The sequence below is a fragment of the Rhamphochromis longiceps genome, linkage group LG11 (genome assembly GCF_057381845.1).
Source record: "Rhamphochromis longiceps isolate RC_006_pf linkage group LG11, R_longiceps_female_GT1.1, whole genome shotgun sequence".
Taxonomy (NCBI): Eukaryota; Metazoa; Chordata; class Actinopteri; order Cichliformes; family Cichlidae; genus Rhamphochromis; species Rhamphochromis longiceps.
The window spans coordinates 19,644,714-19,788,892 of NC_140567.1; the positions used below are offsets into that span (position 1 = coordinate 19,644,714).

Here is a 144,179-nt window from a genome sequence, read left to right on the forward strand (position 1 = left end):
GTAAACAGGGCGCGAATAGGACACCGGAAACAAAGCTCCCCACAGGAGTTTCCGCACCGGAAGTAGCATATGCTAACGTGCACATAGTCAATTTGATGCCACACAAATTATTTGTGCCACTCCAAAAAATAATTTCTGTCCACTATGAGATAAAGGAGAACAACAGCCTGATACCTGCAGGCCTGACAACAGGAGATGTATCACTCCTGTAACACCTGTAACATTTAGTCACCTCATTGTTCTGACGCACACAACAAAACTATTGACTACACTACACACTAACTACACAAGATTTGCGCTAAATGTCGCAAATCTCTCACATCTCAAAACACCGCTGTCACTCCTAAAACTTCCCTCTTCCAAAACAACTAAATGGCATGTTGCCATATCATTTCTGATTGGTCGACATGGTACATTTTTCCACCAATACGAAAGGGTGGGGGTTTTTTTTGGTTTGTTTTTGCTCACAGGCAGGGCTGGACGTGGACAAAAAAATCAGCCCGGGCATTTTGACTAGAGACCGGCCCACCAGGTATTATCCGGTTGTTCAGTCTGACGTCACTAGCCGTGTCTGGACCTAAACTCTGCTACAGGTCCATATATCAAACGATCACTATGGCATTACTGAGAGTTGAAAAACTGTCTAAAGTCTTTCATCTTTAATAAAATGATCAGCGTTCTGCTCTACCAGGTGTAACAACTGAGTTTAACATCCAGGCATCCATGAAAACGGAATTTATGACATTTAACGGAGTTAGAAGTTAGCAGGGAGTTAGCTTGCTAGCTTCTATCTAAATACAATATAATATGTCCTGACTGCGGGGTTTTGGAAACAAATTAAAACGTACAGCTCTGTTATCACTTCCAGCATAAATGAAGACAGAAAACTAAACAGCAGTGACGTTTGTAGGGTTACTGAAGTTGGGCTAGCTGGTACATAATGATGTGCTACGTGACCGCTAGCGACACAGCTATGTTAGCATAATATAAACAAGCTAACTTTTTTCCACTCAATAAAAGTTAACGTGAGTGTTCTCTGTGGTCAGGAACAAATGTAATCGCATTGTAAAAGGACCAAACTTCAGCCAGGAGAACAACTGAGATAATCCATCCACAATACGAGGTTAGTCATTCATATACTGCTGCATGGGCTGGGCTGTAGTTACATCCTAAGGTTTTAAAAACTGAGCTTAAATAAATGATTAGCGGTAATAAAAGCCAAGGGAGGTCAACAGTGATCACTGACTGTTTTAGGAGCTTTTTGAGATCAAATAGAAGAAAATACATAACATTGAAAATGTTAACAACACAAAAGCCATATTAAACGCAGACTACTTTAGGCCCGGAAGTAGGATTCGTCGCGTCATCACTGAACAACCGGACAGGAAAAACCATAAAGCCTTTGAATGAAAACAAACGCTGTTGTCACAGTGATGTACACTGTCTTGTTGGTATATGTGTATCAAACTAATAAACTTAAACCTACACCATCCTCCCTATTCTGGTATTCTAAACAGTACTTAGCTGAAACCCAAAGACTGCTTGGTTGAGTTAACCTCCTGAACTATCTACAACATATGGTGGAAACCTGAAATTAAGACAGAGAAGACTAGAGGTGAGACATGATCATTACTGAATATTAAAAATAATAAATGACAGATTTAGTGACATTTTCATAAACTATTTACCACATCAATAAACAGCATGGCAGGACAAAATATTTTTTCTAACATGGGAACCTTTAAAAAGTGAAAGGAGACAGAAAAACAGGTGAGAAAGAATAAAACTTAATTGACTTTTTGATGGCATTTTACACAAAGTACTGGTACAGTATCTAGAAAATGTGGGAAAATACTGGCATCGTGTACAGTATTTTCTCCTGAAGGAATTATGTTGGGACCCTGAAAAAAATTACTATGTACAATAATGGATTTCTATACATTTGACATCAGATGAAAACTTTGTAAGATTCGGATAATTATTTGTTAAAAGCTAGAAATTTGGTGTTATTTGTCTCTCAGAAACAGTTCATAACTTTCCTTCAACTCATTCATGTCACCTAAAGGGTAAACCTGTTTCTCCATCACCTGTTCAGCTCTGATGATTCAGTAAGGACATCTCCTGGTTTCACCTTCATGTTTCCCTCTCACCAGAAAACCAAACCGATATCATGACCAGCAGCTTTACAGCTGTGGCTCCAGCAAACATCAGCTGATCCTAGAAAGTAATATTAAATAAATTCTAACAACAGCGCTTCTGCTGTTTAATGCGACCTCCGCTAGTTTCCTCTTTCTGGCGCAAAGTGGGAGATAAACAAACAAGAGAGACGGGACTTGCGGCAGAAACGCCGATCAGCTGATCATTGATCAGTTTCGTGATTGAAGTAGCAGCATGATAGGGTGGGAGGAGAATGAGAGAAGAAGAGGCAGCTGACAGCATAAAGACGCAGAATAACTCCAGCTTTTTGTCTTTTTTTTTTTTTTTTTGTAGCTGAAGTACGGGACAAATCGCGTTTATTTTCAGCTTAATACGAAACGCATAATAGTAACTCTGAACAGGGGCAATTCTAGGATCAGAGCTTTGGGGGTGCTGAGCACCCAGAGAGCTGCCCTGCCAGGCAAGGTAAACTTTACTCGTCATAATGAGACTTCTTCCCCGTCTCTGTCAGTCCCTGCATCCTTAAATGTCTCCAGTTGTCCCGAGTTCCCTCTGACTGTCTCCTTGGTGCATTTAAACCCCTGTTCCTCCCTGTCCTCATCGTCTGTTGTCTTCATCTCCATTATCACTCATCATAATTGTACCCTCTCTGTGCAAGTCTGCAAATTTCTTTATTAAATCATAAGATTCTTAAATTCATCAAGTCTCTCTGTCCCTGGGTCCTCATCAAAAAACATGACATCACTGTTTTGTACATTTTAACACAATTGAATCCCCACATTTGTGAAAGAAAAGCAAAACACTTTTTTGAAAAGTCTGTAACAAAACCATCAAATCTGATAAAGGTTATTTAAATGCTGCCAAAGAAGAATGGATTTGAATTTTAAAAAATACACATCCTAACATTAATTACTGTGGGAAAATAATGAATGATGCTCACAGTGAGTAAAAAGTAAACTTCAGTGCATTTTTTGGACAGAGATTCACTTTTAATGTGTATGTATAATATAATACAGATACATAAAAATACACTCCAAAAATAGAAGAGTCCTTGAAATGTACAAAATATTATTACAAAATTAGAAAAATTGAGACACCTTGGCCTCTGGTACAATGTATACAATGTATGAAAAGATCTTTACTGCAGATACTACTATGGCTCTGCAGATTTGTTCTTTTCTTTTATCCTATGTCGCCTCACCTTGAGGTTGGTAAATCTGTCTATCACATTTTGGTGTTCTGTCTGCTCAAGCATTTCTCAACTGACATCACAGCCAGGTGCTGGAGTTTGCTTTGACCCATGGTCCTTCTCAGCCAGGTATGGAGCTGACTCAAGACACTAAAAGACCTTTCACAGCTACAGCTGCTAGCTGGGTTTGTTAGGGCAACCTGAATAACAGTTTTCAGTGTGGGGACGATCTGATTATCCAGAAGATTGTACAATGTAAACATATCTGGGATGGCACCAGCCTCATTCTTGAGCTTCAAAAAGTTTTTGGCAACCGTGACTTCCTCTGACTAAAGCTCAATATGGTAATGCAGTGCCAGGGCTGACAACCCAGTTTGTTTTGCAGATTCTGTACAGCAGCTTTAATATAGGGAGAACACAACTTCCAGATTGTACGAGTAAAATTAGTTTAACAGTTTCTGTTTTGCCTGTTAGTACTCCCTGTCTGTTTTCTTACCTGGTTCTTCCTGATCATGTACTTTCTCCTCATATTCCCCTCTTTCCTCTCTCCCTCTTTGTACTGACATTCATACATAAATAGATTGTATTCAATTAGATTTAAAAAAAAAAAAATACTATTAAGAGCACTAATAAAAAAGTCCTATCTCAGTGTACTTTCAACCAAAGGGCAAATAACCAAACCACATGTACATCTAATAAAGGATATAAATATTGAAACACTGATCCAAAATTATCCTTTATTGATGGATCATTTGATCTTACACTTTTACCTGAATGTTGCTCCTTTTTTTGAAAAAAATTTCTTATATCCATTATGAACCTGGCTGTCTCTCTGTACACACACACACACACACACACACACACACAACAGGAGTTATAAGGTTAATGGGCATCCAGTCAGCTAGTTAGTACCTTGGGTTCAATATCGGCACATATGACAAAATAACCAGTTTCTCTCATTACATTTCAAACAGGACAGCAGGCTATGGATAATGTTAAGTTATATATTTTAAATAGGCTGTATACATTTCAATGGGAGCAACAGGACGGTCAAAAATCGCTGATTTTACTACAGAGCAGGACGGATTGTAGGGTAGCAAACACTCGAGAAACGCGTTTTCGACACAGCAGGTTACCTGGGTGTAATGTTTTTCAGCTAAAAACAAACATGGCCTGACTCCTACCTAACTATATAAAGAGTAACTGAAGGTTAAACGCAGCTAATATGTCCTGTTTTAAACCAGGCACTTACCCCTCCGCTCTGCTGCGTCTCAGCTACTATCGCTCTGGCAGCAACAGCACTAGAGTCAGAGCAGCAGGGGAGAGGCGAGCTCGAACAAACCATTTTGGGAGGGGGAGGGGGAGGGGGGGGGGGGGTATCTATACTTTTGTTGTTAAAATGTTCCATCTCAAACAAGTACTGAACGCTTTTTATATTTTTAGTAGTGTGTCACACAAACAACAAATATTGTCAAAAAAAGTAAGAAATCTTTGGGGGTGCTTTGATTCATTTCAGCACCCCCAAAAATGGGCTAAAATCGCCCCTGACTCTGAATACCAGAGGATTCCGTTTTTTACAGGACGGTAGGCAACTCTACTCAGTGTTGCCAACTTAGCGACTTTGTCGCTATATTTAGCGAGTTTTCAGACCCCTAAAAAAAGACGTGAAAGCTCTATCGCTTTTACTCTCAACAAGCAGCGGGTGCTGTAACGCAGTCAGTTCTTCTTTTACTCTTTTACTCTTATGCTGTTTTGTGGATCACAAGGTTTAAAACTACTTATAAACACACACACAAAGTAACTCCACCAGAGTGCCTATTTCGGGTCACTTTTGCCGGTCCAAGCCCGGGTAAAGGAGCAGGGTTGGAATTGTGACATTAAAAAAAACAATAATTGCTAAAAGAAATTTAATTTGTAGATCTAAATAAACTCTAAATGCATTTAGGACGTTTTTACTCACTTTATGTCTCTTCCACGATGTTATTTCTCTCTCCAACAACATAGGTTACAATTAGATTAGCATGACCAATTATGCAAATTAGGCAATGACGTCATTTAGCGACTGGTAGCGACTTTTAGGACAACCAATAGCGATTTTCCTTACTGAGGAGTTGGCAACACTGACTCTACTAAGCTTATGAATAAGTGAATAAGTTCACCAGTCACATCATAGCACCCACCCAGCTGTATAGGGTGGGTGGGTGTATAACTCGTACTAGCACGCAGTACGAGTTATTGTAACTGACTGTAAAAAGTTAGCACAACGAAAATAAACTACACCTAAACTTGGTTTATATCTGACCCAGATAGACTGCAGGTCATAACTTCTCACCCGAAGCTCAGTTCACCTGACAGTCGGACCGGCGGCCGCCTTGTGTCTCTCCTCCTCCGCCTCCCCTTTCCCTCATCTATCTGCTGGCCTCCACCACTTGCTAATTTTACTGAATCTGTGAAAGCTCCACCATAGCCACTACCAAACAATTGAGTTATTTTTACACGTCTGCCAGGATCTGTCCAATCCGCCACCTTTCACTGTTTACACCGTTACGGGAAAAAAGACAACAACAAAAAAAACATCGGCCCATTTAAAACGAAACATTACCATTTGCCTGGTGGGCCGATGGCCACTCCAGCTATGCTCACAGGCGGAGAGTGCTTTCGAGCGCTTTCCTTATAAAATGCAGTTTTTACCGTTTCTTCCCGCAGTAAATATAAACAACAATAGTATTCAGGAAGAAAACCAAACATTGCATATATTCAAATTCAAATTTATTTTTATCATAACTCTGGTTTTACGTGGCCTATCAACACAATTTAAAAACTGGTATAAAGTCCACACTTTTTCCATCAATTTTTCCGACTGTCCTGCTCACATCTCCAATGGTTGTACACATTGTCATTAACGTGGCTTCACTCCACATCAGCCACGCCGCTTTGCTAGCTAACACTGGTGTCGGCACATAAGGACGTTGATTAGCTCCATATATACGAATGTGAATCGCATTATTGGCTGGATTGTGGGATAAGATGGGATCGTTCTAATTCCATACGGGAGCAGCCAGTCACTTACTGACTAACACTGCAAAACAGAATTGTTAAAGTTTTAATTTTAATTCAGGTTGGATTTTTTTTGTGCGCAGAGACCGTGCCAGCAGTGCGCAATTGCGCACGTGCGCAGCTTAGAGGGAACATTACAGCAGACTGTACTATGCAAGTGGTAAATGGAGCTTTTAAGATAGCAGATTAGAGCAGGGAGCCAATAAGGCCTTAGCCAGCCTTCCTAATAATTCTGCTCTTGTACTGTGCATAGTTAGCCAAGGTACTTTGCTAACATGACACATGCAACATATTTCTACTTTTGTGCTTTTACTGCTACAATTGGCCCATTATTACAGTTTCAGCCACTGGCTTCGACAGAGGCCCAAAAGAGTCGGGCTTGCAACATGTTTCAAATTCTTTTGTTGTAATTTGGCACAAAAATCTGCAGCATATGAATACTCAGTAGTATGGTTCACGCATTTCCCTTTAAAGAAAAAAGTAGTTTTGTAAAAGTGGTTGGGAAAAACGAGCTTGGTAAGAATATGATGCATAAATGTAAATGAGTACATCAAAATGTCAAATTTCACAGCGGTTGTGTTATTTTGGTACGTTTTATTTACACAAACGAAATTCGACATGTCACTGATCTGTGACTGCTATTGTACCTACGGACTTGGTTCTCGTACCCCCCCCCCCATCCCCACCGCCCTCCAATTGCCCGGGAATACCCACTTGCGACTGCGTCACTTTCCGGCTCCTACGCAGCAGTCGGAGCTGATAGCGCCCACTCACAAAAAAAAAAAAAAAAAAAAAATAACCAGACGCGCCGCAACGCGTTTCAGAAGCGTACTAGTGTATCTCCGCCTCGTATCGCTTAAAATAGTCCCCCCTCTCTTTTTTTTTAACGGAAGCAGCGTGAAGCTGCACCGAGCAGTGAAGGAAGTCAGACACAGGAGCGGCGCCGAGAATCCGACCACTTTTGTACGTGCAGACGTCTTCTATTACGCCCTCTGTGAAACCGTGCAAGGACGGAACTAAGCGGCGCGACTTTTAACAAACGTAATCTTTTTTTTTTTTTGCTGCGAGGTGCTGCACCGCTGTTTTGGATGAATTACAGCCTTTGTGAGATGCACCGTACATGTACTAAATATAAGAGGACACGGAACACACCGCCACACAAACACACAATATGTGACTTATAAGGCCATTATATTGACTTTAACCAATACCAAACAGACCGACTGGAACCAAACCTTGAAAAGGGGACCAGGAAAACAACTGCTTGTCTTTATAACATGTACTACCACCGCATTGATCACAATTGGACGCATCCTGTGTGAGGTTCTAATGGCTAACTGAACATTTAAATATATTATATCTAAATTATACTATAATATAATCACATTATATCATAAAATAATGTGACACAAATTCTCAGATTCTGATGTGTTTAGTTAATGGGACCTCTCATCTTATTATAGTGACTTCAAAGCTATGTACACTCTCACTCACACGTATACATATATATATATATATATATATATATATATATATATATATATATATATATATATATATATATATATATACACACCCACACACACACACACACACACACACACACACACACACACACACACACACATATATATATGCACTTTGCCTTTTTTCTTCATATCTATGTGTATTTACGTCAACGTATGTATTTATGTATTTTTAAAAAATAAGGTGAAAAATAAGGGTACTTGCTATGTGTAATTAATGTAAAGATTTTGCACTTTGCATTTTATGTTTATATCTATGTGTATTTACATCAACATCTGTATGAAAAAAAATTAGAGTGAAAGATGAATAATGTTTATTTATTTATTTCACAGCTAATACACATTTAGGATAATGCTGTACAAATCAACAAATACATTTTGATGGAAACAGACCCAAGAGTTTCACTGAAAGCTCATTCCAGGAAGCAGTGTGCAAACATACATAATATGTATGTAATAATTTCAATCCTGAAACTTGTATGGAGCTTTTATGGAGGTATTTAAGTTGGCAGGCCTACCTCTGAGTGACTTTTACTACAGCACGTCCAAATAAAGAAAAGAAAGCGCTCAACTATTCTCACTATCAAGCTTGGGATAGATGCAAAAGCTCTGTGATAATACTGATGATATAAGCTAACTAGTCACTATTAATGAGAGGACAGGTGTCATCTTTGCTAAATTTTAGCCTCCTTTAAACTGTTTTTTGTATATTAACATTTTTGCTGCCAGTTCTCTCACCAGTACTGCTACAGCTTAAACTCATCTTAATTGTTTCTGGAGAAATCGCCTTTCTTTCTGTCCAGAATAAGATAGATGTGGACACTATGTTGCATATTTCAGTTGAAATTTGTCATAATGTTACTGTGGTTCTCCTCAAGAGGGTGCTGTAAACCTAAGTCAGACACACAAAGATTACGGTATACAACAGTCAAGTGATAATGAAAGTCGGAGAGAAGATGCCTGCGTCATTCGATGAGGATAAGCTGTTGATGTGGCTTTAATGCATGGTAAACACTTTCAATATCTTTTTCTGACATATCACTGGAAATTAGTGCTGTATTGATCTGATCTGTAGTTTTGACGGCGAATACAGAACAGTTGCAGTTTGTATACAAGTTATTGCTACACTCCAGTTTGTAATCTTGCATTTCACTTAGGGGTAAGTGTTTAATGGCCCTCTAGATTTCTCAAACATTACCATACATACTTTTTTTTTTAAAATTTTATCTTTAGAAATATAATTGATGCTTAGCTGTGTGTAGGCTATGTAATGATTATAGCTGAGAGGGGCACATTACAGCTACACTCTTGAGAACTTCGCGTCGATGGAGGCAGTTGGATTGTGAGGCGTGGCTCAGATGTGGGAGATATACAGGTAGGTGCTGTTGATGCTCCAGTCAGGGGGGAAGTCTTGCACTGTGTGGCTCTTGATGTGTCTTTGCATGGCGACCAGGCTGCTGCAGAACTCCAGGCACACTGTGCACTGGTACGGTGCGGCCCCGCCGTGAGTCCGCAGGTGCTTGATCATGGCCGAGTAGTCCCGTGAACGTTGACCACAGAGGCGACACTCGAATGGTTTTTCGCCTTGAAGCAGAGAGAAGAAAGAGCAGGGTAGGGGGCACAGGAAGGAAGAGAAAGGAGGTGGAAGAGAGGAGCGCTCACTTGAGAAAGGGTGTTTAAAACATATTTATTTTCAGCGTTTTACAATCTATTTAGCACGGGCCTCTGTGCCAGTAGATGTAGTATGTGGGGTTATGTTTTTTTGGGTTGTCTACGGCTACATACGACCTTGAAAGCCTCAAGGGATTTTTTTTCCTTCTTCATAATTTGCACAAACATTCACTTGTTATCAAGAACGCACTGATGAATTTGATTGTCAAAGTCAGTTTCACACGGTGAACTCTCAAAGTACCTATTTTAGCCCTACTTGAAGAATTCATCAGATAAATAAAATATTTTGTACAAATGTCTGTTAGGGTAAAATTACATTTTATATCTGTAAGGTCAAAGGTCAATTTTACTGTGCCATTATCATTTTCTGTAAAAAAAAAATTTCCCCCCTGATCACTATTAAATGCCATGACCAAGAGACTGTACTATAGATTGTGAGAACACATCTCACAATTTGAATACTGAATTGGTTCTATTCTGGTTGCACATATAAATTTACTGATTGGCATAAATTCTGGTATACATGCAATGTTTAATATTTAGTCAAATCCTAAAACTGTTTATTGGGTCAATTTTTCTTTCGCTCTCAACAGACACACTTCTTAAATGAGTAAACATGAGTAGAGTAATCTGGGGCACTTTTATGCAAATCATCCAGCTTTGCACCACTTGCATCTGCTTTCCACTAAGTCGGTTTTTCTATTTGATTGTAGGTCAAAGCAACACAAAATGAAATAGATAAATATCAGCTTAGTCATTCTGAGAAAAAAAACTTACATTTTCATATTAATAAAATGTGCTGACAAAATCTGTGCTTATTAAAAAAGTCTACTGGTTTAACAGGTAGTGTTAAAAGTTTAAAACAAAATCCTTTCCAAAGAGCTTTTAAACATCTAAGTGTGTGAACGCCTGAAAAAGAAGTGACTTATTTATGAAGTAATATACCCGGGAATTTCTTTTTAGTGTCTTCTTTCAGTCTTTCAGATACTCGTTGATTTGTGAGACATCAAAATTGCTCTTAAAAGATGTTATTATGAAGCAGATCTATCCTAGAACACACTGGCCTATCTGAAAGACCGACTCATGTTCATTACCATTTCTGTAGCTAAACAGACCTCAACTTAAGCAAATTAGCTCATGTCCTTTCCATCAGTGCAAATCATTTTTAAATTCTCTTCTTTTGCTTTAAGCTTCTGAATCCTACACTCCCAAAAACCCAATATGCAGAGCAAATGCTAGACATTCATCATGGTGAATATTTCTAATGTCAGTGTCTCCAAAGTAATCTTAATAATAAAGCTTTAAGGAGTGTTTTGGAAATGTATTTTCTTTACTATTTAGTATTTTCTCAATGTATAGAATTGCTTTGCAGTTAAATACAGACATGATGCCCTTTGTTGACTAGGTTCTCTGTTGCGTGCAAGTTTCAAGTCTGCAAGTTTCATATTCTGCAAGGTTAACTTCATAGTATTAGAATGAGTGGAAAACTCTCTACTACCGAAGATGTTCTGCAGTAATGCACATGGGCCCGGTTGTACATTTAAAAAGTGCAGACACTTTTTAAATGTACTGAAAAACACAAAAACTTCTTAGTTATTATAATGAGGATACTTAAAAATGGTATAACTGTGACAGTTATTCATAAATTCCTTAATTTGGCTGTAGCCTGCCATGCCTTGTCTCTGATATGATTTTCCAAGTCCCACTGACTAAAACAACGTCAGACCTTTGTTGCTGTTGTTATTTTTAAACATGCTTTTCAAAGTCAGAGTTGGTAAATACATACTGGGCAGATTTATCAGACGTCATTTTGTAACTAGGTTAACACTTGTGACCTATGTTTATAGATTTTATTTAATTTCTTTTTTTTTTTCTAAATTATTAGTCATTGCTGTGGGTAATCATTTTCCATCAGTGTCAAGCCAGAGGATTCTTTGCTGCACTATAAGTCGAAAATTCTCACAGCTATCTTTGAAAAAAAAGTAAATAATCTGATACGCTGATGCACTGCTGTTGAAGAGATGCGCTTACCAGTGTGTACTCGGTGGTGTGTGTCCAGCTGATGTTTCAGACTAAACTTCTTAGGGCAATGTTGGCACTGATAGGGTTTTTCTCCTCTGTGGTCTCCTCTGGTCTCTGATTCATGCGGTGTAACGTCTCCTCGTCCGCAGAACCGACATCCTGTGCAGGTTTTGCCTTTGAAAACAATCAGATTTTAATATAAAAAACAGATCTTGGTGCGAATATTGTGGTGACCTTTTCTGTTGTAAGTTGTATATTGTCAGATAGAAGCTGCTTGCATTGCTTGCTGGAATGGAACTACACAACAACAAGATATTGCATAAATGTGGCTGAATCTATAGTAGAGCTGCGACGCTGAACAATCAGGTAGTGGATAACCAGGAAATGTATCTGAAAATAATTTTGAAAACAATTTGATTAATGCTGGCATGTTTGTATCTTGCAAAAAAGAGAAGATCTAACGGGTTCACAGCTGGCTCTGCAAAATTGTGTGTTAATCGATTTCTTGATAAATAACTGTCAGATAACTGTTAGTGATAATCCCGCCTTAGCTGATGTTAGTAGTCATGCTCGCAGAGTCTCTTGCTCTGACTTGCTAACTCAACCAGCTGTTTCAAAATAAATAACCACAGTTTTTGCCAGACCTTTAAAAACCGATTTTAGTCGCACAGCATTAGACATACAGCATTTCACTTGCATTTCTAAGGCACGTCTATTTTTGTTAAGCATCCTGTTGCGAGACAATAAATTCAGTTGGTACAAGCTTACCTTCCTGTCACTATGCACGCATATCACCTCTAAAAATTATAAAGGTGTGATTTTTGAGGTTAAGGTAGCACCACTGAAGCTTTACACTACCTTATATTTTTTAGGGTCTATCAAGTAAAAACATGGGCCTCATAGTTTTAGACAGGATGCTGAAAGGAGAAGGGGGTGTACTGTAGTAGGGGAAATTGAAAGAATAAACCACAACAATCGAACACTTACCACTCTAAACACAAGCTACTGAGACCTGTTGTCATTAGTGCATTTCCTGTCCAATATATCACTTCTTGCTAAAAAATACCTAACCTCATATAAGGTTTGAACACGTCTGTTTTGTAAAGATCTAGAAATAATATGGGTGTTTCTCGGTTGACTTTTACAAAATAATAATGCTAATAAAGATTGTTTTACTGTTATCCTTACTCTATGCAGCAGCAAGAAAACTCTGAATTTTATTTAAGATGCAACTGCTGGTAAGACAGTTTTACCATTGCCTAATCTGTTTAAGCATGATTATAATGTTCCATTGAGCAAAGATATTCAACATCTGATAAAATATTTATCAGGCTGATTGTACACTTTCGTGTGCACACACTCACCCACACAAACATGCAGACGCACAGATGGTGTAACTCATTTTTGTGTGGATGAAATGAATATTAGAACGACATAATAAATCAATATGTTTGACTTTTTTGGCATGGGACAAACCACTGTTGCGATGCAGTACATACTGTACTGCATGTATCTAGCTGTATCTAGTAACCACACTACTGCTCCTGCTGCACCCTGCTTTCAAAAACCACAACTCTTTTTATCACTTTCCATTGCGTTGCTACACAGCTGGAGTCTGCAGAGGTTAGGGGTCATGAAAATAACTTTTTACTTTTATCTTGTTAAAATTATCATTTTTACACAGGATGATCACTTTTACAATAATAATGTAGCTTCAGCGTGTTTTGATTATTGAAAGTGTGTGTTTTGTGTTTCTCATATCATTACCTAACTGTGTGGAGACTGACTCCCGCAGCACCGGATCATTGCGTAGACTGCAATGTTGGCAGTCTTGACCTCTGTCTTTGCTGGTTTTGGACACTTCGGGGTAACTGAGGACACACAAATTAACAGTTGCAAAAAAACAAATGTACTAATTATACCTTTAATTTAAAATGTAAACCTTCATTTGTCTCCCAAAGTCACAAACCACAAATATATATATATATATAAAAAAAGGTTTCTGTGTGCCGACTTCTAAGGCACACCTTCAAAATGGCACATGGAAAAAAGTCAGTCTGCATACGTTTTACTGCTTTACGTGTTATCACAAATTACGTCCCTTAGACACTTAAAACTTCCTTCCTCTCAAATTTCAACCACAATATACTTATATGTTTAGTACATGCTCAATGCTAAAGAAAAGACTGAAAAGAGGTAGACCAGACTAAACAGTAAAGGAAGATTTCAGTGTGTGGAAACTCTCGAATTTGCAAAGGAGGGGAGAAATTTAGGGGGCTCCCCGTTATGTTCTATTTGGTTTTGCTGTGAGGAACAGTGCGCAATGTGTATACGCTAAATTATCACATAAAAACAAAACAAGGTGAAGTGGGTTATTACTTTGATGATAAATGAAACTTACTATATATATATATATATATATATATATATATATATATATATATATATATATATATATATATATATTATGAATGTTTTATATATATATATATATATATTATAAATGTTTTATATATATATAAATATATATATATAAATATATATATATATATATATATATATATATATATATATATATATATATATATATATATATATATATATATATATATATATATATATATATATATATATCTTTTTTAGCCCTTTTGCGCAGTGTAAGCTAGGATGATAACTTCTCAAAAATGAATTTCACAGACCTGGACTGGCAAGGAAGGGTTAACAGGTGAAACTGATGTAGCTGGAAAATGCAGGAGGCTTGTTAACACATATCTACCCAAAAAGCAGTGAGTCAGGTGTGGTAGCTGTCACAAAGGAAAAATTGAGCAAATCGGGGGATTCTAAATTACTCTATTAGAGGAAAAATTTGGAGATAATGACTAGAAAAAAAAACAACCAAGTTTCCAAAATCATGTCCGAACTGTGTCTTACCTTGGTTCACCAGGTTGAACAGTCCCAGGAAATGCTTTCTGGCTAGATCTTTTTCTTTTTAAAAGGCTCTGTTTGATTATGTTTCCCATTCGAGTTGGACCAGTGTAAATGTTTTGTGCATAGCGGGGGTGGAAGCCTGAGTAGCCCATTATGGGGTTCTGACCTGGGGTTTGAAAATGAGAACTTAGTAGGGGGAACATTTGGGGACTGGAGAGAGAGTATGGGTAGGGTATAGAGGACTGGTTGGGTGACTGAAGAGGGTGAGCTGCAAGTAAGCTTGGATAGTTTTCTGTTATTCGCCGCAAGGTGCTCACAGAGTCCCACATGTTTGTAGAGAAAGTCCATGGATAAGAGAAAGAGGAATTGCTACTAGCAGGCTTGGCAACAGCACTGTTTCTGCTGTGAATTGGCTCTGAAATAGGGGACAGTTTGGCCTTCTTTCTTGGGGGTATTGGACTGCTGTGGGTCTTAGTAGGAGTAGAGGGTGAAAGGTTTTCCATGGCAGTGCCTGCCTCATTCCCAGGGAAGGACCTCTTAAGCAGTTTATCCTCATTAAATGGACTTGCGTTTGAATGTTGATCTTGTCCCTCTGGAGTCTCCTTTTCTACTTTGACATCAGTGGTTTTGTCTCTTTTTTCCTGCTTTTCTGCTCTGCAGTCAAGAGTGTCCAGCTGCTTCCTGCACTGATCCTCCAGTGGCTGCATCTCCAGCAGTTGTGCAGCTTTCAACAGTAGTTGCAGATCATCCACAGAGACCTCAAGAGCTTGCGTGTAGGTGAAATCCAGAACTTGCTGGAAGGTGTGAGGTGAAAAATACTCTAGAGTGCAGCATACAGGGCTGTCTATGTCTCCGCGGGCTAGCTGCTGTGCTAAAGTTCTGCTAGCACAGGCTAGTACTAGACGATGAGCCCTGAAAGTTTGACTCTTTACCGAAATTACAGCATCACAGAGTGACCCTGAGCGGCGTAAGGCATCTGCCTGCTCCAGGAAGTGGAAGTATTGGGTGTTGTTGATTCTGATCATGTCTGAAGGTGTAGATGTATAATCAAAAGTCTGAGAAGAGAAAACCAAAACCAAAAGAGATATCCCATCAGATTATGCCCACTCTATCTGAAAGTTTGTTCCATCTATTTGCCACATTGCTATGTGACATTTCCAGAAATGCTAAATTGTATGTTGGAAAATCAGGTTGAAAAACAGCAGCACAGATTGGCTTGTGATTAACAGATATACTTCTCTGTGGTTTGCACTGTTGTTTTCCACCCTTTCCAAAGAGCATTACCTATAGTGAAAGCTGAGGGGGCAGAATGTACCCAACATGATTATTACAAAGATATTTATTATTTGTGTAATTACAAAGAACCGGTGTAACTCAATTTCATTTTCAGGGACTTTTCAAAACAGTTTTTTAAAAGTATTCTTTAAAAAAATCCTGTATCTTTTTGTAGAGTCATATTTGCAAGAAAACTTTCCTCAATCACTACTGTGTCTGTTATCATGCTTGAATGCCTGGCTGCTGTGTGGAAATGTACTCTTATGTGAAAGCTTTGATATTCAGAGTTCACATACACACTCTAAAGCCACAAAGCCCTAACAGTATATGAAACCATGACTAATGACTGTACACGCGTAAACATGAGTAAAAAGTTTGAACATCAACAACAATAAGACCATATTTGAGTACAGTAAACATCAGATGCAAGATATTGCAGGGGTGGAATATGTAAATATGTAAGTATTTTTTTGGAATTTAACATTAATATTGAGAATACATGGATGAAGAGGCTGTGGCTGTACGCTAAAACTACCGGATGCCTGAAAGTTTGTCATCTTCACACCGTCTGAAGTCTATAATGAACCTTTATGATTATACAGTGTGCGGTCGGTTTCTGAAGCAGAGGTCACAAGTACTGTGAGCTATTTCAGAAGGTTTTTTTGTTGTCTTTTTTTGCGCAATTGCAAACCCATACCCGTACCTCGATGGTGACTGTAAATGAAAAGTAAATGTGAAACAAAATGACATTTAGTTGTCTCATTACTGGAATTTAAAAAAAATATGTGCATAAATGATGCACCAATCAAAATCTTTTGTCTTGCGTAAAAATTCACGAAAATAGTTTACATGAGCGATTTAATCCTTTAAAGCCTTTTAAAAGCGTTTTAGCTTGCTTTAATTAATTTCAAATTATTTTTAGTTTTTATATTTGTCAATTATTTGGCTGTGTCTCATATGTAGGTGTAAGTGGTACAGCATGGAGCAGTGAGAGTGAAAGTGACAGTGGCGCAAGGCCATTATCGAAAGTACAAAGTTACTTAGTGCTTCTGTGTACTTGGGCTTGAAGACAAGCTTGAGTTTTCATTTGAGCATGCATTTATCGGTTTTGTTTTTTGTTTTTTTAAAGTCAAGACAATTATTAAATGTTTAATTCTACATAAACAGTGTCGAAAGCACGTAGGGAATTCAGTGTGCAAATCAAGCTTATGTCAGTTTAGTGACGGGTATCGTCCGCATAGATGAATATAAAGTGCGTTGACCCGTATTTCCCAGTATGGCATTTACGGCTTCAAATATAAAGATATATTAAGTATACGCGCATATAATGCTTTGATTTTGCAAAGCTACATATAAAGTAACTTTCTTTTCAGAACAATTAAAATTTCTGGAGTACAATTTTCGTCATTTTCCACATAGTCATTTTAAGTGACCTGCATTTACGTTAAAACAGCGCCAATAATGATAATAAAATACCAATGTCATTATTAAAACATTATCATATTAGTTGTCACAGTCGTGACGACAATATAATTAAGCATGTGGATCAGAATCAGAATCAGAATCAGAAACTTTATTGTCATTGTCATGAGAACAACGAAATTAAGAATGGTCCCCGATCATTGCATCATCCCTAGCAATATCAAAATATAAATAAAACAATAAAATTCAATAAATAAAATAGATAGAATACTTAAAATACTAATAAGATATAACAGTAAAACATTCACATACATTCCCACACACATGCTTCAGACCGTGCATAGATTAACACAAGAGTGGCGTGATGGACATTTTTTTGTAGTATTCAGATGTGTTATTGCAGTTGGATAACAGCTGTGTTTGAGTCTATTAGTCCTTGCTCTGACTAACAGAGCAAGGACACACTAACATTACATAATGTATTTATAATCATTAAAAAAATTTTTTTAATTAACATTATTTTAAATCCAAGGAGATTTTGGTGAGATGTGAAAAGAAATGTGTCATAAACAAATCTTTCATCTGTATATTGATGCTCTTGTCTTACTTGCAAAGGCCTTTCAGGATTATTGATGTCTTTCAGAGTGCATTATGTGCCAATTCATGCACTTTCATTTTAACTGTGATTATAATGTGTTTTCAAATACTGTGCTGACTTTCTGGTGACATTTATGTAATTCCAATAGTACTGTATAATTTATGATTGTTCACTGTAGTGCATATAGAGGTGCTCTCCTGGAAGCTGCTGGCCTATAAATGTTATTTTATGCTGTGCCCAAAGTTCACGCTTACCTGGTTTAAATCTATTTGTCTTAAGCTAACTGTTTATTTGTCATAAACTGCCTGGTATAATATATTGTTCCCACTGCAGCTGCTCGGATCAATGTAGACCTGAGTTGTGCCATAGTTAGCAGGTGTTTGATCTCCTTTTAGTAAAAGTATAATCAATGTCAATGTAAAGCCTTACACATTTGACAAGAGAAGTAGTTAAAGTAAACCCTTCCAGAGCTCACACGTAAAGCACTAGAGTTGACACCCAATTGATAAAACCCTCAACGGGTAACATATCAGTAGCACAGTGCTAAGTTGTGTTTACAGTAGATCAAAGATTAGACAGTTAAAAAGAGCAAAGATGAGAAATGTTGAGGTGCATCTTCTTGTGGTTTCAAGTGTTGGAAATCTAAGAAGCAACAAGCTGCATGAATGAGGCACTTACCAGATGTTTAGTGAATATTCTCCAAGGCGAACGATGAGCTACCTCGCATCATGACTGTGAAGCGACTTCTAAAGTGACATGTCTGTCAGGGCACAGGTTATACTGTGGGGCAGGGTGGTTTCCTCTTTTGTCTCTTCAGTCCCTCCTCTTCATGTTAACTCTCTCTGATTGGTGCTCTGATTACAGTGCTAAAAGGCTTGCCTTTTGTGATTAAAGATGGGGACTTTCTGTTAACTAAACCAGTACTTTGTTAAATTTTGCTTTGCTCAAACCACGGAGGAAGTTTTGATAAGGAATAATTTCTACTTCTTGTATAAGTGTCATACAGCTATTGTTGTCGAATACAAAACACAAACCAAACCAAATTAACAATGAAAACCTTTTTGAAAATGAGAGAGAAAAATGAGGACAGTGGTTGAATGGTAATGTTGCACACCTGTACATGTTGTACATGATTTCCTCTCCTCCTACTTCATTTGCTGGTCACTACATTAATAGACTGTTCTCTGCTGAGACAAAAACCACTTCAAAGACAGTCATCTGTGACAGGAAACATACAGACCAAAGCCCAGTGGTACTGATATGTAGGGCCGAGCTTTACTAAAAGCTGCACTCTGAAAATAGAAATATCTGCTTTGGCCTTTCGATATGTCAGATGTTGGCGTGACAACCTGTAAAAATAGGCCAACTGTAGCGAGCTGGTCAGTTTGTCAGCCCGTGATGGTGGAGTATACTCTGTGCCTTTGCTTGCATTTAACGGTTTGTTTTGCCATATTCCTAAATTAGCTTTAATTTTTAAGCTAGTTCTTTTTTTCTGCTACATTTTTAAAACTTAAAGGTTGTTTCTTTACATTTTTTTTGTTCAGCTCAGGGGGAGACATCATGTGATAGGAAAAACATGCAGATGTGCCATCTTTTTAAAGAATTCTTGTTATACAGTATAATTTGGGCTCTTCATACAAGTGTAAAGAAAATCAGCAGTTTGTCAACACAGATGAGCATTTTCCACTTAAAAATGATTAGAGACCACCGAGTGAACCACACTCGTCATTAGAAATATTTGCATTTACAAAAATTTAATTGCAGTTACAAATGCCTGACAGATTATTGAGAACGTGGGCGTGTGTCTGTCTGTGAATGTGGGCGGACCACATTTTGCCATTATTACACAAACAAAGATACGCGCACACACAGAGGCAAGGCTCACAAAGTGAAAACAGTAACTGCCGAGCTGTTAGGAGGGCAGAACGATCAAAAACGACATTAAAGCTTGTTCTCGAATATTTGTGTTAGAGTCCTGCTGTTCAAAGAGCTGTGACCCACTCAGGTATGATGTGCATTCTGGATGCTCATTTGGTCAAAATCTGGGGAGATTCAAGGCTGATTCAAGATCTTTGGCTCTTTTTGTAACTTCCTTAAACTGTTCAACTGAAGGAAGGTGTGATGTTTAGACAGGCAGATGCTTTTCAGGAGTGCAGTTGTCATGAGGAGGTTACCTTGGTCTGCCGCAATATTTACTTAGGTGGTTGGTATTACCATTATATCCACATAAATTTAATGATCCTTGGTTTACCAATATAGTATGCTAGTGTAATATGATGACCAGTGTTATTTACTTCACAAAGTGGTTTTACCACCTTCAAGATAGTTCCGGCTATAATGGAACCTTTCTTTGTGTACACGCAGGTGTGGACACACATACACACACCAGGTACACACACAGTGACAGTGACAAGGTGACAAAACAACATGAGCTATGCTGTCATGGTTGGCACAGAAGAAACACAGTAGACTATTTAGCACAATTGAACATGCTGCAAGTGTAAAAACCAAACAATCATGGTTACAAATTGAAACAAAACATATGTACAAGACAGAGCTAGGACTTTATGTAGTGTTCATTTCAGCAGCACGGTAGCACATAAACTGCAACTGGAAAGCAAGTATCAATATTTCTGAGGCTGTCAATAGTATTACTTGTAAGCCAGTGTTGTCTAAACTTGTTTATTGTAGAAGCTCTAAAAAGTAGCTTTTAGTTTGAGTCAACATGCAAAAACTGTTAAAAGAGAACATGGTAAAACACTATTGTGTGTGGTCAAAAGCCTGAAAACACCTTTTTGCATGAATTATATTAATTTTAGCTTTGCTTAGTGAAATTATTTCTTTGCTTTTACTGATGACTGCCATGTTCACTTTTACTGAAACTACAAGCACAGTGAAATGTAATGTTAATAACATATCTAATACTCCATTGCACACAGAATAATGATTCTCTTTGGCTAACTTGCTAGCTAGCATTACATAGACTCGGTTCCAGTAACAAGCCATTTGTGGATGACTAAAGTTTAAACAGTTTCATGTAAGTATTTCAGTTCTTAATTGAGTAATGCTTACTAAAATGTAGTGTATATACCTGATGTTTACAAAGTGCAAGAACATTTGCAAAGACATTTTTAAAGCATTATACAGTCATGAAAAAAGAAAGTAGTACAACTTTCGTTTTACATTTCAGAATGCAATATAAAATCATCTGTTCCTTACCTGATTCTAAAATAATTTAAATAGAAGCTCATTTTTACAACAGCATAGTTAATACAGAAGCCACAATACAGAAACTATGTGGAAAGTTCATACTAAACTCGTGCTACATCCATGGAAATTAAGAGGGAAAGTAGCAACCAGTTGGTGCTAATCAAATGCAGCCAGTTAGCTGATCATTAGTGAGTTAGAGCATCTCTACAAAAACAAGACTTTTGGCAGTTATGGAGCATTCAGATGTACATTAACACAATGCCAAGAAGGAAAGATCAGGTATGTTCTAACACAAGCAACTGTTGTTGTCTGTCAGTCTGGGAAGATTTATGAGACAGTTTCCAAACAATCTGAAGTCTACAGTAAGAATGATTATTCATAAGTGGAAAACATTCAAGACATGATATGTGGACGCCCGGCAAATTCACTCAAAAATCAGAGCGTCTATTTCTCTGAGAAACTGCAAAAACCCAAGAGCTACATCTGAGACTCTACTTGCCTCAATTAGCATGTTGAATTTTAAAGTTATTAACAGGAACTGGTAAAAATCTTCTTCTCTCTAAAAGAACATGGCAGCATAGCCTAAGCTCTGCAAACCGCCATCTGTGCTCCTCTGTATACCAATATATTCTAGAGACAAATGAGGTTGTATGTCCAACAGCTAAAACTTGGCTGAAATGGGGTCATGCAACAGGACAAAGATCCCAAGCACAGCAGCAAAACTAAAACAGGATGCCAGAAAAAGAAAAGAATCAAGGTGTTGCAATAGCCCAGTTAAAAACCCGGCCTCAACCCAACTGAAATGCTGCGGTGGGACCTTAAGGTAGTTGTGCACAAACAATTTCCCCCAAACCACAATAAATTGAAGCAAAGTTGTAAAAAAAGAGTGGTCAGAATTTCTCCACTATGATGCAAGAGATAAAATCATAGAAAAAACAGTTACTTCAGGTTATACTAGCTAAAGATGGTTCTGCACGCTAGTGAATCACAAAGTGTTCTCAGTTTTTGATTCACTGATTCTGATTTTTTCTTTTTTAAATAAATGATGGCACAGTGCTTTATTTCATGTGTTCTTGTCTTGTTCATCTGAGGTTGTAGGCTTTTTTAATTATGTCCTTGCATGTAAAACTATAGAACTTAGAGTGCACTTTCTTTTTCAAATCAAATTGTTAATGCTCTGTTTACTAGAAAACAGATTTAGCACATTTCTGCACATGTCAGTATGTTTCTACCACCTGTTTTTCAGTGAAATATTAGAAAAGGCATCAGTGGGGACTTGCAAGGCCTCACTGGCCTTTATGTACTAATACACACACCCAAAACAGGCAAGGGAAGTGCCCATTTGTTGAAAAACAGCTCCATAGCACCACTTGAGGTAAAAACCTCAGCAGGAAACTTTTTTTTCTGCATTTTCTTTACATTCAGGAAGTTGCTCTTGGAAATGCAGAAAACAACAACAACACTTTGTTCGACCTACTGTTTAAAGTAAATCTAACACGTTATATTACACAGTAAAAACGCCATTACTTTTATTTGACTATCAGCTTATTATAACTACATGCATTTCGTATTTACCTCAACACCTTCAGAACTAATCTTTGATTTAAATGCTGACTGGATTACTGACCTTGTCAATTACATTTATTTAGAAACACATGGATCAGATTTTTCCCATTGTGCACTGTATTGTTAAAACCTGCCAAAGAATCCCAATTGTCTCATATGAGCTGTATAAATCAAGCTGTTTTGATATTGATTTTTTAACTCAAGTCTCGTAGAGGAATCATAGTGCGATTGCTATCATTTGCTATTTCTGTTGTATTAATACATTGTTGTGCATGGCTTTTAAGTTTCTATAAAGAACACTGTTCCTGCCCTTATTGTTCTTGCAATGTCCAGTTGTCATGAGGGATATAAATTGACACGATTACTACTTCTTATATATTACAATAAACACCACCTAATGTGTTGTATCGAATGCTATATTTTGGTTTGTGGTGAGTAGTTTGTTTTAAGCAGAGATAAGATCTTGCTCAAGAATTTTTTCTCTGCAAGGTTTCTGTTTGCATATTAAGACAAAAAAGAAATGAATAGCGTATTAAAAAACCCCCCAACTTGACTCTGTTCAGAGTTGCAGAATTAAAAAGGCGACACATAAAAAGTGATTTTGTTTCTCCACATGCACGATCATGCATGATCTTAGAGAATTTTAAGTTAACTTTGGGGGTTTTTTTGTGCTTTTTTTTCCATTTTGACTTTGGCAGCATGTTTTGGATATGTGAACATTTCCTATGTGGTGAATACAGTGCGCAAACTGCTTTTCCCAATAATTTTCAAGAGTTCATCATTTACATAGAACTTAATTCCAAATATAAAGCACTTAAGATTAAGTAGTATTCGTCATAAATGCTTCTCACCTATATGATAAAGGGACATACATAAAGTGTGAACCACAAGGTGGTTTCCTGTAATGGCTGTGATCACAGGTTTGACAGGTTGTTGCATTAAGAAGGGAAAAAACTAGAAACTGTCATTTTGTGTGGGTTTGTTTTTTTTTCAGCTTACTTTTTTTATTTAAGAGGTTTTCTCGCAGTTATTAGTGCATTACTGCCATACGTTACAATTCCGCGATGTAATATACGATATCTGACCATTCGTGGTAGCTTAATCACGTATAGGTATCGTGCTGTGTGCATGCTTACAAGAAAGTCGGTGACATTTGGGGGCTATTCTTCACACCCTTGTTTGTGCAGTTATTGTCAAATGTTGCTCAAACCACTGGACAGTCTGATCTCATCGATTCCTCTCAGTGAAATTAGCAATATACCAATGCTTAAATGTCACCTTGCACTATATAGGAAGAAAAAGCCAGAACTGATGCAAAGGGCTTCACCTACCAGTAATCTCAAGACTCTCAGGCCCCCCTAACACCCCACTCCTCAACACCTGCTGTCCCACCCGCCGTCAGTTGACAATCACCATCAGACACTTTACCCATCATCAGTGCTGACTCACCGAGGTGTCTAACCGTGTGGGGTACTTGCGCTCATCTGCACATTCCACATTAGTGCGTCCACCGCCCACGTGTCATATGATAAAAATGAGATTTATCTTTTATTTGGTCAAATGCGCATTTCATGCAGTAACATCTTTGATCCACCTACGGAGGCTTTTAATCTCTGCATTTTAAGGAGTTTCATGTTGTTGTTTTGTTGAATGAATCAAAGCGTTACTGAACTAAACAAAAAGCACACTCAGAATGCAACTTGATTAAAGTCTGGTTTAATATGAGTTGTCGTACATTACCACAGTAGCGGTATGTGAGCAGTTGACTTCAGAGGAACCACTACCAAGATGAGTTATGTGTGTTGGAAGCATCAATGGCAAACTGTCACTGTACAGCCACACAGAGTTTTCACAGTAATCTGGGTAAGCAGGACTACCCGTCAGTGTTGTGGTTTGGAAGAAGTGAACCTGTGTAAAGACAGGGGCTGGGGCTTGACACTTCTTTGTAATTTGTGGGTGAAGGAAATGTGAGACCTGCCCACGCTGGTGACTCTCAGGTGAATAGCTACTTGAGAACTGTGTCAAGGCAACTTTAAAATTAAATTTTTTTAAAAAAAAAGCAGGCATAAAAAAAAAAGAAAAACACACACAGCGCATTTACAGTATAGCATTACTCATTGCATGACATTCATTTCAAAGGAAAATACCAGTAAGCTACTAACGTACTAAATACCCATTAGAATGAATGGGTAATTAGAACTGTATGTACTGTATATGTCTAGAACTGCAATGCAAGGTAAAAGTTTTCCACTCTGACACTCCATACAAAAGTCATCTAAAGCTGAGCTCAAGTGTATTTGTTGAAACAGTTTTGTTTTTAGAGGTTAAAGAAATGATGGTATCATCGTAGCTTTTCCTGACAAAGGAAGTGAACTGCAATTTTGGCTTCACAGAAGTGACAGTGTGGCTTTAGGAGTCACTGAAACTCCATACTGAAAGCTGAGAGAAAACCTTATCTTAACCTTGGTTAAGATTTTTATCATGCAGAAAGTCTTACTACCAAATATTACATCAATGCGTGGCACACAAGTGAGCAGGACGTTGAAAACTTGCACCTTTAAGTTAAGAAAAACAGGCAATTCACTAATGAAACTAACATACTGTTAATTAGCAAAAGAAACAGTGTAAACCGATTTTACGTTAGGTTTCTCTTTCCCAAGAAAAACGAGCCTGTAGTAGAAAAAAAGAAAAGAAGCTAATTTTCCAGTGTGAGTAAGCCAGATTTCCCCCCTTTGACTGTGGCTTTTACATCATAGGTTGTATTGCACAAGTTACAAGGTGATCAAAATTCAATATTCATTTTGCCTTCGTGAGGAGCATGACAGTGAATTTCCTTTCATGCGATTGTGGTAAAGAGGAGTGCTGTCTATGTCTAACTCACTACTGTTGTGCTTTTGCGCTGGACCAGCACAAGCACTGCATATAAAACTTATATATATATATATATATATATATATATATATATATATATATATATATATATATATATATATATATATGTACTCTCTCTTTTAGTGTGAGTAACATCTTTTCAGATAAAAGATGATGAAGACCCAGATTACAAAGAAATGTTAATGTAGTTAACCAAAGAAATGCATCATCACTGATCTTAGCTCAGTGTGGTAGGCTATGCAATAAGTAATGTCTTTGGACAGCTCTCATGGTGTGCTTTGTCATTAAAGTCATGCTTTACAATGCTTCCTGGTTCAAAACAAAATGAAAAATCCACCATTTTTTTCAGAGCCATCAACCCTGTAGGCCATCTGTTTGACCCTGGTACATTGTATAGACAGAGAAACACGCATGTAAATGGTAAATGGCCTGTATTTATATAGCGCTTTACTAGTCCCTAAGGACCCCAAAGCGCTTTACATATCCAGTCATCCACCCATACATTCACACACTGGTGATGGCAAGCTACATTCTAGCCACAGCCACCCTGGGGCGCACTGACAGAGGCGGGGCTGCCGGACACTGGCGCCACCGGGCCCTCTGACCATCACCAGTAGGCAATGGGTGAAGTGTCGTGCCCAAGGACACAACGACTGAGACTGTCCGAGCCGGGGCTCGAACCGGCAACCTTCCGATTACAAGGCGAACTCCCAACTCTTGAGCCACGATCGCCCCACGATAAACACATTTAAAAAGCAGAGACAATATTTTATGGGTCACTCATTTTTATTAGACTGTTAATTAGCTTCACCAGTTTCAGTTTGTCAGATTGCTTGCAGTACAGTTACACAGGAAAACATTTTGCCAAATTTGATGATCTGTCTCATTATTTATGGATCATGTCTTTGGTTAAAACTCTTAATGAAAATGAAGACCAACATTACTATCAACACCCCTAAAATCCTGCAGTGTAATTGAAACCAGACAGACGGGATCGGCGTCTAACATTTAGCAATCTGTACACAATTGGATCAATTTGGCTCATCTTGTGCTTAGTGCCACCCCTTGTCAATTAGGCAGAGGCAATGTGTCTGTCTGTAGTTCACATTTACTTGTCAGTGTTTCTTGTCCAAGCTTCTAAAATTACATGTGAAAAGCATGACCCTTGATCCAAATGATTATTACATACAAATAAAAAATACAGAATCATTACATCCAAAACACAGCATTGTAAAAGGCAATAATGCAGCAATTAAAATTTCAATAACATTGTTTATAGTTCATTGGGAAGTAAGGGGGACAGACCAACAAAGAAGTCTAGAATTCGACAGAGGACAGAAGTACAAATGTGATTTGAGTAACTACAGTATACACCGTTCTAAGTCTGCTAAATGCTGGTAGGAAACCTTCAGTGGTTTGGGAAACACAGGCAAGCTTATTCTCATCTATGGTTTCAGTAGTATCATTACAAGATCAACTGACTTAAACTGCGAACGTACAATGTTTTCATTCACTAACGTAGCTGTACAAATTATACAGGAGCTATGACTTCTCTTTACCTGTCATAACACGACCGCAACCTGCAATGAACGCACCTAACAAGAAGGAACAGAAGACTGGATAGTCCAATAGTCAAAATCTCTCGCTTATTTCAAAACAAGCTTCACACAAAAACAAATCTAACGTTCGTTACAGTGAACAAAAGCCGCTTTTCTTTCTTGCTGTCTTTGTTTTTTGTTTTTACAGTAAATGTCACCCAGAAATAAACAAATAAACTCTAACCTGATTTTGGTACTGATTATCTGTACTATGTCGCACATAGTTAAAGACTGATGAATCAAAAGCAACATCCCACAACGTGACCTTTTTAACCTAGACGATCTGACACGATGTTGCTAAATGAAATCAAATCGATACACTAAGCACTTAACAATTAATCAGAAAAAAAAGGGGGGGGGGGGGGGGCAGTCCCTTTTCGTAGTACCTATATGGTGTACTATGTTGTTCATAAATATGACAAACTACCATGAATCATTTAGTGAAAAAGCTTCTTGATGATGATAGGAACTTTAGTACAGCGTCTATACTAGATTACTAATGCTCAAATGTTGTAGTGTTCAAAGGTGTTAAACAGTACGACTATCATGCCACAGTGTGGTCAGTTTTTTGGGAGTTACTGCACACGCTGACACTTCACATTACTATAGCTGTGCCCTCTTTCCACTCACTGCTCTGTGCGGTACGATACGTCTAACTGTTAAGCCGCTCCGCTCTAATTCAAACCTGCCAAAAGATGTGACGATGAACAGGCTGCTACACAAGGTGATGAGAAAGGGCATCAGGCATGTAGTCTGTTGGAGGTGCTGAAGTTAACTACTCCTACTAAGGTTTTCTAAGGGAATGATGCAGTACCGAAAAGAAGATGGAGCCTCAACATCTACCTTAAATACATTCAGAAAGTAGTTGCTGTGTCGTTGTCTTGTGCTGGTTTTTACAACAGTCCGTTTTCAATCAGCCATGTTAGGAAAGTGTTTCTCCTTCTCATAACAGCACAATGTACTATTTTTATGTATTATTCCATTACATCAATGCAAATTAATCATAGAAATGTCTACATCTAGCAGTATGTACTTCTTACGTTATTTACAGTGTCCATTTTGAACTGTGACATTTCCGACTTTTCAAAAGCAATGACAGGAACAACACAAATAAATACTGCAGCATCATACACCAAGTTGTCATGCTTTCATCAAAATAACGGACTTCTGATTATTCTGTTTTACAGTTCTTTAGATAGCAGAACAAATAAAACAAACTCATTCACTGACTAAATAAGCTAAATTAAATATTTGGTGTTTTTTTTGTTGTTTTTTTTAAAAAAAACATTTTTCTTTTGTACCACCAGCACATAGCTCTGCATCGATTAGTGTGGCCTATTTCTGTGTTTCAAATCAAAGCCTGATGTCTCACACATTCAAAGTTAACACCTCGCCATTCTTGCCTAATGTAGTCGTACTTTGCACTGTGCGATGAAACAGTAGCTCATGGAGGTAAGTTTGAGAATACGCTGGATATTTTTTTGTTTTTATCACTAACTCTTACTTAAATCGGGATTTATGCCATGTTTAAACTCAGCTGTCACTCACACTCATCTACACAGATACATCACATCTAACTGTGGTACAATCTGAACAGAGACACTACTACTGAAAATAAATACTATAAAGCATTATGCACCGTTCAAATTCAGCTTCTCACGAGGAGCAGTAGGTCAAGTCATGCCACTGGGAGGAGGTGAATGGTTTTAGGATTATGAAATGTTGTGACACTGCTAATGCAAAGAAACATCCTCAGACTCTAAGCCGAAGGAGTATTATAGGTGATGAATCGGATGATTGGTTGTTGTCGGGTCATTTACAATGGGTTTGGGATGTAACCCCGTACTTATTCAGTTACTTTACATTTGCGACATATCATAAATCCAACATAGGGAGTGTAGCTGGGACATCACTGTTGGGAAGAGTCGAGGGACACAACGTGTGGTCAGGCATGACTTGCTGGCTGCCCCGATGCTTCAGTTCATCTGTTCAAAGAATTTGTAGGTGGGGTTTTCGTAGCCATGGTTTTGCATTTTGTTGAGCTGTCGTTCTTCTGGCGTGAGCATCGGGTCAACCTGCTGAGAGACACACAAGACCCTGAGTCATAACACACTAAAGACAAAGTCAGAAGCAATGATCACACCATGACCTGAGATATAACTAAACTGTGGGCTAGATGTGACAGAATGACAGAATGAGAGGATGAGGTCCACTATAATTTAATGTTTTTATGATGGATTCAACACAGTTTTTATACTTGGAAACTCACAAGAGCTACTTGGATAATACTGATGATACAGCACGGTCTTTAAGAAAAGTTGGTAAACCTGGGATGCTTTGAACAGCATGATTTTATGATAACATGATAGATGGCATCTTAGATTGCAGTTACAGTCAGTAAAAAAAAAAAGTTTGGAAACTTTTCACATTGTTTGCAGCTTAAATTTGCAAATGAATCAGCAATGCTGAGGTTACATGCTTTAGAAACATTGAATACACAGGCAAGAAGGACAGGAAGACATTTAGTGACGCACTGTATGACAGGAAGGATACTGTTTGAGGTCTAGCCCAGATTCTGAACTTTGAAAAACATTTCAAAACTTGATAATAATCATTATATGGATCTTAAAGTAACAGTACTGTTATTGATCTTAGTGCGAGCTCAATAGAAAGACTTGTTGTACGTGTAGCTGGAGCTAGCTGCCCATCACCAGTTAGAAGAGGGGTGTCAAACTCAAATACACAGTGGGCCAAAATTCAAAACTGGAACAAGGTCACGGGCTAACATTAATATTTATTGGAAAAAAAATCTTCCTCCAGATTTAAGAATGAATCTCTTCTTATGGACTCAAACACGTTTTGCTGAAAAACTGAATATGGAACAAGCAAAGCTTAATACTAAACAATATATATATTAACAATAATGGATTGGATTTATATAGCGCTTTTCATGGCACCCAAAGCGCTTTACAATGCCACTATTCATCCACTCTCACATTCACACACTGGTGGAGGCAAGCTACAGTTGTAGCCACAGCTGCCCTGGGGCAGACTGACAGAAGCGAGGCTGCCATATCGCGCCATCGGCCCCTCTGGCCAACACCAGTAGGCAGTAGATGAAGTGTCTTGCCCAAGGACACAACGACCAGGACAGAGAGCCCGGGGATCGAAACGGCGACCTTCCGGTTACAGATGCGCTTCCCAACCCCCTGAGCCACGGTATATTAGCTGTATAATACCAGTAAGCCAGCTCTAATAATAATTTGGTATGGCTTCGCGTTTGGTCCGCAGGCCAGAGTTTGACACCTATGAGTTAGAATCTCTAATTCTCAGTGTGCTTAATCTATGCAGTGTTGTTACATTGTTCAATGTGCTGAATATACATTTTATGTTAACAAGAACCTTTTAATATGAATAATAATAGCAACCGCTTGCATATTTTAGCACACAGGAAGTTACCATACTTTACATTTTGGCAAGAATAATGCTTTCCTGAAATGTTTGGATTGACATCCATGCTTCCAGTGAGTTGCTATGATCTTCACAGCTAAATATCAGAATGTAAAATTTAAAAAGAGTCTTTAAAAAGAGTTTAAACACCTTTAATATGTAGAAGTAAAGTGTTTTAAGGTCAAGTATGAATTGCATGTTCATAGGAACTTCACTTAAATGAATGGTCTAGCTGGGGTCGTACCTCAACAATGCCATGGCTGATAGTGCCGTATGGCTTCCTGCGCACGAGCAGCAGGCTTATTACCATCACCATGGCGATAGCCACAGCTACGACCAGCAGGCCCACCATGGCACCACGGTTGAATGTCTCCAAAGCATCAGGCTGCTGTGGAAAGACAGAAATATGTGCCAATAAACACAAGACACACATCAAGGCAAGAAATTGGTTTTCTGGCTTAAAGGAAATTATAATGCATATACTCTTACCAGTTCATCTCTAGCGATCTCATTAGGTCTGATCGCCTGCTTGAGCTCTGCAGAGGTGTTGATCTAAGAGCAGCAAGGGTAAGCAAAATTTTGGGTCACAGAAAACAGAACCTTTACACACACATAAGTCTATCAAAGATATGAAAAGCCTTTTAGACTGGCTACAATCTTACCTTTACCTCATATTCATAAGTAGGCCCTCTCTCAGATGTAGTGTAATCATATTCATCATCTGCAGACAAAAGTGCAGCAACATGTTTAGCTATGAGAAGTGTAACTCAAAACATACTACAATTCATACAAAAGAGGAAAATTCAGTATTAAAACAATAGGAAACCCTATCTTACCGTTCTTGCTGTTAGGCTGCAGCTCTATGGAGAAAATCAGGGGGGAAAAAAGCATCATTAACGAGAGCAACCTGGATGTCAAATTTTGCTTAAGTGCATATGATTAACAGGGACTGTGTACCAATGCGAGGGGGATAGGGCCTGTTCTGGAAGGCTCTCTCCTCTTCTTCTTCATCATCCTTCTCCTCCTCGCTGTCAGCAGGCAGAAGCTCCTCAGTCGTGCGGGTCTCAGAGAAGGAGGTGGTCATCAGCTCACTGATGTCACCTCGCTCTGCTCTGACCAGCTCCTCTGTGAATGAGACGCAAAGTCATCAACACAGATTTTAAAAGCATTAAAACAACAACAACAACAACAACAACACAGAACAGAAGCCATAGATGCGAAAATCTCTGTCAGGGCAGTATAACTTACGAATGTCACTGTGCAGTTCCTCAGCCAGTGTAGGATCCTTGTAAAGCAGGGCAAGACTCTGGTTCATTCTCTCCTCAATCACATGAAGGTGTGTGTACACCTGCAGGAAATACAAATTGATTCTGCTCATGCTTCTGACCAAAAGAGCTTAAAATGTGAGTTACAAAGGGGCGATATTAGCCTAAAATATTACATTTGTAATCCAAATTATTACTGATATCGTCCCTGTTTTTGTGTATTTTAGCAGGTTACTGTATAGCCTCCAAAATATTAATATGCTACTGGTATGCTTTAGTGTATTTTCTCTTTATTAGGATATGTTTCTGATCCCCTAGCACCCTACAGCAAAAATATGAGTCTTAGCTTTAACCAAATACACCCACTGTTAACAGTGTGCAATAACATAATTATTACCTGTTCATTTTTAAATGTTATTACTGAATTAAAATGAAAAGTGCTGCCAGATTGTAAATATTTTGGTGTCACATAAGACTGGCTTTGCTTTTAGTTGAATGAAAAGAGGATTTGTAGCTGCCTCACATCGTTGAGTTCTCTGTTTTCTGTGTGTTTCAGGGTCAGCAGACAAGAGACTCACGTGTGCAGAGCACAGGTGTGTGCTCACCTCATCCAAATACCTCACACGCTCTCACACACACACCTGGAATTTCATCTGCTCAGCCTTCTGGGGGTCAACCGCCACAATATGCTGGTAATGTCTCAATGTGTGTCTGCGGTCCTTCTGCTCTGCAGCCATGTAGCGCTTCAGCGCCTGCAGCACACGCTCTGGCTGGAAGACACAGTTCAGCAGCAGATAAGAGTGAGAAGTAAAATACCAGAAAATGAGACAAAGGCTCTTCTAATTTGCTGCCGGGTATAAATATAGACAGATCGACAAGATATCTGCAATTGTTTATCTCTGTCTTCTCTCCTCCTCTGTACTCCAGGGTAGTTTTACCTGAGGGGGATCAGACTGTACAGCTGTCAAATAGTTCTCCAGGGCCAGGCGGCGGTTGTTGTTGAGAATGGCCTCAACCCGGGCAAGATGAGTCTCCACAAGTCTCTGTCTCTCTCCAGCAACTTGCTCCTCCAGCGTCTGCAGCACAGACTGGAAATGCTGGTAGAGAAAAGACCATAATTATTCATTTTATCTGGGATACTGCAACTGTAAGTCAGTAAAGCGGGTTTGATAAATGCCTGCTTACCTCATTCAGGTCCTGTCTCTCTGACCTTGGCAGATTTTTTGACTGGTTGTCTGCCTCTGCCCATTCCTTCATGATCTGAGGGATTCAAACACACAGAATGTGTCCAGAGTGTGTGACGGAGACAGTCTTCTCATGAAACTCGGAGAACAAAAGACACCATCTTTTGTCACTTCAAAACTGATAGGACTTGTAGATACAGCTATCGTATTTGCTAACTAGGTTTTCTTTTTGGGGTTTAGGCATCAGTTCAACAACATGGTCTGACTGCATTTATAACAAAGAAAACACTGCAGTGGTGCTATGCAATACCACAAAGAAAACCCAAATAAAAAAAAACAATCTTGAAGTTGTGTGACAGCTTTCTTGTCATCATGACCAAAGATGCCGGTCAAATATCCAAAGAATATCCGATTAAAGAAGAAAATAACTTCAGTTATTTTCTTCTTTAATCTTTGTTTTGTGAAGAAATGTAAGAAAACAACTTGAAAATCTTGTTGTCACAGGATCGTCAGAGTAACATCTTCTAATTTTGTCATTCACACATTTTGTCATTTCCACATCGCACGATAAAATCTTAAACCCAGCCCTAATGGACATTTTTTTGGAAGCTATTTAAGTAATGTCTTTCAGTATCAGCTCCCCTGTATGGAGGTTGAACATGGACAGGCCTACTGTACTGTCATTTTCAGAATAAGATTAGAAGACAAGAGCAACGGATGAGCAAATCTCATTCCAGATTAATGAATCACCTGTCAAAAGTGTGACCTGCCAGCCAAGATGCCATTAGCCTGCTCTTAGCCCTGTGAAATTTACCTCATTGATGCGCTTCATTCTGCGTTCCTCCAGGTCTGTTTTGGCACGAAGGAAGTTGGCATGCTCAGTGTCGTCTACTGGCTTCTCAAAATAAACATCGACACCATCTGTGGGCCTAGCTGTAGTCACTAGATGGGAATGACAGGAAACAGGTTGTTACTGTCACGTAGGCTGCAAGAGCCAAAGCGAAATTATCTTGCAATTAAAAAGGACAGTACAGGTCACAGAGCAACACCATCAAGAAAGAAGCAATGTTTAAAAAACTTGGAGTAGATATGTTTGAGTTCAAGCTATTTCATAATTTGTTTGTGATAACATTTTTTTTTAAGCTTGGAGGCCCAGATTGAGTATTTGACCTCAGCTTGGTTGGACTGGAAGTTACACCACGTCTTTTAATGAAATTAATATATATTCAGTATATCTAACACAAGGTTAGGATTAATACTTCTAGTGGTAACAAGTAATACTAAGCCACTGGATTTAACTTCATTTTTTTCTCATGTTTTTTTATAGCTTCCTTTACTTGAAATGAGCAGAAAGTAAAAGAAAAAACTGTAAAAAAAAAAAAAAAAAAAAGTGTAAATATACAGTCACAGAGTTTAAACAGTTTAATCCCTAACCACATAATTATGCTAGTTTGTTGTACCTGACAAGTTTTTTTCTTATTTAAAACCTATTTGTCAAATTTAATTAATTTGATTTAAATACAATAAAATAATAATTACAATTCATTTACATTTTTTAAAATTATATATTTTCTTTATGTGCTGTAATTTATTTCTTTTAATTTTTTAAATCTTGTATAAAACCTGCCTTTGCAGTTTACATTTTAACGTTTCCTGCAGTTGTTTACTTCCAGAGACCACAGTTTGTAGTACTCATAGTCCAGTATAAGATAAACATACTGATGGGGTGAAGGTTAAAAATATTTTGAGTAAAAATAAACCACTGACAACACCATAACATCACCCAACACAAATATGACTAAAAATGATCAACCAGTTTTGGTTTTTCATTGTTTACTGTGTTTCCCACACATAATGAGTACTATCAATATTTACTGCTCTGAAATTTAGAGTGAAGTGGTCAATTGCTCCATTTATTGCACGCCCCATAGTGAACCCTGCTGAGGTCTTGCTGTGCTATGCACCAGACTGATGTGACACACACACGCAGACACACACACACACACACGCAGACACACACACACACACACACACACACACACACACACACACACACACGCAGACACACGCAGACACACGCAGACACACACACACACACACACACACACACACACACACACACACAGACATACACTCATTTCATGAACTGAGCTGAGCTACAGAAAAGTAGAGCATGAAACCGACATGTGTGCATGTCTGTGGTGTAGATTTCCTACATCCAAGCATGAGGCGCACTGGTGAGTCCGTATGTGTTTGGAAATGGCAGAGAACCTAGTTGACATTTTTGGTAACAACAGTTACTAAACCATGAGCGGGGCATGATTTTTTTCTCTCTCTCTCAGCAATAGAAAGATGAACAGAAACAGTGAGGCAGACTTACAGCTGTCTCCCTTCATCAGAGGAGAAGAGGTGGTGGGTTTTTGGCTTTTCTCATAGTAGAAGGTGTCCAAGTAGTCCGATGTTTGGTAGGGACCCGAGTCGATAGGGTATTCATACTCTGTATCCTTCGTGGCCATTTCCTCTTCTTCCTCCTCTCCTTCTGCCTCATCCTCATCAACTTCTTCCTCCTCCTCTTCCTCCTGCTCCTCGTCCTCGTCTTCGTCTTCTACCACTTCATTATCTTCAAATTCCAAATCATCATCAAGATCTATTTCAGGAAAGGGGCTCGGAGTGGGTGCTGTCACTTTGGTTCTGTGTGGAAAAATGGGTGACTATAAATATTTCACACAAACCACAGCCTCAACCTACAACATGTCTGCATGGTCAAGCTGAATCATCTTACACAGAGCTGAGTTTTCCACTCGTCTGGAATGCAAGTGTCTTAGGACCAGCAGGGACGTCTCTTTCTTCTGCCTCTCCTTTATCACCAGAACTTACGCGCCCCGGGCAGCACACGTATTCAACACCCCGGTAATGGTCCCCGCATGGCAACAGCAACCCGTAGCTGTGGAGCTCCAGATTGTCTGAAGTGCACTCCTAACACAGTCAAATTTCGAGTGTATTCAGAAGCAAATACATAGTGTCACAGTGTTTCAACACAGTGTCAAAAATACGTCGTTCATAACAGAAATGAAGGAGTGTGGCACCTCTCTCTGCCAGAAAATCGTCTCTAGTGGGAGTTCTGACGAAGTATGACATCAAGAACAATACACCACAAAGACCACTAATAGCCAGCTAGCTCTGACTGTAATACAGTCAGAGCTAGCTGGCTGTATTAGTGTTTTTAATTGTGTGCCGGCTGAATGATTACAGAATGTGTCAGTCACATAAAGATTTCTCATCTTCTTTAAAATGATTGACCTCTCATGTCTTCATTGTGCAATTTTTAAATTGGTCTACAGTAGTCTGTTCCACACCTCCTTAGCAATGTTGTGCCAGTACAAGAAACTCTCGCAGACATCCATCTGCTCCTTGTGGAGAAAACGGCATCGGTCGGGCACGAGCAAGGCCTCTCTTACGTACTCGCCCTCTGCAGCAGGAGAGAAAAAAAGGTATGTCAAGCAGTAGGACTATGATAACAGTTGAGATTCTTATTTGAATAGATTTATCAATACATATCAAACACGGACAGGCTATAGCAGACAGTAAATGCAAGCGTGTACACAAAGTTTAGGGACTCCACCTAATAAAAAAAATGTTTTATAAAAAACCCCCAAAACATAATGTATGTAAGTATGAGCAGTTACTCATACTTATGTACGCCATCACTATTGATGAGAGCATGGTTTTGGTCTACGATCAAGAGACGAAACAACAGTTTTCAGCTGAAAAGTCTCTAAGTTTCTAAGCCCAAAGGTGGTGCATTATGTCAAAAGCTCAAAAGCCCAATCAGGACCATCGTCTCACATCATTTTTTTTCATGGTGGGGTGTACAAATCTACAGAACAAGGAGTTGCGTGTGGTGGTCCAGAGGTGCAAGAGTAGATGACCACAAGGCTGTGATCAGCTATATTTAAATCAGGTATTTTCTTTTCTTTTGTATCAAGTCCGATGAACCTTATCATGATGCCTTGTGTGCGTGAACACCAGATGTGCGTTGCATAGATTACACAGATCAGAGGAAGGACAGTGAATTGGAAGTCTTAAATGAAGACCGGTGCACCAGTAACAACCGAAAGAGCATAAATGTATAATGAGCGACCACGTTAGACAGATAAAATGCAGTTACAGTAGCAAATCAAGAACACAGAAAAAATGTACTTTGCTTAAAATGAATGTGAAATATTTATTTCAGAGATCATAAATGCAGAATATTAACAGCCTTTCTTAATAAACCGAGCAGAAATGAACAGTTTACACAGTCTACACCCCTGTTTCCTTTTAATCTCTTACTGTTATCATTACTCTTCATTTAAGCTCATGCATGAGGAAAAACCCATATGAAAGGCACTGCTGTAGATATCAAACAAGCTATAGCAGGTTTCACAGTAAGATGCATGAACATGTAAGTTTTTAATTAATCCAGACTGACTTACTGTTCATTACATTTCATTTAGTCACTCATCCATCGTTAGCCTATTTGGCCACCTAGTGGCCAATAGCATGCTTAACCTGTTTATCTGCAAGTCTTTTCTGCCTCACAGTCCAGTTTTTAAGTGCTGCCTAACTACACTTCTAATAGTAATGCATTTACAAACGTGAAGTGATGGGAGACATGAAAATGCTGGTATTTGACCTATAAATTAAACATGCTGTGTTTATCTTGTTGTCTTGTGTATTAGTTACATATGTGTGGACACATTCACTTATTATTATTTTTTTTTACCCAGAATAAAACAAAACAAAACTAATCAGGATCACAGCCTTCACAGTTTAATTTAGACAATTAGCTTTTAAATTGCACATTAAAAGCTAATTAGAAAAAAAACCCAACACAACCAAACATGAAGCACAATCATCATAGGAATATGTGAAATATACTCTATTGTTTAAAAAATACATCAATTGGTTATTTTTGTTATTGTGTTAGAGTGATTTGTGTTGTTCTTACCCAGGCAGCGGTAGGGCAGGACTATGAACGGGTGTGTCTGGCAGTGCCCCCAACCTTTCTTACACCAGGCAGGGATGGTGACTGGTCTTTTGGACTCCTCTATATGGGATATTGAGAGCCCTGGGTACATCTGAATGTATAGGTACATGCAGAGATAACGGAGACACAGAAACAAATAGGTAGATGGGCAAAACAGAGGGAATTAAGACAAAAGGAAGAGCAGATAGGGGTAAAATTGGTAAATTTGGGGCAGAGCAGAAGCAGCAGGATCAGGGAAGAAGAGGAGGGAGAGGAGGGAGGAGGGAGGAGGGAGAGCAGTATCAGTGGGGAGAAGACTAACAAGGGAGAGCCATGCTATATATATACGTATATATATATACACACACACATATATATATATACACACACACACACACACACACACACACATATATACATATATATATATATATATATATTTTTAACTTCATGGAGCCGTGTAGGGGCATTAGTCTAAAGCCACATTAGATATAATAATTTCAATGGCCATTCTTGTCTTTTAATATTTCTAATTTGACACTGGACTATTTCCATTTTCAATTTAGGCCAATGATTTGAAGCACAAGCACATAATGAGATTTAATAAGCGAAAGAAATATGGCTGTAGCCTGCAGTCTGAATACACACTAAAATGCTTTCCTCACAAATATCAAGGAAAACGAGGGCTTTGTGTAAAAGCCATTTCAAATGCATAATATGTCAGCTAATCGGATTACTGTCCATTCAAGCTCATGGCTGCTGCTGTCTGTAGCTGCTGCATCTGCTTTGGCCTCCAGATGGTGCCTGGCTGCCTTTTCTATCATAATGTCAGCCTAAGGAGTGTGTGGAGAGCATGTGTACCACTAATAACTTTACAGCAGATGCTAAAGAGTACGCATACAGTAGCAGGTAACAAGAGGACAGAAAGGTAGATGGTTGGCCAGGTGAAATATTGTAATATTCCAACAGACCGCCATCACTCCACTATATATTTGTGAATATATAGGTTTGATAGGACATGTGTTAGACAAATCAAATTAGAGAAAAAGAATGTGAAATTTTACTTGACTCCCTTTGTTTTATACAGTTTGTTTTTTATTTATTTATTCATTTTTGCTGAGATCATGAAATAGTATTCCTAAACCAGCAATTTCATAATGCTGCTGTTCTAGTCTGGTCTTCATCAGAGCTGTTTAGTTTCCATTCGCTGAATTTCAATCCCCCTGCAAAGTTTTGCTTCCTACCTCCTGACAGTAGGACAGCATTTGGCTGGTCTTTCTGAAGCAGCTCTGGCGGCCCTGAGGATCCGGTTCCCACTGGCCAGTCTGTGTGTTCATGTGCAGGAGCTGACGGCCACAGAACATGGCAATCTGCGGCTCGGCCACCTGGGGGACTGGCCTGTTCACCTCAGCCATGGCCAAAGCCTAGAAAGCAAAAGGGGAGGGGCGGGGGCAAGACAGATGAGGAGTTAATATAAACACAGAAGCTGAGAATATTCTGTCTGAAGCTGATCCATGGTGGAGAGACCACAGATAATTCCTAAATGCACTCTAGCACTCTCCGACATTATAGACCAAGAGTGTAAGCCTGAGTGCAAGACAGAGTGAGCGAGAGATCGAAAGAGAAAGGGGAAAATGTGGAGGAAGTGAGAAGAGACTAATGTAGAAGTCTGCACACCGCTCGCTTTACGAGAAAACCTAAAATTCAGAAAAGATAGAACCATAGAACCGTCACTCTTGAAATGCCCCAAAATAAATGAAGGAACAAATTAAATGCCCAACTGTGAGATGGTGGGCCAGTGCTCCCTGTCTGCTGACACCACTGACATCTGAGGAAACAAGGAAGGGCTGGTAGAAGAAGGTGGGGGGTCTGTTACAAAAAAAAAAAAAAAAAAACCCCATACAAGAGCACGTAAAAGACTGCTTCCCCTCTCTCTTCTCCTTCCCCTCATCTGTGGCCTTCTAGGATGTTGCTATTGATTGTGGGATATGTTGCCTCTGCCTGTGGGGAGGGCCCATGGGACCCCAGTAGAGGAACAAACAGCAGCTAGGGCTGGGAGTCAGGTGTTAATACAAGCTCATTGACCGATGCACCACTTCACTACATTAACACACAGGACAGACACAGAGAGAGTCCAGGGAGGAATAAAGAAGAGGAGGGTTTAGGGAGAGAGGAAAAGGGTCTAAAAATGAACAAACACAGACTTCTTTTTAAGAAAACATAAGTGAAGGGAGCCTTAAAGTAAAAGTGAAGAAATACAGTGTATGCTTCATGTTCAGCTGGATCCCTGAATCATGTCTGCTGGAGAAAACGACACATTTACAGAACATATTCAAAGACTCCTGCAGGCCATGTAAAGTAAAAGGATGCAGGTTTCTTAGTAACAATTGAACATTCACAGAGACAACATGCAATGTTATTTATTGTCTAACCACGAAACTCCACAAAAAAGGGATCCCACACCCCAGAGTCTGTATACAGCTCATATGCTTTCATCTGTGCTGACAGAGAGAGAGACAGGCCCACTGACGACAGACAAGATGAGCGACGCTGAGCCAATTAGAAGGAAGTTGCCCAAAGGGAAGAAATAGAGGAGAAAAAATATGGGAGAGTGACGCCTGATCAAAGGAAAGCCCTGCTTTGGCCAAATGGAGCTAAAGTGTTTGAAGTCCTAATTAAAATTCATACTGGGTAAAATAAATATATAAACCTCTCTGAGTAAATGTACAATAAATATAATAAGCCCTGAGCAGTCTGTGCATTATAATTATGCTGGGCAGGGTTTGTGTTTCTGCATGTCTTAGCAGATTTCTAACAAATTACGCATCTACTTTTCATTACCGCTCCCCATTTCCCAGAGCAGTTTTTTTTTAAGATTTGTGAATGACTTTATAGACCTCTTTAGAAATTGATTTATGTTTATTCATTTACATTATATGAATATCTCTTAGAGAGATATGCCTGAGATGACACAATCAGCACAAGTATCTCTTTCTAAAATCTAAACTACTTCCAGGGTCATAGGCTGTTAACATAATGCTCATAAGTGGCAGTTGTGATTTAAAGTCTGTAATTTTCTATAGTCATTTCATAAAAGTACTTTCTCCCTGATTAGCTTTTTTTTTTTTTTTCAATGCTGCAAAACTGACTCTCTGAAAGAATGACGTTCTAGCGTTTTTAGCTGTCAGCACTTGCTGACATATTCATTGGGATAATTTACCCATCAAACAAGTTTCGGGTACCTGCAAGTCACAACCAGTTAATAACGGTAGCGAAGATAAACAAATGGAAACAATGGCTGCTTAAAAGGCAGGGGTTCCAAATTTCGAAACGTCTTGATTTACACAACCCCAAAAGAGATGTGATGCTGTGGAAAACTGTCATTTAACGACTGTCTTAAACTGCACTGGAAACGGAGATGATTTTCTGGTGAAAGTCACTGCGTAACGCAAAGGATTGTGTCAAAACAAAAAACTCCAGAGCACAGTTTTTGTGCTGATATTAATGCAAGAGGTGGTTTGTTTAACTCTGCAGTTATTGAGCCAGCAGAGTATTGATGAGTTTGATGACCATATAGTGCATGTTGCTTGATGGCAACACAACAACACTAAACTAGTTGGCCTGCCGGAAGTCCAGAGCTGCTATCAACCAAAAGCTATGAAACAAATAATAAACTAAAGAAGGCCTTGAATTGTTTAGCATATTAAATTCAATGTCACACAAGAGAAAAGATATAACTCCTCTTAAAAGAAGAGATGATTGAACGCAGGAGCTTTTTGGAATTTAAAATATGTGCAAAATTTAAAAAGAAAGGCAACACAATTCCACACAGTTTAAACACATGAGAACTGGTACTATCTGCATCCAAATATGGGTTTAAACCATCAACTAACAGCAACAGGGCTCTGTGTTTACATCTGATGGTCAGCTAGGACTAAGCATGAAAGTCATGAGTGGTTTGTCTCTGGGTGATTTACTCCCACATGTCAAAGACTTTCTTGTTAGGGTAACTGATTATTCTAAATTTGCTGTAATTGTGGATGGGAATGGTCTGTCCCACCAATGTATGAGCCCTGCGATGGACTGACAGCCTCTCTGGAGTCTATCAAAGCTCTCCCCTGATAGCAGCTTGGATAGGCTCCAACCCCCTGCAATTCTAGCTGGATAGTTGGTTATGTGAACAGAATTATATTCAGTAGTATAACATGTTTAGGTTAAAACTCTTTTATTGCAGCTCAACATTATTAAATATTATACCTGCTTAAAAACCAACTGTTGCTTGTTACTGACAGAGCTGAATTGGATCGTTTAATTGGTTAAGTGTACTGTAAGATAAGCAGAGGGGAAGACTGCTGAAGTTGCTGAAACAATCTGTCTAGAGGAGCTGCTGAGCTAATGTCTAAATAGATATATCTCTTTGAGTCAGGGAAGGTCAGTGCCACAACGAAAAAGAAAGAAAGAAAAAAAAAACCTTCCGGATATTTGAGAAGATAACCTGGCAGCTCCCTCTGGTCCAGCTCTCTCATTCTGTCTGCTCTCCACTACTGCACTTGCAGAAAATCAATGCTCAGCGACTGCAACTGTATCGCCACGTTCCCCCAATCAATAGCAGTCCATCAGGAGCCTGAGGCCCTGACCTCGAGCCTCACAAGTCTGCACTTCCAATCTCTAGTCAGATGCAGGACTAGATTAGACATTCCCTTATAACCAATACAACTGTACGATCTACAGTGTGTACACTTCTGGTCTGCTGCTCCACAAAGAAGCAGAAGCCTTAATTGTTGAAAGCGACAAGTAGAAGCATTCTTCTTCTCCACATTCTTTTCACCACTATAATCATCAACAACATCACATAAACATCAATCAGCGGCTGAAATCACATAAGCTACGAGGCCCATTTTACCCTGCTGCGTGAATACCACGTAATGTCTTTGTTTCACTGTTTTTGTGCCATTGTATTATTACAGCAATAACAGGAACTGTCATCAACATGCATCACATCTATTTATTCTTTCCAAAATGGTAAAAATGCTTTTAAGAAGCATTAGTTGGGGGGCATAAATATATTTTATGGTATTCCACTTTTTTTTTTTTAAAGAAATGGAAATGGAAAATCACTTAATTCAATACTTAACAATCTCAGAAATACATTTGCCGAGGCTGTCTATGAATCTGATCGTGGCAGCTCTTATGTGTCATACCCCAGTTCAACACAGTCTTTAACTGCAGTGAATATTGCTGCTGAGTGTCCATATTTGGAAAACATGGGACGTTCATTTGCTTTATTTATGTGCTCATAATGCAACTTTATTGCTATGGCAGAAACGAATCCTGACATATATACTACCATGCAGCCATACTTGAGCGCACATGTTGTTCACTTGTTCACGTAAATAGCATTCTGACTCGAGACTAGAATGGGCAGTTCATAGAGAAACTGACTGCTGAAAGCTGATGTGGCTTGCTTGAACCTGTTGAAGCTTGCAGCAGCCTGTAGTTTCACCTGCCGAGTGTCAGGCGTCGCTGTGTGGATGTGAGGAAGAGAGGACCCAAATGCAACACCCACGGGTTGGTTAAGGCTGGTGTTTATTGTGATGAACGGATGAACACAACATGAGAAGTATAGCTGATTGACCGGAAAGACTGGTTGAATTACTGAACTGGAACACACATGCGGGATCGACGATGACAAGACAATGAACTGGAGGAAACTAAGGATTTAAATACACAGGCTAATGACCGGTCAGTACACAGCTGAACATAATCTGACTAATAAGACATAGGAGGTAGAACTAGACATGATGCGCACAGACAGAAAGCTGGCGTGGTGAAACAGGAAACATAGACATGTGGAAAATAAACAAAACAAGAAGAAATTGAAAACACTGGGTCAAAGGCCCAGGAACCATGACACCAAGCATGTGAGATATGGAAGAAAGTTTATATTTGAGTGTGAGAACAGCTGCAGTGGCTGGCCATTTGATAGTGAAAGGTTTTCAATTTGTTTGGAACTTCATTGTGGGCCAAATTCAGTAAGCTGTAAAGTTTTAAAGGAAATTATTTTTATGCCATCAACATCCATCCATCAACCACATATTTATACTTGGCCTAATTATACTTAATATTTAAGAACAGAACTATGTTTCTAGTGTTTAATATGTAGTATTCTTACTATAGGGTCATCTGGTGGAAAAATTGAGTGAAATTCAGCAGCACTTGAAGCACTTTGAATTGATTTGACCTTACCAAAAAATGAAATTGGTAACTTAAGCAAGTGCAAAATCTGCCTTGTGAATTTCAGTTGCACAACACTTTCTTGACAGGTTCCGGGAAAAGATGCATGCTAACATTCATCCATTTTGTTAGCCACGTAATCCAGGGTCATGGGCATACCAACGCACACGCAACAGAGCTTCTGCTGAGAGCACTGTTCTCTAGATTAAAGAGGCTTTGATGATCACGTGACTCTTCTTCTGCTGACATGTTCGGGCTAAACGTTAAACATGTCCAGAACTCACATATACCCATTGTCAAAGTTGTGAGTAGAGTTCACCACTAAGCACTGCTGTGTTTCTGTAGAAGCTTACAGAGCTGGTAGACTTCAGCCATGTCTTAGTATTAAAAGGCATTATTTTTAAAAATTCAAATGAGCTTTAAAGAGTTTTTAACTGTAATTTAACTGAAGTAGGTAAGTAATGTTTTCAAATATTCAAACACTAAGTGTTTTCATCAAAATGCTGTACTCACTGGCTATATCACTTAAATAGACAATGTGAAGGATCAGGCTTTCATTCAGTTAAAAATAGCTTTTGCTACAATTAATTAATCACACTCTTGTGCTTTGATTAAGCATTTCCATCAATGTTTTATGCCTACAAATTATGGCTATAATTCCCAACATGCAGTACAAGATTTTTTAGTGCGTTCCTGGTATGTTATTCCCCTTTTAAAGCCAATTAGACTTCAGAGTGCTACCCCTGTTGTATTGTGACCATGAACACTCTGAACGCAGCGATCCAGCTGGCTTCCCAATAATGCATCACAATCTGTCAACAGTGACACTTCTCCAGTAACAGACAGGTTGCAGAGCCGCCCGCCATGTCTCGGGGAGAAAATGCCGTGGTGTACTGAAGCATCTCCGTACAGTACAGTCTGCAAGCATGCGGGGGAGAGTGAGGGGTTCACAAGTTGTCGAGGAAGTGCTGTTCAAACATCCTGAGCTCCACATATCATGTCCTTGTGCTGATGAGGCTGAACAGGCCGACAGCCCAGAAACCTGACAGCTCCCCACTGCAGGGGATGCTGCATCATTAATAACAACCTGGTGATATAAAGCCAGGAAACGTCGATTGGCTTTCTGCCTTTTCCCCGTATTCTTTGCCTATGTTAGCTCTCTTGGTATTTTATTATTATTCCTCTGCTCTCCTTCTCCATATGCACTGCATACTGACTGTGCCACTTTGTAATCACGGGTGTACCTCCACAGCAAAAAAAAGCATCACAAGAAAAACTAAAAGCTCCCAGAGAGACGAGTGCACATCCACTTGGACCAGACGCAGTGGAAAATTTTGCTCGGATATAATAATGTGTGATTACACTTTAGCAGATGCCTTTCCAGTAGAGGAAATTATGTTATGAGCACAAAATAACAGATATGATCTGGTGTATGCTGAACATAAACATAAACTGAGTTGTCTGTCGGGGGCGAGTTTGGGCAGTGTATTTACATGTTCCACCAGCATCTCCCATCCTTCTCTAATTAAATTTTCAGCACCTGTTCCACCCTTATGTTGCAGGATGACTTCATCCTCTGTAATGATGCAATTCCCTGGCCTTTGCAGGCAAGCCAGAGCAGAAGAGACAGAGGGGAGAAGCCCACCCATCATTTATCACTTTCTACAAGCCGCTGTTAGACTGTAGTTTGAAGAACCAACCCAACTGGTCGTAGTAATTCGAATGCTGAAGAGCTGGGAAGAACTTTGCTTTGATATCAAAACTCACTTTTACATTTATTACTGCTTTCATGTCACCATGTTTTGTGTGACTGTAGTTTATTTATTCAATAACTCCTCTCAGTTATTAGAGGTACACAATGTGCATGTACATGTGTGGTTATCATGCGTTGTTGTGTATGTGTAAATCAACTCTCTCTGGGATATACTGAGAGTTTAGTTAACTACTGATAATTAACTACAGACATCAGAGCCCTGAGGAGCTCGTCCTTACTAATTCTCTTCTACTATGCTGCAATCTCTATTATAGTATCTTGTGACGACACCTTGATAATGACATCAGTGGGATATTGGTCAATCTATTTAAACGTCACAAATGACAAAATGTAAATAATAAAAAGAAACATGTATCACTTAATAAAGAAATGTAAGCGCTAAATATGTGCCATAAAAATGATTTAACAGGTAGTTAGTAAATGATTATGGACCTATATTAGCAGTTCTGGCATCATCTTAGCTTTTGTAAAAGTTCCAGGCAGCAAAACTTGCACAATACATATTTGCTGTCAATACAACTTTAAGTCATTGAAGATTTGATTATGTCAGGATACATAAAAGGTACCAAACTTTAGGCAAACTATGTGAAAAGCCTGATTAGCTAGGATCGCTCTTGATTAGTGTAACACCATCCAACAACCAATAACTCGTGTGGAGGACTCGCCCACACCCCGTGTGAATAAGCCTTACATGAGTAACCCATACATTTATGAAATACACACACACACACACACACACACACACACACACACGCACAGGCCCTCGTCTTTGTGCTTTTCTGCAGCACAGATGGCTTAATAGTGGGTGTCTTCCTGCTTCTGAGCCCCTCCTTCACTCACTCTTTCTCCATTTTCCTTTTTTTCCCCCTCTCTTCCTCTGCCTCCTCTACAGGCTGATCCACCTCCCTCTTCCTGATGTCCCTTTTGTCTCCCCTCTCCCTCCCTAACAGCTTTCACACAATGCGTGACACTCCGCTGTTTGGCCTCCCTCCCTAGACTAGTGCTAAATGGCCAGATAGATTTAGGGGCATTCATCATTGTAATCATGTTGCTTAATTATTCATAGGCTCCATCAGGCCTCTTCCTGGTGTTGCATGTAGTTATAAGAGGGTAAGCCAGACTCTCATGATGCAAAAGGGACAACGGGGGATAAAGCAGGTTAGCTCTGCATATTGACTCATTATTATACATCTCTAGCTAATGGCTAATTGAAGCCATTAATTTTCAATTCAGAGGAGACTGATGGGCAGAGCGGAACATATTGCATTGTGTTTTTTTCCTTTAGCTTCCTACTGTAAACCACACATTGCTGCAATGTTACTTATGGGATAATAAACTGAATGCTTTATTTCGATATAAGAAAAAAAATTATGAGAGAGGCTTTTGGTTTTAGAGATGTGCAAACATCACAGGCTACATCAGTTCAGATTACAGTGGTCCAGCCTCCAGCTGGGCACACTGGGAGCAGATGGCCCTATAATCACCAGGGTTCATCTAGGTCTGGAACAGCAGCCAAAGTCAGCTCCCAATATTTGATTTAATTTCAAGTATAGCTTAAAAATACAGGACACGTCAGCTGGCATCACTGCAAGACACTCCACAGAGCTCGAGGCTGGCAGCGCATGTCATTTTATGACTGAGGTTATTTAGAAGCAAAGATGTTTAATAAAAGACGATAGCCTATATCCAACCAGCACTCAAGGATCTTCCCTGCCATTGTTAGTTTCCAAAGCGTATGTGTTTCACGGAGTGCCTTACACAAAATGAATTAGGTTACCAGCAGAGGCAGTCCATAGGATTATGCACATACATAAAAACTGAACTGATGCCCTGTAAATATTATCTAAGCCTATATACATAAGCCATGCAAATGCATAAGAGCATCCTTTTTTCATATACCAAGAGTTTATGTTACATAACAGGCTACACCAGCTAGAAATTCTTAGCATCCATCCAATTTTACTTCTCAGATTAATATTGCTTTAATTGCTCAACTGGCGTGGATTTCAACATCTTTTTAATATTAAATCTCAAGCATGTTAGTCAGTGAAATAAATTGAATATTGTTTGTAAGTACAATACATATTGCAAGCTTTAGCTCAAAAACATGGCACAAATCAAAGTCAGAAACAACACAAAAAAAAAAGTGTTGGTAAGTTAAAATTTTCCTCCATAAAATTCCAACCACCAACCCCTGACCCAGACATCACCTAAGCCCTCTGAAAAGCCCTGGGAAAACCCCACATGCTTCAGACTTCTGCAACTGGGCCATAGGAAAGATTTTGAATTTTGTCTTCTGTAAAAAGCCACATTGTCATCCTCCACGTATTTAACTGGATACAGACCTCCCACATATACAATAGCAGCACGAGACCAAGCCAGAAAAACAAGGACTCACTTTACTTTTTCAAGATGAATATCCCATCTAAATGTCCTACAATATCCTTAACCTCCTTAAAGTGGCACCTTTATTGTCCTTCCATTATGCATTTATGCATAATCTCGCAGCTATATTTTCAGCAAGCGTTTTGCTTGTTTTCCTACATAGCCTTCTTATCGGCTGTAAAACTTGGTGAAAAGAAATGTCGACTATATAACACAAAACGAAACTCCCGCAGAGGTAAAATAAATTTGGGGTGGTGTCCCCACTTCAATGGAAAGGCAGTATTTAGCTATATTCAGACTGAGACGAGTGATTGCGATACTTGCGTTGCATAGAGCAGCTATACAAATGTGCCTCTCAGTTCCACCCACGTTTCAACAAATGCCTTATCTGAGTCACGCACCATAATGACGCCACACTGTGCATGTTTTTTTTTTTCTTCAGAAAAGACAAAAAAAAACACAAAAAACACAAAGCATCGCTGGTCATTTTCACAAGCCTTTCTATGCAACCACCTCCTGCAGATATGTGGGAGGGAAACAACTGCGTAATAACGTTTCACAAATCCAGCCAAAAACAAGAGAGAGTCCGGAAACATTATGTGCCTGCAAGATTCTGTTCCTCTAGCACAGCCAAGCTGAAATGGTTTTGTCTTAGCGGTGATGAATTTCTGATGTTATGTAACACAGCTGAACCTCCTTCACAGTCAAGCAAAAACAACAGGGGAATGCCAGGATTTTAATGCCAAACACTGTGCGCCTGCAGATGCAATTTCAAGCTGAAGAAGTACCTCGGGGGATTGAAGGAATCAGCAGCTTAGTAGAGATTTGAGCGCTGCAGGTCTGTCTGAATCATCCTAATGTCAACACAATTGACACTGAATAGTGGATTTTCCTTAGGCAGATTGAGATTGACACAATGCAACGCAGCTTTCCAAATCTGTATTTATGCTGTAAACACATTCAAAAGGCTTGAGTAATGTCTGGGACTCAGTGATTCAAATTCCTATTAGTAAACACTTTCGTGCCTTAAAGAATATTGTTTATTGGCACTGCTAAAATGTATTGTACACCAGACTTATTAAGACAACTGTTTTCTATTACAACAAGCTATTGTTACATCTTTTTCCATTGTAGTTAAATACTGCATTTTAGTTCTAATAGCACATAAGCAAGACTGATAAGCTGGGATCAAAACACAGCGATGGGCATGCTTTAAACTGTCTTTCTAAAACTGGCAATCCACCCTGAAACCAAATTGTCAATTGAGCATGGATATTATGGGGTAGGACGGTTTTCAGTTTAAGACACATGACATACATGTAGACGATAGCTGAGTTTTACAGCCGAGTCTTGCCTGTATTTGTGCAGGCGAGACAAGGCTGGAAGTCTTAAAGCAACATCATCGTGCCCTTGAGCATCTTTTAAGTAGATTAGGGCAATCTCGAAGCCTAAATGAGGGCATGTTTAGGTTAAAAGACTGCAATAATTGATCCACTTAAGGACAGGCTGTCTTTCCATAGTGCCATCCAAAGCAGCAGGCGGCTGGGATCAGTAAGATCTGAGTCTTCCTCTTGCCTGCTTCTTATCTTTTACTTGCACTTTTTGCTTATTCCTCTGTGTCTTTCACTCTGTTGTCTTTGCAGCAGATCTGGATTCTTTCTTCCTCTGCATTCTCCATTGGATCTGCATGTCATCTGTCCTTGTTGTGAGTGCTGCACATAACTGTTTTTTACTTATTGCAAAAAATTTGGGCAAACAGATTTTCTGATGCTTGCATGGCAAAAAATGAATAAAACTGCATGAAAAGCATTAAACAGTGGCAGAAAACACAATTCGTGTTTCAAGATGAATGTTTTTAGAAGCCATTAGGAAATTGTGAATTGAAGCAGTTCGCCTATATGTAGTGTGCTGAGTGTAGCTGTATAATGGTAAAGCAATAATAATATCCTGCACTGAGAGATAGGCGGCATAAAGGAGAAGGAGAAAGAGGCGCAGGGTTAGAAAATGAGAGGTTAAAACATTCATACATCTTTTTTGCCTGTGTCTCTTTATTTATGCACATGCACAATTCTCATCACTGTGCCAGCTCCCCTGAGAGCCTGTCTAGCAGATGCACCTCATGCAAATGAGGCTTTGAGGTTATGTGCTATAGGTTACGCGAGCCCAAAGTGTGGAAGAGTAGTATGTGCTGCATGTATATATCAATATCATTATTATTACTATATATGTATATATAGTATATATGTATATTAAGTTAGAGATGTGACCAATGACGGAAAGCAAAAGTGTATATTTTTTTTAAAAGTGGACACCCCAACACAAAAGATAATATACTGTATGCCACAATAATTGTAACAGTATGTATAAAACAGCCTACTTCACACCATGTTGATTCTGTGCTTTCATTCAGAGACATGTGGTATCACCACAGTGAGGACAAACTGGTCTTTTAACTCCCAGTAAGAGGTCAGAATGCTCACGAGTGCCGATAAAAGAGCCCAGCACGGCTAGCGTGACCCCCGCAGCTGCAAAAGCATATTGAGGGAATAGCCTCCTCTTCCCAGGTCTCTCATACAGCACGGTTGGCCTGCTGTTCAAAGTGTTCAGGTGCTCTGTTAATGAACAGCAGGACAAGCAGCTAAGGCTGGGTCAGCTCGTGCTGACTCGTCAGGCCGCTTACACAAAGAAAGCAAACCCAGGGAAGTGGATGAAAGCCTGCAGCAGCGTGGAAGGTGTCGCTCTCCCACATTTTACATCAGCTTCCGCTCACTTGACGTCCCCTTCATCTGTCTCATCAAACACGTAAACACTTTTTTTAGGCTTCTTCTCCACATTCTCTCTCTCAGCATCACTTGGCCACTGAGGGTGGTTGTCATGGTAACACCACCTACAGGAGCCAGTTACCTTCCCTGTTACCGTAGCAACTGGTTCCCTACTGAATTTCAAGCATCTCTAGCACGCTCTCTCTCTCTCCTCTTCATTAAGAATCTGCCTCTATCTCACGTTCCTTCTCACATAAAAGAGTCAGCATATGTTAGCTTCAACTTTCTGTCTTCCTCAGGTCGATGATTGTTGGCTTAATCGTTAGTTAGCTTTCTCTCGTCACTGCCTGTTGATTGATTCCACTACATACTGCAGCAATAAACTGAAGGTCTCCCTTGTATTGTACTTTTTTTGGCACCCAAATGAAACATGTAAAAAGAGTATATAATAATTACTTGTTAATGACTATCGATTATTATAAATACAGACAACACAATAATAGAATAAACAATAAAACATGTTAACTGTTAACTGTGTGGACTAGTATTCTTTTGCTGTTTTCACCTTTTTTATGATCCTTCACTGTTGGTGAATCAGTAGCTGAATATGTAATTTTCTCTTCTTCTGGGTCACGCCTGATGAGCTTTCCATTTTACTTTAATCAAGATCAGCAGCTGTCTGTCTTTACATGACTTCCTTCAGTTGTACTCACCCAGAGTATTTCAAAGGAAATGATGAGTTATGAATCTGACTCATCCGATTGTCATACCGTCACCTGTAGGCTGGTTTAATTAGTTCAGGAACTATAAAGCACAGTTTCATAAATCAAATGACAACATACTAATGATAAGTGAGATCTTGTCAGGCTGGCATGTCCTGTCTTGCTTTGACTCTGGTGTTTTTAAACTGGCCCACTCTGGTAAGATAATGTGTGCTGGCTGTGTAGTCTGCAGTAGATTAAATATTAGTGTTATCTCATTTCCTCTGGATATAAAGTCTCCACAACCTCCCCAATTGAAGAGAAAATGATTTAATCATTGAGACAATTTGTACAAATAGATCCCTCACATTATGGTTTTTTTTCCCCCAAGCCAGAATCAGAAGCATGTGAAGTATCCAATTTGACAGCCTAAACTTGTAAAAGTATTGGCTGTTAACTGGCACAGCTTGGCCATGGCAACTGAATGACCCTGAGCTCAGAAAAGAATGACATAATGTGGCTGAATCTTACAATTAACTGCAGCCAAAGAAGCGCCTGATTTTCTTTATCCTCTTTAGTTGTCTGAAAAACCAGCACAACCCATCTGTGTACACGGTGTAAAACAGGCACAGGGAAATGCAGTGGGAACATTATGAGCTAGATTTACTTGGTGAAAAAGACAAAAGAAGTATCTACAAAGAGAGCACAGAGACAAGAGGAGGTTTTTGTGACTCACTGCACACAATATGTATTTCTGGGACTTTCTTGCTTAGGCATAAGAATGGGGGGGGGGGGGGGGGGGGTAACTATTTAAATCAAACAAGCAAACTGATTACTGGTATTCGCGCTAATACTTAATGCATCTCATCTCCACTTACTTTGATGTGGACATGAACTGACTGCAAAAACAGCCGGAAAACTAACCGCACCTATGGATGCTACTTGGGAATCATGCTCACACAGATTGTAGGTGCTTCCTGTTTCCTGAAATTGTATCCTCACATTTACATCCTATGAATCACAACATGAATTTAAGGTAAACAAAGGCCTGCTGATCCTCATTTTGGGGGCTAAGTATCTATTTTGAGTCTCTCTTTTCATCATCAGTGTAACATTTTCGCACAAACTAGCCCTTGAAATTTTCCAGGTATCTTACTACTAAGTGTAAGTACAATAGACACTCATGATGAAAAGAGAGACTCAAAATACTCTCTTAGCCTCCAGACTTGTTTATATGATATCAGAGATGAACCCAGTGTGAAATATTGGGCATATATCAATGTTTAAAATAACAGTTTGGCTGACAGGCTGTTTGTGTTGTAATTTATTCCTCTTTTAGTGTCATGGAAACATTATTAAAACATAACTGAGCTGTTTTAATCTTTCAGCTCTGCATGCCACTCTCTTTGATCATTTAGCCTGTGCAAAATGCATTAAAATCTGATGTAAAAAGTGAAGTAAAGGGGGTAAAAGATGTCAATGCAAATTCATGAAGAAGACAAATAACCCTTTGTGTCTTGCTGCAATTCTAAAGCTCCAAAACATTTGACACTGAAGGCGTTAGAAGAATCAGACTTTGATGGTATCAATTTCAAAGCATGAAAAACACATCATTGTGTAGATCCCCTCACCCCCAGCCGGTCGTGGCAGATGGCTCCACCTGTGCTGGAGGTTTCTTCCTGTTAAAAGGGAGTTTTTCCTTCCCACTCTCACAAAGTTCTTGCTCATAGGGGGTTATCTGATGGGATTTTTTTAGGGTCTTTACCTTATAATATAAAGCATGTTGGGGCAGCTGTTGTGTTTTGTTGTTATAAATTAAACTGATTTAAATTGAAGCGATTTTGAGTATTGCAACTACCATTTGCAGTTGGTCTGTTAATGTACCACAGACGGCAGTGAAAGCAGCAAATCTCTCCATGTACTTTCTACCCTTACACATTTGTTTGGAGATATCAGATACAAGAGACTTCTGCTGGGCAGACCAATTACTATACTGTGCATCTGTATTCAGTGGAGAGCTGCTGACATCATGCCACATGGGACACAATTAATCATTTTTGATTGGCTATTCGCCATCTATTGACAACGGTTGAAATTTGACCTCACTTTTAAAGGGGATGAATTCTGACATTATAAGTTATATGTGTCCACCGGGAATGGAAGTCACATTGCCTCAGTAGTTTTTAATTTAGTTCTCAGTGTCGACAGATGAGGCGTTCAGTGGGAAAAGGAATGCGGCATCAGATCTTGGAAAAAATTCTCCAAAATCATGGAGGTGCAGGGGAAAGGGAAAATAAAGCTAGGGGTGAGGAGCAGCATGAATTATTCAGGAACAATCAAAGTACACACATGAAAAGTGAAAAGATGTCACTGGCTACTAAGAGCTGCCGAGGCAGATGGAGAGGCAGTGTCTGAGTAGGGGAGGGGTAAGGAGTGCCCTTGGGATGTGGCGGCGGAGAACAGAGGAGGCAGGGACAGAGAGAGAAAGGAAGGACGAGGGGGGCAGAGCCAAGGAGGAGACAGGCGTGGGGATTTTCCTTTGTATTATGTAGAGGTGGATGGGGAGCTGGATGGAGGGGAAGTAGCAGGGTACACAAAAACCAGGTAGCATGAAGCGAGAGGGGGTGGGGTCTGCCTTCTGACTGCTAAGAGGCGGCGTGACAACTGCCATAGCCGTGTCGACAAGCGAGAGCCCAGACCTTTTCATGGCCTTCAATAATTGATGCAGCTTGTGCAGTGTGCCATCTTTAGTGTGTACGTCCACGTTTGTGCCTCTCAGCCTCCCGTCAGTACAACTGTGTGACCTATTTGTTAGCAAGTGATTTCTACCCATCTTTGTTCAACTTGGAGGAAAGTGTCTGAAATTAGCTTTTTGTCCGTCTAAGAGAGATGACAGAGCAACAAAAGTTCATCGAATGTCCTCCAGAACTGTTTCTGTTCCTCTTTTTTTTGTAACTATTATTACTGTTTCGATGGGTCATAGTGGACCCAACAACTCTGCACACTCTCACACCGCGCATCCAGCCTCGTTATTAAATTAGACTTTGCAGTCATGTTTTCATACAACTTATAGCTTCACTCCTGACATAGTTTTTTTCTACCAGCTGCTGAGGCTGAGCAGGAACAAGGATTGTTTCCTCCACAGCACAGCATGCACTCCACCCTCCAACCCACACAACACTCTACATGCTCCACATCACTTCCACTCTCGCCATGCCAGGGCAATCCCCTGTCTCTCTCTCACTCTCTCTCACTTCACCAGCCCTCAGTCTCTTTCACTGTGCCCTCTCTCTCTCTCTCTCTCTCTCTCTCTGTTTTTCCTCCCGAACATGGAGGACAAGTGTTATCTCTACACTGCAGATGTTTTTCAGGGGGGCTCCGCCGAAGCCTCCCACTGGCTGCGGCAAGGCTAAACGGCACGCTTTGCCCCGGCGTTAAACTTTTCCACAGAAATACAACCCCATTAGGCTTACTGAGGCAGTTATGAAGGATGTGAAAACCTCGGGCAGCAGCGATATCTCTCTCCTGCAAGACTCCAGAGAGGAGGCAGAGCTGGATGTCATCATCTAGTCTCTCAATCCCTGTAGGTGACACTGGACAAACTTATGATGTGCAAACACAAATCTTCCACTGCACACATCAAAAATGCACAGTCCCATCTGGGCTTCAGCTGGTACAGACACAGGTGCAGAAAGTCATAAGTGAAGTGCTTCAAGCTTGAAATTGCCCCATGAATCTCTCTCTCACATGCTCTCTCCCCCTCTCTCTCTATATATATACACATGTATATGTGTGTGTGTGTGTTTTATGTGGCAGTCAGTAGGTGGATGATGAAAAGTAAAGTAATCTTGAGGAAACTGGGAGCAGCTTTAATCTACATTCTTTTTAAATCTTATCCTTTGATTACACATAGCCTAAAAAAAGGGCTGCACAGTCTGAGAATCCAGAGAAATTAACTCATCAAATGCAGCACATCATGACAGGCTATAAGGGATGGCACTAAATGACAAGCCTCCTGAGCAAATTATTAATAAACTTTAATTTGGGAATGACTCCATTTTCTAACCGAGACCTATAATTTGAACGTTTTCAGAGAAGCCAGAAAACAAGATGAATCATCTTGAGTGGGATTTGGCAGAGGTTCCCCAAACCTATTGGGGAGGGTGTTTTGCAAATGTGCAATTAATGTGAATTTATTTTCTGCACGAAATCTGGATGAACTCTACGCCCCGGGCATACACAAATGTACACTTTTTTAATTTCTACCCGGGCACTCAAAACAACTGGCAGCAAGAACGAGAATAAAACCTCCCAACAGTATTAAACATACGGCACTGTTCCGCTGAGATGGGTTGCAACAATTGCCCAAAGGGTGCATTAATGTCATGCATTCGTTTATCAACTCTGGTAAGGACTCTACTGCTGAGGCACTTTTACAGCGGTCCCTTTCCCCCGGTACAGTACAGCTTTTGTTTCGCAATGACTCTGCAAGATCTAATCCTGGAACTGTGTGTGTTTGTGTGTGTGCGCGCGTGTCTGTGTGTGTGTGCGCAAGTGTGTGTGGTGCACCTCAAAAACTTGGAAAGGAAGCGAGATACGGAGAACAGGGAAAAAACATGTGATACAACAAAATGGTACGTTTTAATGCCCACTGGCACACGGATATAGCAGAGAAAAGCAAGCACACAGGAATCCATTAGTGAAATACGATTATCTCTTGGCTCTAAAATTAATTAAGTGAGTGTAGGGCTGTGTGTGTGTGTGTGTGTGTGTGTGTGTGTGTGTGTGTGTGTGTGTGTGTGTGTGTGTGGATGAGAGAGAGAGAGAGATCTGGTTGTCCTTATCTTTCTTTTTCTGTTTTTTTTGTTTGTTGTTTTAAACAAATCCTCTTGTGTTACTACACTGAAAGGAAGATGGGAGTGGGAGGTCGTTGCATCTGTATGGCCTGAAACTGCTATTCCTGATGTGGTGGTGGTGGCAGCGTGGAGTGGGCAGGTTGCACAGCAACTTTTTGAATTACTTTGACTGAATTAATTTGACATTCAGGCTCACTAAAATGTATTTTTTAAATCTTCCTGCCTTTTATCTTCTCCACATAATTTCCTGTCACGGTCCGGGGTCGGTGACCGAGCGGTTTTAGTCTCTCTGTTTTTTGTCATTTTGTGTAATGTTAAGTCTTCCTTGTTATTTCTAAGCATTATTCTGTAAGGGCCTGGGTTGTTCTGTTTAGTTTTGTTAGTTTTGTTTGTTGAATCTCCCCTCGTGTCTTTGCCCTCTGTGTCTCCCTCTGTGTTTGTGTTTATGTGTGTTCTTGTGTCTTCTTTCCCCTTCTTGTGGTTTATTCCATGTTTATCCAAGTTTCCCCAGCCCATCACTTCTGCTCTCTCTCGTGTTCCCTCGCTCCCTCTCGTCAGCCTCTCCTCCACTCCTGCATCATGTTTCCTGTTTTATTGTGAAAGTCCAGTGTTTTCATGTTCATTCTGTTCAGTCTTGCTTGCCCTGTCTCGTTATGGTTATTCGTGCCAGCTGTGTTTCTCATGTGTCCTCACTTCCCTTGTTATCCCTTTTGTATTTAGCGTCTGTTTCTTCCTGTGCTTGTTGTGGCGATCTCCCTCATTCATGGCTGCATTTCCCTGTGTGCCTCTCTGTATGTTTAGTTATGATTTCAAGTGTAGTTCTTTGTAACGTTTTCCCTTCCAGCAATAAAGCTGTTTTTTGACTTTGAATTTTCGCCTCTGTGAGGTCTGCTTCTGGGTCCCTTTCCTGCCTGCACGCAGCTGCATCATGATATTTCCCTACTCTCTCCTTGTTTTCCCTCTTTATGCTTAAATCTTTCCTACACAATCTTTCCAAACAGCACATTTGTTTCTGGGTCTGTCCTCGAGACTCTCTGTGCTGGAGAGCTCAGGCAGAGGTTTGCACTGCAGTTATTTATCTAAAACTGAGCATACCTGTAGATCCTACAGTGGTCTTTAGAAAAGAAATATGGCTACAGAAGAGCACAATCACTGTATGAGCGCTTTGTGTAACAACAAACTGCAAATGGATAGAAATTTGTCCACTGTGCAGGTTTTGTGCAGCCATTTCTACAGGGCAGTTGTTTCATTAACATCTCTGGTCCTCTTAAAGCATTATGGGTAATGCTGCAAATCATCAAACAAAATCTTCTTGTTTTTTAATTGACAGGATTAGATTATGGAAATTAATGCAGTAACCAAGAATTATTCTCAATGGGAAATTTTAGCCATGAAATGTTTCTATTCTCAGGAATAAAAATCACCCATCCATCCTCTTCCACCTATCCAATTAAGGGCCGTAGGTGGGCTGGAGCGTATCCCACCCCTATCCTAGTTATCGTCAAATCCAAAGAAAAAATATTGTGTAATCCGAAGATGTATCAGTTCCAGCTTTTCATATAGGTATGTTTTTTGGTTCTCTCACACTTGTATTCATGTAGAATACCTTCAGGTGTTGAAGTGCTGGTTTGGACAGGATAAGCAGTCTGAACATGAAATCACAACCCGCGTCTTTCTTCCTGATATATTTTGAAGGCCAAATAAATAGTCCATTAAGAAAACATCCATTTAAAATAATGGAAAATAAAAGGAATGTTAGAAAAAGTATAATAAAATAACTGGAAAATGATGTGAGAAATTAATAAAAGATCTACATATTTGTGCAAAATCTCACTCAAATTCAATATAGGTGCCAAGCAGAAATCACTACAGTTCTAATGACATTTGAGCAAAAGTAATGTAAGTTATCTATATTTCCCAGTCTTATTAAAATGGGAAATGCTCGTAACAAACCAAAAAATCTTCTGCATTTCATTAAGGTCAGACAGCATTGCACAAGTTCACAGGGTGCAACAAAGGGGTTGTTTCTCTGACCTTTTGCGTCATGGGGAAAACTGCTTTGTATGTCAATTTGCTAATGTTTTCAGTGCTTCTACAGGTGAGTGCTATTAAAGCTGAGAGAGCAGGGAAGCTCTCATTGGACATACGATACATGTGACTGTCTGGCATAAAAATGTCTGTGCACTCACAGCAAGAACACAGGATAATGCTGAATATGTGTTTGAGTTCCAGTTAAAGGCCATATGAATACACAGTAGAGTCTGAAATTTCCATTTTCAAGTTAACATGCTCTGTTTAAATGGCATGCAATAACAGAGAGATCAAAACAATTTTGCACTATTCATGTTTGAACTGTATTCATGTTAAGTGAATTAAGGGAGGCTGACAGTTTTATTAGGACTAATACCACAGTGTAATCCAGCCAGTCAACCCTCTCAATGTGTAATCTTCCCTGTAAACCTTCACGAGCAGGTCTCCTTGTATGAAGCTAAAGCCTGTTCCTCGGTATAGCAGTAATCCCACTAAGGCTCTTACAGAAGTGAAATCATTTCAGAATGAAAGGAGAGGCTTTATGACTGCTACTGATTCACTGAGGATGATGATTAATGAATAAACATTTCACAAACTACCTCAAGATCTGTCTCAACCTGCATTCAGGGTCCTCCATGTATCACCTCAGATGTTAGAGGTGAATGCAATCACTCTTTATTAGAAAAGGAGTGTTTCACCTAAACCACAGCTCGAGCTGGGATGTCATGACTCATCCATCCCCCTTTCTCCTCCCCCCTCTTCCTCCTCATATCCCTCCCATACTCACACACCTCCAACAATAACCTAGAGCACATCCTCCAACTTGAATTCATGCCTCGTGATGGGTGGCTGAGGAGTTATTGAGAAATAAAGGTCAAGTCCATTAAGCTGAGGGTCGGCTGTAAGTCACGATCAGCCGGAGAGGGGGTTGGAGTACCTGGTGGCCCATTGATCTTTCATTCTGTACAAGAGACTTTCAGTGTTCACCCCCTAACTATGGGCGGGTACATATGCCAATAGAATGACCCCATATATGTCATTAAGATGGATTTCTCAGTATCACACTCCCAAAGACGCCTCAGTGCAAATCTGACAGCAAATCTAATTCCTGACTCTTCAGCAGGGAGTTTTTAATCAATTCAGTATTCTTCCATGAAGACCAAATGTACAACAGAACACCAATTGAATATGCATGATGGCTCCATCCTGCTCAAGAGCTGCACCACTTCTCTAAAGGACGGATGCGAGCTGATTTGCTTCTCTGACAGCGCCAGATGGGGTGAAATGAGATGGGGTTTAATCTCCATCCTTCCACAGAAGCAAAAAAAAAAAAAAGAAGAAGAAGAAGAAGAAGAAGAAGAAGAAGAAGAAGAAGAAGAAAAAAAGGGCCTGTAACATTCATCATATCAGTGCAGGCCCAGGCTTGACGCAGCGAGCCAAATATACTGTAAACCATGTTCACGGACACTCTCCTCAGTGTGGGCTTTCATTTACATCATATATCAGTATCTGCATGTCAAACGTTTTCACTATCACTGCATTTTCGTGGGCGATGCGTGTCATTACTCTTGTTGACACAGGACGGTGCATTTACAAATTAAACCTGCCCCAGATGATTATGAGCAATCCCGGAGAGAACAGCAGCTGAATGAGAGAGCGAATGATAATAATATTAAAAATACATTTTGTCCTCTTCGCCATTCAGTGAACAAAACAAACAAACAAAAATTCAGCTGGCAGAGATAAAAGACTCCGACTGTTTTGCTCTTACCTCGACGTTTTTCCGCACGCATAATGACAATACAGCCATCAATATAGGTATTGCAGTATGTCCCATTTTCTCGCCTTCCTCTGCCTCTTTTTTATGACGAAGTTGCTGCTATATAATAACTGAGTCCAGCATAAGCTGTCTGGTTACATCGGCTGAAGTGATGGACACTGCCTTTCCTATATATCTCCTGCGTCTTCCTCCTGTTCGCTCGTCTTGCCGTCGGGTTCTCCAATGGCAGCCTGGGCTTTTATGTGGATGAAGTCTGACAGAACCAAGCCCTGTTTCTGCGGGTATTTATCACACAGGCTAGTCCTGGCGTCCTCGCTGTGGCTTAGTGCAGAGAGACATCTGGTGGGGATGAGCTGAAAATGCAACCGCTCACTTTCTGTGTCACATTTAAAGTATGTGTGAGTGTGAGTGAGAGTGTTGGGGGGAGGGGGGAATTCACGTAGTTCATGTCTTAACCTGTGGTCCTACTGCTGTTTCAGTTGAAGACAAAGCAAGCTGACTTGTCATGTAGAGAGTAACCTTGCAGGTGATTCACTGAATAACTCTTAAGGCGCCTGGTTAACTGATTCAACTGCATGCAAATTTATTTACAATGATTTTTAAAAATGTATTTATTAGTTATTGCATTCATATGTTACCAGTAATTTACAAGCAAATATACATTCACTGATCTTGAGCTAACTGTCACTTTTCTTTAAATCACATTCCTTCAATGGAAACATACTTTTGGAGGACATTTAAGTGGATATGAGCACTCTTAATAATACATTTGCAGCTATTGTTCCACTGCTATAAGTCTGCCTCAGCAACACATTGTTGCTAAGCAGCACTGTGACAGTGGGAAATGTCAGTTTCAGAAGTCATATTGTTAGCCTGAGTAAAGAAGGTCTTTCTCGCCATCACACCATGACAGGAAGCATCCATCCCTCCCACCATCCATCCAGGCAACCACTGACACTCACATTCACATCTAGGGGCACATTACAATCACCACTTAATCTAATGTGTATGTCTTAAGAGAAAACTGGAGTACCTTAAGAAAATCCAGGCAGGCACATACAAAGCCCACACAGAAAGGCCCCAGCTGGTGGATTCAAACCCAGGACTTTCTTGCTGCAATACCCTTAAAGGTCTAAACACCCTGGTTTGTGAAAAGCAAACAGTAGTATCCAAAGGTTGACCAAGAGTGAGAGCACCATCAGAAGATCAGTCCACTGAGAAACAAAGAAGCAACCTCACGCTCAAGAGTTAAAGCAGCAAAGGTCTTATCAAAAGATCATCACCTAATACGTATTTGTATTTTCTTCCTCAGGAAGGAAGTACAAATCTAAAAACCACGTGTATGTACCAGCAATTAACAACACAATATTATTAGCAGGCCAGTGAGAAAAAAAGTTGTTTTGGGGTTTTTTAAGATGGCTGGATTACAATAAATTGTCTGAGACAAATTAATTTGTCAAATAATGCCAAATTTATTTGCCAAATAATGATGTGGCACACCAAAAGGTGGTGGTGGGATTTTATTATTATAAAATCTGGTAGGGGTTTACACGCTCTCCTCCATTCAGAGAAATGCCTCGTGCAGGATAGTGAGCTCAAGCTACCTTAAGACCAAAGAAGAGTAAGCAGTGCTGGCTCCCGTGGTCTTTCCTAATCATTTACCTGACCTGAACCTCACTGATCATTTATGTAAGCAAAGCATTCCTGACAACACTAAAGGATCTTTGGAGGATTGCCAGACCTATTCAGTCAGTGCCATTCATGTCCATGTTGTTACTGCAAAGGTCGTAGTAAAGGTCTTGAATTTTTGTACTTGCTATTATTATTATTATTATTATTATTATTATTATTATTATTATTATTATTATTATTATTGTTGTTGTTGTTGTTGTTGTTGTTGCTGCTGCTGCTGCTGCTGTTTTTGTTGCAACAGGAGTGGCTAAGTACTAAAATAATTTAATCAGTAAACAAATAGAGTTATTAAACATCAAAGTATTGCTGTCAAAATGATAAAACATCACAAAAATAAAAACCTCAGTTCATTCATTCTAAATGAAAGCCTGTATGCTGAGTGTAGTACAAAAACTAACATACTATATTTTGAAATAATGCAACAGAGTTTATACTCTGTAAACAGTCCACATGAATGCATAATGGTACAAGCTTTTTATGAAAAATCTTTAGATTTTTTTAATACTTGGCAGCAACCTCCCTAAATGGTCAGCAGGGGGAACACATGTCTTGAAAATAAAGAAATAAAAGCTTCCTCTTACAGTAAGTCCCCAAACAGAAAAGCAGCTGGTTTAACAAAATGTTAGTTTGTACTCCCGGACAGCATATAGGGGCAGTTATAAGTTAAATTGCTCTACCTCAGGTGGGCTTTCTTTTTTGGGTGGGGACAGGACCTACAGGTGTTTGGGGGCGTGGCTTGTGTTATAGGCGTGTGAGGAAAAAAAGTCGGTTTCAGGTGTTTCAGCATTCCCAGCCCTCGACGACTCAGGAAGTGAGTGCTGAAGCTTTGATTCGTCGTCAAGAAGCTACAAGATTTACTTATTTACTTTTTACTGAACACTACAGCTTCAAGGTCCGAACCTCTGCTGAATTTTTGTGAAGGAGAACAAACTAACAAGCTACAGAAAACAAAAAGGGTTGTCTCGATCCCGTGGGACTTCTCTTGGATCCTTCTTTGAAGATGCATTCCGCCAGATATGACAAAGATGTAAGTTTTGTACAACTTGATATGCGAGTCTTTATTTATTTATTTATTTATTTATTTATTAAGTCTTGGGTATCAGCATTACCTCGGCGTTTCCTGTTTGGACACGCTCACAGTCGCACAGATCTTCTGAAGTTAGATCTGCTGCTGACAGGCTCTTTGTGGGCCGTGTCCACGACAAGAAGAGGCACTAATACATCTCTGCAAAATGTAACCCTTGATCCTCGTATATTTAGCACCTGACAGCGATTCTGCTAAATCTAGTCTTAAATGACTCTTGTTTCTAGGCTTCGCCCACCTTGCGACGTGATGTGCCCTCATCATAATGAATGGATAAACTGAGACTTCTTGAGTAGAAAAATGGGTCCTTCTCCGTTTTTTATTTTGGACAAAGTGTCCAAAAGTTTGAAGTGTTTGACATGTTATTAAGGCAAACAAACAGCTTTTCAGCTTTTTACAAATCAAAGTTGCATCTTTTAGGCAGGTTTAGTGTAATATCAGATCAACTATTAATGATTAATTATTAAGCCTGTGAGCTATTTCCGGTTACCACCTGAGAAGAGTTGTTTTCTGTTCCTGCAGTAAGAGGAAGTGAAACTGAGATGGTCTCAGACAGTCTGTTACTAGAAGTTTGACTGAATGTCATTTACATCTTTGAATTAAAAAAATCTAAACTGTAGATTGCCCCCAATCCAGAAACCTGGGTAGCCTGTGCTGGCAGAGAGGCCCTGAGATTTTCTCTTAGAAGCACACACATTTCTAAGAAACTATTCTAATATCCAGAGCAGCGTCACATTTCCAGTGATTTCCCAGCAAAAAGGTGTGGTGTGGCTTTTGGAGAATGGAGGCTGGTGGATGAGCAGGACTTCAGTTTTGACAATAAAGTTATTATTGTTGGCATTAAAAGCTTTTTACTGAACAATATTTACTCAGGCTTGCATGTTCAGTGCTAATAGGATGAGAAAACTGCCGAGAGCGTTCTTTGCCCAACCTACAGGTCAAATTTTCCAGGAACATGCATACATTATTTAAATGTCCATACCATTCTACTTATTTCATACGGTAATTCAGTCTTGTTTAAGACTCTGTGCATTAGCAGTGCATCATGTGGGTGGAAAGAAAAGTGACAGACAGCCAAAGGTGAATTTCTCTTAGCAAAGGGATTCATTAATGGTTTCAAGGCTTTGGTCAGTGCTGCTTAAAACTACTAGCACTTCAACTTCTCAGCTTAGTGAGAAACGTTCAAACTTCCAAGCAAGTTCACTGTGTGGTGTAGTGTGAATAAATAACAGGAACTATATATTGAAAGACATTAAGAAAGAGCTAACTAATAATGTGTTGAAATATCTCCAGTACCATCGTGTAGGTTGAGGATGCTCTCAATACATAGCATTTGACCCAAGTAAGTGGAAGAGTGTTTTGTGACTCAATCTCTGACTTCTACTAAGACACAGAAAAATACTACCTTTTATATGAATTCTGAAATGTTACGCATATCTACAAGACTCAAAATCAAATGCTATATAGCACAAGAAGTTGTTGTAGATAGTAAACCTGCGCACATCTGTATGAACACGTTCAGTAGTTGTCCAGCCTTGATCATAAAGATGGTAAAAAATGCATCCAGTCCTTTAGGGTTTCTTAAAGTTGTGGCAAAATTTGAAATCTACAAAAGCTTTTAATGTTTCTAAATTTAAAAGTGTGCATATTGAAATGTGATAAATCAAAATCAGTTATTGTAAATGTGTGCTTGTAGTTCATTTGCAACTGCAGAATTACTACGTTGTCACATGTGGCCTCTTATCGTTACTATATTTACCACCACCTCACTGCCTGACCTATTTCCTTTTCCGATGTGGTGTAAAAACATACTCAAGTAACTCAGAACCTCTCTGACATGTATACATGCTCAAGGACAGAGTTGGGGATAGATAGATGGATGGGTGCATTAAACCCAAGAAGAAATCTTTTAAATGCAGAGCCACAGAGCTGACTGCCACACCTTACCTTTTTAATCTTAAAGCTATGACAGACTGTTGCTTGAACGAAACTGTTGTTGCATAGTTTCCCCAAGTTCTTTTTTCTTTTTTTTAAAGATTTGATTACTCACAATGAAGTCGATCTTAGATACTGGATCAAATGGGAATACTGTGATTAATGCACTCTGCCTGCTGTTTGTGTGGTGACTCAGCAGAGTTGGTAAATAATTCTTCAAGCAAGGCCGTGCTGCCTTTTCCTCTCTGTTTCGGCCTACATTTCAAATCCGCCATGTTAAAACTTAGCAACAAACGTGACGGGAACGCGGTGATGATGTCAAATCTTATGTTGACTTCACCGAGTGGTACATCCCTGTTAACGCTGACAAAACTGGAGACGGCTTAAATCTTACACTGTCTTAAATGCGGTCAGTAATGTTCAGCCTGACAGACTTTATTGCATAATTCAGCTTTAGCCAGCGTCTGCATCTTTGGGTACAGAATGTGCCAGTGGGCACGACCTGATGTATTGTTCTTCCTTCAGCACTTGGTAAGATGCAGTAAGGGATGATTTGTTGAATTATCTGTTCCCAACCTTCTGCCTGGTTCAACATTTTTCCCACTGTATGCTTGGAGCTATTGTCAGGTGAGAAATGTGTGTAGGCGTCTGCTCACTAAAACTTAATGACATCGCTGCAGTCTGTATTGTGCTGATTGGCTCTAGTGGTTGCCGTACCAAAGGCATATAAGGTAAAGCCATCATTTTTAGACAGAAGCGTGTTTATGGATTTTAAGGTTAACTACTGCATATGTTTAACAAGCTGCATAAAGCCTGCTGTGGCTCCAGAGGGAGCTCGGTAAAAAATCTGCATTAATTGATGTCACTTAGGTCACCATCTAGTGAGACTGCACACTAGTTTTACAGAGAAAAGTCTGGGTGTCTGGAGTTAAAAACAAGTGGCCAGCCTGTCCTCGTCTCTGCCCGAGGCGATTAGCTAGAGGCTGTATTAGCTGCTGCTATCATAACGCAATGGATCTGCATTGTGCGTGTAATGTAGCCTCTAGGGCTGTGCAAGGGAAAAATACAGAAGAAAAATTTCTGGATTTTAGTCTATTGATTTTGATATATAAATTGTCCCTCAGTAGTCTAACAATGGTATGGCAGTACAATACTTGGCCTCTTGTGAGCTTTGTATCATTGTGGAGCTGTGACTCTGCAGCCCCCAAAAAACTTCAGAAAGTCCACGTCTAAGAAATGCACAGGGCTACACTTGAGTTAAAAGAACAGAACAAAGGCGTCGCTGTCCTTGTTTTTTTTCTTTTAAATATCTGATAGGATTGCACAGAATACCAGGTGGCACCTATGTGAGCAAACACTGGTGTAGAAACATGGCAGCTTGCATGTTGCTCAAATTTTGTTCACACCCGTCTAAGAGTCTTAAAGGATCAGTGGGTGTGTATAAGTGTGTATCTGGAAACGCGTAGTACTTTAAAAAATGTTTTTAATGTCAGACGTTTAGATTTGTTATGGTACCACAAGTTTTATTTTTATTTATATGTATGTGTATATATATATGGCTTTGCATGTCATCATCTAAACGACACCATCTGTAAGCACTTAGCAGTTCCCTTTGGCTGTGGCTTAAATGTCAACTGTGTCAGTTCTGTGTTCCTTCTTCACTAGTGGTGGTTGACTACCGCAAATTGCGTAACATTTGTCTTTGTCTTTCTTAGCAATTTATTATTATAGTCATTAGATAAACGATTATGTCAAAAATGAAGATGTATAGAGTCCTTTAAAAAAACAATCAAGTGAAATGGTAGTATCTCAAAGTATAAGAAACTGCTTTTGAATATACTAAAAAAAACACAGTAAAAGCTCACAAGTAAGCTTTGAGGCCACACCTCATGGTTGAACTTTCCTGCTTGTAAGACTGGTTAGACGACAAAGACGCACTCAGTGACTACTGCACCCATGTGGTGAACCAGATTGATTTCTTGTTAACCATTAACAACTTTTTAAGTTTGAAGCCAGTGGTGTAATGGAGTTTGGTGTAGGTGTAGACAACCTGTCCTTGAGCAACACACCATATGCAGCTCCAAAGTCATGAAACTTGAAACACTGGAGGCAATGGTTTAGATCTTCATTAGATGACTGCACTGCTTTAAAGTTAATTTGGGGCTAAAGGAAAAAAAAAAGACTGCGCTTTGCTAAAAGGTGTTTGCTTCTTCAATTGTTTGGCAAGTGCTTCTTTTGAACTGCGACAAGATGATGCATCTGTCTGATAACCCCTCCTCTTCTTCTTATTCATACTGTAGTGTTGTTTTTGTGTGTGTGTGTGTGTTTTGTGCTCCTCCTTCTTTGGTTGTAAAGATGGGGCAATTGGTACATACCACTCAAATCTCCCCCTAAATCTCTCTCTTCTCTTCCTTCTCTACCTTTATTGCCATTGCATATAGCACATACAATGAAATTTGTTGTCTCTTTTTAATAAAAGAAAGTTGTTTTCTTGTTAACCATTAACAGCTTTTTAAGTTTGAAGCCAGTAGTGTAATGGAGTTTGTCCAATAAATAAAAACTTGTATGTAATGATATAAAAAAGCCAATGTATAAAGATTTCAATGTGCTTGAGAGGTTAAAATCGTGCAAGAGTTTAAAGTACTTTAAAACCATACATGCCACAAAAACCCACTTAAATGCCTTAAAAATGAAAAATAAAACTTTGTAGAGGGGCTCTTACTGTGCCTTGGAGCAGCTGGAATGATGCTGGAAAACTGAGAATTGACTTTAGTTATGGCTGCTGGATTAAAAACCGTTTGTAAAACTGGAAGTACGGGTCTCTAAAGCCCTGCTACATGTTCCAGATGGCAACATTTGAGAACCATTGAGCTAAGCTAGCTAGCTAAAGATCCATTTCGTTACTATGAGTCATCTCCTGTTGCTGTGGAAACAGGTAACTTCCTTCAATACTTCTACACTTGTGTCTGTCCTATTTTGTTTTTGTTTTTTTTCTTTTCTGTTTATATCCACAGCCTTGAGGTGTTGCCGTAGTTGGTTACCACCAGATGCCAACAATAACGAGCCCTGTAACGGTTGCGCTCTCACTCTTGTGTGGTATGCTCACACAGAAGCTTCAGTGCTTGTGTCTTTGAAGGTTGAAGTTCTATTGCAAGGCTGTGTTGTTAAGTATGCTTGTGCATTTTTAAGCAGGCATATTTAAATGCCAGAGCTTTCTTAGCAGGTATACGCTGTAAACCTGCACATCAACTAGGCTACATTAGTTTCTGCCAACATCTTCATAGTTCAGTGTTGACTGATGGCCTACAGTCATTTAGGGTGGCATAGCTCACTGAGTTGGTATTTAAAAAAAAAATGCTGCATATTCAGAATGAGAGAGTATTTCCTTCTTCTAGCGAAGAATAGAATATGGTGAAAAGTATGTAATAGTTTTATTGGGCTATGATCAGGGTGACTAATAAGGAGAGACCCTGGAGCACTTGCTGACCCCATATCTAATGATTCCCCTCATTTTAGCCCATGATTGCTGTTCCAGATTCCAATTAGAAAGCATGTGTGGAAGCCCTAGCTGGGCAAGAATAGGCCTTAATTGCCATGAGTTATCATCTAGACTCATGTAATTGAGCCCCCATCTTAAGGGGCAGCACATCTGACAAATTGATTTAATACCAAAGTGATTCTCCATCCCTAATGGCACTCTGGCTTCTTCACTCAGGGGCTACTGGCACTGAATTCATTGTGTGTTGATTACTAACAGGCCTAAAACCTTTCTCTCTGTCCACCCACTTGAGCGAGATTGGTAACAGACTTTCATACAGTATCGGCGCACACACACACCCTGAAGCACATGTCCATATTATGATTTCTTTATCTTGGTTATCATGCTGAATTTCTGAATGTAAGCGTGCGTGCTGCTGCGTGAATAAAAAAGGCACAGTTACTAAACTGGTTTTGTCAGTGTTGTGTAAAAACAAGTCACCTGTCTGAATTTGTCACTCCTGGAAAGTAGTCCAAAGTGTTTCACAACACACGTAACTGCTGCATTGCAGCAACATATTACTTGGAATAAAACAGTTTTTTCTACCTTGTATACAGGGAGCTCATTTCTTCATGACAGCCAATGAAACATGTGAAGTTTAAAAAGTAAAGCTTGAAGAACTCACAGATGTGCTTTTCACTTCTGTTGTGGGAATAAGAGTTTGCAAAGTTGTTTCTGTAATTAAAAGTATAAAAATCACTTTGAATCTACATTTCAAAATTTCATAGAAATGGTAGGTTTGAACCATAGATGGAGAAGATAATAGCGAGAGGCAAAAATAATTTGTACCCATAACAAACCCACAGCAGACCTGGGTGCACCTTCATGCTTTGCAGCATCGTTTATTTGCTGTATACACACAGTTGGCTGCAGCTCTCTCTCGCTGCCAGCCGCACACACGGACGACAACAACAATACTACAGGACCCAGTTCCGTGCAGGTGCGTCCGCCTTCCCTGCACGGCACTGCAGGCCATGCCCCACCACAATACCACTCCACGCAAAAGTCAAAAACATGTATTGATCATGGTAGTCTGTACATTACATACAGAGATTTGACTTGTGCAGACAAAAATCTACCATTAAACACTATAGGCACTACACACAGTGCCACACCCTAAATGACATCATCCTCTAAATGGCACCATTATTTATAATGTCAACAAGTAGTTTTTATGAAACTAACTAACAATAAAGACCATAAGCTAATTAGGAAAACCTTTATTAAAGTATCAATCAAATGAGCAGTACACTAATTCTCTAATAGATTTCTATACTGCTGACCAGAGAGAACTAGCTGGCCATTAGGATACATTGGCTTCATTTTTCAGACCCAGAGGCTATGCCCATCTTCTCTACAGTCTGTTTTAAAGACCCACTTCTTACCGGTGAATTTTGGTCACTATTTAGGAAGGTTTAGGAAAAACTAAATATTTCTCTGTAGCTCGCGGTGTAAATGTTGTCTGCACTGACAATGTGGCTTCCTTTCTGTTTGCTCACTGTGTTTTTTGTTCTCTTTCTGCATCAGGGTCACAGCAAACATGAGCGGATCGACTTTTTAACCCAAAAAGAGAAGGCACCACCAAAGAGCAAGACTGGCATCGTGATTGGTGTTGTTGTGGCACTTCTCATCCTTTCAGCCGTCGCAGCTTTCCTCATTTGGTTTTTTGTCTGTGAGTATTAAAAGCTTTCTTTGAATATGCTGTCCAGGGTGGGTGCTTGGCGTGCGTGCTTTGAAATGCTTGATAAATTCAAGATGAAGACAATTGCTGGACATTGTGTGCAGACGATCTGTCCGAAAATCAGAGTTGTCTTTGACAGAATGTAAATGGATAGTTGCGTTGTTAACATTGCTTACTGCCAAACCTTTTAGAGCATGATAAACAGAGAAGTAGATCATTTACACTTGCTGTGAAAGCACAGCTCTTTGAATGTGAGTGCAAGAGTGGCTTGTTTGGGTTTTGTAATTTCCCATTAGTGTTAGCCTGTTTGACAGCTCTGACGTTCTTTTTAATAACGCAAAGGAGAAAAATGTCACAGAGACCATGGCGCAGCTTTCTTGTCATTTACACATACGGAGCCTGATAAAAAGGCTTCTGAAGTCTTGATAAACACCGTCTTGATTTAACTGACTGTTTTAATTGGCCTGAGAAGCAAACTGTCGTCACAGCATAAGATTGCGCTGTACAGTCTCAGCTTGTGCTTGAAGGCCTGTTGAAAACTTTCCCCTTTCATCAGAAGCAACCATCTCATCCCATTTTGTTGATCAAACACTTAACTCTCATCTGCTTCTCTTCCAAGTTAAAGATGCTGATTCAGATGCCGCCCTCAGTAAGCAGCTCCGTCAATCAGTACCGGTTTTTAGCGGGCGTATGACGCTGGTTAATCAACCTTATGACCAAAACCTGGAGGACACCAACAGCCCAGAATTCCAGGCTCTGGCAGAAAAATTGGAGACAGTTGTAAGTCTGACACCCTGTTTTGTTCCCTTTCTGTCATGTGCATTGTTATTGTTAACTATTTAGAGCAGAGTTTTGAGTGCTCTTCTTAAGGATTAGCACTGAATGTTGTTTGCCATTGAGGAAATGCTTTTTTAAATATGTCCATCCCAGTGCACAGAAAGCGCTAAAGGGCACATTTGTGTGGGTGGAATAAAACTCCGTGCATTCCCTGAGTAATTCCCTCAACAGCATCTCCTATTATTGGAGGCAGTGGAGATGTTTGTAGCACCACTTAGGAGAATGTTGATAACAAAAAGCCCTCCCTCAAACCCATCAAGCGCACACTTGCTCACTGAAAGCTACATAAGTGAGGGTGTTAGATGAGAATTAGAGTGGAAGTGCTGGACAAGAATATTAGATGACTAGACAATTGGATGAAAGCTTTGCGATGCGCACCCCTGCTTCCAAAAAAAGTTGGAAAGGATGCCGAGTAAAATCTAGACAATATATAATGCACTCATTTCCATATCACTGAACCCTTATATTTAATCTAAAAACAAGAACAAAGACAGCATTGCATGCTGTAAGTAAGAATATTTAAGAAAATCTACACACATTTTGAATTTGATGCAAGCAACATGTTTTGTTTTTGTTTTTTAAAGATACCCAATCACATTTACCACTGTATTGCATCATCTCTCTTTTTACCAGCACACCGAGTGTCCTGAGGATGCTGTAGTTTAGAAAGCAAGTGTTTGCTAATTCTTGCTTGATATTGGATTCCAGCTGTTCAGAGCCTCCCTTTGTTTTAGTTTCAGTCTACTGAAAAATATTACATGATGTTGTGTACAGGTACTTCAAGAAAAATTCCCCAATTTTGATTTGTCTGTGCAATTCCACTTCCCTTCAGTCCATCTTAAATGAGCTCTGACTTGGAGAATGCAGTGTTTTTCTGACCCAAGTCATTTTCGCTACTTAATCAAGTCTGGTTTTTGGTTTTGTTGAACTAATTTTTCTCCCCATTCTTGCTTCTAAAAAACTCCAGTCTGCTGTTAAAATAGATAAATAAATAATGATTAAGCTCTAATAGATGTGAAATCCTCCACTAGACATTTTTTCAGCCTAACTTTCTAGCATGTTTTTTTTCAGTATCTGATTCAAAACGGTAAATGGACCTATACTTATATAGCACTTTTCTACTCTACCTGAGCACTCAAAGCGCTTTATACAACTTGCCTCATTCAGCCATTCACACCAATTCATACAAGCACTTTTTTCTATGCTTTTTCCTGAGTAAGTGCTTTCTGTCTAACATCGCATACATTCATACGCCGATGGGTGGATCGGAGAGAAACTTGGGAAAAGTATCTCACCCTAGGTTATTTGGCACACAGACTGGGCGCAGCCAGGGATTGAACCAAAAACCTTCTGATTCGTTTTTAAAAAAAATGACTGTAGTTTTCAGAAAGACCAAAATATTTCTGGTCTGTCTTTGTGCTGCTTTCAGTCACATATAATTTATAAAAAGAAGGCAAATTAAGCTTTTGTTTCAGCTCTTATCACTAACTATTATACTAACTACTATGCTATTTATATGTTGAGTATGAACACATGCAGAGATCTTATGAATATTAAGTGGAATACATTGTCTCTCCACAGCTGGGGAACTATTTAAAGAGAGATCCAATCCTTGAAAAATACTACACCAAATCTGTAGTCACTGCATTCAGGTACTGTTGTGATCCTGAGTTCTTCTATTTTTTTTTTTTTTTTAGTAGTGAACAGTCCGCTACAGTGCTTGTTTAGGTTTGATGTCCAAAAAAGAAAAAAAGATGCACTAAATCTTGAAGGAAGAAAATGATTGTTTTGCACAGAGGTTTTTGTTTTTGCTAGCATTACAGGATTCAATGTGGTCTAATTGGTTAATACCGCCTGGAGCTATGCTTGTAGTATTCCACAGTAGTAATATATGAATCAGTGGCTAGTAGCAGTAACTAATAATATTAGCTATTTTAGCTTTTGGTATTTAGCTGTTTAGGTTTTTGTGACCTCTTGAATGCTCAAGTCTGTTTCTTTGATTCCATTTCCATTTGTCTGCTTACACCAGCGAGGGCGTGAAAGCCTACTACTGGTCTCAGTTCAACATTCCACACAGCGACCTGGAGATGATACCGGACGTTTCAGAGGAGCGGATCTTGGATGCACTGGAGAGTGGCATTAGGCAAAGCCGCTCGGCAAGTGCCCCTGATGTCAAGATCAGTCAAGTCACTGCCTCACGTATGTAACACCAGGGTCTGGTGGGGGGGGTCACAAGACGTATTGCCCTAGTTGGTTTTAGTATTTGATTTTTAAAAATCAAGAAAGATAAAGCTTTGTGAATACAGATCAGAATAGCGTTATTGTTGTATGCTTTCCAAATTGGTATTCTGTGTGCTTTGTATTTATATTACAGGGGCTTGCTTTGAGTTGTGCTGATAAGATGATAACTGATAAGCCAGACCTCTCAGCTTGTGCTGCATCTGAGATTGCACATTTTATGCTGTTTGGATCCTCTAATGATATTAGCTGGGGCCTGGCCTCACTCGAGACAGCCATTTTTCTTCCTTCTGTCTTCTCAGCATTCACGTTGCATTTGTCCACATCCTGGCCACCAGCCAAGTGTTGGCCCTGTGACTCAGTGGTTTCGGTCCTCCTTTTAAAATGATTTCTGTGGGTATGATTTGATGTTGCTGTCCCAGATAGTTAGACAGAGATGTATGAGTTGCTGCTGTAGGGCAAGGTGAGATGGAGCAGAAAGAGCTACACACCATCACCGGTTCCCTTAACCGCAGGGAAATGGAACAGAAAATGTGCAACCCAAATATTTTAGGCTCATGCATCAAATTCTATCAGCCTCCCAACTTTAGTGACCCATTCTTACCTTTCCTTCTGTTTCTCTGTCACCCACCCCCTCTCTCTGTCTCTAGTCACGGATTCTCGTATGGCCAGGGACCCAAGAGCCAGTGAGTACTGCATGTCCCATTTCAATCACTCGCAGTTGTAATTTTCCAGCTGGCTTGATGCTCACGCTCCTGCCAGTCTGTAACGAATGACTGGTCTATCCTGTACTGTACATGTGCTGCTGCTATAGTCAGAGATTGAGAACTGAGTATCAGGCAAGAGTGAGACACTTTTCTTTGACTCCGTCTGATGGGTTCTAACGTTCAGATGTATTATTTTGCATTACCGTAATTGCCGTCCTCACGTTAACATCAAGTGACGGTATAGAACTAACTACTGATGACTTATTTCTTCAGGCAAAAGTCTATTCATTTATTTACAATATTTGTGTAAATGTGTTTTACAAAGTCACTACAGGCCATGATGATGATTATGTTTTCTTTTGGCTGTTTCCTAGTGCCACATGTCCCTGCACACTCTGATTTAACCAGTGTTCTCATTCACAGATGATTGTTTCTACCGTCTGGAAGCTGACACAAATCCCCAGAATTTTTCATCTCCAGGGTACCCCACGGGCTACCCCCCCAAGTCACGGTGTCAGTGGCAAATCCGAGCCTCGGAGGAAAACGTTATAGTTGTCAAGTTCCTTTATTTCTACATTGAGGATGACTGCTCAGACGACTTTGTCTACATCTATGACTCTTTGAGTCCAGACGATTCTCAGGCCATTACAAAGTAAGTAGTGGTGTAAATATCCAGAAGGCTTGTGGTAGGAGTATGAATAATGATTCTTTATTAAAGGAAATTAAAGGATAATACCACTATGCCATTTACTAGCTAAATGTCTTTTTGTTGTTACTGCCGTATTCCCTGTGAAAGAAATTCCATTATTTAAAAAAATACAAAAAATGTGATCAAATATCGAGTATGATATCAAATAAGCCATAACACCTATCAACATGTTGGCTTTTCAGCCCATTAGTATAAAAGGTGGTCAATTGTGCACTTTTCATAGAGGTCTGCTGTGCATTTTTCCACAGACACACCTGTGTATTTGCCTGCTAAACTACCAAAAACTGCGTTTGTAGTAGTTCCCACTATGCTGTGTATCTTCAGGACCACATTATGTCATGACTAATAGAGATAAGGTGACAAAAAGTAAACCAGTTAATTGAGCTTTTGTTTCTACAGTACATCAGGTAAACTGTAGTATTGCTGCAAACCTTGGTAAGAGGATTTCTACCAACATTTGTCTTTTTAGTCCCGATGATCAAAGAGATTCACAGAAGAGAACTGGTTACTTTATGTTTGACTTAAAGGTTGCAAAAGGATATCTGAACAAATATTTTCTTGATTTAGGTGGAACATGTTCCACTCCAATCCTTTCACTGGATTTTTGATTACATTTTTTGGGGGCTCTGAAAGCCTTTAGTGCTATATGTCCCGTTTATTGTCAACTTCTGATACCTTGGTGAGATTGAGTTGGCTCAAAAGGGACCTCTCCTTTCAAACGTGTGAAAGGTGCCACCCTGAATCCTGCTACAGCACTGTCTGTAATTGCACTTTGTGATCAGTGGGATGGATATGATTCTGAAACTACAAGCTCCTGAATGCAACATCAGTTGTAGCTGCAGGCAATTTCAAACCCAGAAACCACTGCCAAACACATGCGTGTTACCAAGTGATGCATACAATTTTTATAATACTATTGAGTGATCAGCTTTATCCAAGGTGACATGAGGTTTATGAGAGCCATAATATAATACTCTGTAATGACATTATTCTACTGAGGGTAGATGTATTGCTGCTCTTGCAGCGTCATTCACACCTCCGTGGCTCTGCTGCCAGCAGAGCCATGCTAAAACTTTTTTGCTAATGTTCCCATTGTTTGACTTTGAAAGTCGGCCTAAGCAATTTCTGTCCATCTCTCTGCTTCATTTTCTCTTTCTCCACTTCCCTCTGCTTATCTATTGATTTCTTCTCAAATTATTATTATTATTTTTTTCTATGAAGCATTTTAAATCTGTTTGCTGTATCGGTGTTTTAGTGCTTCTGGCTAAAAATGCATACAGTTACGTTTGCCCTCTCTTAGTTGGAGCACGTAATCTCCAGTCAGTGAATGCATCAGACACATGACTTGGCTTCATGGTTGTCTTTCCTGTTTTCAGACTGTTTTTTGGTTTCCATAATCATAATCAATTTTGTTTACCTTGCTGCTTTACCGCTTCTCCTTGGTTCACAGGAAGTGTGGTCAGAGGCCTCCTTCTAACCCTCTGGAGGTTGTGTCATCTAACAACATCATGCTGATTAACTTTATAGCTGAGACTGATGCTCAGAAGCCTGGCTTCCAAGCTGCGTACAGTGTGATCCCCAAGGCTGATGGTAAAAAAGCAGACATGCATCTAGATGTGCCAAGATGTTACCTTTACACGTAAATCCATGACAAACTCCAGTATGTTCTGTAAGAATCTAAATGTATGACATGTTCATTTCAGTTACGTGTGGTGGCAGCCTTTCTCAAAAACAGGGAAACTTCACTTCCCCACTTTACCCAAGCTTTTATCCTCCTGCTAAAGACTGCAAGTGGACCATCACGGTATGTACCACTCTGCCTTTCCCCAGCCCCTCCTCTGCTTGAACCTTTACCCCCCCACACACCCCCTGCTCCTCCTCCTTCACCATGCTTAGCCTGCCATGAGAGAGATGCTGAGGCAGCACTACTGCTCAGTACCTCTTCTATCTTCATCTGTCAGACTGCTGTTTCTACTGCAGTTCTAGCTGGGCTGCAGTGTTTTGTGTGTTCGGTTGAGTTTGTTGGTGTGCATGTAGTGTGTGCGTGTGCGCGCGCTCAGTTCCATGATAGCTGTGGCTTGGTGTGTATCTTAGTTCTGTGTGTGAAGGGAGGAAAAAAAAAAGACAATCAGCTATTCTTTTGTATTACAGGTCGCTCCTGGGAGCAAAGTACGGCTGAGGTTCACCATGTTTCGCATGAAAGAGCCTGGAGTGGACACGCGTTTATGTCACAAAGACTATGTGGAAATTATGGGAAACAAGTAAGATATTCAGTTCCTCATATTGATGTCCAAAATAACACAAAGTTGATTCTGATACCTTTTTGTTTCTGTCTTTTCCTCATTGTGCCAAGGCCACAGCGAAATATTATTAGAATGTGAAAACTAAAATGTGGTATTAACAGGTTCACATTTGGTGTGTATCCTATCAACCTATGACATCATGATGCACCAATAGCATAATTACCTCTGACCAGTTAGAATCATGTGGTTTTTATAGCTTTATCACGTGAGGAGAGATAAGAACCTAATAAAGATGAGGTTGTATTGGAGGATGGGATCCAACATGCGACTTTCATCCACAACAGTTGGTTTTACGTCCCATATGAAATGTGGTATTTTTCATTTTTAGTTGCAGGAGTTGTAATTATTGGCAGTATTTTCATCTAAAAATATCAGCTAAATATGTTTTTCAAAAAAAAAAGCCTTTCTGGGATTCCTTCATGGCATATAGAAGGTCAATTTGTCCATGTGCTGTTTTGTTCCTATAATTTCAAACCTATGAGATTTTGTGATCAGTGATTAACAGTGATGGTCGTGGAGAAGTAATTTTATTTGCTAATAGGCCAATACCAGTCAGGTTAATACTAATGTTGGCTGATATATGTACTATATCTACGCATATGTATATATCTGTTAACAAAGCTGTTTCCTTACTTCCTGGTCTGCTTTGACTGCCTTGTGTATTTTCCTTGTTTATTTACAGTAAACTGGTTTGTTTACAACTTTTCTGTCTTGTGCTGCCTCTTCAGAATCTGAGCAATTACTTTTTCACCAAAGCTGCCATAACCCTATCCAAAACTTAAACTGAATTTTGCTTTTGTGTTCCAGGTATTGTGGAGAAGTTGCATCGCTGTCTTTGACCTCTGACACCAACGTTCTAGTGGTTAATTTCCACTCTGATAGGTCTCACACTGACAAAGGCTTCAGTGCAGAGTACAGTTCCTATGATCCTTCAAACCGTAAGTCTTGTCTCTCAACTAAATTTACACAACATGTTGTGTTATGAGTGAAATGTCTGTCACAAAGTGATGGTGACGGCTGTGAGACTGCACAGTAACCATGTTGTTAGATGGTAACTGACTGGTAGTCAAACGGAGCTGTTCATTGTTGATGCTTTCTCATCTGTGGCAGGGAAACTCAAGAGCGAGTCTAATCACTGAAGAGCTTATTTACTGACTCCCTTTTATTTGTCACTGTCAGTCAGGAGCACGTCACTTTCAATACTCTCCACTCTTTGTTGTCTCCAAGTTTGACTAAAATGAATTTATAATTGCTCTGATCAACAGGGGCAAGCATTGGCAGCATGACTCGTCTTGTGAAAATGCATAACTCTGTTTTGCTCAATTTGTCACTATACCCCCCCACCCACCCATGTTTTCTATGTGTTATGGGATAAGCTTGCCCTGACCGGTTTGCCTGCACCAATGGCCTGTGCATCGACCAGAAATTGAAGTGTGATGGCTGGAACGACTGTGGTGACATGAGCGATGAGAGGCAGTGCAGTAAGTTCGCCTTTATCCCTGCCCCGCTTTTCCTACCTTTATTCCTCAGAACTACTTCTTTTGGCATCCTTATTTGTGAATTTCCCAATCATTCATGTATACATCTTCTTAAGATGAATTGTTGAAATTTCTGTTGTTTCAGATTGCGATAAGGACCAGTTCGCTTGCAGTAATGGCATGTGTAAACCGAAACTCTGGGTGTGTGATCATGTCAACGACTGTGGGGATGGAAGTGATGAGAAAATATGCGGTAAGTATTCCCACCTCTTAGAGGACTGTTCAGGAAATGCAAAAACCCTATTTAGCCTATTTGCTGTGCTAATTGTGTTAACATTAAAAGTCCATCACCCCTACTACTACGGCCAGTGACGACTTGGCTGTGTACGCTCATTATTCTATCTAGAATGGAGTTTGTTTGAAGCCTTGCCCAGTCTGCTCAGCGTCCTGTCAGATGCTTAATCATATACAATACATGCGAGAACTCTGGAGGCAGATTTTAATGGCTCCTGTGGCTGCACCACTAATGTCCTTCTAGAACTCATTGGATTGTCTTTTGTTCAAGTTTTTATTTATTTATTTATTTTAAAATTTTATTGCAATTTCTTCACCTTGTGTTCTATTGCCTCAAGGTTGTGCCCAAAATGAGTTCCATTGTGGGAACGGGGTTTGTCTGCCACAGAGTGTTCAGTGTGATGATAAGCAAGACTGCAAAGATGGGAGCGATGAGGTTGGTTGTAAAACTGGTGAGTGTCTTCTGTTATTCTCTTCCCTTAAAAATCCCGCCAACATTAATGATTTATTTGGGTTGTTTGTTTTTAAGCATCTTACACAAACCATTAAATAATGAACCTTGATCCACAGCTCAGCAGTTATAGCAGTTTAACAAAGACGTTTCTCTGAAGACCTGATTCTCAACCCGAAACATTTTATGTTAGCTTTGTGTTTCTTTTTGTTTCATTCCCTCCTACTCTGTACTTCGCTCTTTATCAGCTTCCCTTTCGCTCACTCAGACACACACAGGGGGCACCCTTGCATTTCCTTTTGATTCTCACTTCTGTGAATAAAGAGGGATATTAGACCTGAACCCCAATCAATATGTCCAATCAATGCAATCAGCTCCTCAATCACTCTGCATTGTGTATTCAAGCGTCACTTTGAAGCCTCTCTGATTGCATACTGTTTTACTGGTTAAAGCGTGTTTTGATTTTGGGACGTGTCTCCACCCCACTACAGATACGAGTATATGCACTGACTATAGCTTCAAATGTAAGAGCGGAGTTTGTATCAACAAGGTGAATGCCGAATGTGACCGCGTCCAGGACTGCTCTGATAACTCTGATGAGACCATTTGTGGTAAGACGTGCTTTAATTGCTTCACCCCTTGCGAGATTTGGGTTTTTAAAAATTGCTGTGAGTGGTCCTAATCTCTTCACTGCCATTCAGGTTAGATTGGAGAGGCTGGGCTGAGCTGCATGTTGGCTGTCTGTTAGAAAAGAGCCCCAGGCCTCGACTGCTTTTATTTCATTCTTTGAAAGCAGCTCTTGTTATCTCTGAACTTTTTTGGGTTTTTTTTTACCTACATTTCAGCCTCAGGCTTTGTCTGTATTTATTAATTTAATTTCTTTTCTTTTTTGTTTTGTTTTTTGGATCGGCTAATACGCATGTATGCCTTTTATTAAGATTCCAAAGAGTCATTATTACATTTGAAGCCAGGTTTGGCATCATGATGGCTTTAACTTAATCTCAGTTTCTGATTTTTCTCTCTTGCTTCCTCTCTGCCTCTGTTATATTTTCTGTCAAATTACAGATTGTGGCACCAGGCCTTACAAGCTGAATCGCATCGTAGGAGGGCAGAATGCTGAGCTAGGGGAGTGGCCTTGGCAGGTTAGCCTTCACTTCTCAACCCACGGACCGACTTGTGGTGCCTCAATCATCTCTAACACGTGGCTTCTTTCGGCCGCTCACTGTTTTGTCACCAGCAACTCAGAGTAAGTCACAGATCCGTAGCACTCATACACAACTGTAGTTCTCTCTGTGTAACATACAAAGTGTGCAGAAAAAAACCCAGAGTTCGGCAAAAAATTGCAGAAGGAATCTTGGTGGTGGTGGTGGTGGTATCCTGGGAATGTTTTAATCAGAGTGCCCTATAGGTGGTGCACTAAGCATACTGTTCAGACTGAGACAATTGAATTATGACTGAGCTTGAGATGGGTTTATTTTCACATATTTGCCATACAAAGCATTTAGTATTCCTAACAGTTCTACACATTTTATTTTTTTAATAATTTCTTAATCCAATCTAAAAGTTAAATGCAAAACTAAGCATGAGTGTAGCAGGAGCTGCATTTGTGAAGTTTTAAATAAAAAGTTTTTGTTTAGCGTGTAAGACAGGTCTGGTCATTTTTGTGTGACACCAAAAAATGTGAGATGTTTTTTGCTTTCAGTTCAAGACTTTTTTTTTTTTAAATTTATTTATTTTGGTCGAGCTGACAGAACCAACAGCAGTGATTAAAGTCTTAAATGTTGTTGCAGGGCTGTTGTAATGGATTACATTAGATTATGCCATGCTTACTCATATTTCTTCCCTATTTTATACCTAAATATATAAAAATGTCAAACTTTCCTCCATGATACTGTACTACCGCAGGAGCAACAATCCATCCAGCTGGCTGTCCTACAGTGGCATGCAGAACCAATACAGCCATGACAACGTGCAGTCCCGCAAATTGAAGAGAATCATCCCCCACCCGCTTTACAATCAAATGACATTTGACTATGACATTGCTCTGCTGGAGCTCAGTGAACCTCTGCAATTTGCCAATACCATACAACCCATCTGCCTACCCGATTCCTCCCATGTTTTCCCAGCAGGCATGTCCTGCTGGGTCACAGGCTGGGGCGCTCTCCGAGAAGGAGGTATTATAAGTGTAATGGTGATTCTCTGAACAACTGTAGTCATTTTAAATTTAATTTAAAAAAAAAATCATTTATGTATTTATTTTTTGGTGACCCACTCTGTTCTTTACATTCCATTCACTGTCCATACCGTTTCCTAATCTCTCCAATCACGACATACTCCTCTTGCACTTCTTCCTGTATCCCTTTCTCTAATCTACTTTATTCCCTATACATGTATTAACACAGACACCGGCTCTCCTGTGTCACCTCTTAAACCTTCATTAGCTAACATTAATCTACCCCGTTAACCAGTTACTGTAGAAAACAGTCATTGGTTTATACCTTTTTTATGACAGCACTGGAAGGCAAGGTCATGTGACACAGTACTGATCCCTTTGTCGTACTCTAGCAGGTCAAGCTGCACAGATTTTACAGAAAGCATTAGTGAAAATCATCAATGACTCCGTGTGTGACGTGGTCACAGAAGGCCAAGTCACCTCCAGGATGCTCTGCAGTGGATACTTGTCTGGAGGAGTTGACGCATGCCAGGTGAGATTGTGTGCACATTTCCTAAAGGCATGGAAAAAAACCCAATTTGTTGATGTGGGCAGATCGCATCCAAATGCAGTCTAACAACCATTCTCCTCCAACCGTGATCACCAGGGTGACTCTGGAGGCCCCCTGGTGTGCTTCGAAGAGAGCGGGAAGTGGTTCCAGGCGGGCATTGTGAGCTGGGGAGAGGGCTGCGCTCGTCGGAACAAGCCTGGTGTCTACACGCGCGTCACCAAGCTCAGAGAATGGATTAAACAGGAGACAAATATTTGATGTTTGTGTGGGGAACAGGCTGGGTTGCAGAGTTAACCCATCAAGGTCATCAGTGCTTTAAAAAAAACCCATCAGACTAAACATGTTATTCTGATCAGAACAAAGCTACTCGCATCAGCTACTTGACTTCAGGCATGGTATTTTATGTAATTTTTAAAGACGATCTTTAGCACAATGAGCATAGTTACCCCCATCAATTCATGACCTCTTTAAGCGGTAAATACAGAGAGAAATATGAAATATATAGTTTGTGAATTATTTTTTTCACTCTTTTTGTCCAGTGTGACTGTTTTAGGGGATTCAGAGTGTTTCTGAGTACATTATCATACTCTGGAAAGTGGTTGTATTTTAAAGTTTTTAATGTGATTTTTTTTTTTTTTTTTTTTTGTGAGATGCTTTCATCCTCTTGCTGCAGTAAATATTGCCAGTAAGCTCATGCGGTAAGTGGCTATAAATTTATGGTTTTATGTAATGGCAGAAGTTTCTTTAAAAACAAAAAAACAATAGCTACAATAAAAACAAATAACACAAGAACAAAAATCCAGGTAGGGGAATTTTCATATCCTACTAAAATGAATGAAAACCAAAAACTGCCTTGAAGGTAGAAAATGCAGTAATCAATCTAAAAGCCCACAGTTTGCTTTGGAAAATGGCCAGCAATAAAGTACACCGGTTTGTAGTCAGCAGTCTGAAAATAGGAAAAACACTAGCATGAGCATTGAAGAGTTAGACTGGAGTGATTCATAAAAAGTTGTAGCAACCCAGATCAGTTTTTGTTATTTATAGAGGGCCCTGCCGGTGAATGATTAGGCAAAATCTCATACTCAAGAGAAGGGCAGAGGGTGGTGTTTAGGTCTTGCTGGCTTTTGCACATGTCTGCAATTAAGCTCAGGGCGACTGGGGTCTCCAATCACACAGCCTGAGTGTAAATCAGTGCGGTTTTCACTAGTTGCAAGAGCAATGCAATCCATTCTTCACCGTGAGAGCTTCCTCTGTTTGATCACGACCCAACTTCACCTTAAGCAACATATCTGACCCGATGGTTTATTCTAACGCAACTGTTACACTCAGGATAAGAACTAGAATTTTCCAAGGATTATTTATTGAAGGGGAGGAAATATTAGAATAAACAATTGGCAGGGTTATATACATATGTTAATGTGTATTTTTTTTTTTTTTTTTTCAAAATATGTATGTAGAAAGTTGGGAGAGGCTACAAATTGTAGAAGATATTTTCATAAGCATTGTATACAAACTGTGACTTGGATAATGGACCTTTTATTCTGTGTGTGCGTTTGTATCTATTTTTATATGAGTCATGATAATAAACATCTTTTATCTGATTCCTCTGCACCTAATTACATTACCTGTATCATTTGTCTTTGATGGGGCCTTGTTTTGTATTATGTTGTGTATAATGAATGCAGGCCTTGTGAGACTTTGTCCCTTCTCACAGTAGACTTGTAATGAGCGTGTTCTTCTCCTCCCTGTCGTGAGCAGCGGGCCTACCTGGGGAACAAAGGTGACAGGGCGAACTCATATTGTCAAATAATACCTACCTTTGTCGCAGCTCTATCCTGTTACCCTTCGAGATAGGCGCGTTGGCTTCAGGAGGTGGATACACATACAGTGGGGGTTCCACTATCTCATCTGTCTTCATTAAAAGCAGCACACCACTGGGGGAATAGGAAAATCAACATAGACAGTGCTGCTAATTTATGTATTCATCATTTTTGCTACATGGGAGGCTTTGTTTTTCACTGTTCCCCATGCCCAATGAAGCAGCTCACCAGACTGATTAACTCAGAGGATTCACACGAGCCGTGTTCTTTATCGGAAATGGTTTTATTTAAATATAAATATGTGTACAAAGGTACAAGCAACAATAGCTCTTTTTTTTTTTTTAGCAAATAAAATTCTTAATACAATATTAAAAGAATGAACAAACAAAATGGCAATTAGTTGTGTTCCAAAGCATGGTAACTGCATTCAGAGGAATGATGAACAACTCAGACAAGAAAATGTGTGAATACCAAATAAAATAAACTGAGATAGATACATATGTATATAAAGATACTTTACAGTAGAGCAGCTTACACGCTGTACTTTAAGGCGTATACAAAATAGAAAAATAAAGACAAGCGATGATGTTTGCCTCCTCACTTTAAGTGACATTTGTTCTCTCATTAGGCTGCCTGGGAACGTTTAATTTCTTTCTTTATATTTTTAGACAAATGGCAGTACAAGCGTCCACACCAAAAACGCCCAGGAAGTGGAATGCGGCCGGGTCAGGTGCAGTAACCGATGTCTCGAACATGAAATGGACATGAATATAAACGCTGAAGAGTTTCACTAGACACATCATTTGCATGCAACAGAGAGAAAGTATGGACTTAGCCATTTGTACAGATACTCAGTTTCAGGGTAGTACTGTTTCTTGTAAACATAGCGAGACGATTTGATTGAGTTGAGTTGTAAAACTTGAGAGCGGGTGGTCCCCCGTCAGGACCGCCTTCCACATCTTACCCCACCTAAGCCTGCCAAAGTTGATTCTGCGTTCAAGTTTATTTCAAGTTCAAGATTGCCACCATTTTCCAAAAAAAAAAAAAAAAAAGACCACTTTTGATTGTTCTGGTTCCTACTCCTTGATTTTACAATCAGAAAGTACAGCAGGAAACGATGCAGGGGTAGATCAACAGTTTTCAACATCAGCCCCTATTTTTATTACCTATACAATTTGTTACCATCTTTGGGTTTTCACTGCCTTAACTCGTCCGTGTCAGTACAACATAGAGTCCTCCATTAAAACGAAGGCAATATGCACATTCTTCTCTCCCCACTGGCAGACAACACTTTGTGTCCAACGTGTTAAGGTTATCACGAGAGGCTCCAGAAACACAGGTCAGTCCAGATGTATTCCACTTACAATAGAGTGCCTGTAGCACTTGTTGGTTAGTGCAGCTAGCCTGTTGTGCAGAATAGTTCATGTCTGTCTCTGTGGATAGCTCAGTCATTTGTAGATGATAGAGACACAAATGTGCTTACAATTCCTTTCGCATGCCAACGAAAACATCAAAATGACAGACAACAAAGGTTCTTCACACCTTTTTACCCCCCCCCCTCAAATACTGTACGTGTTAGCTCGTACTGTCTTCTTTCAAAGTATTTACGAGGTTATGTTTACAATTAGTGTTGACACAAAGTAAACTCTGGAATGCAGGTAAACAGCTACCCCAGTCGTTTTGGCCACCCAAATTTAAGGGATGCATTTGATTTATTTTCTGGTTGGCCCACGAACTCGCAGAACATCTCCACAAGTTTGGGTGGTCATCATGTAGAGACAACCTAGTGAGGTATCGCACTGTAATGTTCATCATATGCTTGACTTGAACATCACAATCTGCTTAATTTTCTAGCTCTACAAGTTCACATTACTGTAGATGCTGCCGTCCATCGCAGGTTGGTTATTCATAACCGAAATCATGCCTCCCTTCTTATACTGTCCTAACAAATCCTTGCAGGACTGTCCGAGTAAAGAAAGTTCATGTTAGTCCGCCCACACATGTGGTGACAAATAGTTATCTACTCACTGCTTCTTTACTCTTTTTTTTTTTTTGGCCCTATCAGACATGAGTCTGCATACGTTGCGAGGGCCGGCCATAGTCGGACTGCTGGGAGGACACTTGTGACGAGGCGTAAGAGAAGCGAGATGAGCTCGAGACCTTGCTGGCCTGATCTGATTGGTCGTACGCATCCACCTTCTCATAGGAAGCAGGCTTAACATAACTGGTGAAGGCGTGGCCATAAGTAGCAGGTAGGTAAGCAGTGCCACTGTAGAGGGGGTCAGTGGGATAAACTCCCCCCTGCTGGGCAGGCTGCTGCTGGGCAGCTTGCTGCTGTTCGTATGAGGTTCTGCTCACTGTGGTGGTTGCGTATCGGTGGGAGAAGTCATAGGCACGGGGTTGGGTGCCGTGCTGACCGTACACGGGGCTGGGGGAGGGCAGCTGCGATGGAGTGTAGACCGGCCGAGAATTGGGCACGTATTCAGAAAATCCGCTGCCGCGAATATGACGGTCGTCGTGGCCACGAACATTGTAGTAACCATTGGTAGGATCCTTTGAAAAAAAACAGAGGGAAAAAAAACATCAATTTGACTTCAGTTCAGTATCATGTGGAAAAAAAGCATGCTTGCTATTTTGAGAGTTTCTTCAAGGAAGTGTTTTTCAGTTTTACCTTGATGTCCGATCTTTCGTCCTCCTCCTCTTCCAGGAGGTCGCTGTGTTCTGTGCGCGATGTCCCGGGAGACTCGCTGCTGTTTGGAGCCTGAGGGAAGACCAAGAATTATTAGGATGAACAAGACCTTACTAGAATAAGAACAAAAGAAAGTCTGAACATTACGTTATAATAGTACTGATTTCTCTCTCACAGTCCATGGAGATGTTTGACATACAGAGAAGCTGAACAAAATAGACCTACCATGGGTTCTTTGACATCTTCCTCGTCGTCGTTGCCGCGTGTAGCATTGTGATCGCTGTGAACAATCTGAACTCTGATGTCACTCTTGGAAAGACGAGTGCATCTTTTGCCTATGGGAAATGAGAACAGATTCACTCAACATTGCGAGGAAGATTTGTAAATCCAATTTACACGAAGCTTTCTATTCAAACTCAAGGTGAAACGGCACAAAATTGAACATAATCTTTTCAATTTTCAGCTCGCAGGCACTTTATTATGTTCGATTTGAAGAATTGGCTGTTGACCCTCCTGCCCATACTAACCGTTGAGCTCACCTTTGCCTGTGTGCCTGCAGCAGAGGGAGACCAGAGTGATGACACAGATGAGCAGGACACAGCCGCCACCTACTGCCCCACCTACAATTATCAACATCGGCAGTGCTTCTGCAAGAACAATGGTAACAGAAGAAATGCGTGGCAAAGAGGGTGAGGGTCGATGGTTTGTCAAGAGATGGGGAAGGGATGAAATCAGAGATAGCAGAACATAAGTGTCTAGGAAAGTGCATATTGGAGCAAATGAAAGGAACAGAAGAGATTCTATTCTCTTTTTTTTTTCTTGCCTAGCTAATCTGAAAAATGCTCTAGTGCCCATAAATTGATCTGCAGTAAGCCCTGATCTTCTCACAGTGACTGTAACATATGCTCATGTGGGCAATCCAGCATCTCACAGCCTGGCTATTGTCTCTAATCTCTCTGAAAGAAGGGTAACAAGGCCTGACATGCAATGAAGCAATAGACAGTAATCTAATTAGAGATTCCAGGAGATAGCGCTGCCCATTTCTCTGGAGACCCTGCTCTGCTACGTTGATGTAAATTACTGGCGAGGACCTCATTTTTGGTGTCTACTGCAACAAAGGTTTCCCCTAGCATCAGTGGAGTCGTACCACCGCTGTTTAATTTTAAAACCACTTAAGGGGCCTGCAGCCTGAGATGCTGAGCTTGGCTATAAGACATTGATAGAGACTATGATCCCAGCTGCAAACACATGTGGCTTCCTCTAATTGACTTTTGTCCCTAATCAATATCTATATTATGGGGCAAACATATTCATTAAAGAAGCCATCTGCTGATTAAATCATATCGATTAGAAGAGCATAATTAAGATAAGCACGAGACGGGGGCACTACTTTTACCCAATCTTCACAGCAAGAACCGAGACTATCGCTATAACTCCTGTGCAGGAGTATTACTCTGGCCCGTGTGTACCTTGCTCCTTCAGCGTGACCAGGGCAGTGCCTGTGCCGAAGCGGTTCCAAGCAGTGCAGTTGTAGCGCAGCTGGAAATCTTGTGAAAGAGTCTCAGATAGCACCAGAGACGACACGACTCCGTGGTCACTGGTTACTGTCTGCACTGAGTAACGACCGGAGGAGCCGGAGGACAGGCTCATGTCCCCAAAGGTCCACACCTGTGGAGAAGAGTGAGAGAATAGACAACAGGGGGTAAGGAATTGTTCTATAAAGAATCCTTCACCTGTGAGCAAAGCAGAAGCCAGCACGGCTGTTTATCCTTAGATCCCTGCCTGCTGCTGTGTGAACGCCGGCTCTCTCTCTCTTGTGCTTTTTCCCTGCTGACCTCTGAGGTGCTCGGTGTCTGACACAACTCACGGACTCATGTTTAAGCTGCCTCCCACGTTTGCCCTGCAGGTGAAGCCTAAGGAGGGTTAGGTAGCTACACTGGGAAACAAGGCTACTTTTTGCCGTGTCTAGCACAGAGCCAGCAGGGCACCTGTCTCTCACTTCTCCTCGCACCCTAATTATCCTCTCTCAGCCCAGCGTACATTCAGCAGTTCAACAGGGTCAGACGACTGATGCCTCTTGGGCCGCTAATTGAATGTGGTCTGGCTGAAACCTGCAGGAAGCCATTCTTTCAGCAGCTCCGATAACTCCACAATCATTCCGGTCAGTGTCTGTGTATATGTTTTGTTTTAGCAAGCGAGGTGGAGATGTGCTGGTGTAGAGGTGAGGTTAGGGGTAAAGCTCATATTAGTGATGCTGCTTATGTGGGCGGGGTAAGGAAGGGGGAGTATGTACAAACTGAGTGTGTGAGCTAATAAGCATTAGTGAATGACAACACACAACACAAATAAGAGGATCACTTACAATCTTATCAGGTGGGGGGCTGCTTCCCACCCGGCACTCCAGCTTGCCCTTGGAGTGTTTGACAGCGTGCTGTGTGGCCTCTGCTGTGATGATAGGTGGACCTGTGGGCAGATGAAAGACAGTGAAGGAAATAAAGAGAGTTTTAAAAAAGACGTACAAGTGCAAGCATACAAAAAAACTAGACAGTAAAGTGGTGTTAGAAATAGAAATATAGATGAATAACTAAGTAACCATTTCCTATATCAGGCCCATCCATTGGCACAAAAGATAAATCTGGTATGTATTAATCTCATGACTTTTCTGTAATCTTTGCTCTTTTTCTGAAATGTTTCATGAGAAAACTCTGCTTTGGTGTTTGAAACTATTGAAAATACTAAAAAAAAATGTTTTAACTAAACAAGTAACTAGACACAGCAGTTGTCAACTGAATGAGTAAAAAGAAAAAAATATATATAGGTTTTTAAAGTAATGAGGAGTAAATTTAACATAAAAAAAAAACATACTTAAGTGATTTATTTTTTTCTTTTGTTCTTTAAGAAACTTCTCACCATTTACAGTTAGAGTGACATCTCTTTCTGCAACTCCAATACGGGGTACAATGGCCTTGCAGGTGTATCTGCCAGCATCCTCCTGAGTAACAGCCTTCAGCTGCAAGGTGTTACCATTACTGAGCACCTAGTGAGAAATCCAGGGAGACAAGTGAGAAGTATGTTAGAGACAGAAAGAGACAGAAAGAACAAGGTTGTGAGCAGAAGAGGCAGGCGAAAGCAAAGTGGGACCTTTATCAGTGGCCCACTCACTGTGCAGGCAGCACAGAGGTGGGCTGACCATTGTAACAAATGCTGGTGGTTTGAGTTTAATTTCATTGTGAAGAGCTTTAATCACAGCATTAAGCACTCCAGCCACCGCTGAGTGACCGTGCTGCTGTGGAGATTGTTGCAATTAAACAGTGGGGACAGAACGAAGCATGTGTGAGTGGGCCCTAGCCTTTGGAGCTGCTACACTCACTCACTCCTTAGCTCATTGATCCTGTCATTCCATCAAGCTGTGATTAATCCATTTACCCCCGCGCCATCCTCCTCCCTCCCTCCATCTTCACATCTCCCTCTCACTCTACATTTTTTTTAATTTCACCACGCTTATGGAGTAACCCAGTTAATCTATTACTCATGGCTGTGTGAGGGACAGTGGCAGTGGGTGGATTAGAAAAAATGTCTGCACCATTCCCTGAGTGTGGCTGAAAGCATTCTCTCTTTAAGATGACAGCATTGCTTATGCCATCCCACAGCATTCTTGACCGGGGGTGCTTTTTCCAGCATAGCTTCAGAAATTACATTAGTTGCCAAGAGAGATCTCCTATGGGATGCCCCCACTAATGGTGTGCACGCTAGAACACTTTTACCAGCATGATGTAACGTGAAGGTGGAAGTGTCCCATTTGTTCCACCTGCAAAATTGACTTTAAGGAGATAGATACGCAAGCCTAGCTGGGCCTTTGTGCTGTCGAGAGGCAGGAGATGCTGCTCTAAAAGTTACAAGTACAAGTAGTGATTCTCCCCTTGAATGAGTGATTGATTGACCGATTGATTAAGTCGGGATTGTGACAACGTGTCGTGTGCTCTGATGGTGCTCTATGAATCTGTCATAGGACAGGCAGTTTTCTGCCAGAGGCTTTAGCCCTCAGGGAGAGTGGTTAGAGGAGGTGTTGAAGTTTCTGCCTGAAAAAAGGAAGTGTGGGAAAAAGTGTGAGGGATTCATGCCTCAAGGCCATGTGTGAATGTTTCTCTCCGGAGGAATGGTGCTGAGGTGTGGTGCTGAAGCTTTAGCATCAAGAAAATATGCTGGTGACTGGCTTTTTTTTTTTTGTTGTTGTCGCCTTACCACACTGGAGCCTTGCTTGGTCCAAGCCAGGGTCAGAGGAGGGTTTCCAGTCCACGCACAAGTGAAGGCTGCATCCATGCCTGTATCCACTGTCATGGGCTTCGGCTCCGACAGCAGTCTGGGGCCAACTAGAAGGGAAGCAATGCAGGCGGCCAGTTAGAATCAGTAAGAGACTTTTTTTAAAAAGCTGCTCTACCTTCAATATCTGAAAACACAGACCACACCGCGTACAGTGTTTGCCTTCAGTTAAACTTACACTGGACATCAACCAGAGTGCTGACATTGGTGCTGCCCACAGAGTTGGACACCTCACAGGAGACGGGGTCTGTGAAGTAGGAGTAGTCCACTGTCACCTCAAGGCTATCCCCATTTGCTTCGGAGATGGGGACTCCTCCTTTCGACCACCTGGAACAAATGAATGATCACAGCTCCATTAGTTCTGGTAAGGAACGGTGCGATGCGTATCAAAGTGGCTGTTAGCCGATTTGTGGCTTGTGCCAATCAAACAGCCCATTTAATCCACGGAGTCTACTTGGCATCTTTTTGTCTCAGTTTATAACATTTTTGCAGCTTATAAAATTCATTTTATTAGGCTTTTATGTCTCAGTGCAACGCAGAGGTTTAGAGTGGACACAGAAAAGACAGATACCTGTATCCAGTGATTTCAGGATTGGCTGAGGCAGAGCAGATGAAGAGAACCTTGGCTCCCTCTGTTACAGTCTGAGGCTGGACTGACAGAGTCACTGAAGGGGGGTCTGTGAGAAGCAGAAACATTCATGTCACTGACATGCATGACTTTGCAAAAGCATTCATTGGTCTCCACAGAACACTGGTGACTGCATGCTGCACGTTGATAATTTCAGAGTGTTTGTAGGCAGGTGGATGCTGGACTCACGCTGGACATTGATAGTGACTGATGTCTGTCGTCCAGCAGGGGCAGCTGGGTTAACAACCCTGCAGGTGTAGGTGCGTCCGGAGTCACTGTCCTCTGGAATGATTGGAAGCATACTGACAGCTGTTTCCCTCTTCCTATCCTCCATTAGGGACTATGAAGAAGGACAAAAACAAAGAGGTGAGTAAAAATCAGCTCAGCGTCACACAACAAAGTTGCATGTCATTAGCGACTTCACCATTTACACACTGCCAGTCTTATTTTATTTTTTTCCATGCGTGAAGCATTAAAAATTGCCATCCTGTTCCTTGGCATGGCACTTAAATCATATATTTTATGATGCAGCAGGGGATATTGTGCTGTTCCCACATTTCTGAGAGTGTTCCCAGTCAGCGCTCCTTGTTTGTCATCATCTTTTAAATCTATTTACTGCTCACAGAAATCAATACGCCTAAGTGAGGAAAGGTGCAGATTCTGAGGATATGGCTCACTGCTCTCTCACTTTCTTCCTCTCTTCCTCATACATAAGAAAAAAAACAACAAAAAAAAGAAAGTGAAAGCTGAGCTGCCTGCGTGTCCTTTTTTTTTGGTTGGTGACAGCGAGGGAGGGGTGTCACACATCATTGGAAAAGAGCAGGGGCGAGCCGAACCTTTTCCCTGGACAGCCAGATCAATGGAACAGGTCTTCCATTTTCTAAGCCAGACACACCAAAAGCATTTTTATGCTAGATCAAATCACATCCCTCCCTGTCGCCAGCCCTCACTTGGACAGAGCACAGCCTACCCCCAGTTTCACTCCTAAACGTTGGAAATTCTCTTGTTCTTTCTTTTTTTTTTATTTTCACAAAGCTATTAACAACACTTTGCTCTGTCTTCACTCCCCTCCACCCCTTTCTATTCCTCTCCTCCACATTCCTCACATCTCATCTCATCTCCTCTCTCTCCCCCTGTAGCCCGCTTCCTTCCCTCCTCACTGTGGGCTCTCGCCTCCTTAAATGTGGCGTTTAGCATCGTTTAGCGTGGTCAGAGAGCATGAAAAATGTGACACTTTCCCAGCCGCGGCTGGTTTACGCTCTGGCGCATCCCCATTGTGTTTTTACAATTGTTGTGGGTGATTTCTTCTTTGCAGAAACTCTACTGTATGAAACACTCATGCCTGGCTGAGCTTTGGCATGCTCCAGTTATGCTGTAGTGTGGCTGCATTAGTGAGCAAAAAAAGGGGAGGGAGTAGAGAGTGAAGAGGGCTGAGGTGGTGTGGGGTGAGGTGGTGTAGGGAGGGGAGAGAAGCTAGGGTGGAAGGGGTGGGGTGGGTAGGGGGGGGGGGGGGGGGTCAGGAATGAGTGGATGCGGAAGGGGGACTGCAGAGGGTAAGAGAACAAATCTTGTGAGGAAAGGGTGGCGATGGAAAAAGAAAGTGTGAGATACCGTGAAAGATAGATGGAGAAAAAAGCATCCAAACAGAAATGAGGAAAAAGATAGTATTATACCCCGAGAGAAAATATTTCTGTTTTTTGAATAGCTTTGCATTTATTTCTGCCCGCTGTTACAGTTTGTAATATTGTGTAGGTGTGTGGTGATTGAATGATAATGCAAAACACGGATCTGTTCTCACTGTACCTTGGAATAAATTGCAGTTTCCATGACTTCTCCATCTCTGTACCAGGTGATTTCAGCAGCAGGTTTGGCTCCCGAGGCTCTGCAGGTGAGGTTGTGCGGTGTGTGGGCCTTGAGACGTACAACGGGGCCGCCTTCCACCACAGGGTCAGAGGGAGGAACTGTAATGCAGAAACAAACATACAGCTCAAGACAAAAAGACTCATTGCAGCTCCGGGCGAGCGCAGAACCGCAAAGACGCATTACTGATATTGAGCTTGCTGTTGCTCTTAGCCCATCGTCAATATATAACAATACCTTCTTATTGCCAAGTGTCTATTTAACAAGGTGTAGTTTCAGACAGGAGAAAAGGCCGAGAGCTGTTGTCATTTGGTGAAAGAAAAAAAAAGCACACACACACTCAAACTTATTTATTTCCTTTCTTGGGGCTAGCATTATTGCTCTATTTGCTCTTACTGTTGCAGAGTGATGTTTCAACTGAATTGCTTATTTGTTCATTTATTTGCATGGTTTCGCACGCACCACTGTCAAGCCAAGCGTGCCACCCCTGATGAAGGCGTCTATCTCCCCAACCAATAAGGGAAGGCGTAAACATGGGGTTTGTGCTGGCCTTTCTTGCACCCTCTACCGAACCAATTTCACTGTGTGTATCTGAATTGTCAGAGGTCCTTCCGCTGCCGCGGCACGGACACTAATGGAATCCGAGTGCTAGGTGATTTTAATTTCCATGCCGATTCCCCTGACTGCACTCCCACCGTTGACTCCTTTGACTGTGCAGGATTGCTTTGGTCTCATCTGGCCACATTGATTTACGCACACACAGACACACACATACACTCACAAGTTAGGCGCACGCTCCCTCCTCATGTCCACACAAAAACATGAGCAATGCATCTGATTTCATTTATGTGTTTATGAAATGCACATAATGTTCATGAAGCACCAGCCACGGTGTCGGCCTTGGTCTTTCGAGAGTGCATTTAATGTTGAAGAGGCAGTTTTATCAAGTTTTCATGACTGCCTCCACACACACTCTCTGGATGTGTGTGGGCATGTGGCGACCGCACTGCTTCGTGCTACGCTGCGCAGCTTTTGGCGGTGACACGAGACAGATAAAGGTGGGCAGATGAGCTCGGGTGAGTCCTCAGATTCTGTTCATTTAACTGAAATGTTTCTACCTACCACTCAATTTGCCCTCCCATTGTTGCGCTATCTGCACCACTTGTCACTCTGCCTCAGTGACTTTGAACAGACACCTCCACGCAACGGATGGATTCAGTGACAGCAGGGTCTTTGTGGAGAAATGTTCACATAAGCTGCAGCAACAGATCTCTATAATTGTTCCCTTTGAGTTTTCCTTTCTTGATGAAAAATGCTTGCCTTGCAGGTCCATTTATGGGCAATTGACAGGGCTAATTTATAGAGTGATATTCCTTTTCATGCCACCAGATGCCAGCAGTACTATGTCAACTCCAATTCCCAAAAGATCCGGCCCCCCTCCTCCTCCTCCCCGTACTCCCCCATCCCTACCCCACTCCGCTCCACCTCACCCCACCTCTGAAGGTCTGTGTGAAGAAGTAGATCACTCACATCACGTTAATGTAAAAACCGCCATGCGGTTGACAAATGTTGTGGCTCACTATAAAATGTGCTAACTATGCAGACTTTCAAGCGACTACGCAAGTCATTTGTGACTGCAGCAATCACATTACCCTAGACGTCGAGAGTCTTGATTATCGCGACTAAGAATGCTGGCGTTTCTTTTTTTTTTCCTCTTCTTCTCATGGTTGAGTCTTATTTGGTTTGAATTATGCTTTCAAGGCATGTTTTCCACTTGGAAACTGTACAGATAACGTTATCTATAAGCGCTGATTGAAAAAAAAAAAAACCCAAACAAACTATGAAGTTTAAGACATTTAATGTTGTGTTTTGAAGGTGATTCATTTCAGGGGATGAACATGTATTATTAGGGTAGTTGTCTGCAAGCTTTTATGCTCTGCGATGAAGACACTCCCCTGATTTTTCCCATGCACTGCCAGCCTGCAGGCCTTGGCACAAGGGCCGACTGTGAGGATCATGCGTGAGCTGTGTATCTTACCTAGTACAGTGAGCTTGGCACGGTGGGAGCGAAGCGCTGCCTGTGTAGCCTGACACTCATACACCGCGTCATCCGCCAACTCTGCTGAATCGATCTGCAAGCTGTGCTCGCCTGATAGCGGGTCGCCCATTAAGGAATAGCGTGTCCAGCCTGCGTGAAGCCAGCACAGAGAATAGAGTCAGAGACAAACAAACCAACCAACAACAAACACATAATGAAAGGACTATAAAATGAACAGACTTGTGTCCCGAACAAAGCCAAAAGAAACGTGGCAAGGCTCTTTAAGACACAAATGAAAGCAAGCAGCACCTCACAGGGCCAGGCATTGAGCCGTTGTGTTAGCAGAGCAGCGTGAGCCTAGAGATGCAACACGTGAGAAGGCTGCTGCATGGGAAGACTGTCCTTTAAATACAGGCACACTGAAGATGGGGTGGCTAAGGTCAAGAGGAAGCTTCTTCGCCTTTATGCTAGTCAGCCACACATTTAAATGTCAATGTGTGGCAAAAGCCAATTGATTATCCACCTTCTTACAAGAGTTAAAATGCTAAACAACAAATTAAAGTTCGGTGCGTGCAGCAGTAGCTGACCTGTCTGCAGTACATTGTTCACTCACCATTCATTTGTGTAAAACCCCAAAGGTTGACAGAGAGAGACTTGATTTCTAATGAGGCCTGGCATTAATTGCAGCAGGACAGACAGAGACAGAGAGAGCACTAAACACAGAGAGGGCAGGAGAAGAAAAAGGAGGGGGCTGGAGAGAAGAAGCCAGTGATAATACCTGGTAGATCTCTCTCTCCTCCCAGTGCCAGGCCATCTTTGGTCCACTGTACCATTCCACGGTAACCCACGATGACACAAGGCAAGGTCACCGACTGACCGGATACAACCACCTGGTCCTGGGGCTGCTGGGAGAAGTAGGCTGCTTGGGTGGCTGCTGGAAGAAAAAATAAAAAGGAGACAACGTGAACAACTAAAATCTTTAAATTGACCTTTTCCTTGATGGCAAACTGCAAATTCATACGGAGTCACAATATGGCTATAAAATCTCGATGTATTAAATTCAGAAAATGTGATCACAGTAGATTTCTGCAGTGCCAGCAGAGACGCATGACGAGGAAAGTGAAACTTTCTCTGTAAGGGCTTTGACGAAATAATGCAACTATTTAAAAAAAAGCAGACTGACACGAACTGCTCAGCTTACTCTCCTGTTACCACAGCACTTGGTGGGAGAAATGGACATGCGTGAAAATATTATTTGTTCCCCCACTACAAATGCGTCTTCTAAGAGGAAGAGTCAGCTGTTACTCGTAACTTATTTAACTCTTTCCCAAGACCATATGGTTACATGCTCACTGACATGAAGCAAACACGCTTGTGGAGAGAAAACGCAGCCACTCCTTCAATGTGCTTTTTGTAAAAATGGATGTTAAACAATCAAAACTCCATTAAAGTTCCCTGGGGACCCGTTCATTCGAGCTTGCTGAAAGTCAGCGGAGACAACTGCCGCCACCGCTGTCGCCGTTTCGCTGCTGTGTTTAAGTCAAAGTCTCCCCGGATTGGCTGGCTTGCCTTCACACGCATGCAGAAACACAGCGTGAATACGGATTCGCAGCTCCTACAGTTTGTGCCACTATGCTTAAGATTGTGTATTACAAACCCCACTGGCAGGGGGGGGAAGACGGCAGCACTCCAGAGGGAACTAATCCGTAAGGGAAGGCAGGAGGTGAGAGGGAGAAAGGCAGTTGGTTGGTTATCTAAGTAGGATGTCTGTGTGAGCTGGGAAGAGGACTTAAAAAACCTTCCCTCATTCTCCTCTCTTTGTTGCTCGGTGGAGAATGGAAGGGAAGGGGGACAGTGGAAGATAAAGAGGGTTCTATTCGGGCAGTGCTAAGCCCCCACTCCCCCCACCCCGAACTGCTTCTCTTGGTGGGAACGCTTAAACAGACAGGATCCCCCCTCCCTCCCAACATGAAGAAAGCCACTGAAAGGAGGGCAACATACGGCGGCCAGAGACACGCTATTGTCCTCTTGTCCCTCTCTTTTAATAGGCCTCTTCATTTCTAATCAATCCTGCTAAATGCAAGTTTAATAGCTTTTCAATAGCAGCTTTTCCCCCCAGAGGGTAGCTGGGATTTTCTCTACCCCCCCCATCCTCCCCTTCTTTTACCCTCCATTCTTTCTAGTTTTTCTTTTCTGAAGGGGTGGTGTGTTGAGGGGCTTCCGTGGTTGTTGGCACTGTTTATCCTGCACTCAATTAACCACTTCATCTCAGGACTGCACCCTACCCTTCGCCTCCCTCACCCCTTTGCACCCTCCTGCCTCTGTCATCCAACAGAACGATTAAAGCCGCCAAACAGTGAGCTCATCAGGAACATGAGCGCTCAACACTTTAGACCGTTGTGGCTCTCGACAACTGCCTCGAAACCCATTTTCACATGCTCCCATTGTCTGTTACTCTCCATCTGGGCCAAACGAGGTGTTAATAGATCGAGTCGAGATGTAAAAAAAGAAGAAAAAAGAAAGATCAGAGAACAATGCATGTCGGCTCTCCAGTATTGTCTCCCTGTACATCATTTTTATGAAAGAGCTTTAAAAGCCGATTGAGCTGTGGGTGCAAACAGGTAGACTGCTGTATGTGTGGCACGCACTGGGGATCAAAAGAGGCCAATTTGAGAGCGTCAATAAGAAGTGAAACGTCTTCGAGTGAAGGCCATTAGGCATTTACCGAAGGCTGGCATTTTCCAGTCATACCTTCAAAAAAATGCTGTTTTAACAGTCTGCCCGCCTGTCCCTTACATTCTGCCGTTATGAGCTATTGAGCGTTTTCATTTTCCTCCCATTGCAAAGCGAGTTGGGGGATTTTCCTCTTTGTACTTGCAACAGTACAAACATTGATTGTAATTAAGTATCTTGCCCAGAGTATCTAAATGTTTACAATGGGTAATAGTTCACTGCATTGGTTGATTGTTTAGATGGATTACATGCATTGAATTGCTTCTCTTTACCTCGCCCACGTACAATTTCTCATGCTCACAAATGGCAATTAACACCATACGCACACACACTCACGCATATGCAGCCGTACAAATATAGAGTACGGAGCATGTGCTGTAGAGAATGTCTTCACGCCATATGAGTGATTCATTGCTCTCCAGATCCCTTATTGAAAATGCTCAACAGAACATCTCGACTGGCTAATGACTCATGCCAGATTCCTTTAATTCCTCCTTGCTGAATTAGACAATTCTTTGACGGTGTATTAGCAGCTTAATTACATGAATACATTTCTGACGGGGAGAGAGGGAGGAACGCAACCAGACAAAGAAGTAGTGGAGGAGAAGCAGTCAGAAGAAGTAGGGAGCTGTGGGTGTGAGGAGGCTTGTTCTTGGTGTGCTGCAGTGTCACATACACACATGCGTGTACACAAACGAAAACACACAAATAGTTTTCGGTGATTTTCAGCAGACTAAAAATGGGGAGCTCGTCTATTGGCTGCAGTTGAATCGCATTCGTAAAGAAAGACTTGAATCCCCTTGAAATTCCAACATTTCTGCAGAGGATGTGAGTTTATTTATCGCGTTGTCTCGATTGCTACGCAGGTAAATATGTGCAGAGTAGATTAGTTATGCAACACGTTGCGTGCTTAAATGTTACACTGACACCAAAAATGCAATATTCGCTCTTTCTCACCTTGCTGTGCGTATATGTGTGCGCGTGACTGCTTTTCCGTCCCCTAGTAACAAGGTCAAAAACACATTTGGCCAGATACATTTTAATCCGGATTTCTCAAAATGGAATATCATTTCACACCGCTGGATGCACATGGGGCTAAGTTTATGTGTGTCTGTGTGTGCGTGCATTTCCGCCTGACGCTGAGTGTGTGTTTGGGCTATGTATGTTTATGTCTGCCGTTTCATCTCAGTGTGTGAATGAGTGTGGAGGTTGGGGCTGCGTTAATAGGGTAAGCATCTTGTCAGGCACTGGAGGGCACATTTAGCAGTTACTTTGACACAGTGACTTTGCTGTTTCTGTCACATGGTTGGTGTTAAGTGCAAAACAGCCTCCCCGACTTGGGCGAAACCTATTAAAGAGCTTTGCGTTGACCCTGGAACTGCTTGCTCTCTCTCCTTCATCTGAACTGATAGGGGATGCGCTCGCATCAGGAAGGATCAGGAAGGGATGGACAGATGTCGGCAATGATCCGTCCTCCACTGGACATCTGCCTTGATAGAAATAGATTGAAGCAGTCATTCTGCGTGTGCGAGCGCGCGTGTGTATGTACGTGAGTGTGTCTCGTGTGCATTTATCCCGGTGGGGACTTTAACCTGACTGCACACAAACCTGTGGGAACAAAAATCAAGGTCCCCAGAGGTATGGACTGCTTTTTGAGGCTTAATACTTGGTTTTAGGTTCAGGGATAGCATCAGTTAAGGTTACGTGGATAACTGCGAACACCCAGACGAGTGTCATGGTCCGAAAGCGTTGTTGTTGCTGCTGTACTGTAGTTTCTGTGTGGACACGCTGCGGTCACAACAAACTCAAGGACGCTCGGACACCCCCTGTGGAGTCTTGCATTCAGCCCTCATGACAGAATTTGCACCAGTAGGACCCAAGATAACTCTCGTACTTGGTAAAGTGGAAAGTATAACGCTGCCATTAGGATTAGGCATTCATTTATTGTGATGGATAAGGTGAAGGCTAGGGGATAAGAAATGCATTATCAATGAGGGAGTCCCTCTGGGCTACAGAAGCAAGATTTTTTTAAAAATAAAAAAAACTTTAATAATAAATAAATGATCTGAGCATCTGAGGGCACAAAAGTCAATTTAAGTGCATAAGTTGGAACCTTCAAATGAAAACTAAAATAACATCAGCTACTCCACTCTGTTCATTTTCCTATGTTTTACGATGACACTCAGCTGCTGATGGCAGTGTTTGCAAAGAGTTCTTATTTTAGTTCCGATTTTATGCCATGTCCTCATTCCCATCCAGTACGAAGAGTACAACATCCAGTCCTGTGGGGTCTATAAATGTAAGTGCTCTCAACTTGACTGGACAATTTGCTCTGTGCAGTAATAATTCAAAATGCTAAAAAAAAAAGAAAAAAAAGAAATAGCACCCGATATCTACTTGCATTTCAGCCCTATGCTAACGGCAAAGACTCCCGAGCCCAGCTGGTGTGAGTTTTCCCACAATAAGAGCCAGAGATGAGAAAATGAGGAAGCAAAGCAGACAAAAAACATTACAAAACAAGGCAATTGGCAAAAAAGTGTCAAGCTTGGAATAAACAACCACTTTCTCCAAATGCCATCCATTGTGCCTTGTCTAGATAAGGCTTCTAAATCGGGCTGGAAAATGGGAGCTCCATTTCTCTCTGTATGGAATTATTATCCCTTTGTTTTGAGTCAGCCTCTTTTGTCTTCCTTTTCCTGTGTGTGTGTGTGCTTGTGTGTGCATATAAACAGAGAGTAATGCTGAGTAGTAGCTGAACCAAACAGTATGTCACAAAGGGGACACGGCACCCATCTTATGTTTGATCTGGCTACTAAGCTCATTTCCGTGACTCTCACAGAACTTCTAAGGGGCTTAAAACACGCTAACAACAGATACCACCCACCAGCCCATGGCAGTATGGCCACCCGCCCCATCACACACACTATATGGGTGAGCACCTCTGTATTTTTCTTTAACTGTTGCAAACAGCTTCACCCTGTGCCTCTGCAGATGTCTGCATCTAGCCTACCTTAATGTAACCGAGCATCTCTTCCATCTTTTCTTTCCCACATTGCATTTCATCTGCACTCCCAACCGCCCACTCTCACTATCTTCTCTCCCATTTTGCTTTTTTTGTGCCCAAATTGCAGCCTAACAGCTTTTTAAGAGCTGTTTTGCTGGAGTTTAATCCTCCTAGCCTCCCCTTTCAGCCTTTATTCCATTGTGAAAATCTTGGCTCAGACCTAGGCCCCTTTTTAGAGAGTGGACCCGCTCATCCACCCAACCCCCTCCTGGTGTTCTGCCGAAACCCCAACCGCGGGCATTCTCTCCCATCCCTGCATCCATTCACAATCCAGCCCAATCCCCTCATTCCTCTGCTCATCACCTTTACAACCACACTCAGTGAACCGTGATACCTGAAATCAATACTTACCAGCCCCCCAACCTCGCGAGTTCTATAAGGTGCTACTAATTGTTGATTTGCTTTCTCCGTCGCTCTTCCTGCCACCACTCTGCTTTTCCAGACTCTGTGTCAGCTGTCATCTCTTACCAGACTCTCCCTTGCACTTTCCCTCCCCATCCCTTCCTCTACTCTATCCTGTATCCCCTTCCCCTGTCCCTTTTCTCTCTCTCTCTGCATCCCTGGTGTGAAAATCACAGGGGTTTGTGTCAGCTTGTCAACACAACACTCAAGAAAGCAGAGTAGGGGGGGAACAAGAGCAAAAAAAAGAGGTACTATATTTTAGAAAGATCAGAAAAAACTGAGGTAAGGTAAAAATGGAAAAAGTGGGCTCCTGTCAGCTTCCAATTGCAAAGGAGGGAGCCTGAGAGGGGATTGATGGAATGCTGTAATCAGTCTGTCTCCGAGGCTGTCACCATGAGGTTTTTTCCCCTGCTGGAATAGGGCGCTGCACACATCAGGGCAGCAGTGAGGCTGATCGCATGGGTGAGCAGCAGCCGAGGTTCTCCCTGGGTAGCTGCTAACAGATGCAGTGGATAGTGTAATAGAGTGGTATGCATACGGGGAGAGGAAGGAGTGAGGGAAGAAAAGGGGAGGCTGGGTAAGAACCCAAGAGTGCTGATGTGACATAGTCAGCGTGTGAATGCACGTGAATGGTTCGCACAGTCAGTGTGCTGCAGTGCCCGACAATGTGCCATAAATACACTCATTCTTATACTGTCTTCTCACACTTGCCACTCACATGAGCACATTGATGCGCACTCAGTGTCAGAGGCCCATATCTTTAGGGTTTCTAGTGGGCAAAAGCATCTCTCTGAGTATAATTCCAACACAGCTTTTTTAAACAGCTCCCCTACACTGAAGCCGAGAGCTAGGGGAGCTGAGAGCTGACTCCATACAGACAGATAGTAAGTGACTGGCTGGCTGGCAGGAGGACAGGAAATAAAAAAGCCATATAAAAAGGAGAGAAAAAGGGGAGGGAGTCAGTGGCAGTGGTATGAAATTGTCTGTACACATCAGCCAGCAATGTTGACAAGATGTTGATTGAGCTAGTCTTGTCATTGCGCTCCTGCTTACCCCCTGGTGTTTCCAACACAAGACAGCTGCTGGCGGGATCTGTGTCACAGTTCCAGCCCCCCCCCCCCGCACGTCACCAACCCCCTCTTTGGTCTTTGCTCTCTCTCTCTCTCTCTTTCTTTCTGTCATATCCCAATTTCTCTCTCTGTCTACCCCCCCCCCCCCCCCCCCCGCCCCGCCCCACAATTTTCGCCAGTGTTTGGATGGAAGGGCTTTCAATATAATTCACTGTGCTTTTACATCATTAACGTCTTGCGCTGCTTGCAAAAGCCGCGGTTTAGTGTGTGCATAACAGCTGACATGGTGGATAAAATAGCAGCGGTTCACAACATGTGGCAGTGAGGCAGCTCAAAGATGAGACAGGAGTCGGGGGGGGGGGGGGGGGTAGGAAAAAAATTGCAAATCTTTTCAATCTCAGCTGCCGCCATAAAACAAGCAAACAAAACAAATCTATCAATAAATGACACATTAAAATCCATAAAACAATGAAGAGATAACGTGAAAATTGCCACGATATCTTGCTTTAAAAACATGCAGTGGAAATGAAAACAAAGGGATTCTCTGCACAGATTCGGTACTGGGACTCTGGCTCTAATGCTCTGGGGTATCAATTAATTTAGTCAAGGGATTTGCGGCCTGCTCTTCCTAATTGAGCCCAGTGGAAACCCCCTCGGCTCTTCGCGATAGGAAGTAGTGCGTTTCATAATTAATACTTTTTTCCCCCTTTATTATTATTATTTTTTAATGAGGGTGGTAATGTTGTAAATGTGTGCATCTTATTACGGTAAAGGGGCCATCTACGCTATTGTTCACTTACGCAGTGTTTGCTGCTGGTGAGATAAATAAAAAAGACAACCTCATTGAGAAGCTGCAATGGCACACTGCAAGTCAAAGCCGCACTTTTGTGTGTGTTTGAATATAAAACACAGGCAGCTCAGTGAGAGTCTCATTAGTGTTGCTTAATATGTGTGCTTTTTAAAGCTTAGAGGTTAATGCCCGACTTGCCTCCATTTCAGTGGAGCTCTCTTTAATTTGATGCATAATTCTTTTTTGTCAGCAGCTGACAAGAGCCTCTTCAGAGAAAGCAGCTGAGCTCTGTAGTGAACTCTGCATCCAACAGGAACACAAAGGCACACAAACACTCCTAATTAAACCTGTTCACAATATTTCTCTGCGCTCCCCCTCTCGCGCTCACGCCACGTTGCGGAGCATATTTCTGAACGATCCTATCTTCCCATCTCTCTGTCCGGAGAACATAACTCTTAGCGATTAAACAAATTACCTCCTCTCCCGGGAGACCCGTGGATCCGGTGAAGAGAATAAGTGTGTGATTCACAATGCTGCCACCTCTCTGTTCTTACAAACAGCCTTCAAATTGCCGCGTATTAATCACTGTCTCAGGATAGTCCGCGACCAGAATTCCTACTCTTTTTTTTTTTTCTTCCTCATCCAGAGGAGATGAAAGTGCGAGTTTTAATTTAACATCAATTTTATATTCTGTTCATCAGATTGCCCGTTACTTGAAACATTCCTTTAAAATTCCTGATGACTAAGAGCTTCCAGAACACGAGAAAGTGAGAGGGTGGGGGGGGGATGTTACCTGCCGACCTCAATACATTCTGCTTTGTGCTGAGGAAAAGAAGGGAAGGGGAAAACTAATTTCCTGAAACTCCATTTCTTAAGCGTTGATTAGTAAAAGGAGCATAATTAGAGTGAAATGTGAAGTCAGGGTTTTTTTTTTTCAGATTGCACCACTTCCTCTAGAAAAATCAGGCCATGATTAATGAATAAATGATTAATGAGCGAACTAATTAATCAATTAATTATTAAGCAAGCACTCGGAACAAGAAATGGGTAGTATGACAGTGAACAGTGGATAAGAGATTTTGAGGCTGTGTGTTAGAGAGAGAGAGAGAAAAAGGATTTGGGATAATCTGCCTGTTTGTTCTGTCAGTTTGTTGGGTCTTCTGATAAAGAGGGGGATGATAATGAGGATGGAAGTGGAAGGGAGGAAATGCAAAGTTTAGAGCTTCATTTGAGCTTCCCGAGTCAGACAGCAATGCCTCGCATAGGAGCAGCGACCCCCTCCCCTCCTTCCTCCAAACTGCTACCTCTGCAAGTTTCCCCCGTGGTCAGGTCTCTGGGTTACGGCGGTAAAGCCCTACACAAGTCAGATGTGGTGATGATGTTTGCACTGGGCATTGCCATGCGAGCCCTCCAATCATCACCTCTGAAAAAGATCACGGTATAGTTCCTGCCACTAACCAGTCATCTCTCCTCCCCTATCTTTAACTAGGACACCCCATCAATCTTTGATAATCTGCGGTGTGGGTCTCCCCAGTGTGACCAGGCTGATGAGACATCACAGCAGGGATTGATGTATGAAATGCCGCCTCCAAATGTAACTGTGATATACTGGACCGTTTCAAGTCTGGTTTGACCTTTTTTTCCTAGATATTAATCGCTGCGGTGAAAGAATATATGTGAGATATATCTCTCCCCCAGGAGCTCTGCACTCTTTATTCTTTGGCATGAGGTTTTCTCCTAGGTGGCTTTTTCATGTCTGCCCCCCCCAAAAAAAAAAGTTCCCAGAGCTGTTGCTACACACAACAGGATATGGGACACAAAATAATATTTTATAAGCAGTTTATTGTTTCTATTAAAATGCAGCATTACTCTAAAGCTGCATTTCTCCACCTTCCCCTGACACCCGGAAACACATCCTCAAAGCGAGAACATGAGAGAAGGATCTTTCATCCCTGCATATTTTTCTTGCCGTTTACTGCTGGCCTTATTAAGAGAGTTGTGAGTGACGGAGGCAGAGTGTGCCGGGGAGAGTCTCAGGGGGCTTTGATGGAGGCAAGCGATGGAGCTGTAGTACGCTGAGGGCAAGATCATACTTACGTTTATCCGCTCAAAGTACTTTTTAAAGTTCTTTGTCTAGGTACCCCTTCTTCCCTAACAGTCCTTTTATTTCTGCGTTTGTTCTAGTCTATTGTTTTTCTCTAACGGCCGAGGTCTGCGCCAGTGCTGCATTCTGTCCTAATCATACCATGGCATTGCAGATTTCCTTAGAGTCAACTGGGTGTGAATGGGCCTTTGTCACAGTGGGTGGGTTGGCTCATTGACTGTGAAACCCGGACATATGGTGGCTGTGTGTTGGGATGTATCACAGCAGAGAATGCCATGGGTCAGGCTCTCGACCCTAGCCTGGCCTTTAACACCTTACCGGCTGCACCGAAGTCTGTGGTTTGATGAAGTTAAACACTTCATTGTGTGTTTTGTCTTGGGGTGTGTTTTCTTAGTTGCTTTTACTCACCCTTAAGAATGCGCAGTTTGCAGTTGAGGCAGATGCGCTGTTATGTGACTGTTTTACCAAACATGTAACGCATGCCTGCTCTTGGGCTGCAGTGACACGCACCGCTCCTCAGCATAACACTTTGTAACACGCTGTTTGCATGGTAAAAGTAAAGCAAAGCTGGTATCTCTGGTGGCCAGGCTTCTGGAGAGAAATCTCCTTTTGTCACGGTGTGATGTGACTGTTAAGTGCCCGGCCTTTTCACACATCCAACTGCACCTCAGAACTTTTCTAGACACTGATGATGACGCTGCATCCGAGGGACGCAACTGTCCCGTGAAGTTGAAGCATTATACGGTCCCGCCAGATCGATGGTGTAAAGTCTGTTTGATGGCCAGTTGAGCTGATGTGAGTATAGTGCGGTTAACAGTCAGAAGAACACACAGCAGGCAAGCGGGTGTCTCGTCTCCTGCCTCCTGCAGGCTGCACCTAGTAAGCTAATCTGGAGTATCTCTTATGTTTGCAAGGTGCAACACTAATACCCAAATGTAATGCAAAGAAAAATCAGTTTAGCTTCTAACCATATCTGATTATGCTACAAATAAAAATTTTTAGCTTTAAAACATGCCCCCCTGAGCTCTCTCCTCCCTTTCATGCATTGTATCTATGGAAAACATTCTAGTTCTAGGTTCTGATAAACAAGTGAGGCGTTACAGGCTCTTAAGCCCATCGTGTGAGATGATCGATCATTGGACAGAGTGTGGAGATAACTCCCTCGGCTTGCCTGTTGGTTACCACTGATCCCATATCACCCTCACAGGATATGGTATGAATCACAGGAAGTTTAGATCAATCTATATAGATTGTGCCGTGTGATTACAAAAAAAAAAAAATCCAATTTGGCTTATCCATCCAAATGCCTCAGTGTCTGCCTGTTTTTGCATTAATGTATGGGCGTGTCCCGCGTGTTAAATAATAGCTTTTTCACATTCTCCTTTTACTGATTTCTGATATTTGCTGAGACATCTCTACAATCTGTCCTACCTTTGCTTATTTACTATGCTTAGTCTATCCTGCTCTTAAATCTCCCTTCTTGAGGGAGTCGTCTTTTAAATCTTAATTAAAACAGACTCCAAAGCCCCCCACCCTCCCAGGGGCTGAAAGCAGCTTAGAACAATCAAGAGGACGGATTAGAAGTGAGAAGAATAGAAGAAGAGAGGAGATGCAAGAGAGAGAGATGGGGGGGAGGCTGGATGGGGTTTCAACAGAAATGGAACGTCAGAGAACAATATTGAGGGGAACGAGAATAATGACCTCTTCCCCTCACTCCCCCTGATTCTCATTCCTTCCCCTCCTTTTAGCTTCATCTCTCCCTCTCTCGCAGGGCTCTGGAGTCTTGGCCTCACCTATTGACATTCAGCTTCTCGGCAGATTAAGCAGCGAATGGAGCCTCTGGAAAGGGTAAACACAGTGGAGGAACAATGACCAACAGGCGGCAACCTTATTGGATTCTAATTAACTGCCAGGAGAGATGGCCAGGGGCATGTTAAGTGCTGTGGGACACAAGTTAGGGACCCAAACCTCAAGTTCCACAACTCACATCACCTACTCTCCACTAAATTCTTGTAGATTGTTTCTGTCTTTCCCTTTATCGTTCCCGGTATCGCTGTCTCCTTTTTAGTATTCTCCTATCTTTGAATCTATTTGCCCACTCTTTCACATATGGCCCATGAGAATGGCAAACAGAGGCATTTAAAAGCACTCCTTGGAGAGCTATTTGCCATCCTTCTTTTCCTGGGCTACCTCTTCCTCTCTGCTCCCCATCCTCACCCCCCCCCCCCCCCCCCCTTTTTTTTTAACACAGTGGAACGAGGCCCAGCTCCCTGAGGTAGCTGTTTGAGCGATAAGGTTAAAACGTGAAAAAAAGGTGAAAAATTGTGAGAGATTATTTGATATTAAACAGATTGAATTATCTGGAGTGAAAAAGAGGGATGAAGAGATGAAGGAGAGCTAAATCATATTTCTGCATCGCCCTCAGGAGGAGCACAACCAGAGGGAGAGAGGGCGCTAAATGGGAATGAGCAAATAGCCTATCCTCAATGGTCAGAAGTCTGAAAATATAACCACTTTTTTTTTATACTCTCCTACCCCAGTGAACCAGCACGTTAATTTGAGTGCGAGTCCAGGCAGGTCTCTCTATATGTGTGAACTTTCTCACTGGTGCAGTGGGTCCTCGGTCTTTTGAGTGGTCTCCTGATTAGGCCAGCTCACAATGGTGATGTGTCCTCCAGGGGCCCCCTGTCTGGAGCCACAGGCACTAATTAGACCGGTATCATTAATGAGTTAGTGTGAAAGAATGTTCAGCCCACCTTGAGTTAACACTGAAGTGGGCAAAAAAAAATAATCCAGCACCCCACAGGAGACAGGCTATCGTCACCTCAGCGAACATATAAAGCAATTTGTTAATTGGTGTGAAAATCCGCACAAACTTTGAAGCCATACATGTGCAAATGCATGCACACACTCTCACACCTTAATGTGAATACACATACTGATGTTCAGGGTACTCCATGAAGGCATTGCTTGTTAACATGCTACCTGGGATCAAAGAGGCAACAGCTGGAAGGAGAGAAGTTTGGAAGAGCCATTATTTGTTGAGGAAAAAAATTGCAGCCCAGTGTTGTGTTTGTCCTTCGGCAAACCTGGCAGAAAAAGAGGTTTCCACCATTTCACAAAAACGAAGGGATATTTCTTTTTCTTTCTCACCATCATGTGAGGGACTCTTTGAAATACTCAGAGTACTTTTTTTTTTTTTTAAATCAAAGCTGGGAGGAAATGAATCACAGCTTCACTTGTGATCTAAGCCCGGAGATATAAAAGGGATCCACATGACTACTGTCCATTTCCACACCATTACAGCAACAGTCATGGCTGTAATAGGTTGAATTGGGCCATTGATTTCTCTCATGCACCCTCTTTCACCCACAAAACTAGTCTCTGCCAGTTCCGAGATACACCCATTTCTTTTTTAACTAAACATCACATGCTCAAAGACGGCTCACACACACACACACACACACACACACACACACACACACACACACACACACACACACACACACACAGACACACAAAAAACAGAAAAACACCACCAAATCTAAGCCACAAAGGGGCACAGACACACTCAGTCGCACACAAACACACACGGCCAATACAATATGTCCCAGCTTGAGTTCCTGGGGAGTTAAACAAAGAACTGAGTTTAAATTGGCCTTTAAAGAACTCCCCCAGAACAATCATGGAGTTGACTTGAGCCACTATAGAGTGTCAGAGGACTGCTTTAGAGAAAGAAGGGTAGTTAGGCTGAGGTCTATAGTGGAGTGAGTGGCTAATCTATAGTGTGACGACGCAAGAGCTTCTCTTGACCGGCTTCAATAGCCCTCCAATCAGGCCTGACTGCCCCTCAATCTTCGCTTAGTTTTTTTAACTTGCCTGTGATTGTGCGGCTTCATTAAGGGCCTATTTATCTTTCCCTGTACTACAGTCCTAAAAGGCTACATGACATGTTCAGCACACCCATGCACCGCCTACACAAGGACCTGGCAGATGCACGACTCCATTAGCACACAAAGAGAATCTAACATAGCGAAATCTGCTGGAATCACAGTCCAGTCAGCTGAAAACATTGCTACTTTTATTTTTCTTCCTAAACTGTGATAGTTTTAACAAATTTTTAACTTCTCTGTCCTCTGAAGCCGGCAGCCTCCATCTGCTAATCAGTGTTCCTCCTGCTTGATCGCTTCGTGAAAAAAAGAACAGAAAAAAGTCTCTTAAAAACAATCGTTCAGGTGATGAAGTAGCCTGCAAGGCGTTCGGTGTGTGGCTGTGCTGCAGCGTAATGCTGCCTGAACAAAATAGCAGACCAGGTGAACCCATGACCCCACAGAGACAGAGACCCTCCCAAACAAGCCACAACAAACAGCCTTCTGTAGCCACTCTCTGCCTTTGATCTGAAGAATCTGAGATGAGATCTGTTTCCTCTTCCCTCTCTTCTCTTGTGCCCTTTCTCTCTTTTCCTTTACAACACCTCCTTATACTTTTCCCTCCCCTCCCCGCTGAGCAGGTGTATTAAATGAGGTGACTATTCCGGCAGCACTGGGCCGCACCTCAAAGTGCAGTCTGTGAAGAGGGCTTTTCTCTCCCTCCCCCCCTCTTATCTTTCATCCCTTCTATATGCCCACCTCCTTTACTCTCCCTTTTCCTTTCCCTTTATCCCTCTCCATCCCCTTTACTGCGTTTAACATGTTCTCTCGTACTCTTGAATTTGAAATGGAGAGCGCCAGGCCTCTCATCTATTCGGATCTATCTACACCTCCCTGTCTATCTCCGTCTGCGAATATCTCGGCCTATTGTCTGTTTAGCTATATGTCTAATTATGCTGTCTCACTTATGCAATTAGTGCAAAAATAAATGGCTGCCATAGCTTTGTGTCTCCCCTTCACCCCTCCCATTGCGGGCTCTGAGAAAACAAATTATAGAGAACAATAGGTACAAATGGCTTCTGCACCAAACCACATGATGGATGCAGCCTGGGTTCCCTGCATCTCATCCCTTCCTTTTTTCCTCTTCCTCAATCACTCCCTTTACTCTCCCTCCCTTCTCCATTATCTTCGGCTCTATATGTCTGTTTGGATACAGGGGAGGACTTGAGCACTCTTTCGCCCAACTACCCGATCACTGTATGGCTGTATCATCCGTCTTCCCTTCTTGGCAATGACACTATATTCACACTGACATCATATTAAGCAGGCTCCCTTTTTTCCCCTATACCTTTCTTTCTCTCCCTCTTGCCTTGTCTCTTTCCCTTCCCCTGCTGTTGTCTCCGCAAGAACTCTCTTCTCCTCTATCCCCAAGAGCATTCTGTACACCATGACTGCAAAGCAAACGCTTGGGACTCTAAAGCAAACAGCAAGCATCCTGTGCCATAGCCCCATCTGTGGATAGTCTGAGCAGGGAACAATCAGTCCCTCTCCTCCTCCTCCTCTGCTTCGTTCTCTTTCCAGCCCCCTGGGATCTGCACAGCACTAGGATGCCTCAGTCAGACGGGTGCAATGTGCTGGAACAATGGTTGGGCTGCTTCCTCCAGGAGGGGTGTTAGGTTTACCTCAGCCAGCTTGGGAAGCACTTAGCCATGTGTTCTTGCCCTCCTCGCTGATGCTGCTTCGCAGGAATGTGGCAGAAAAGCTTCTTTCCAGCATACGCCTCCCTTACTTCTCTCTCGCACACCTGCTTCCCCCCACCCAGCCCACCTCCAGCTCTCTCTCTCACACACACACACACACACCCAAACACAGGTATGCACACAATCACTTTCTTTGCATTCAAGTGTACACTTGAGATCTAATGTTTAGCCTGAGGTGCTATTAATCCCCCTCGGACTTGCAGTCAGTTACAACTTTTCTTTTTTTGTTTTTTCACCTCTGCCATGCTCAAAGAAAAACAGCAGGTTTGGTTTCCACTGAAACAAGCATATCCATTACCTGAAATTCTAGGCTCCTGGCAGTAAATCCCTTTGACCCCCTCTGCCTCCCTCCTCTCCCTTTCTCTTCCTCCCCCTATTCTCATGCTGAGCCCATTGTTGTTTTTGCATCAGCTTTCTTACGCCAAAAGCAGACTTCAGGAGAGAGAAAGGGAGAGACACACCCCTCAACCAGTTAACTGCCACCCACCTCTACCAAACACCCTCCCTCCCACCCACCCACACACACACTTTGCTGCTACTCACGTCTCAACACAGCTCGATAACATTAACATGTTTTGCCATTGAGGGAGCTGCAGTTAAAGGCTTGATCAATACGCTTTGACTGACATCCCTCAGTTGATAGCAAATTGGTTGCCTTCTCTCGCAGACCTCCCAGCGAGAGTTTCTCAGCCCTGTCTGAAATTCTCTGCAGAAGAAATGTAAATAAAAGACATGGCTACACTTTCTCCAATCCTTCACACAGTCTCTTCCAACAATAGGAAGAACAACAGCAGCAGCAGCAGCACAGGACAATCATTGTGCAGAGGAAGACGAGGGCAAGCCACAACCAACCCACTATTTTGGTTAATGGTTGAGTCACCAACACAATATTAGCCACGGCGTTCCAGGCAGTTTCAACTGACAGGGTGAAGAGATGAAAATGAGAATAAGGAGTGAGCATGGACTTCTTCAAGGAACAAGTAGTTGGAATATTTATTCCCACAAGGGTACACACTCTTTCCATATCTAATAAAATGAGCAGCAGGCAGACAGTTTCTTGTTTCCTTGAATGTGTTTTTCACCCGTAGCTGGTTAAGGAGGTGACATGTCCTGAGAGCTGGAGCATCATTAATTAGACAGTTGGACTTTGACTAATCGCTCCAGAAAGAGCACACAGCCCTGAAGATGCCAAACACTCATCTCGGCTCATCATCCACAGCCCCAGCGTGCGCCCTTGACCTCTGTGGGTGCGCGAGTGTGTTCAGGGTGTTGCTTCCGTGAGATCCTTGTGATTCATTTCTGGATGATGTGCACACGCCATAGAAGCCCTAGTGCACTCTGCTGAATATTTCACATCTCCTTCTAATCAAGTGCCACTGCCAATCATAGTTTATGCAAAGAGAGTAAAAATAGAAGTAAAATAAATCTGCATCTAGTGCTAAATAAATGTTGTCTGATGGGATTCCCAACTGAACTTTTTTTTTTTTCCTGAAACTCTTCCCAGCTGCCAGAATTCTACTCCAATAAAGCTATCTTTAATACAAGGTTAAGGAAAGCGGCTGGTGAAGATAACACAGGAACAGATATTGCTGCAACGCAGAAGATAAATTTCAATTTGCTGTTGGTTTCTGCGTCTCGGCAGGAGATATGAAATTCTTGTCTTGCAGGGCAAGAATTGATTGGAAAATAAAAATGAATGTGTGGTCTAGTGCATCTGTTGTATGTTGGTTTCTGGGCTTAAGGTCTTTTGAAATGGCGATATATCTCTGCAAAAGGAAGTGACACTTGCATTTTTAGGGAGGAGATAAATGCAATACAAGTCTTTCTTAAAATAGCTGCTACTGTATAAATTCAACTCTTTCCCTTGGGGGCCTGTTCTAATGACATGCACAGAATTAATCCCACTTTCTTCCTCTCTCTATTCTTTCCATTACTGTGTTTGTACAGAAGAATGAAAGAGTCAACAAATTTGTGCCGTCCCCCGCCCGTGTGTATGCTCACAACACAGCCCCGAAGAGTCACAACTGGGGAAGAAGACTCTAGGAAAATGGCAGGAAGCTCCCATTGTCCTGTTCCCTGTCATATCCTTTCCGGCTCCTCAAACCACCTCAGAGGAAGACACGCTGAGGATGTGCAGAGACAGACACAAGGAGAGAGTGAAGACAAAAGGAGGATGGGTGGGACGAGGTAAAAATAATAACAAAGAAGCCAAATGTCATCAACAGTTTGCTACCTGGCTACTTGGGCTTCCTGTGTTGAGCCATACCAGTGCGCACATCCACTTAAGTTGCTAACAGCTGATAACAAAGCCTCGGGACACACTGCCAAGTTCTTTATCTGTGTTTACCCACATGGCAAAGCTGATTAGAGATGAGCAACATTATGAAGCCCCATTGTTTCCTTTCTCATTCCAGTTTCTCCTTCCGTAAAAATGCTGCAAGTGAGTGTGCAGGAAGGGGGGCTCAGAGGATGTGAAGAAGAGCAGAAAGACAATGCCTCGTGTGCATGACGGGTCTTCAGGATGAAAGGAAATAACAGGTCTTTCTTGCAGATTTTGGACATTCATTACTGCCGGCTCGGGTGTGCCTGTGCGTGTGTGTGTTTGCATGACCACATCATTTGTAAAAAAGAAAAACTGGATGCCTTGCTCTAAAACTATTCATCCAGTCCAGTCACCTACAGTAATCTTGACAAAACTCTTAAAATGCACATGTTGGGATAAAGTTTAAAATATAAAAAAAGCATATGTGAATCTTTCGTTTTGTGTTTAGTTTCTAGAAATTTCAGATACAGCGTTAAAAACGAGCAACACGGACTGAACGTCGAGTTGACCACATGTTATCTATCTTTGCCCTGACTTTGTCTCACAAATTTTGCAAGGCACTTCTGTTCAAGAGTCAGCTGCATTCAGATTCTGCTGTGTCTGCACTTGGTGAACCTCATATCTTACATTCCTCCCTGGCTGGCTACAGTTCTTACCCCCAAACTTTCTGGCACTTAGTCTCTCTTACTTTATCTCCGATCTTTTTTATCACAGAGGAAAAGAAAAGAAAGGCGCATGATACAAGGAGAGGAGGTAAAACGGAGGCAGAAAGAGAGCGCATTGGTTTGTTTCTGTGTGTGTTTGTGCGACAGAGACAAGACTAACAAGACAGGGAAAGGTTAACAATGCTCAGCGGTCTTCTTCTGTGTTTACCCGCTGCTTGTCCGCTTAATCATCAAGACACTGGTGACACATCCAAGTCTTACCCCTCCTTTAAGACTCTCCTTCCATCTTCCACCCCCAACTTTGTCTTCAGTCTGACTCCCCTCCGAAAGAATTCAAAGAGCAGCAAAACAGCAGTTCATAAAATATGCGCAGCTCCCTAAAACAAAACCTCCCAGGCCATGTTGTCACTGCATCCTCAAGCATCGTTGTACTCTATATTTTAAAGACAAATCTGGTAATGGGAAAACCCAGGCTGGTAATGCGGGGAGGAGGGAGCTGGGGCTGCATTTATCACTTTCTCTGCTTGAGTTTATTTCTATGTTTGTGTCTGTATGAGGTATGAATGCGAACAGGCTTTCAACCGTCGGTGAAAGTCTCCCATCTGCCTGCGGCCCATTAAGCAGATACGCTCTCCTGTCCCCGTGTTCCACAGTCACACATTCTGCGACCGGGCAAAAAGTAAAAAATAAAAAAAAAAAATGCTGTGAGAAGAAGCAAGGTGGAAAATTTTCACACTGCCACACTATAGTGAAACATGAGTGGCGACACGACTTAAGAGGAATGGAGAGAAACTTGTAATCTTAGCTCACAGCCTTTGAACTTGGCCCGATGAGACGCAAGCGACCCAAAGCAAAAGGTTCCAAAGAAGAGCTCACTGAAGATTACTCGGAATACTGATTCAGTGTGGAATCCAATTCCTGTGGGAGCCCAGGGGACTATCCGGGAAAGTAAATTATCTGTGTTGTAGTACAGACTACATACTTACAAAATGTATGCAATATGCCATACATAAATTTCAAAGTGAGGCCATGTGTTGGAGCCAAATTTGGATACCACAAAATACATTTATGAGTGCAAAGAATTTTGAGCATCTGTGACTCTTTATAAGACTGACACAATAAATGAGGTCTAGGGTCTCTTAGGTTCTAATTAGGGCAGCTGTTACCATTTTCATTATTTGTGTGCTTGAGTGTGAAAGGGGGGAGAGTGAGTGTGTGCGTGTTGGGGTCCGGAAAATATGCCACTGTCTGGCTACTGCTCCTTTTCATCCAGCTGTTGCTAGTCTATCAGGGAGTGGAGGTTTACTCGTTTCACATTCCTCCCCGGAGCCTTGAATGATGACAAAACCACGCTGAAGGTAAAGATGTACGCACAACACATGGCCATTGGGCATGCTTGGGCTTTTGGTGAAAGTCTGTCTGAGGTGAAAATACAATAAAGCCTAAAGGATTTCAATTTCATTATGCTATCTTTTCTGCCTCCCCACGATCCTCTTCCTCCACTCACCCTGGAAAACATCTGTGTTTAGTGCGAGGTTGTTGTCTATTCTCTTGCATTCAAATTTAATTATTATTTTTCCTCATCCCAAAGTGTTAATACCGCGCTCTAGTTTATCGACGCTGAAAAATGCTGATAAGTCAACAGTTGCTCAGTGTTAATTGCCGAAAGCGTCTTTTCTACAACAAGAGCAGCACAAAACGAGTCAAATAAATTGTAGCAGCTGTTCAGAAAGCCTGCTTGCTTTTTTTTGTTTGTTTTTGTTTCGTAATAATTGCATTTAAGCCTAAAAACACATCTGTTTTCGGCATCGTTCTGTTAATTCTATTACAGGATAACTAATAATAAGTTACAACGTTGAAGTGTGGAGGGAAAACAAAAGCTGACAAGTCGCATTTTCAAAACAAGACGTGCATCAAAAACATTCTTTCTCCTCACAATTCCTTCAAAATTAAAGCATTTTGAAATCTCGATACTGGAAGGTCTGGGGCACAATGAGCAGACTTTGTTATAATCACTCATAAACTCTGTTCTGCCAATAAAAAAGCAACAGGGGGTGGTGGTGGTGTTTGTGTAGGAGAGAGAGGGTGGGGGGGAAACAGGTGCATTATGTCTGCCCGTCTCAAGAAAAACAAATGCTCTTCCTCTCTAGTTTGTGTCTCCCTCATTCTCTGCCCCTTTGCTTTCTCGCTGCCTCCCCCTCTTCCCCGCTCTCACTCTTACCATCTCAAATGCGTGTCCTCGGGAGACCGTGCAGTCCCCGTTGGAAGATACACCGTGTCCGTTTTTGCCCGTTTACGCACCACATGAAAGGAAAAGAAACTTTAGACGCAATCCTGTCAGCTCAGCAGAAACCCCCTCTGGCTTTTGTGTTTTTCCCCATTCTTTTTCTTTTTGTTTAAGGGAATGCAGCGTGTGCAACACCGGCCAACTTCAGGGCAAAAGAAAGATGCAGGGAGCTGCAATGAGCTGTCTCATACCCAGCTTTAATTGTTCTGTTATCACCTGCTTAAATGCGCATTCTTGACGAGCCTCGTTAAAAAAAAAAAACAACAACAAAAAAGCATCTTATTTAAAAGACACTCGCGTGTGGAGAAACACTGCGGTCAGGCGCAACCGGTCCCCAGATTTAAGAAACCAAATAAGTGAAACTTTCCGTCTGTGCACCCTCGTACAATGATTCGGAGCCTTTCCATTCAAAACAAGAAAGCTCACTTCGCTCAGGCTTCCGATGTTTGAATAAGATCAGGGGGGCAAAAATCACTGCAAATCTCACTTACGCAGTGCCATTTCTCATCAGGGACTGCTCGCAGACAGAGAAACCTCCTGATGTAATCACTCTTTCAGAACTAATTAAACATTTACCGGCAATTAACAGCAGTGAAATGTAGCATTGCAGCAGATCAGATGCCCACACTACTACAGCAGCGCACTGAATGGCTTGACGCAGCGCGCCAGCACGGAGCGCGGTCCATCCTTCCCCGTTAATAAGGACCCGGGTGGTTAAATGATAGCAAACAAAAGAGTATCTTACCTGTGACCATCACGCAAAAGATGAGGTATAACGAAGACATTTTAGTTGCTCTTGCCGCTGATTGTATTCTATGGAAAGAGTCTCGCTCCGTCTATGCGACTGAGCTGGTTATGGTCCACCGCGGCACCGGTCTCGGGATCACCGGAGATTCGTCTACAATAGCATCCAGTTTAAAGAAACGACTCAGAATGGTCCGAGCAGTCAGTAAACTCGCAGTTAGCAATACATCTCCACAGTTGGTAACTTTCCCCTCTGCATCAGCTTCTTTCCCAGTCTCCGTTCCTTGCCACTGTGGCACAGCTCTCGCCTCACTGTGCTCTCCAGCAGTCCATTAGAGAATCGGGCGTTTCAATCAGAAGGTTCATCCAGAGTCCACTTTGTAACCTGCTTCAGCATGCTGCGCGAAAAAAAGCGATCACTCCTCCTCGACAGTGCGCAGTGATAACCTCGGTGAAGTTACCTCTCGCCCCTCCGCTGGAGTCTCTCACTCTGTTCCCTCTATAACACACTCACTCCCGCTTCTCTCTCTCTCTCATACACACTCTTCCCCGATCGGTCTCCTCGGTTTACTCTCCCTCCTGCCAATTGGAAATGCGCACTGACAGTCATCTGGTGGTGGTACTGGGTAGCCAAATCTGGCAGAAGCTGAGCCTGAGGAGCCCCTTCTTCCTCAGATGCTTGCCGGGGGGGGGGGACCCCCGCCCCTAAGGGACTGTGATTGGCTGAGCAGGCATCACGAGGAGGGCATTTAAAAAACTTATTCACAGTTAAATGACTGCTCTAACAGCTTTGGGTGAAAAAACGCTTGAATAATATGAATCCACAGAATAGGATGCTGGAAAAGCAATGTGCTCCCTGTCCTGTAGGGGAAAATGCAGATTCTTGCTGTTGCCATTAGTTTCTTTTTCCAAATCATACACAGCACAAAAGCACTTGCCCCTTCCTCATTTCAAAGTTTGTGTGTGTGTGTGTGTTTTTTTGTTGTTGTATATTTGTCACGTTTGAATGTTTCAGATCGTTAAAGAAATTTTGATATTAGACAAAGCAAATCTTAGCAAATTCAAACTGCAGTTTTAACATGATGCTTACATGACATAAGCAAAAGAAATATTAAAACCCACCTGGCTCTGTGTGAAAATGTAATTGCCCCCTAAGCCTAATAACTGGTGCTGCCACACTTGGCAACAAGAACCTCAATCAAGTGTTCGTGTAAGCTGGCAATGAGTCTTTCACACCACTGTGGAGGAATTTTGGCCCACTCTTCTTTGCAGAATTGTTTTAATTCAGCCCGTTGGAGGATTTTCAAGCATGAACAGCCTGTTTAAGGTCATGCCAAATCATTTCCATTGGATGCAAGTCTGGACTTTGACTAGGCCACTCCAAAACCTTCATTTGTTTTGTTGAGCCGTTCAAAGGTGAGCTTGCTGGTGTGTTTTGGATCATTGTCCTGCTCCATAACTCAAGCCTTAGGGTACAAACTGGCCAAACATTCTGCTTCAGGGTTTTCTGGTTTAGAGCAGAATTCATGGTTTCATCAATTATAACAAGTTGTTCAGCAGTCTCTGACCATCACACTACCACCACCATGTTTGACTGTTGGTATGAAATTTATGAAATGCTGTCTTAATTTTATGCCAGATGTAACGGGACTCAAACCTTTCAAAAAGTTCAGTTTTTGTCTCGTCAGTCCACACAATATTTCCCCAAAGGCCTTGTGGATGATCAAGATGTTGTTTTGCAAATGCGAGATGAGTCTTTATGCTCTTTTTGGTCAGCAGTGATTTTCTCCTTGGACTCTCCCATGGATGCCATTTTTGCTCAGTCTCTTTCTTATTGGTGAATCATGAACTCTGAGGCAGATGAGGCCTGCAGTTCTGTAAATGTTGTTCTAGATTCTGTTGTGGCCTTCTTTGAGTAATTTGTGTAGGTTGGTCACTCCTGGGAAGGTTCACCACCATTCCAGGTTTTCTCCATTTATGGATAACGACTCTCACCATCATTCACTGGCCATCATGTGTTGCTTTCTGACATCTTTTGGCCACTTCACCTCGCCAGACAGGATCTATTCATGGGTTTTCTTAATTCAGCAGGTCTAGCAGTAATCGACCCTGGCTGGTGAAAGTGAACTCAACTTTCCAAAAAAATGTGGTTAATTACAGTAAATGAATTTAAACTCAAATTTATGTAATTTTTCTTCAAACAATAACTGTATCTTCGTCATTTATTCATTAGCTATGGTAATGCTTTATATGCCACAGACAACATTTCAATGTGAGAAGGAAAATCCAAAGACTGGCTTCATTTTAAATATGCACAAAATCTTCCTTCCTCTCAGTGAAGTTACACAGCAACTCTCCTATTTTAGTCAGACAAGGGCCAAATTTAGCACCCAAATCAATCCCTGCCTTCCATTATGAAACATATTTAGAAGTTAATGAGAATGGGTATGAAGAATCAGTTAAAGATGTTTGGACAATCTGTATAATGATCACTTGACACATAAACCCCCAACACAGATGAAATAATAGCGGAAACCATCAGCTGCTGTTTCAGAAGAGTAAACTAGTTTAGTTGATGAGCCTTTTGTCTTTTATGTACTCACTTTCTCCCACACAACTGATGACTTTTACCCCAGCCATGTGTCACTATTATTTCAGTTACAATGATAACTGGATTTTTAGTTAGTCAGGTAGCATAAGTTCATGGAAGTTTTTTCAGTTAGTTATTGTTCAGCGTCATGTAGTGGGCACCAAAGAGAACAGAAGAGAACAGAATCATTATCATATTTCAACAAACGCTAAGGCTTCTATAAAGAGATGAAAACACTGCAGTCTATCACTTGCCTGTGGCTGTTTGTAGGCTTGTTCTTTGATGTTGTTCATTAGTTATTCAAGGATCTATTGATTAACCAAAATAATTGGCCTCGGAGTCATCTGGTTAATCAGTCTTTCACACATGCAAAGAATGAATTTAATGTTAACACATCCACCCTTTAGAGACACACACATGTGTGAGTGTGCACACACACACACACACACATAAATACATGTGCCCTGTTAGCACATCCAGGTGGTTGAAGCACCATAACACTGTGAAAAATTCATCAAAGTGTGCAGACTTGGACACAGAGGACTTCAGCATGTGTTGATGTGTTCCTAAATAAATAAACAAATAAAATAAATAATGAAATAAAAAAGCATCAACAGCAAAAATAAGAATCTCTCTTTTTGACATTTAGCATTGCATTTAATTAAACAGTGAACCACGCGGTGATTAGGGCTCACGCCTCATGAGGGTGCCCCCCTCCCCAAACAGTAGTTTTAAAACCCTGGGGCTGGCCTTCCTGTTTATTGCCTCCCTGTAATGCAAACATAAGGGTCCCCTGCCAGTAAACACATGTTGATGGAAAAAACAGCTTGCACAGCTGGGAAGCCAACCCAGGTTAGAGTGACTGAGCACATGGGTAAATGAGCACACACACACACACACACACACACACACACACACACACACACACACACACACACACACACACACACACACACACACACACACAGATACTTGGTTATTGTACTTGTGTCAGTGTGCAAATCAGGTTGAGTATAGGAAGGATAATCAAAGGAAATCATTCATCAATAACACACACACACAACACATAGTGTGTGTTTGCTGGGCCATAGTGAGCATGTGTTAAACCGTCATGGAGTGACTGAAGGCAGGGTTAGGGTGAGCTGTAAAACAGCAGGGTGTCTCCACCAGTTGTGCTGTGATAATAAAATCAACATCCATTGTGCAAAGTCTGTCACCAGGCATGCTGCTGTGATTGAAATGTATGATTTCCTATGGCTCGCACAGATGGACAGATAGATGAGGGCAAAACAGATGATACTTGCATCAGCATCAGTTCGAGCCAATAGTCTTAATTATATTGGCCTCCGTGGCATCAAATGGAGGGCGCCCTTGCTCCCCGAGCTTTTGAGCCTGTGAATAATTTATAAATAAAAAGGGGGTTTTCAGCTGTGGGTTTATTAATAATAAATATGGTTTGATATTTACTAAACTGTTCAGAGGGAGAAAGGGGTGACAGTTAAGACATCGTTTGCATGGTAATTGTAGGGAGGTAATAAATAAGGCATGAAGTGGAGATATATGGAAATGTGATTCACAGGGAAATGAGAATAATTTAACAAAATATTATCCCAGTCCCTATTTGACCTGGGGTCAATTAAAAAAAAGAGAGAGAGAGATGTCAGTCATGGCGAATGGAGTTGCACTTTAAAATTACAATCCCTTGCGTTCTCTTTTGTCTGGCTGGAGAGTGGCTAACGCTCAAGTGGGGGGAAAATGCATTCATACTGACACAAAACATTTGTTTATCTCGAATGAATATTAAGGAGAATAAAAATCATCCTCATCATTGCTACCAGAGGAAAAGAAGACATTTCTCTATCAAAACTGAACTCTGAGCGGCTCGAGCTGAAAGCCGAGGAATGCGAGTTGTGTTTTGCTTCAAAATCTTCTGTTCTTCTGGAAAAACTCTGCGTGGTTTTCAATGAAAACACATATTGCGCTGGTGCTATAAAAACGTTTTCTATAAAAATATGAAAAGTTCAAACACAAACTAATCATTTTCCCCTACATGAGTCATGAAATACAGAGCGATTAACATCTTGCTCTATATACTGTGGTGTATGTCCATATTGCAGTGATTCAGTTCCTGGTCTAAGGTTTATGCTACTATCCATATGAGAAACATTACACCAGCTCTTACTGTAATTGTGATATTGAATGTTGAGCTGATCTGTGTCAACCATAACTCTAAATGCCGCTACAAGCTCATAATTCATGAGGACATTTACCTTTACTAGGAAGTGGTATCCATCTGCACGGCTCACAAGCAATTCAAAACCTGTCTCCTCTCTCCCATTCCGCTAGGATGATGTCAGGCTACTGCATCGGTCTGAAATCTGCAATTAAGCATTTTCCTTCCGCGTGATTGATGAGCAGGAGGAGGTCCATTAAAGCTCAACATGTAACCCGGGGCTCACTCTGAAGTCTACAGGACTATTTCCAGGCTCATATCAAATCCATGTCCTCTGCCCTAATATCAGAATATGACTCTGGCCACCCATGGATTCTGTTTTTGTCTGTAATGAAAGTCTCTCCGGGGATAAGGTTGAGGGATTCTTTTCCTCAGGGGTCAAGGAGAGGTTGAGGCTTCTGGCCCATGCTGTGCTTAGAAAAGGGTGTGGATTACAGGAATGTGGATGTTGACCTCAGTATCTACACATATATTGAAAAGATCTACGGTCTGATATTACACTAGATAAATAAGCAGCAAAGCTTTGACAGAATCGCCATTGTTTGACCCGGGATGAAGAGGGCTTTGTTTCCATCTCATGCGTGCTTGCACAATTTCTTCGTCCTCTTTTCGCAAGCCAGCACTTCGTCAACCTATCGTGCATTTTTCCCCCACTTCTTCACTAAAGTCGTTGCAGCATCGCCCGAATTTAAGATCAGACCGGCTGGGTCCTTGCCCGGCATGAGTGTGTTTTCGCTGATAAGTACAGCAGTAAGCTGTCTAAAATATTCATAGACTGATGCAGAGTTGTTGTCCCTTGATGGGCCTCACCATGTGCAACATCTGTTCCTGATGTCATGGCGCGTTCTTGTGTGCCAGAAAAGCCCTGATGGTGTCCGTGGCATCTCTCCTCATTTCTACTGCCGTAAGCCAAGTCCAGGCACACTCCTCTCCGCTCAGCTCCGATAAATAGCTGAGACAACGATAGTGATTCAGTCGCCCGGACAGAACTATTGAACACATCTGCTAATCCATACACATAGATTTAGTCACTCCGGTCTCACACTGACATCAGCAATTCTGCCATTCACTGATAAATGTGTCAGTTGATTGTTGGCCCTATCAACAGCCCACGATGATTTGGAGACCATTCCACAATGAGTTGCTGCGCAGTAGGTCGGAGGAGTGAATACATCGTAAGCTGTCAAAGCATTAATGCACTTAGCTCAATAAAAATCTAACATATACATTTATGTTCTAATGCTGCACTTAACATTGCGTTATGCAATTAAAATGTCAAGTTTAACATAAGCAGCCGGATTGTTTTGAGCAGCCTACTGTTGACACTGACTCCACGTATCTATGACAACGTGAGGGATGGAAACAGAGTCGGCATTAGTCAAGGTGAATCCCGTCCTGGACGCACCGTCCATACGAGGCCACGGCTGCAGTCACAGTTCCCTCATCACTGGACTTGCCTCGCTGTCTGCTGACAATCACATCAATAGGCCACGACTGGCTGCTTGTTTTGTGCCATGATCCCTTGCTGCTCATGCTGCTGAAAAAAAAAAAAATAACCAAGCTCTGCACTGCTATAAATAATGGATGACTCGTCCACTGTCACTTTTCATAGCATGTCAAGCCACGGCCTGGCCATTATTAGGGTCTGTCCTCTCCCCCTTTCTGCCTCTGACTCCAGTTTTGTTATTGTTCTGGTCGACTTGCCTGCACACCTCCTCGGCGGGTCGGCTGTCAGTCTTTCTCTCAGTTGTTGCAGTTGATGGTAGCCACAGAGAAGAAAAACATTCTCCGGGGGCCTTATACAAAAACGGGTGATATGGCAAGCCTCCGCTGGTCTGGCAGTGGGAAATCTGCCTTGAACAGGTAGCAAAGCACTTTCAGCTTAAGGTCTGTCAGGGCTTGAGATTGACCTCATCGTCTTGACACAGACTGTCTGTTGCTCTCAGAACCCATGAAAAGCTAAGAATGTTGCTTTAAAGTCAAAAAACAAGCACACACACTGGGTACAAAAAGAAGAGACTGCTTACTTAACCAGACACACAATACGCCCCAGTCCACTCGTCCAACAGGAGAAATCATGGATTATTTACACATGCAGCTGCGTCTGAGAAAAATGAATGAGGAACATCTGGCTGAAGGGGGAATATGAGAGAAAGATAAGAGAAAGATTTAGTCATTTGGCCTATGGAACACAAACACGAGGGTGTGTTGTAGAATCAGAGGAGGTTGTTATTTTAGGGGGACTTAAAAACTGTTTTACTCTCCATATCAGTTTCAGCTCTGTTTGTTCAAAATGTGCTTCGGTGCCACCAGGCCAAGCCCGAGGCAAGCGGTGTCCACCAGCAGCTCTCGGCTCCCGCAGACCGAGCCAGCCTCTCCATCTGCAGAGTAATAGCATCAAATCAAGGCCTGCAGCAAACAAACCCTGACAGATCCTCTCATTTGGGATTCACTTTGGGACAGCTGTGGTGCCATCCAAAAAGGGGGGACAGAGAGGGGGAAGCCAGCAGTCAGTAATGTATGCAGAGTGCCTGCACGTCCTGGATGACAGCAACATGAGCGCTTGTCACAGGAGACATCAGTTCTACTTAGTCACAGCGCTGCGGGGCAATCCATATGACTGCAGTGCCGTGCGAACTCTATTAATAGTTATCTACCTTTCAGGAGTTATTATGCTGAGTAGGGGATGACAAAGGAATATAATGGAATAAGTCCCAAATGAGGAAAGGAAACAGGGTCTGCGGAGCATCCTTTTTGCCACTGAGGTTGTTACAACTTGAGAATCTTCCTCCAATCTCCTCTCTCTCACCCCGTTCCTAGCAGCCTTATGCCAGACCCACATTTTATGTGAGAGGCATTTTAAGGATTAGTTATGGGGCAGGGGGAGGGGACGGGGTGGGGGTAATGATACTGGAGGAAAAGATGAGCAAAAGCGGGGTGCAAAGGAAGAGCTGAGACAAGGCGAAATAGATTGATGGCAGAGAATAGAGCTCACTAGAGGTCCTGTTGCCACTGAGAAACTCAATGCAGTGCTTGAGTCAGACTGGATCCAAAATGTCTTAAGCCAGGTAGTGACTCATTTTATTGCAGCATGCCTGGGATTTAAGTATCAATACTTCCTGAAGCCATGTGATATGCACCTTAGTGTGTATCTTCCATTTAAAACAGCATTCTATTTGATTTCATTGATTGAATTAATTAATAACAGATGACACTGCAGCTTGTCACTCTGTTTAGATCAAGTGCGTTGCAGTTAGGGCTGATTCATCCTCGGTCTACTCAGAGGAATTCTCCATAAGTCCAATACAGATCAGGCCCAAAATGTCTGACTGGTGAAGGTCTCGTGAAGAGGGAGGAAAAGGTAATGCAGGAAAGACAGGTGGACCTGTTTAAAAATCAAGGTCTTGAGTTGGCCACGGTTAATTTTTCATCATACTCCTAAATTAAAAATGTGGATGGTCATCACTTATTTGTCAAATTGTCTTCGCTCCAAAAAGATGAACGTCACATCAGGTTTGCAAAAAGGTCAGGGGAGCCAACAGCTAGGGAGGAGGAAGAGCGGATCAAAGACTGCTGATCCCACCAAATGCTCTGCAAAACCGCCTTGTTTAAGGGGGCTTTTACTCTAAATGGAGTCCCTGAACTTTTACACTAAGTAGAGATGACAGGATTTCAAATACAACATCTGGAATGGTTTGGCATACTTGTTCAAAGTACTTTCACGGTCCGGTATAAATATGGGGGAAGATATAAACAAAGTATACCACGGCATCCATACATCCTCCACTTAAGCCTAAAAAGCCTTTAAGTTAATGCCCACATGCTCTAAATCAATACCAAATTCTGCTCACTGTAAGCAAAAATATGTATCTTAGTTTCCCTGGATTGTAAAAACCACTCACATCCGTTGTAGATATAATGTAAAGTGAATCCATTGGATTTCAGCATATTATTTGATTAACTCTCACTGTCCATCATTGCTTGACTGTTTCTATTCTTCTGTCTTTTTCCTTGTTCTTGGAAAGGAGAAGCAGTGTGTCAGAAGTAAAAACACAGTAAAGTAATTAACTTCCCCCCCATTTATGCTCACCGTTCCAACATTTCTAGAATTAAGGGTAAGAAAAAAAGGAAGAAGAGAGGGAAAATGATGGGTGTTGCTTCTACTTCTTCAAAATTGCAAATGTGTAGATCTATGGATGAGTGCTTAGCCCACAGCTGCCAGCGAAAGGAGAGAGAAACACAAAGGTCCCTTGTGTTCAGGCCTAAAGACTGGCCAAGAAAGGGAGCTAAAGATCTACCAGTGCACCTCAGCTGCCTTGAGGGTCGATAGATCTTTTCCATCCGACTAAAGGAGCCTACCACCCCCACTGTTTTCAACAGACAGGTCAGTACTTGCAAATCAACTTGATGAAATATGGCATGTAAATAAACACATTTCAGCTACATCTCCGTGAGATTGTCTACTGCAACGTTAACTATATAGCTGCACATCAAATTTGCTTGTTTCCTGATTGAATAAGAGACTGGATCGCTCAGAAAAGACTACATAAGAAGAGAACCAGACCCCTGCCATTACAAACACGGCCCTTGTTTTGATTTGACACATCTGGGAGAACTGGTTTCTTTCACCTGATCCCCTCGTTTCTTCTCGATAGGCTAAGAATAAGCATCTGTTACTGGGGACAGCTTGGGAGATAGAGCAGCCTAGCAGATTGTTTTTGAGAATGAAGAAAAGGTTGTTTTGATACAAAAAAAAGGAGGTTTGATTTACCACAAAGCCTTCCTGTTAGTCCCCTGATCTCGCCTAGCGCAAGAAAATAACAAATGATGATTTTCAGTGGAGGCTGCATTGGAAGACTGCTGGGGTTAGAAAACAGCAAAATGCTAAATGTATTTGCGCACACTGAAATCACACAACTTTAATGTGTTTGATCATTTTACAATATAAAACTGAATTAGCTGTTATTCGAATCGTCTAATCTTGTTGTAAGCTACATATTTAAAAGCAGGGGTGGGGGTGGTGGCAGTGGTGGTGTCGGCCCCTAAGATGTATGAAATATTGGTTATATTTCATTGCGTCTGCATTTTCAGCTCATGGGGATTGCCAGAGTCGTGCAAATCATTAACTCATTTTCCTGCAAGACCAGATTTAGAGGAGTTAGTCTGCATACTGTTTGGGTTACACTGCTCTGTTATCAGCTCTATTATTAGCTGGCCACTTGCTCTCTGCAGTTGCCTTCCTTCCAGTATTTCCTGATTGCATTTTTCATCCTTGTCTTAAACACATCCTCAGCTCTTGTGTGCTCTGTACTTTCACTGTTAGTCTGTGCGTAAGGCCACATCCTCACCATGATTAGAGCTGTTTTTAGAAAATAAGGGCCTTAGAGGAAGTTTATCATGCCCTTGCCACCCAGGCCTTAGTCAAGACACACCCCAATTACCAATGCGACTTAATTACACTATACTTTACAATGGTGGGTGGGTGGCAGGGGGTTACAGGCGAAGGTTGTACTCTACTGTCTGTCAAAAGCTAAAGAATAGTGTGAGGAATTGTCAATCACATATTGTCACACGTGATGGGGAATAAAAGAATTAGCAGCAATTGAGACCTTATGTAAATATTAGTGTTATTATTTCATGGCTTGGCAGAGGCTTTCATCCCAAGTGACTCACAAATTCTGGAACCCATTTGCAAAGCGCAGCTTTGAACCAGTGAAATGCAGGTAAAGTACATTGCTCAAGGGTACAACTGTTCCACATAATATGTGTTGTATTAAAAAAAGGTCGTGCTCAAATTAAGTGGATCCATGAATTGAAATGAAAAAGGGCCCCTTTTGAGAGGAAAATAGATTAGTTTTGCTGATAGATGATCACTTGAAAGCTCTGTGATGTGAATAAGGAAAATTTGACCAGTTGCAGTAAAGCTGATTTATATCAGTTAAACGTTGTCCTGAGGGCCACTGCAGGGGGGTGGGGGATATGGCAAATTATCCATGAATACATCAAAGCCTTCTAAAGTGGCTTATTGCTACATATATTCTTTTTCATTGTTTACACTGAATAATCTAATTTAGGCTGTCAGGAGGAATTCCTAAACAGTGATTTAGCTTTGTATTCCTGGAAATCTTAGCAAGATAGCGATTGTATTTGCCAATGTACAGTATGCAAGTCTGGTGCAGTACTGCCTTATTAATAAGAGTATATTAAACAGAGATCCCCATGGTACCATTCATTATTGTTGTAACACTAACTCAAGCACTTTAGTGGAAAGCAGAAATTGTGGTTCCCCTCAACCAAAACCTGCTCATTATTGTCCATGTGAACAGCTTGTCTGATTCATTAAGCGTTTCCCGCACTATGTGCTCAAGAGACACAGACAAAGCAAAGAGGAAATGTAGAGGAGAGGGAAGATGACGGTAGGTTGTGGTTTAGCCCAAGCGTGCCTGGAGTGAAATATGACTGATTACTGCATTCTTCAGTTGACATGCCCTCACTACACCTGAAACCTGTTAACTCAATGTGCATGGAACAGCCCGAATGAAGAGTCAAACCTGTTTTGACTGCCACATGGCAAATATTATGTTTGGCTGACCAGGTCACAGCTCAAGTAGGCTAGGCAAGATATAAGCAAACATCCTGCTCTGAGAATTAGGGTGTGTGCAACACTCCACTACCATATTTGTCTGAATATGCAAACACGTGGCTGTTTGCATTTTTATGGATCCAGGCATGCCGTGATGGATTGTGCTTTCTGTGGCTGACGTGCAGCATGATGTGTCAGATGCCACAACTTTTAAACAACATAGATGTCTAGCACAAAGTCAGACAGCCCTGTATCTTTTGGATACCTTGAAGGCAAAGAAACAATGACAGTACATGGTGACATAAAAACTTTTGTTAGCTTGAGTCATCTTTGTTGGATCACTGACAAATAAGCTCCGTTTCTTCATTCACGTTAACGGGAACTCAGTAAATTATCAGAAGTCAGATTACATTTATTCTTAATAAAGAAAGAGCCGAGTATGAGGAAATACTCCTGCCTGTGATTATGACTACATCTGACTGGATTTAAGTCCAGATGAGAAATCTGGTCATCTTATGAAGTAGTGATAGTTGCTTATCACTTTCAAGACTGCGTAAGTATTCAGTTGCAACTCACCAAAGTCAGCTTGTTTTGGAGAACGCCCTAAACAGCAACAAGAATTTTTCCTGGAACGCACTCAAGTTTGCCTGCATTATAATTTGTGCGCTCGACAGGGTCAATCTCATAACGCAAACGTTGCTTTTTCCAAACCAACTCAATGAAGATGAGAGGAACATTAAATAACAACTAACCTATGAAATGAATGAATAAAATAACAGCATTATTTAAACAGACTTATGAAGCCACTAGGGGTGCAACAATACACAAAATTCACGGTTCGGTTCGGTTCGATACTTTGGTGTCACGGTTTGATATTTTTTCGATACAAAAAAATTGTTCATGCCTTTTTAATTTGTCATTTATTAAATTTTCACGGCACATTCCGCACCACATCTCTGTGCGTTCATCATTTGTTTGAAGCCAGCTCACCTCCTGCAACTACTTTTCCGAGAATACGTGCTTCTTTTGTGGTTTGGACTCCTTCTGACATTTCTTTGGAGGTGGAGGAACATCACAGTAATTGCTTAAAGGAGCTTGCTTCTTCGACATCTTTAAGAGTTCTAAACAAATGTCTGTCCTCCTCCTGAAAATCTTATGTATGCAAACACGCGTTGCAACTTCTTATCTTGTGCGCGTTTTTTATTTTGACAGCGAATGCGCACCTGCGGACCACTTATGAGCAGCCCTGGTTATTTCGCTTGTCATATTGCAGCCACAGAAATTCTTTTGTCCATGAAACCATAAAGCTGCACTTTCTTTTTGCCTTATAGTCTGATTTGTCATAACTTTTCCGTTTTGTGGTAAGCTTTTCTTTGGCTGTCACTTCTTCACCCTGACCTGTCTTATTTGGCTCAGCAGAACTAAAATATTGTGGCGAGCTCAGACAAGGAGGAGACGGAGGTGTCGTTTGGTCTTGCGTCCCGTGAGCTAGCCAGGGAGCACAGCCGTTTATTGACATCTGCAGAAGAACACTGCCGCTAGCTAACTGCTAAGCGTGGCAACAGCACAGCAACAACAACAACACACAGGGCGCCCTCTGACACCGGAAGGACACACCGTCGCAGCGAGAGGGCGTCACCCGTCACTATGGCAACATAAACAAAACATAACTGTACAAACAGAACCCCGAACAGCCCTGACCCGCTACATAGCCCCCACCTAAGGGGTCAGTCGTCCCCGACGACCCCATTACCCCACACAAAGTCCTGCAATTGTCCAGGTGCCTTCTTTTGGCGCACCGGCCGGTCACGACAGGCGGGGGAAAAGTCACTCGGGTCAGAACATGGGGTGCCACCATCATCCCACGTCTGACACCAATGTGGCGAGCTCAGACAAGGAGGAGACGGAGGTATCGTTTGGTCTTGTTTCCCGTGTGCTAGCCAGGGAGCACAGCCGTTTATTGACATCTGCAGAAGAACACTGCCGCTAGCTAACTGCTAAGCGCGGCAACAGCACAGCAACAACAACACACAGGGCGCCCTCTGACCCCGGAAGGACACACCGTCGCAGCGAGAGGGCGTCACTATGGCAACATAAACAAAACATAACTGTACAAACAGAACCCCGAACAGCCCTGACCCTCTACAATATATAACCTGCTGCTTTTACACACGCACTCACATAACGCTCAGTGATTCTCTGCGTGATCAACCTCTCACATGTTTAAGCTTGCTGCGGGAGACTTCACTTGTCATGTTTGCATAGTAAGCTAACGATTGATAAGACGATGTCAGAGGAATTGGTGCGCAAATTATCATGACTCACCAATCGGTGCTGTCGCTCTCTATACACAGTTGCACATTGCAAAGTGAAAGCAAAAAACAAGCGCAAATTCAAATGCGATTTCAATATGTCACATATTGACAGTGGCTCACCGATGCCAATGACATAATTACCCAGCTACATTTCCGAAAGAATGCAAAAGCATTGACATATATTTTTCCTTCCTATGATAGCCCAACGGGCAGGGCAGAGATAGATTTTGGTAGCCCGACTGGAAAAATCGCTAGCCCCGGGATGTTGGACAGGCGATTTTGCGAGCCCTGTATCTGATTGAGGAATCACTCATCTTTGAAAAAGAGAGTTTATTACAGAGAAATGTCTCTTTCCAAAATAAAAGCTATACTATACGCTTCTTCTGGGCTATATTCTCAGCAGCATATTAAACATATCAGGTCCCCATAAGGAGAATCATGTGCTAACGGCTGTCTAACTAAATGACTCGGGTAAAGTTTGTAGCATGCATGTTTGTTGTTTTTGTCTGCTTCCACTTGTCTTTGCACTAGGATGATGTCGGTGTAAATGTGCAGTCATATTTGTTGTGTTCCCACTAGTGCTGTCAGCGTAAATCTCGTTGAAATGAGTTAACGCCACAACACGCAAATCTCCGTTAACAAGCTACCGCAGATCACCCGTGCATGGGGCTGGACGGCCAACACGTTAACAGCTAACTGCGCTAACACACTAGCTCCCACCCATGTAATTGAGCATTGCGTGGCACATCCAACATACTGTTTTACTTTAGTCCATGACACGCTTACCTTCAGGGTCATACGTCACATGAAAACCAAAATAATTCCAAATGCCAGATCTGAATGAGGGTGGGGGAGGTTCAATTTGCCATGTTGCAAGGAGAGCTTAACTTCTGTCTCGCTAGCTTACCCTGCGCTCAGTGAATCTGCGTTCGACTACTCCGCCTAGGCTGCACTGTCGAGCGCAGATCCACTGAGCGCTCAACACAGACAGCATCGTCAGAAGGAAAGTTGATAAAATAAATTAAAAATGTATTTTGTATTGTTCATACATATGCGTACCGAACCGAAAGCACTGTATCAAACGGTTCAATATCGATACGAGTATCGTTGCACCCCTAGAAGCCACATATCCTGTGTTTGTAAAAAGATTAAGACATAAGCCAGGTGTGAGCTTTTCTTTTCCTCTGATTCAGACACAGGTCAATTATATTAATGTTAGTCCAGGCTTCCCTTTAATGCTGCATTTATGTCTGCACCAGCTCCAATGCATTGCAACAATTTTGAAAATTTAGTTTGCTGTGCCATTGCCACTAAGGGCAGTGTCTGTGGGTGTTTGTATATGTCACTCTGTTTGTAGCACTCTGTAGCAGCTCAAACGGAGAGCTCTGTCTCCTAGATTAGTAACAGCAAAAATACAGTATTAACAAAATACATCAGACGGAAATGGTCAAAGTAACACTTTATAATATGGCCTGCAACTAAAGACTTAATTCCCCTGGAATTAAATATAACTTCTATTTCAATGTGGAAAAATACAATTACATCATTTCAAATTGCAATTTGATTATATTTTTCCTACAAATATTTCAAGGTAGTACACTCTGTTAATGTGCATGATTGATTTTCTGTTATTCAACTGCAGTTGTTTACTTACACTATACTTAAAATTACTTACAGTATCGTGCATTTCTCCTTGGAGATGGATAGGCAACTCCAGCCTGCTTGTGCCCTGAAAAGTACAATGTACTTAAAATCTAAGATTGGGAAATATTTTTTGTTTTTCTGTTAAATTACCGAGAAATTATGCACAACTTACTTACAGAAAATGTATCTAAAATAAGGGTTAATGGAATTGAAATTGAAAGAGTGTACGAAAATAAATTTCTTGGAGTGATAATTGATGATAAGCTGAGTTGGAAGTCTCATATAAACCATGTGAAAACAAAAATGTCAAAAACCATTGCTATTCTCTATAAAACAAAGCATGTCCTGAACAAAAAATCATTATACACACTCTATTGTACTCTGTTGCTTCCATATATGACTTACTGTCTGGAGATATGGGGTAATGCATATAAAACGAACACTCTTCCTATTTTCAAGTTACAAAAAAGAGCTATAAGAATTATAAATCAATCAAACTATATAGAACCAACTAACATTTTGTTTATTAATCTGAATACCCTGAAATTTTATGATTTAGTTGAATATAAAATGGCACAGATAATGTATAAAGCACAAAATAACTTGCTTTGCCCCAGTATTCAGAAGCTGTTCAAAGTCAGAGAGAGTCAATATGACTTAAGGGGAACAGATTTCTTTAAAAAAAAACAAGATGAGGACAAATATAAAGCAGAGATGTGTTTCTGTTAGAGGAGTTAACCTGTGGAATAGTTATGACAGTGATTTAAAAAGGTGTAGTTCATTTTCCTTGTTTAAAAATATGTTTAAAAAGTATTAGAAAAATATATAAATCAAGAATGAAAAGAGCAAAAAAAAAAACCCTCTTGATTCTTTTGCTTTGATGTAGTTACTTATCTAAGGTGGAAAGTTTTTTTTTTTCTCTTGTTTGTTTGTTTGTTTTGTTTTTGCTTTGTTTTATTATTTGCTTCGAGCCCTGTGTACAGGAGCTGCATGCAAAAAGATCTTTTGTTAAAAGGGTTGGCGTAATAAGCAAATGCTTCAGCCAATACCTTTTGATTAGCCTTGTCTCATGCTTTCTTGCTTTGTGGTAGATCTTTGTTCTGTCTTCACTGAGATATTTGAATGCTAATCAATAAATCAAATCAAACCAATCAAACCAAACAGAAGTACTTAGGTATTTCTTAAATTTACTTACAGTATAATTATTTCTTTGTTTCCTATAAAAACCCAACTTTTTACCCCCTTATTCTAGTACCTTTAAGTATCTGTATTATGCCCTTAGTTGCGGGCTGTATTGTAAAGTGTTAACAGTTAAACAGATGACGTGTGCCATGCCAGTCTCGTGCAGTCAGTTTAGACTTCCATCGTGTTGAAAGTTTTATGCAAAAGTTACCGAGGCCGACCTACTAAGAGCACCATCGCAACTTTTGCAGAAAAAAAGTCACCGTGGTGCTCAGAGAGCCAACACACTGAGATGCCATCGGATTAACAGAAACGAGTACAGGTCTGAAAGGGGCTTCTGTCAGCAGCCATTAGCGGTCGCATCAAAGACTCAATGAAATTAGACTCTTGCTGAGAGCTGTCATTATAGGGCTGTTTGAGACTCTGCAGGGCCAAGTTCCACACCTTCCCTCGACCCCGCAGTGCTTGGTGGAAACCGATGCCTCTGCATCAGCAGCAAACGCCACTCGCTATTCATTCCGCTGGACAAAGTTCACACCTGCTTCTGCTGCTAATTAATGAACAATAAAGTGAAACCGGGAGGTGTTTTAAATTCACGAGGGTATGAAAATCACTGTTCTACATGCGTCTTCATGTCCCAAAAATGGAACTGCCTTCAGCACTTTTATGTCCTCTCCTCTGTGGTTGATAATGATTTTCTCTCACATAAGACAAGTGAACGTTTTCAAGTGAAGTCTACGTTTCCAATAAATCTGTTAGTTGTTCGTTTACGGAAGACACGTGGGGAAAATGCGTGAGGCTCTATAGTGTAGCGATTTGCACATTTGCTTGGCAAGTTGAAAGGTCAGCTGTTCATTTAAAGCAGGACCCAAATCCCTTTGCGGCTGCATCTCGAAGTGCAAACTTGTAGAGTAACAGAAGTAGCTTTTACTGACATAGAATACACCAGGTGAAATATCTCTCTGTCTTTGTACTATTAACCAATTCAGCATTTGTTACTTTCTTACTTCACAAATGCATGCTTGCATAATTTACCACAGGACAGCCAGGTGAGCTTCACGCAGCTCTATGTGTTGATCTCAGGTCACATTTATGTTATACCATCAGAGACAGAGATATTTGAGCCAGACTGCCAAACATCTGTGTTCGGTGACTTTATGGGTGGCCTTTGCAGTCAGGACAATCATTGTAATCTTGACCATGGAAGGGGAAATAGTAGCTCACCAGGAGTTCAGTGTGGCTGTCACAGGAATCCATGCTTGACAGACTTGCACTTGAAAAGTCCCTGCACTGTGAGTGACTGTCCTCTCCCTCCTGTCTACTGCTTATCTGGTCCCCTCAGCCCCCGCCACACACACAAGCGCACACGTGCACGCAAACACACTACGTTTATTCACCCATCACACAATAGTGTGCTGACAAACTGTCTCCCTCGGCCACCTCTGTTCCCTGCCCACTCGGGGAAGATGACATGTGTTTGATGGCCAAAATCATTGCACTGTCTACTTTCTCTGTCTCCTCAGCGCCAAGCACACCACGACCTGAGAGTGGGGGGTGGGAGGTTGAGCGAGTGGCATGTTTGTACTGCTCAGCGCCTTCAGAAGAGATTTAATGTAGCTGATATGTTGTTTTGTTTGTTGCTTTGTGCGTCGCTCTTAATTAGCTCCACGGACAAGCAGTGAGACTGTACCCCCTCAAAGCCACTACAACTAATCAGGAATGCCGAGGAGCCAGAGATGAAGAGAGGAATGACGCTGACCTCAAAATGTCAGCTGGTGTTGCATTTCTTATTGTTTACTCTCACTTTTCCACGCAATGGTGTGCATGATCATGCTCAAGGCTATTTACATATTTGAACTCTGCTTTTTGTCTATATTTCTTATGGAAGGAATTAAAAAGCGCAGGAAAAAAAAGGCTTGTGGCTTATTGTTGAAAGGACGGAAGCTCATTATAGGGAAACAGGCTGAACCTTGGCCACCCACGCCATTCATTTGGGCAGCCATGGGGCTCATTATCCTTTTGGAGAGACTATGGGTCAGGGCGCCACAACCTGCCCTCTACAACTGCCACAAAAACACGTCCCACAGAACTCAAAGGTGACGTTAGATGGCACATTACTTTTTTTTCCTCCCAGTTATCTTATTTGCTAGTCAGCCGACAAGCAGGGAGGAGATGACAAGAATGAGATGAGAATAGGTGACATCTGACAGTCACTGTGAGCGTGGGTGATTGATGGTGGTAATGAAGTCATCCGCACCTTCGCTCTTAATGTTTTTAAAGATTTTGCCCTTGGTCCTGATTTGGTTCAATGTCCCGGTTACAGGGACTAGCACAGGAAACTTATTCCACTGCAATTTGACATTAATTTAATTTATTTGTGTGTGTCTGTAATTATAAACACTCAGTAATACTCCAAAGTTTAAGGTGGCTGGGTGGGCCTCAGCCTGAGACAGGTACAACTGAGCTGATAAAAGGCCCGGCTCAGGCAATATTTAGTCATTTTATTTGAAAGAGCCCACAGTGGAACCTGCTATCATTGTTTGTTTACTTATTTCCTTTTCATTGTATCACAGATTTGTTATTGTTATTGACTTCAAAATCCTTTGTAACAACAGTGAAATTAATGCGAAGGAAAACAAAAGCCAGGATTTTTGCTCCTCATATTTTTAACGTGGATGACAGTCCAAAGAATGCCTGAAATACCATTAGAAATTGCTTCAGAGAGTCACACTATTTTTCATCCTCCGAGGTGAGCTGGATGTACGTGATGATTTGTCTGTTTGTTTGCTGGTTTCATCTGCTTGTCAGCAAGATTAAGCAAAAGCTTTCAGAAACTTAGCGGCTGGGCGGAGCATGGGCAATAACCTAAGCTCATATAACCGAAGCTCTTGGTATGTAGGAAAGAACCCAAACAAATATCTTACAAGAGGCACATAAAAGGACCCAAACCAAGACTAACAGGACCCAGCTTACTTCACAGTTCTTGCTCATTTGGAGATCTTCTGTGTGTGTTTATTACTGTAATAGGTGTGAGAGGCCTGATTGTGCTCCAGAGGGTGTTGCATTGGAGAATATAATATTATTCTCACACAGATGATGAAAAAGGATGCAATGAAGAGGCTGCAAAAACTATAATATACATGCCAAAGCACTTTCCAGGTCTGGCTTTCACAATCAGCCCAGGCGAACACAGCACCTCCTCTACTGGAGAAACCCCCTGCTGCTCCTTCATCCCGGGCACCCTGCACTCTTTGTTCACGTGCCTCCTGTGCAATGCAGTCAGACTTCATTCTCTCCGCTGGAAACACTGCATACTATGTGTCATGATGAGAAAACTCATGCCCAGCATCTCCAACTAAACTAATTACGACTGTCGCTAACTTTACCTGTAACTTGGACTTTACCTGCTCAATCAACTCCTTGATTCTTATACTTTAAATAATACAACCACGAGCAGGATTTTATAAAGCTTCATGAGACACGTGATTTTTTTTTCTAACACAAGCTCAAATTTGCTACATTATTACACCAAAGCATAAAAAAAATCCATCTTTAGTGATGAAAATTTTACATATTTCTGGTTACTCTGGCAACACAACTTTTTGGTATTTCACCTGTCTCCTGTCCTGAGGTTAAACAAATCAGCAGCAGAACTTTTCCATGGGCACCAGCTGTTTTATCTGCTTGTTGCTATTGGAAATGACAGCACTTAGACTCAAGGGCCCTTCCTTAGCCTTGATAGACCTAGGTATCTATTCTGAGCCTCTTGGCTCTTTCTATACCCCTGCTAACAGTATGGCCACAATCTGTCCTTATCACTATCCCCACCATGGCCCCATCTCTAAGTCTGGCTCAAGGATAAGGGAGGGGAGGGAAAATGGAAAACGGTGGTTTGGATGATGTTTATGATTCCCACTCTTGCTGCCCTTTCCTTCTTTACAGCCGTCATTCTCAGAATCCCATGCCTGACTGATAATGGAACAAAGCTGCTCTCCACTCATCTGTGTGTGTCACATGTCCCGCTCGAAGCCCCCCCGCAGTTATGGTGAATAATCTGCGACGGAGCAACTGGAGCACACGGCCACAGTGCCCCTTGGCTCTGCCTTCCCAGTGCCAGCGCAGAATCCATGGCCTGCCCAGGGAGAGCAAAGAGAAGGCAAAAGACTTTCGCTGAGATCTCCCTTCCCTTTCCCCTTAAGCTCACAGAGATCCAGCTTACATGGGTGGCCCTGTCTGAGGCTGTTTACTCTTAATTGAGTTGCTCACTCAGCCACTGGCCCTGGGGGACACCTCTGTGTCACTTCCTATGATTAACCTACATTTCAACTATCGTCCAGGACTGCTGCCAGATCTGGTAAGGCCATGAAGTATGCGCTGAGACATCAACAATAAATGAGCAAGGAGAGGGAAAGAAAAGGGGTGAGGAGGAGGCTAAGGTAAGATGTGACGATTACGCAGGAATAAATCCACCCATTAATACTCGCGTCTATAGATAAAACAGAGAGGAGAGAATGGAGATAATTAGGATACCTGGTAAAAGGCCCAACTTTACTGTCTCAGCAAAAGCTATACTGCATTGATGTCACAGAGCCCGTATTGAGCTGGTCAAGTGGATTTAAAAATGGCCTCTCATCAGACTAGGTTCCATTAAACAACGTTGGTGCGGACCAATTTGGGCTTTTTAGCTCTGGCCTAGCTCCAGGGGATAGGATGGTAATGTATGTAGCTTTCTGAGAGTTCATCTTAGGCAAGGTTCCCCATTTCCCCAGTAAGTAGCAGAAGATCAAAGGCTGTGAGTGAAGAGCTATTCTGTCCAGTTCTACACTGAGCCAATCAGACCTTTCATTTATTGGCACTCCAAGAAGCGGTATAAATCACGTCAACGAGCATCGACCAGAGTCTTAGTCATGAACAGTAGCTCACAACAACACATGGATTTGCTGCTATCTTTGATCAATGTGAAGTTATTTAACGGCTTTGATGGGCAACCCCTGGCAAGTACCATTGTTTTCCTTCCTGGTTTTCACAGCTTTTTCTTGCGTTCGCTCTCACTCGCTTACTTTTTCATGCCTATTTTGTTATCCAAACACTTGTGTGCGTCGGCAACCCTCTCCCTGCCAAGGCACTCATGGAGAAGTGATAGGCATGGGGAGTCTGTGGGCCAGCAACCATGAAATAAATATGGATGGTCATGAGTGAGATGAGCGAGGATCATCTGTTTTGCCATCTGCTTGTGCGAGAGTGTGGATGTAATGACTGTAGTCCTGCCTAGCCCAGCGAGCCCTCCGTCGCCGCGAAAAAATGCTTGACAGAAATGCACACATACTGGAGTCCACAAAGTCATGCAAACACACACACAAACACACACACAGAGCCCTTGCACATCCATGCATGCACACATGCACACACAAAAGAGACAAAGAAACACGACTTGTACTGTACACACTTAGTTGTTTCCCCTAAAGAGTAGAGTACACACCAGTGCCTCCACACTGAGCCACATAGACACAACAGTAACTTCCCTTCTAGGCTCAGGTACAAAGCTCGGGCTGCTGCGTGTGTTTGACTGCCTTGCCTCGTCTGCGAGCACCTGGCCCACTGTGGCCATTAGAAAGACAGGCTGACAATTGCCAGGCAGGATTGGTGTTGGTGAGTGTTCAGCTGGCAGTGTCCTACCATGTGACAGTCTGTTAGTGTCTCTGCACGAAGAACAACATGGGACTTGTGTTAGCAGCATCTCTGGGCATTGAGGGGAATAAAAAGCAGCACCAATCCACCAGCAACTCCTCCGCCACCCCTCCGCTCTGTCCCCCAAGCAGACAATCCTCTTTTTTCCTTGGATGGCTTCGTCGCTGAGGATTGGTAATAGTATGAGTGTATGTTTATAAAAAAAGAAAAAAAAAACAGAAGGGGAAAAAAACAGGCTGTTGAATTATACATATTCCTTATGGAGGGTGACACAGTAGGAGCTCTAAGAATCAATCTTGACGCTTGGATGGAATCATAGAGCGCAGAGAAAATGGCAAACATTGCTGTGGCTCAATGGCCTGATGCTCTCATAAATATGTTTTTATGGTCCTGAATGAGTGGGGGCACAGAGATGTTTGGGGCTCATAAAGGTGTGTGTGTGTTTGTTAGACCTTACAGTATGAAGCTTTAAACCTGAGGTTATAAAACACTGCTAATTTAATTAGTTTATACAACGTAAAAATAAGCATTATGTCAATCATGTTCAGCATGCTATACACCATAAATCAGGAGCTCAGTGTAAGAAAAGGCGTTGATTGCTGATGATATATCATTCCTCAGTTTGTTTTCCATAGGATGGCAATACTATACACTGCATTTACCATTTATACAACAAAGTTACAAATGGCTCTGATGCGAGACAACACTCTCAAATCAAACCTCGTCTCATTTACCGGATCCTCTGTGGAGAAATTGGACATTCTGCTGCCTCTGATTTTTCATCCATCCTTTGGGTTAAGTGTTGTCTTGGGAACTCGGAGAAAAGCAGGCGGCTGGGGGTGGAGTGGGGTGAGGGAGACTGTTAAGAGGCTCTTGAACTATAGTCTACTGTCAGTGAAGAGCGCTGAATGAGAAAACTGTCCAAAAGAGAAGAAAAGAGAAGCACAAGAAGCAACAGATTCATGGCTAGGATGATTTGTTTTGCTTGTCTATACCGCCCGAAGCCACAAGCCTCCACTATCAATGAAATACAATTGAACAAAACCAATCATAGCTCCTTGCCATGCACAGAGTCATGAGATTGGAGTGCTGAAGCTGCTTTATGCAGCTTTTATGCTCTCTGTTTTTTGTGCTCTGTTCCTAAGTTGTCTGGTTTTTCTTTCTGATTAGGAATTTTACAATGTTCTCTTTGGTAGGAAAAAAAACTGTACAGAGAAACAACGAAGCAGCCATTGAGCTGTGATGTTTTTCTCCCTCATTCAGTTTGAAGCTTCACCAACTGGCACACTGTACTGCTTTTTTTCATGTTGCCCTGGCATTTAAGCTGCAGTGAAAGCACACTTTGAAATCTGTGGCTTAAAAAAAAAAGTTCTATCCATCCCTGCTGATATGTGGTGGCCACAAGACACACCGCTATGTTTTGAACCTGTGTAATTTGGTGATTAATGTTGACCCTTTCTGCCCTTTGCCTTATTTATCTCCTGTTTTATTGAACCATAGGGAATCGCAAGGACTGCAGAAACTCTGACTCTGGATGCCAATACTGTGCGAGTATGATGCAAAGGGAGTCCCATACCTCTTGCCGGCCCGTTCTCTTATGCCCTTTAGCTCTCTGATGATTCATCTGCCAATAATCAAACGTGGCTCACTTTCATGTCTTGTATGCTTCAATAAGGCTTAAGAACAAGTTGTGGATCTAAATAGCACAGGCCCAACTCTGGCACCGTCTCTATCCCTCGTTCCGCACGGGGCTAGAAATAGCCGAGATCTGGCCCAAAACGTCACAGGGAAATTTGGATTAAGTTCAGCTTGATGTCGCCTGTCTCTCCTCTGCCCGGCTTTCCACAAGCACTTTCCCAGCAGCACACTCGCATCTTTGTGGGTCACATCACAGAATTCCTGTCATCAAGGGCGGCGGGTTTTAACGTCAGGGACTGTGATATCTCCTCCCCAAGCCCTTCCCTCTCCCTCTTCCCTTCCACCGATAACAGCTAATCCTTGCCTCACATTAAACTGTGACCAAGATCAATTAAAACCCTGCCTCACCCCGATAGCAATCTCCTTCTGCAGCCTATGGTGAGGGGAGTTTGTGCGTGTCTATGTGTATGTGTGTACAATAATGTGTACACATGCGGATGCGCCTGACTCTGTGTGTATGTGTGTGTGTGTGTGCACATTTTGTGAGTGTGGGTTAAAGAAGGGAGCTATAACAGAGAGTCATCTCCATCCTCTACAGTGGGTTGTAGATGGTTGCCAAGCCGCAGGGAGAGCCTGCCATTGATTTTCATCGCCTCTTAAGCGAGATGAAAGACAATAAAAAACAACAACAGTCATGATCACAGCACTGCTGGCCATGTATGCATATAATGATTATCCATATCTTCATTAGTATTCCTTCCTTTGTTGTAATTATTTTTATGTGGCACTGGCCTTATCATTGTAATGAAAATGAATAATGCTTAAAGTGTGTTATATGTGTGTGTTGTGTGCAGAGGTGCTAAAGCAACACTGCACACTGAATGTGGGTCTGCACCAGCGTGGTTCCTCATTCTCTCTTTTCTCATTTTGGGATCCGTCCAATCGTGATATCTCACACATACACACACAGACACACACACAGGCTTCTGCCCGCCTATCGTTTTTATTTAGAAAGTTTAGTGTTAGTGGGCAGCATTTCCTGTTGCATATGGTGTGCTATTTTCATGGTGCACGGTCGCTTCCAAAATCATTGGCATAACAGCGAGACTGGTTGGCAGAAATGGGAGGCTTGGTTATGGGGTGCCAAATGTGCGTTGGCATGTGAGATGGAGGGTTGGGAAGTGGGAAGTGGGGGACGCCATGAAGATGGGGAGCGGATGGCAGTGTGCTCGGCAGGACAGGGCGGGAATAAAGGCGGAGTAAAGTCTCCAGCGTGCGGACTGGCTGCCAAGCTGACTGTCATGTTAGCCACTGGGACTGGTTGCTGTGGGCCTCAGGTTGTTTTGGTGCGCACATCAAAAGGACAGGCTGTGAACATGAAAACATAACTCATTCTCCCCTTATCTATCCCATCTTCTGCATCTCCTGCACTCAGTTTTTCCTCTTGCTCTTAGGGCCTCTTTTAGTCTGCTCTCCCACGAGAGGCACATCCTAGGTGCTGCAGAATCTTTGAGCTCAGGAGGGGAGACAACATGCCTGCAGGGTTGCCACGACAAAGTGCAGAAAGGACCCGGGAGAGGAGAGGGAAAGGATAGACGTGGAGAAGAGAGGTGGTCAGCAGTCTGAGAGGCTCTAGCCTAACTATTGCGTTATCAGAGATGAGAGGGGAACTAGTTAGGCTGTATTTCCAGCTCAGAGGATTACCTAAACTAAACACAAGCTTCTCACTGCATCACAAGCCACAGGAAAAGTGCCGTCTGCCATTTTCACCCTCCCTCCGTTGTGCCTGCTTTTCATCTTTTGCACTGCTGTCAGCACTGTTTCAATTACATTCTGCAGCTTATGTCTATAGTGGATTACACCAGCTCGGTGTTCACGTGTAAGGCTCTGGGTTGGCTTGTGCTTGTAGGCTGTGCTGGGCTTTCTTCTTTTTTTATTGTCTAGTCCAAAGACAATTGTGCTGGCCTGCGAGCAGCTTCCGCCTCTCTGTAGCATAGTGGAAAAAAGAAAAAAAAATGTGAATGAGCCAAATTCAGAACAAAGAGATCCAATTTTGATTTCTTAATGTTGTTGTTGTTTTTTTTCCTTTCCTCATTGTACCATGCTGTTTATTTTTAGTTGGTGGGGCTTTTTCTTCTCCTAGATTGGCTGTGCTTAGTTGTGACCTAGTTTATAAAAAAAAAGAAAAAAAAAAGAAAAAAAAAAGGGGGGGGGGGGGGGTAGTTTGGCCAAGCCATGGGAATCAGGGGCAGATTAACTTTCTGTTAGTTCTCCCTAGTAAAGCTCCATATGTCAGGGCTGCTGCTGTGAAAAAGAAACCAAAGTCACTAAAACAGCAAAATAACTTGTGGGGTTAACATGCCCACTTCTACTGAGCAGCTGCCTCCCCAGCATGAACAAACTAAAGGCTAAGTTATGCAGTGCTGTTGTAATAGCCACAGTGTAAATATCCAAGCAATACGTATGCATTCAGAGGCATAGAGTTACGAATGTGCCACCACGACATTGTTGATATATTGTGCATTATCTCCCTGCTTCTTATGCACCTGAACTAATCGTGTTTACTGTCACTCACTCACTCGATGGAGAATGACAAATGCAGCACAAAGAAAGTTAGAGCTCGAAATAGCTTAGCTAAATAAGAAAATAGGCATCTGTCTAGCGTTGCAGCAAAGGAGAAAATTACTTACCCTTCCTTCACCTGCTTTGTGTTGTCCAACCTATCAACTAATACCAGCAGCACTGCAAACCTGTAGAGGAAAAGTGTTCACGAAGGTCAGTCACAAGTCTTTCGGCCCCACAAACATATTCCTCTCGCCCTGATGTGTGCTATAATTGCATTTCTGAGGAAGTGCACACAACAGGATGTAGGTACCCCAACACCTCAATGCTAAAACATTCTTCAGCCTTAAAAGCTTGTGTTTGCAGC

The 144,179-nt window shown here is 41.6% G+C and overlaps 4 protein-coding genes across 10 annotated transcripts; 1 reads left to right on the top strand and 3 right to left on the bottom strand.

Moving 5' to 3' along the window:
- Positions 1-8,530: 8,530 nt before the first annotated feature.
- On the bottom strand, positions 8,531-15,590 carry zbtb32 (zinc finger and BTB domain containing 32). The gene is made up of 4 exons (XM_085421796.1): positions 14,554-15,590; positions 13,390-13,493; positions 11,632-11,796; positions 8,531-9,513 (listed from the first exon to the last, which is right to left on the bottom strand). The coding sequence occupies exons 1-4, from the start codon at positions 15,573-15,575 to the stop codon at positions 9,284-9,286; spliced, it is 1,521 nt and encodes a 506-aa protein (XP_085277922.1). The 5' UTR covers positions 15,576-15,590; the 3' UTR covers positions 8,531-9,283.
- Positions 15,591-26,280: 10,690 nt separating this feature from the next.
- On the bottom strand, positions 26,281-60,782 carry aplp1 (amyloid beta (A4) precursor-like protein 1). Of its 3 annotated transcripts, none has more exons than XM_085422652.1 (17): positions 60,533-60,782; positions 39,263-39,442; positions 38,001-38,130; positions 36,367-36,479; positions 35,793-35,986; positions 35,391-35,701; positions 33,825-33,952; positions 33,012-33,086; positions 32,765-32,923; positions 32,468-32,596; positions 31,810-31,909; positions 31,519-31,686; positions 31,398-31,421; positions 31,230-31,282; positions 31,051-31,113; positions 30,806-30,949; positions 26,281-29,189 (listed from the first exon to the last, which is right to left on the bottom strand). In XM_085422652.1, exons 1-17 carry the CDS (start codon positions 60,596-60,598, stop codon positions 29,088-29,090), a joined length of 2,139 nt encoding a protein of 712 aa, XP_085278778.1. In that variant the 5' UTR covers positions 60,599-60,782; the 3' UTR covers positions 26,281-29,087. The 3 variants fall into 3 exon arrangements, with proteins under 3 accessions (XP_085278778.1, XP_085278777.1, XP_085278776.1); XM_085422651.1 differs by having other exon boundaries at positions 26,281-29,186; positions 31,224-31,282; XM_085422650.1 differs by having other exon boundaries at positions 31,224-31,282.
- Positions 60,783-62,994: 2,212 nt separating this feature from the next.
- Positions 62,995-82,900, top strand: st14 (ST14 transmembrane serine protease matriptase). 2 transcript variants are annotated; one of them, XM_085422653.1, is made up of 19 exons: positions 62,995-63,260; positions 70,318-70,462; positions 71,091-71,251; positions 72,890-72,960; positions 73,338-73,507; positions 74,197-74,232; positions 74,677-74,905; positions 76,413-76,552; positions 76,666-76,766; positions 77,114-77,223; positions 78,073-78,203; positions 78,642-78,746; positions 78,889-78,996; positions 79,376-79,489; positions 79,980-80,099; positions 80,554-80,734; positions 81,394-81,662; positions 82,054-82,193; positions 82,308-82,900. In XM_085422653.1, exons 1-19 carry the CDS (start codon positions 63,234-63,236, stop codon positions 82,467-82,469), a joined length of 2,520 nt encoding a protein of 839 aa, XP_085278779.1. In that variant the 5' UTR covers positions 62,995-63,233; the 3' UTR covers positions 82,470-82,900. The 2 variants fall into 2 exon arrangements, with proteins under 2 accessions (XP_085278779.1, XP_085278780.1); XM_085422654.1 differs by having other exon boundaries at positions 82,057-82,193.
- A 1,395-nt stretch (positions 82,901-84,295) lies between these two features.
- kirrel2 (kirre like nephrin family adhesion molecule 2) lies at positions 84,296-118,021 on the bottom strand. Of its 4 annotated transcripts, none has more exons than XM_085422657.1 (15): positions 117,379-118,021; positions 96,345-96,497; positions 95,567-95,716; positions 93,472-93,629; positions 91,858-92,008; positions 91,612-91,717; positions 91,219-91,367; positions 90,963-91,090; positions 89,631-89,757; positions 89,083-89,183; positions 88,190-88,388; positions 87,248-87,367; positions 86,946-87,055; positions 86,703-86,792; positions 84,296-86,584 (listed from the first exon to the last, which is right to left on the bottom strand). In XM_085422657.1, the coding sequence occupies exons 1-15, from the start codon at positions 117,416-117,418 to the stop codon at positions 86,093-86,095; spliced, it is 2,274 nt and encodes a 757-aa protein (XP_085278783.1). In that variant the 5' UTR covers positions 117,419-118,021; the 3' UTR covers positions 84,296-86,092. The 4 variants fall into 4 exon arrangements, with proteins under 4 accessions (XP_085278783.1, XP_085278784.1, XP_085278782.1 ...); XM_085422658.1 differs by having other exon boundaries at positions 87,260-87,367; positions 96,345-96,500; XM_085422656.1 differs by having other exon boundaries at positions 96,345-96,500.
- Positions 118,022-144,179: the final 26,158 nt, after the last annotated feature.

Excerpts from the sequence above, each read along its gene's own strand:
- zbtb32 (XM_085421796.1), bottom strand. The coding sequence starts at position 15,575 with ATGATCAGAATCAACAACACCCAATACTTCCACTTCCTGGAGCAGGCA. Across the intron at positions 13,494-14,553 it reads GTTCAACCTGGTGAACCAAG|TTACCCCGAAGTGTCCAAAA; the intron begins GTAAGACACAGT and ends GTGTGTCCTCAG. Across the intron at positions 9,514-11,631 it reads ACACCACCGAGTACACACTG|GCGAAAAACCATTCGAGTGT; the intron begins GTAAGCGCATCT and ends CTCTGCTTCAAG.
- aplp1 (XM_085422650.1), bottom strand. The coding sequence starts at position 60,598 with ATGGGACATACTGCAATACCTATATTGATGGCTGTATTGTCATTATGC. Across the intron at positions 36,480-38,000 it reads CCTGCCCTACCGCTGCCTGG|AGGGCGAGTACGTAAGAGAG; the intron begins GTAAGAACAACA and ends CTCCTGCTGCAG. Across the intron at positions 35,987-36,366 it reads GGCACAACATTGCTAAGGAG|GAGTGCACTTCAGACAATCT; the intron begins GTGTGGAACAGA and ends TGACTGTGTTAG.
- st14 (XM_085422653.1), top strand. The coding sequence starts at position 63,234 with ATGCATTCCGCCAGATATGACAAAGAT. Across the intron at positions 63,261-70,317 it reads CCGCCAGATATGACAAAGAT|GGTCACAGCAAACATGAGCG; the intron begins GTAAGTTTTGTA and ends TTTCTGCATCAG. Across the intron at positions 76,767-77,113 it reads ACTGCAAGTGGACCATCACG|GTCGCTCCTGGGAGCAAAGT; the intron begins GTATGTACCACT and ends TTTGTATTACAG.
- kirrel2 (XM_085422656.1), bottom strand. The coding sequence starts at position 117,418 with ATGTCTTCGTTATACCTCATCTTTTGCGTGATGGTCACAG. Across the intron at positions 92,009-93,471 it reads AAACTGCAATTTATTCCAAG|TCCCTAATGGAGGATAGGAA; the intron begins GTACAGTGAGAA and ends CCTTCTTCATAG. Across the intron at positions 91,718-91,857 it reads AGTCACTATCAATGTCCAGC|ACCCCCCTTCAGTGACTCTG; the intron begins GTGAGTCCAGCA and ends TGCTTCTCACAG.